The 141,175-nt window shown below is 44.2% G+C and overlaps 3 protein-coding genes, 1 long non-coding RNA gene and 31 other non-coding genes across 35 annotated transcripts; 20 read left to right on the forward strand and 15 right to left on the reverse strand.

The window, feature by feature from the left end:
* The first annotated feature begins 6,114 nt into the window (after positions 1-6,114).
* On the forward strand, positions 6,115-6,187 carry trnaf-gaa (transfer RNA phenylalanine (anticodon GAA)). The gene has a single exon. It is a non-coding gene; the product is annotated as a tRNA-Phe (tRNA).
* Positions 6,188-6,296: 109 nt separating this feature from the next.
* On the forward strand, positions 6,297-6,369 carry trnav-aac (transfer RNA valine (anticodon AAC)). The gene has a single exon. It is a non-coding gene; the product is annotated as a tRNA-Val (tRNA).
* A 12,930-nt stretch (positions 6,370-19,299) lies between these two features.
* On the forward strand, positions 19,300-19,382 carry trnal-uaa (transfer RNA leucine (anticodon UAA)). Its single transcript has one exon. It is a non-coding gene; the product is annotated as a tRNA-Leu (tRNA).
* A 2,445-nt stretch (positions 19,383-21,827) lies between these two features.
* Positions 21,828-21,899, forward strand: trnaw-cca (transfer RNA tryptophan (anticodon CCA)). Its single transcript has one exon. It is a non-coding gene; the product is annotated as a tRNA-Trp (tRNA).
* A 5,453-nt stretch (positions 21,900-27,352) lies between these two features.
* On the forward strand, positions 27,353-28,553 carry LOC148663376 (zona pellucida sperm-binding protein 3-like). The gene is made up of 3 exons (XM_088630875.1): positions 27,353-28,137; positions 28,239-28,354; positions 28,430-28,553. Exons 1-3 carry the CDS (start codon positions 27,856-27,858, stop codon positions 28,551-28,553), a joined length of 522 nt encoding a protein of 173 aa, XP_088487001.1. The 5' UTR covers positions 27,353-27,855.
* A 1,060-nt stretch (positions 28,554-29,613) lies between these two features.
* Positions 29,614-29,959, forward strand: LOC148663377 (uncharacterized). The gene is made up of 2 exons (XR_015937136.1): positions 29,614-29,792; positions 29,868-29,959. It is a non-coding gene; the product is annotated as an uncharacterized LOC148663377 (long non-coding RNA).
* Positions 29,960-32,607: 2,648 nt separating this feature from the next.
* trnav-aac (transfer RNA valine (anticodon AAC)) lies at positions 32,608-32,680 on the reverse strand. Its single transcript has one exon. It is a non-coding gene; the product is annotated as a tRNA-Val (tRNA).
* A 109-nt stretch (positions 32,681-32,789) lies between these two features.
* trnaf-gaa (transfer RNA phenylalanine (anticodon GAA)) lies at positions 32,790-32,862 on the reverse strand. The gene has a single exon. It is a non-coding gene; the product is annotated as a tRNA-Phe (tRNA).
* A 1,719-nt stretch (positions 32,863-34,581) lies between these two features.
* On the reverse strand, positions 34,582-34,654 carry trnav-cac (transfer RNA valine (anticodon CAC)). Its single transcript has one exon. It is a non-coding gene; the product is annotated as a tRNA-Val (tRNA).
* Positions 34,655-35,348: 694 nt separating this feature from the next.
* trnah-gug (transfer RNA histidin (anticodon GUG)) lies at positions 35,349-35,420 on the forward strand. Its single transcript has one exon. It is a non-coding gene; the product is annotated as a tRNA-His (tRNA).
* A 574-nt stretch (positions 35,421-35,994) lies between these two features.
* trnav-aac (transfer RNA valine (anticodon AAC)) lies at positions 35,995-36,067 on the reverse strand. The gene has a single exon. It is a non-coding gene; the product is annotated as a tRNA-Val (tRNA).
* Positions 36,068-36,176: 109 nt separating this feature from the next.
* On the reverse strand, positions 36,177-36,249 carry trnaf-gaa (transfer RNA phenylalanine (anticodon GAA)). Its single transcript has one exon. It is a non-coding gene; the product is annotated as a tRNA-Phe (tRNA).
* Positions 36,250-37,968: 1,719 nt separating this feature from the next.
* On the reverse strand, positions 37,969-38,041 carry trnav-cac (transfer RNA valine (anticodon CAC)). The gene has a single exon. It is a non-coding gene; the product is annotated as a tRNA-Val (tRNA).
* Positions 38,042-38,734: 693 nt separating this feature from the next.
* trnah-gug (transfer RNA histidin (anticodon GUG)) lies at positions 38,735-38,806 on the forward strand. The gene has a single exon. It is a non-coding gene; the product is annotated as a tRNA-His (tRNA).
* Positions 38,807-39,562: 756 nt separating this feature from the next.
* Positions 39,563-39,635, reverse strand: trnaf-gaa (transfer RNA phenylalanine (anticodon GAA)). Its single transcript has one exon. It is a non-coding gene; the product is annotated as a tRNA-Phe (tRNA).
* A 1,022-nt stretch (positions 39,636-40,657) lies between these two features.
* On the forward strand, positions 40,658-40,729 carry trnad-guc (transfer RNA aspartic acid (anticodon GUC)). Its single transcript has one exon. It is a non-coding gene; the product is annotated as a tRNA-Asp (tRNA).
* Positions 40,730-42,116: 1,387 nt separating this feature from the next.
* Positions 42,117-42,188, forward strand: trnah-gug (transfer RNA histidin (anticodon GUG)). The gene has a single exon. It is a non-coding gene; the product is annotated as a tRNA-His (tRNA).
* Positions 42,189-42,763: 575 nt separating this feature from the next.
* Positions 42,764-42,836, reverse strand: trnav-aac (transfer RNA valine (anticodon AAC)). Its single transcript has one exon. It is a non-coding gene; the product is annotated as a tRNA-Val (tRNA).
* A 9,590-nt stretch (positions 42,837-52,426) lies between these two features.
* On the forward strand, positions 52,427-52,500 carry trnat-agu (transfer RNA threonine (anticodon AGU)). The gene has a single exon. It is a non-coding gene; the product is annotated as a tRNA-Thr (tRNA).
* Positions 52,501-53,502: 1,002 nt separating this feature from the next.
* Positions 53,503-53,584, reverse strand: trnal-aag (transfer RNA leucine (anticodon AAG)). Its single transcript has one exon. It is a non-coding gene; the product is annotated as a tRNA-Leu (tRNA).
* A 1,678-nt stretch (positions 53,585-55,262) lies between these two features.
* Positions 55,263-55,336, forward strand: trnat-agu (transfer RNA threonine (anticodon AGU)). Its single transcript has one exon. It is a non-coding gene; the product is annotated as a tRNA-Thr (tRNA).
* A 1,012-nt stretch (positions 55,337-56,348) lies between these two features.
* On the reverse strand, positions 56,349-56,430 carry trnal-aag (transfer RNA leucine (anticodon AAG)). Its single transcript has one exon. It is a non-coding gene; the product is annotated as a tRNA-Leu (tRNA).
* Positions 56,431-71,954: 15,524 nt separating this feature from the next.
* trnaa-cgc (transfer RNA alanine (anticodon CGC)) lies at positions 71,955-72,026 on the forward strand. Its single transcript has one exon. It is a non-coding gene; the product is annotated as a tRNA-Ala (tRNA).
* Positions 72,027-73,340: 1,314 nt separating this feature from the next.
* On the forward strand, positions 73,341-73,413 carry trnak-uuu (transfer RNA lysine (anticodon UUU)). The gene has a single exon. It is a non-coding gene; the product is annotated as a tRNA-Lys (tRNA).
* Positions 73,414-83,401: 9,988 nt separating this feature from the next.
* trnal-caa (transfer RNA leucine (anticodon CAA)) lies at positions 83,402-83,512 on the reverse strand. The gene is made up of 2 exons: positions 83,475-83,512; positions 83,402-83,447 (listed from the first exon to the last, which is right to left on the reverse strand). It is a non-coding gene; the product is annotated as a tRNA-Leu (tRNA).
* A 7,632-nt stretch (positions 83,513-91,144) lies between these two features.
* Positions 91,145-92,187, reverse strand: LOC148663397 (zona pellucida sperm-binding protein 3-like). The gene is made up of 5 exons (XM_088630876.1): positions 92,178-92,187; positions 91,858-92,032; positions 91,663-91,780; positions 91,364-91,464; positions 91,145-91,286 (listed from the first exon to the last, which is right to left on the reverse strand). Exons 1-5 carry the CDS (start codon positions 92,185-92,187, stop codon positions 91,145-91,147), a joined length of 546 nt encoding a protein of 181 aa, XP_088487002.1.
* Positions 92,188-92,292: 105 nt separating this feature from the next.
* Positions 92,293-93,128, reverse strand: LOC148663398 (uncharacterized). Its single transcript, XM_088633039.1, has 2 exons — positions 92,506-93,128; positions 92,293-92,404 (listed from the first exon to the last, which is right to left on the reverse strand). Exon 1 carries the CDS (start codon positions 93,061-93,063, stop codon positions 92,680-92,682), a length of 384 nt encoding a protein of 127 aa, XP_088489165.1. The 5' UTR covers positions 93,064-93,128; the 3' UTR covers positions 92,293-92,404; positions 92,506-92,679.
* A 5,290-nt stretch (positions 93,129-98,418) lies between these two features.
* trnaw-cca (transfer RNA tryptophan (anticodon CCA)) lies at positions 98,419-98,490 on the reverse strand. The gene has a single exon. It is a non-coding gene; the product is annotated as a tRNA-Trp (tRNA).
* Positions 98,491-100,931: 2,441 nt separating this feature from the next.
* trnal-uaa (transfer RNA leucine (anticodon UAA)) lies at positions 100,932-101,014 on the reverse strand. Its single transcript has one exon. It is a non-coding gene; the product is annotated as a tRNA-Leu (tRNA).
* A 12,881-nt stretch (positions 101,015-113,895) lies between these two features.
* On the forward strand, positions 113,896-113,983 carry trnay-gua (transfer RNA tyrosine (anticodon GUA)). Its single transcript is given in 2 exon segments — positions 113,896-113,932; positions 113,948-113,983. It is a non-coding gene; the product is annotated as a tRNA-Tyr (tRNA).
* Positions 113,984-117,647: 3,664 nt separating this feature from the next.
* On the forward strand, positions 117,648-117,729 carry trnal-uag (transfer RNA leucine (anticodon UAG)). The gene has a single exon. It is a non-coding gene; the product is annotated as a tRNA-Leu (tRNA).
* A 13,805-nt stretch (positions 117,730-131,534) lies between these two features.
* trnap-agg (transfer RNA proline (anticodon AGG)) lies at positions 131,535-131,606 on the forward strand. The gene has a single exon. It is a non-coding gene; the product is annotated as a tRNA-Pro (tRNA).
* Positions 131,607-133,723: 2,117 nt separating this feature from the next.
* trnap-agg (transfer RNA proline (anticodon AGG)) lies at positions 133,724-133,795 on the forward strand. The gene has a single exon. It is a non-coding gene; the product is annotated as a tRNA-Pro (tRNA).
* A 2,117-nt stretch (positions 133,796-135,912) lies between these two features.
* Positions 135,913-135,984, forward strand: trnap-agg (transfer RNA proline (anticodon AGG)). Its single transcript has one exon. It is a non-coding gene; the product is annotated as a tRNA-Pro (tRNA).
* A 4,296-nt stretch (positions 135,985-140,280) lies between these two features.
* On the forward strand, positions 140,281-140,352 carry trnap-agg (transfer RNA proline (anticodon AGG)). Its single transcript has one exon. It is a non-coding gene; the product is annotated as a tRNA-Pro (tRNA).
* Positions 140,353-141,175: the final 823 nt, after the last annotated feature.

A 141,175-nucleotide genomic window follows, 5' to 3' on the forward strand; every position in this document is an offset into this window, starting at 1 on the left:
CACAACAGCAGGATATACATGGTCAGGGAGGAATCAGAATTGACTATTGCTTTGTCTCAGAGAGAGTGAAAGTTGTTGGGGTCACTCTTCAGCCTGTCTTCTTCTCAGATCATCAGGCTTTAGGGTGTAGAGTGGAACTCCAGGGCGGGACTGTCTTTGGCCCAGGCCTCTGGAAACTCAACACAAAGCTGCTAGAGAACGAGGGGGTAGTATCCCGCTACAAGGAGAAACTATCACAGTGGCTGTCCTTGCAGTGTCTGTACGGGTCAGTAGGAGAGTGGTGGGAGGAGGTGAAGGTGAGGACAAAGGCCTTTTTCATGGCTGAGGGAAGGAAGGCTGCTGCCAGACGGAGAGGAGTGCTAGCCAGGAAACAGAGGCAGCTGCAGCGTCTCTACACGAGACAGTGGCTTCGATGTGCTCGAGGATATCACCCTTTTAAAAAAGGATGTCCGGAGCATAGCGGAAGAAAGTAGTCGAGGAGTGCTGTTAAGAAGCTGAGTGCAGTTCTTGGAAGAAAATGAGAAGTGTACTCGCTTCTTTTTCAGTAAAGTGGTAAGCTCCAAGTCTGTCATGGAAAGTGTAGTTGATGAGGAGGGAAGAGAGAGTACAGAGCTGAGTGCTATCCTCTCCTGCATCGAGGCCTTCTTGTCACGGACGTCCAAGGGGACTAACCGTGGGGAGCAGGAGGGCGGAAAAAGACCCATATGCGTAGCGGTGAGACGGGAAAAAGGCCCGGGCTCATTAGTGCAAAGAGTTCAGGAATGCCATATAGAAACCTGTGCCCTCAGGGAGCGGACGTGGGGCGCCCTGGTGCTAGGCGGGTCTCAGGACATCCGAACGTCAGTGCTGAGCGAGGACAGAGTGCAAGACCCTGAAATATTTAGCCAAGGGAAAGAGAGGGACAGGAAGGACAGCAGACCAGAAACTAGGGACAGGACAGAGAAGGACCGCCCTCTGGCTGCAGAGGGCGTGACACTTCTACTCAAGACTGTACAGCTCTACAGAGGTAAAGGATGAAGAAATTCATTTTTTTACCTCAAAGCTAGAAAACGTTTTGAGTGAAGAAGATAGGGAAGTACTTGAGGGGGATTTGACAGTAGAAGAGCTGAGAGGCTATGGAGAGCTTACAGAAGGGGAAAACTCAGGGTGCTGACAGGCTCCCTAAAGGGGTGTCTGCTTTTACTACTTGCACGAATGAAGGCAAAAAAAAGCCAATCGATGTGAACAGACGGCGCTTTACAGAGGAGTACTGCCTGACTGGATCGTTGATGAACGACAGAGGCCACTCCGACCTCTTCTCGGTTTTCTTCAATGACTTACTAAGGATTTTCTTCACAATCGACCATGCAGGGGAAGCCAGTTACACCAAAGCAAAAGCAGGAAAGTGCATTTCAAGCAGAGACCAGGAGGGACTTGTTTACACCGAGAGTGGGCGGAGAATGGAACAATGCGCCCAGCCCTGTTGCTGGAGCCGATTCTTGATGAGCTCTTGGGCTCACTAAGAGGCCCCCGCTGGATGCTAATCTTTCTGTTGTTCTTGCAGGTCCTGCGCTGCTTTTGAGCCGACAGAGCTCGTGCTGGTCTGTCGGCACAGCCCAATTGCAAATGATCGGCTCCGCGTACAGAAGGAACGTGCGTTTGGTACAAGAGTGCATGAAGGCACCGGAAATACATTGTCAACAAATGACCGGTCGCTCAAGACCTCTGTGAAGTACAGGAGCGTGCAAAACGAGGCTGTTTCCGCCCAGTCTCGAACCGGGGACTTTTCAGGTGTTAAGCTGACGTGACAGGCGCTACACTACGGAAACCTGCAGGGACTGCTGCTGGTGTCCCGCTTGCGTTTCAGGCTGAGAAAGGGAAGCGTCACTTTAGGAAGGGGGTGCTGCAGAGAGGAACAGAGGGCTCAATGAAACAAAACGCTGAAACCCGGGATTGAACCAGGGACCTTTAAATCTTCAGTCTAACACTCTCCACACCCACCTGCTCCAGCCTTCCTGTGTTGCGGCATGAGCGCACCAAGAGTAGCGGGAGAGTGTTGCAGGAACGTCACTCAGAAGGAAAGCCACCCAGCTGTGCCCTCTGAGCTCTGTCCAGCGCATCTTCCTCGCATGGACTCCTGCCTGCGACGGGCAGGAAACAATTAGCAAGAACAGAACAACACCCCATGGGTGTCTCATGACCGCACCTTAGGTTGTGACACGTGCAGGTGTGAGGGGTTGCCGGGCTACTTTGGAGCAGAGCTTGGGCGGAGGGGGGGCGGGAAAGCAGACAAAGAGGTGACACCTCAAGGTCTGCACGATCACAGCTCTCCGCCGCCCCAGGCTTCTGCTCAAATAGCTACTGGACACACCCGCCCCTCCTCACACAGACCGTGGAAAAGCCCCCGAGTGGGAGGGCTCTCTCTTCCTCCCAGGAGCTCTTGGACACGACGCACAGACAGGGCGCGGGGAGCCGCCGCCTGCAAACACGGCTCCAGGCAGGACTCCGCTCCGCAGGAGCTGCAGAGCAGAGCAGAGCAGAGGAGATGGGGGCAGCTTAGCTCCAGTGCAGAGACCTGATCTGTTATTGCTGTGTATGCTGTCCTTTCTGTTCTCGGGGTAGGACATCAGGAAGCACATTGAAGCACTGCGACATGCACTGTACAGATCCCGCCACCACTGGGCCCGATTTCCCCGGATCGAAACCGGGCGGAAACAGGCCCGTTTCGTTTGTTGCCACACACACTGTTTGGGGATTCGCCTAGCGCTGTGATCGAACAGACCCACTCACCTCTTAGTGTGGCGGGATCGGAACAGTGGATGTCGCAGTGCATCCTGCTTTCACTTCAATGCATGTCCTGATGTACCCCGGTCTCCCGCGTGACAGGTGGGGATACTTGCCACTATACTAACGAGGAAGACATCGCTCTCTGCTTAGTGTGCAAAACACTTACTTGCAGCATTGTGGGTGCTGTGGTTTAAATGCTATTGGTTTGTGAACAGAATACCCCTATCCCAGTGCATTGTGCCACATTAAATAAACGCACGAGAAAATGAGATTCAGAACGCAAAGCTGTGTCAGTGTTCTGTGTAAAAAATCGGTTTGAATATCATGGGAGCTGTTTTTAATAAGCTGCTGAGTAAAGAATATTTTAATCTTCCTGCTGTCAGTAGTATTGTGCATATAGTTGACTCTTACCTGAATGAAAACAGGATGTAAAGGAAGGGTTTGAGAATTCAGACAAAGCTTTATTCGCGTGCTTACAGTCTGAGTAATTGAAGACTGCACTATTCTGTTGCCTATAGTCATATACGGGTTTTTCGCATGAAGCCGTATTGAACAGTATTTCTCGTGTTGTGAACTTGTGTATACAGCGGTCCCCCGGGTTCCAGTTAGTGCGTAATTACGCATCGATGAAAAACCGGAGGTTTAAAAAAAGATAATTAGCTCACTGATACTTTGATGTAGAGGCTGTGGAAATATCCACATGTCGTGGTCTTTAAAATGTATTTGGTTTGAAGGCGTTCTGTGCTTCCGTTGCGAAGATATGGACAAAAGAATATTCGTGCTTGGTCAAAAAAATGTCATATAAATGAAAAAGTAAAGGCTGAGAAAGCATTCACAATGTGTTTTATACACAAGTATTCTCGCGATTCTTAGAGGTTTCGTGTAAATGCTACAGGCGTGTCAAAATCGTTTTTGAACTTCAAGCTAACTTTACCCCAGTGGACTCCACTCCGCAGGAGCTGCAGAGCAGAGGAGATGAGGGCAGCTTAGCTCCTGTGCAGAGACCTGAGCTGTTGTTGCTGTGGATGCTGTCTTTTCTGCACTCGGGGTAGGAGTGAATGTTGAGTTGCCCTTAGAAATGAAGCAGAGCACTTCAACGGCACGGGTGTGTGTGTGTGCGCCCTGGTGATTCTGGGAGACAGATCGAACCTGGGCTAAAAGAGAGGGGGCTTAGCCCTCTTCCATTTGCTAGTTCAAAGTTGTACAACCCCTTTGTATCTGCTAGGCGGCGCAGTCGTCGTGCACAAAGAACACTTTGAAAAGCGTCAAAGGCAAGTCATTCCGAGTTGGTCGTTTGTGTTTTCCGTTCAGACGCGAAATGCTGAAATGATCTCTCGGCTCCTCGGTTGTCATTTCTGCTCCGTAAAGGGATCACAGCACGCATCGGCTTCCAGCATGCTGGGTCGGGACACGATGCCGGGGGTTGGAGAGAGCGATGTCTTCCTCGTTAGTATAGTGGCAAGTATCCCCGCCTGTCACGTGGGAGACCGGGGTTCGATTCCCCGACGGGGAGTAGCTTTTCTTTCACCTCCTTAGAGAAAGGACTGCCTTTCACTTCTCTGTTTTCTTTCACAGCGTCGTGCACCTTTTCATTGCTCTCGCTGTCTGACCGATGTAAAGTTAGCTTGAAGTTCGAAAACGATTTTGCCACGCCTGTAGCGTTTACACGAAACCTCTTAGAATCGCGAGAATACTTGCTTTGTGCATAAAATACATTGTGAATGCTTTCTCAGCCTTTACTTTTTCGTTTATATTACATTTTTTGGACCAAGCACGAATATTCTTTTGTCCATATCTTCGCAACGGAAGCACAGAACGCCTTCAAACCAAATGCATTTTAAAGACCACGACGTGGTCTTTCCACAGCCTCTACATCAAAGTATCAGTGAGCTAATTATCTTTTTTTAAACCTCCGGTTTTTCATCGATGCGTAGTTACGCACTAACTGGAACCCGGGGGACCGCTGTATACACAAGTTCACAACGCGAGAAATACTGTTCAATACGGCTTCATGCGAAAAACCCATATATGACCATAGGAAGCATAACAGCGCAGTCTCCAATTACTCAGACTGTAAGCACGGGAATAAAGCTTTGTCTGAATTCTGAAACCCTTCCTTTACGTCCTGTTTTCATTCAGGTAAGAGTCAGCTATATGCACAATACTACTGACAGCAGGAAGATTAAAATATTCTTTACTCAGCAGCTTATTAAAAACAGCTCCCATGATGTTCAAACCCATTTTTTACACAGAACACTGACACAGCTTTGCGTTCTGAATCTCTTTTTCTCGTGCTTTTATTTAATGTGGCACAATGCACTGGGATAGGGGTATTCTGTTCACAAACCAATAGCATTTAAACCACAGCACCCACAATGCTGCAAGTAAGTGTTTTACACACTAAGCAGAGAGCGATGTCTTCCTCGTTAGTATAGTGGCAAGTATCCCCACCTGTCACGCGGGAGACCAGGGTACATCAGGACGCGCATTGAAGTGAAAGCAGGACGCGCTGCGACATCCACTGTGCAGATCCCGCCACACTAAGAGGTGAGTGGGTCTGTTCGATCACAGCGCTAGGCGAACCCCCAAACAGTGTGGGTGGCAACAAACAAAATGGGCCTGTTTCCGCCCGGTTTCGATCCGGGGAAATCGGGCCCAGTAGTGGCGGGATCTGTACAGTGCATGTCGCAGCGCTTCAATGTGCTTCCTGATGTCCTACCCCGAGAACAGAAAAGACAGCGTCTGCAGCAACAACAGCTCAGGTCTCTGCACAGGAGCTAAGCTGCCCTCATCTCCTCTGCTCTGCAGCTCCTGCGGAGTGGAGTCCTGCCTGGAGCCGTGTTTGCAGGCGGCGGCTCCCCGCTCCCTGTCTGTGCGTCGTGTCCAAGAGCTCCTGGGAGGAAGAGAGAGCCCTCCCACTCGGGGGCTTTTCCACGGTCTGTGTGAGGAGGGGCGGGTGTGTCCAGTAGCTTATCGAGCGGAAGCCTGGGGCGGCGGAGAGCTGTGATCGTGCAGACCTTGAGGTGTCACCTCTTTGTCTGCTTTCCCGCCCCCCCTCCGCCCAAGCTCTGCTCCAAAGTAGCCCGGCAACCCCTCACACCTGCACGTGTCACAACCTAAGGTGCGGTCATGAGACACCCATGGGGTGTCGTTCTGTTCTTGCTAATTGTTTCCTGCCCGTCGCAGGCAGGAGTCCATGCGAGGAAGATGCGCTGGACAGAGCTCAGAGGGCGCAGCTGGGTGGCTTTCCTTCTGAGTGACGTTCCTGCAACACTCTCCCGCTACTCTTGGTGCGCTCATGCCACAACACAGGAAGGCTGGAGCAGGTGGCTGTGGGCTTTGCGCACCGCCGAAATAGCTCAGTTGGGAGAGCGTTAGACTGAAGATCTAAAGGTCCCTGGTTCGTTCCCGGGTTTCGGCATTTTGTTTCATCGCGCCCTTTGTTCCTCTCTCCAGCGCCCCCTTCCTAAAGTGACGCGTCCCTTTCTCAGCCCGAAACGCAAGCGAGACACCAGCAGCGGTCCCCGCAGGTTTCCGTAGTGTAGCGGCTATCACGTTCGCCTAACACGCGAAAGGTCCCCGGTTCGAGACCGGGCGGAAACAGCCTCGTTTTGCACGCTCCTGTACTTCACAGAGGTCTTGAGCGACCGGTCATTTGTTCCCAATGTATTTCCGGTGCCTTCGTGCACTCTTGTACCAAACGCACGTTCCTTCTGTACACGGAGCCGATCATTTGCAATTGGGCTGTGCCGACAGACCAGGACGAGCTCTGTCGGCTCAAAAGCAGCGCAGGACCTGCAAGAACAACAGAAAGATTAGCATCCAGCGGGGGCCTCTTAGTGAGCCCAAGAGCTCATCAAGAATCGGCTCCAGCAACAGGGCTGGGCGCATTGTTCCATTCTCCGCCCACTCTCGGTGTAAACAAGTCCCTCCTGGTCTCTGCTTGAAATGCACTTTCCTGCGTTTGCTTTGGTGTAACTGGCTTCCCCTGCATGGGCGAATGTGAAGAAGATGCTTAGTAAGTCATTGAAGAAAACCGAGAAGAGGTCGGAGTGGCCTCTGTCGTTCATCAACGATCCAGTCAGGCAGTACTCCTCTGTAAAGCGCCGTTCGTTCACATCGATTGGCTTTTTTTTGCCTTCATTCGTGCGAGTAGTAAAAGCAGACACCCCTATTCTGCCGTAACCCGGATTCGAACCGGGGTTGTTGCGGCCACAACGCAAAGTACTGACCACTATACGATCACAGCGAGTTACCGAGACACACGCGGCAGCGCGGAAAGGGCTGTGCTCTCTTCGTGTGACATAATTCGGAAAAGTCCTGACGTTGCATTTCAACTGAGCCCCAGTATACATCGACCCTTCGACACTCTGAGTGACAACTCTCTTGCGTGTTTTCTCATATTTATGTAGTTTGCTTGCATGATGCCGGTGAAGTGGAAATCTAATAAGTAAATTGATTCTTAAAAATGTAGAGAGCTTTGAAAAAATATATTGGTGCTTTTAGATAATATATTTCAAGGATGTAACTGCTGTGCTACAGTGCGTGCAGAATTTTAGAAAACAGTTCGTCAACAAAGTACACTGTTTAGGTTAGTTTAGAAGACAATGTACCAAAACAATATATGCTGTCTGGGTCATTAGAATTAGCTGAAAGTAACTGATAAGCTTTGAATAACAAATCTAGTTTTTCTTCTCTCGCTCTATGATGTAATCTGTTTTCTCTTAGAGAAAGGGGAAGTTTTAGAAGGGACCAAGTGCTGAACTTTTTTACAGCGCAACGTCTTATAAAAACCCTGTACTGCTTGTAACAAATTGAGTCTCTGATGCACTTGGCGAAGTGGCAGCAGGGCTCCCAATATTGCAATATTGAAATAAAGACCTTACTCAGGTGAGAACTCTCTCTTGTGGCTTCCTTGACAGTTATATTTCCATGACAGTTTGGGGGCTCGTACGGGATCACAAACCTAAACGCGAACGGCTGCTGAAACTCCATCCGGACCCGGACAATTTTAGCAAAATTGGACGAACCTCGGAGGATAAACTGTTTATCCTTCCAGAGACGCGTCTGGAGAATTGGCAGCTGTCTGACGCCAGTAAGTGATCCTTAAAAATAAATAGTTTGAGAAGCGAGCCACAGGGGTGTTCTCACGCGGGTTTGATGAGTCTGGGACTCATATAAAGAACTTATCTTAACACAGACGTGTGGTTTTTGCTCTGCGGAGTAGTTAATGTGATAAGGTTCTAAGTAAGGCACCGATCGGTAAAAATGGGAAATTAAAATTCAAAGACGAAAATGGGACCGAGCAGTCCAGCAAAAGTACATGTACGACAAATTCAGAGAAACAATTATAGCCTGGGTTAGAGTAAAAAAAATGTTTTATGTTCATGAACTGTAAAGCTAGGGTAATAGGTGTAAGGGAACTTGCACATAATTTATATATGATAATTAGGGGCCCATAACTATGAAGGAACTATGAAGTGAATCAGAATGGACAGAGGAAAGTTGAATTAGGAAAAAGAAGTTTCCTGAAGAAGGGGAAACTTAGAAGAGAAGGAGAAGAAAGGAAAGAAAGTGAATTGGAAAACTTATTTAATGGAAAGAGGAGTCACAGAAATAATGGGAAGCTTAAAAAAAGACTAGTCTTGAAACTAAAGAACAGCAAGCTGCAGCTAAAGTCATGGCCATGTGTACTCAAAAGAAAAAGTCTCCACCTAAATTAGAAAGCGGTCCGGAGCCACTTGTTTGTGAAATGCCAATGTGCACTTTTCCAGGTCCAGAAGGAACTCCAGCATATGTACAGTACATTGACATTGGTCTCCTGGTGAATTATTTGCATTAGTTAAGTCTTTTCCTAAATTGCCTGATGATCGTAAAGAATTTAGAAGAAAGGCAAGCGCCTTGTTCTTGATTGTCTTAAGCCTAATTACAGTGACATAACCTTGTTGCTAGATCATATTGTTCCTAAAGGTTTACAACGTCCTCTAAAAAGGAGGAGGCAGATTGGCGGATACGTGACCCAAATGATGAAGAAGTATCCATCTAAATTAAACCACACGGACATGGAGAGGAAAAGTTAGGCGGCCGCTTCTTAAAAGAGGTAAGGACTCCTCTTTTCTAAAAAGTCCCTTGTCCTCTCCATGTTGCTGTGGTGGGTTCAGGGTTTTCCTGAAGCTGAAGCGAGTACAACAGAAAAATGAGTTAATGGTGTATGTGTCTTAGATGCCTGTTTTGTGAAGGTGGGGTAGAAAAGGAGGGATTGCTGAAGGAATAGCATCTCGCCCTGCCCGTGTGAAAAAATCCAGGTGTTGCATCCTGGTACACGACTGCAGTATGGCTGAAGGTAGTAACTAGAACTGTACTCGCAGAAGAGCCGAAAATGGTAACTCGATTCAACTGTGTGTTTAAAGCCAGGATTTGGAACCTGGTCCGTGTTCCCGAATTGTGATAGTTCGTCAGTTTGTCTCGACTGGGGGATTCAGCGGGGCGCGTGGGAGACGTGAAAATGGTTTGGTGTGAAGAAAAAAAAAGTTTGATTAATCCAAAGTGAAACTTAAAAGAAATATGTCAGACGGAATTTAGGCTGAACAGGAATGTAGAAAAGTGTATGAACATTTGGATAAAAATAAACAATATTTAGAGGAATATTTGAGAATTCAACAGAATATCATAGATGAGACGCAAAAATCTCTGATGGAAAAGCTAAAAGCAATGGCTGAACGAAACGAAGATATATATGCAGAAAAAGAAACAGCAAAAGAAGAAATAGAACGCCTTAAGAGAGAATCTAGGAGAAGGGTGGGAATTAGTGTGGAGATTTTTGAAAGAGCATTACCCACCGAAAACTGATTAGAGAAAAGTAACAGCATGTCAGCAGAAGGAAGTGAGGATGTTTCAGATTTTACAGAAAGGTTTATAGCTTTATGGATAGTATACTCGGGGTTAGCCGATGAGAAGGAAGTGAATGAAGATACTTCCACAGTAATAAAACAAATTTACTTGAGTGGGTTAAAACCTGATGTTGCCAAGAATGTACAACTATGCTTTCCTGATATTACGGACAGCGGAGACAGATTTGATTTAATAACTCGCGAAGCATGCATGCAGAAGTGCGAGCGCTGCAAATGGGAGGTAAAAAGACTCCCAAGGAGGAGAAAAGGGAGCCGCCAGTTTGTCGAAATTATTGTGCGACTTTCATGTTATACCGAGATATAAAACCCCAAAGACAAAACTACTAATAAGCTGGTGTGCAGTTACTAAAAAAAAATGTGTTTTTTGGAGAAATTGGAAGAAAGAGGCTTGATTTCACAATTAAAGACCATGTCAGAAGCTGAAACGAGAGCCGTGTGTGAACTAACAGTTTTAATGTAGTAAACACCTCTGTAGCCTTCCTAAATTTATCTCAGGATTGAAATAATCTTACAGTGTGCAGTAACTGGGGGACACAGGAGCACAGCTGTCCTGTTTTTAGACTAAAACAGCATAAAGATGTGATATAAAGTTTTCTAACGGGTAACAGGAGGCTACAGGAGAAGTGGTGCAAGGGTTGTGTTTAAAGCAAATATAAGCTGTCACAGTCTGCTTGGGAAAATATGTACAGTTTCAACTACTGATGTGGGTGGGGGACACCCCAGACCTATTTTAGGCCCAGACTGCAGCATTTTATAAGGAATTACTGCATGAAATAGCATTTATGTAAACTAACTCAATAGAGTTATGTGATATTGTGATTGTTTTACCTAATGAGGGAATCCATAAGGCCGGGCTACTCCAAGTATTGGATCTTGAGAGGAAAAAAAAGGAGTATAAAACCAACTACATGATAAAGCCAGGGTGAATGCCTTCTCAGAACGAGCTTGTCTAGTGACGTATTGGTTTAAGGGGGGTAGTGCAGTCTAAAGACAAAATTGCCTTGACCCCTGCAGCAGAAACCGTTTTTGATGTTTTGAAACAAGCTTTCTTGCAGGCACTGGCCCTGGACTGGATTCCCTCAGACAGATCATCTGTATGTAATCTGTATGTAAGTGAAAGAAATGGGTTGTGAGCCGTTGTGCTGGTGCAGGAGCATGGAGATAGGCATCGTCTAGTGGGTTATTATTATTCAGGACCCCTTGATGCGGTGGCCAAGGGGCCGTGTTTATGTGTTGTGCAGGCTACCTGCCTGGCTGTATAAACTGTGAATAATCTGGTGTAGAACTAGCAGACCGAATGAAAAGATTTAATTGAAACTTGTAAATATGCTAAATGGAAAACTGTAGCAATTTATAAAGACTGTATATATACATTTGGTGTATGCCACAATTTTGGATGGCAGTGAAGGAATAGGGATTTCCCCAACATGGCAGGGACTCCAGTTAAGAATGCTGGGTTTGTCTCTGAACTGTTAGAAGCTTTGCAGCTGCTGACTGAAGTAGCTGTGGTAAAGTGTAAATCACATAATAAAGAAATGTTTCCAGTAACTCGAGAGAACAACTTTGCAGATGTAGCTGTCAGGTGCGCAGTCCTGGTAGAACAGGAGTCTGAGACCCCTGTGAGACCTCTGTTGGTGAAAAGGGGACAGCTACAGGATATTCAGGCTGAGGCCTCTAAAGCAGAGAAAAGGACATGGTTAGAAAAGTGTGTGGTGCTGCCAGCACACTGGACGCCCTGCATGCCCTCACAGCCTAATGCCCTTTGTAGCTCGACAAATGCACTCAGTTGGACACCTGGGTGCGAGTCAAATGGTGTGCTGGTTACCCAAACCTGGGTGGGGACCGTGTTTGAAGCAGTAGCCACTTATGTGGTATCTCAATGTGATGCTTATCAAAGGAACTCAACTACAGTTCAGGTGCAGGTGCTACAGCTCAAACGGCCTGCTCCTGAGAAACCTTTCATGCAGTAGCAAATGTTTACAATTTACATTTGTAAAGGGAAACCTTGGCTCTTATAATCTGTTTTCCCAGTGGGTTGCTGTCACTGCCTCTGTGTCTACCAAACACTTGATGATGGAGATAAGCCCTCGGTGGGCACTGACCTACCGCTTGTATTATGATCAAGGGACAGGCTGTGGCTGGATTATTCGGGGTGAGATGGACTGAGATCACCCTCAGTCTGCTGGAACAGTGGAATGAAGGAACAGAACTCTAAAAGATCGACTAGACATCAGACTGAAGGAGCGCCATGGGATGCGGGCTGGATCAAACAGAACTGTGTAATAGAGCCTGTTTGATATCATCACAGGCCAATCAACGAAACTTCCTGGAGGGATGAATTTGGCTAATGGATTGTTGAATTTGCTAATTCTCTATTGTAGTATTGTAGGTTGTTAATTGAAGTGGTGCACGGGGCTGGTGAACAGGTGCTGGACACTTGGAGACCTCCAGTAGAGGGAAGACACGACCTGATACCTGGCGAGTGGGTGTGGTGAGGAAGATATACCCTGCCAGATGTTGCAACCCTGCTGGGAAGGACCATATCAAGTGCAACTGACTACCGACTCTGCCATCTGAGTGACAGGATGAGATCGCTGGATCTACGCATTGCGCCGACACCGAACCACTGCACCAGAGACTGAGTGAACATTAATTATTATATTGTCACTGTTTCTGTGTTTGTTGAGCTTCCTGAGGAGGGGCGACAGTGTACCTGTTAAGTGTAAGGAGCTTTACTTTACATAAAATGGGGATATGGAATCAATACTTTATCAGTCAGCCACAAATAATAACCAGAGCTCATGTTGGGATTGTAATGCTATAAAAGATGCTCATGGGAGTAATCCCCTTTGATAGAGGTGATTATTTAGGTTTATTGGCATGGGTAAATAGCCCTGCTTTCAGTCTGAGTGTAACTCAGATGTATTAGAATGGAAATAACTGTATGCTCCTCGCTATAATCACAGTTTTAGGCCATTCTCTATTAGGGTGATAGACAGCTGTTTAGGTGACCCAGCTGTTGACCAATCTTGTAAAAAAAAAACCCTAAGAAAAATGCTGGGCTCCAGCCCACAGGGATTTACCTGTGCTGTAGGAACTAATGCATGAATAAGGAGACTGGATTCTGGTGAAAGACAGGAAAAAGAAGTGGTGTTCGCTCAGGTGGAGGGGGTGCCAGGTGTCCTGAATTCATGCTTCCCACTGTAAAAAGGTCACAAACGAACTGAGCAAAGAGCAGGAGTGATGTCTCCACAGGGCTCCCAATATTGCAATATTGAAATAAAGACCTTACTCAGGTGAGAACTCTCTTTTGTGGCTTCCTTGATAGTTATATTTCCATGACAGAACACACAGCTTCATTACCGAATACATATGCAGGACAACTAGAGAAGACGTTTTACAGAGGAAGGATTTTTAGAAACATCCCATCAGTGACATCACTGAAGTCAACTCCTAGGTACTGTAACTGTCGTGTGGATAGTTTCACAAGAATCAGACAAAGGTTTAAGCATCGCTTGTTCTAGATAAAACTGCAAAAAAAAAAACAACAACCCATAATGTACTTCTTTGCGGCTCTGTTTGCCCAAATCATATATTCACAACGTGAAATTTAGAAAATCATATTACGTAACCAAAATCCGCAATATGGAAACAGAACCTGTGTAATTGTTGATAGATGATGTACTCGTAACATTTTTACAAGACGAACTACAACATTTAAAAAATTACTTGTATGTACTTGATATCTCTAATCAATCCACGGCGACATTGTTAAAGCAGAGTTCCAGTAAAAATAAACTAAAACGCCCTGGGCATACCGTTTCGCGCTTCTTATTAGTTTCTCAAAAGTAATTTGACCGTATGAAATGCATAATATAAACCTAGAAACATACGTGAGCAGTATTTACGTACTGTAGAATCGGTGTTAAGACATACCTCTCAAATACTGTAAATCAAGTTAAAAATATCTCAAGACCGATTCTGGTCATAATGAAACCATCTTTCGTGTATGTTTTCTTTAAAGTACCGAGACCAGCCATATTCTGTATGTTTATGTTCCAAAATTAATATCGTTTATGGCCTTCACACGCGTTGCAGTATGCTCCTATTCTTTTTATGCTCAGCTACTAAGATTTCCCTTCAGTGGTAAAATTAGATATGAATATTCAATACTTAAACGGGCACAGTTAAGACATTAAATATACATATACATACTGTATACAGTACAGTTTTCATACAGTAATATGTTTATGTTCCTAAATCAATCTCTTTTATGAGCATGTGAAAGGCATGGTGAATCGATTCTCAAAAATTACTGTACTTTGCATGATTGGAAACAAATGCGTGATTGCGAAATGCTGTGGTGTTACTTTTGAAAAAAAGAATGTTGACCAGGGCAATACTTTGAGTTTATACTTACAGCTTGTCCAAGGTCATTCATTATTAATACTTTTAGTAATACCTTCGTTAAAGACTTTGATGGCCACAGCTCAAACATGAGAGGTTGAGTTTATTAGCTCCACCTTGCCGAAATTCCCGATACTATTATTTTGCTTGTCATATTATAGGAGAATTTACGGTAACTAGCGGTATTTACCAGTAACTCGCGGTATTTAATGGTAACTTGCGGTAGACTGCGTACAGCGTACCGGAAAATAATGCGGTATCGCCCACGCATTTTGAATGGCTGCATCTGTATGTCCCCCAGCTCTGAGCCCATTGGGCCTGTGGTGCAGGTTCTTGTCCCATCCTGCTCTTGATCCAGGTTGGAGGGTTGCACCGATTCTGAGTCTTGTTAGCTGGTATGGATGGGTTTGGGGGTGTTGATACCAGAGTGGTCCGGGGGGGGTGCAGGTGTCTCGGGGGCATTCTTGTTTTTCTGTGAGTTCAGGTTGATTCTGTTGGTTTTGCCACGAATCTCCCTCACGCAGGCAAGCGCTCCCGCATTCTTACGAGCTCTCCCCGTACCAAACGTGCACGTGTCAATCAGTCCTCTGCTTAAACCCTCATCTGCCCCCCGGTCATTGCTCACGATTGAGATTCTCTCCCAGAGCTTACGTACTAACTACACCTTTGCCTTACTACGACTTCTCCCCTGGACCTCGACCCCGCTTTTCCGACTACCGCTTTAGCCACTCGATTTTGTACCTTCGCCTGTTTTACGCTTTATCGTATCCTGACCCCAGCCTGTCTCTTCGTTTACGCCTCTGCCTTCTGAATCCACACCGACGCAACTTCTACACCTTCCCGGACTCCGACCCCTGCCAGTCCCTCGACTACACTTTCGCCTGTCGATTCTGTGCCTACGCCTGTGCTACATGTGGAAGACCGAGTCAAAAGGTCAGGACACTGACTATGCGTGGGAAAGGTTTTCTGTTCGCACCTAAGACCACTGTCTTAGGTGCAAACTAAAGCCTGTGATTCCTCACACCCATTCAACCAGAGAAAATTGAAACAGATTGTAGGATGCCAAATGGCACCCCCCTGTCCTGTTTGTTTGACTTCTGACACTGCCCCTTTCCCTGTATGTTCCTTTGATATGTTAAAGTATTGCCTACTTTTAATGTATAAAAAAGGAAAGTATAACTTCAGTCCAGTGAGCATGTCTTGAGTGCTAGGGGAAACCCTTTCTCTGTGATATGCTCCCCTTCAGCTGATTGTATTAAAGATCTCTGTTGACAATCTCCCAACCTGAGTGAAGACTGAGTTTTCTTCGACATACGCCTTCCCGGACTCGGACCCCTGCCTGTTTACTCCGACTACGCCTGCGTCTCGTGCCAACCCTACCAAGGGCACCGCATTGGATCCCTATCCTCAGCAGTCAGCCCCTGCGTGACAGGTTCTGAGTGTCTTGGTTACATCCGTTTGTGTGTATAGATGAAAAAGCTATTGAAGAGCACCCCGACACCCCCCACCCATCTCGGTGGAAGTTGCCATGTTCAAAAAATTAAAGTTTCACACAACAAAGCATGACTTTGAAAGGTCAGGAGGCCTGCCTAATGGTGGTGCTGGCCCCACTAGCACCTCTTCCAGCAGCAACCTTAGTTTTTCCCAGGAGGTCTCCCATCCAGGTACTGACCAGGCTCACACCTGCTTCAGTACTGAAGGCTGCTGATTATGGCCAGCAGCCATATCACCCTGCAACTCACAACTGGCAACCCACTGAAGCTAAGCAGGTGTGAGCCTGGTCAGTACCTGGATGGTAGACCTCCTGGGAAAAACTAAGGTTCCTGAGGGAAGAGGTGCTAGTGGGGCCAGCAGGGGGCGCTCACCCTGCGGTCCATGTGGGTCCTAATGCCCCAGTATAGTGACGGGGACACTATACTGTAAACAGGCGCCTTCCTTCGAATGAGATGTAAAACTGAGGTCCTGACTCTCTGTGGTCATTACAAATCCCATTACGTTTCTTGAAAAGAGTAGGGGTGTAACCCCGGCGTCCTGGCCAAATATCCCCATTGGCCCTTACCAATCATGGCCTCCTAATAATCCCCCTCTTTGAATTGGCTACATTTCTCTTCTCTCCTCCTCACTGATAGTGGTGAGTGTTCTGGTGCACTATGGCTGCCGTCGCATCATCCAGGTGGATGCTGCACATTGGTGGTGGTGGAGGGGAGTCCCCATTACCTGTAAAGCGCTTTGAGTGGAGTGTCCAGAAAAGCACTATATAAGTGTAAGCAATTATTATTATTATTATTAATGAGCACAACACTTGATTACAGTAAAAAAATCATTAAAAAATAAAGAAATGTTCCACAACTCAAAGCGAGGTTGTATAAGGTTAGGTGGAATGTCTGATGTAAAACACCTGGTTGCTGCACTGTGGTTGTTGTGCTTGAAGAGCTATTGACTCGTGAATAGCACCCTCCTATCACCATGTACCGCCTGTCTAATGGTGCCATATTGAAAACATCATAAAAAATAAAGAAAAGGGACACAGCCACAGCAAGATTGTATAAGGTTAGGGGGCCTGTCTGGTGTGTAAAACACCTGGTTGCAGCACTGTGGCTGTTGTGCTTGAAGAGCTATTGACTCGTGAATACCACCCCCCTATTCCCATGTACCGGCTGTGTAATGGTGCCATATTGAAAAAATCATTACAAAATAAATAAAGGGGCCACAGCCACAGCAAGGTTGTATAAGGTTAGGGGGCCTGTCTGGTGTGTAAAACATATGGTTTCAGCAGTGTGGCTGTTGTATTTGAATTGCTATTGAGCCATGAAGAAGACCCACCTATCCCAATGTATTACCTGAAGTGTTACCTTCAGAAAATCATAAAAAAATAAAGAAAGGGGTCACAGCCACAGCAAGGTTGTATGAGGTTAGGGGGCCTGTCTGGTGTGTAAAACATATGGTTTAAGCAGTGTGGCTGTTGTATTTGAATTGCTATTGCAGGGGCAATGCTTGTTAATAAGACAGAATTAAGCGTTGGTATGCTGTCCTAAAGGAGGCCCCATCTCACCCTCCATCTCTGTGGTGCAGCCACAGAGAAAGTATTCATGCAGGCTGATTTAAGATGTTTTCTTTTGATAAGGAACAAGCTCCCAGACGGGGATGCACTTAGCTAAGCCTGGCTATCATGATCAATGGTCATCCATTGGCGCCTATCAGTCTAGAGAGTGCCGAATGGACATCTGGACTGCATTCCTAAGTATCAAGAGTAAGTGACTTATATCTCATCTTGACCAACCAATCAGGGACTGGCAGGGCGTGGTAATACCATGTGGGTCTCCAATGCCCACCGAACTCTCAACCAATCAGCCCACACCTGGGTCTTGGTCAAAAAGGGTGCGCAAGCTCAGATCGGGGCTCTCCTTGGCCATTTTCGTGCATCCTCAGAGACAATCACGTGACAACTGCTGTTGTCTGCAAAAGGACTTGGACTTTGTTCTAAGCGCAAGGCCGAGGATCCCGTACGTACTCAGAATTCTACCAACGTGAATGCTCCGCTTGATCAACGGCAGCCTACAGTTGGACCCTCGTCGACAACCTGAATAGCTTATTCAGAAGCAGCGCTGGACCGGGAACTAACCAGTTTCTTCCCAGGCAAAAGAGTGACTTGTGAGGACTCGCGGTCATACTCTGTGCATAGAGACTTTCTACTAGCCAGCCGGACTGCTGGTAGATCCCCTCGGAGCAACGACTGCCCTGCGCGCCGCAGTCAGATTTCTCCGCCCGTCCTACTCCGAGCTGCACCTTGACTGGTTGGTTTGGTGTTCGTGCCGGGAGATTCCAAATCCATACACAGTGGAAAAGTAAACCCCATGTTCTACATTGCTTCTCGAGAATTCAATTGTACCTCAACACAAGTTGTTATCAATTTAATTCATGAGTAATGTATTTACTTCCGAGTTTAGAGTAACAGTGGGTAATAACACTGGTTAGCGATTTGGTAACCGAACGATATATATTGAAATATATTCTCTGTTGTGTATCTCTTTGTGTTTGCATCTCTTCGAGATTAAGTACCTTGTATATTGATAACCCTCACAGTAAGGTCTGCTGCTCGTATCCAGGCAGACTAGTATATCTTTGGTGCACAATTTATATTAATACATGTATCTCGTGTATTGAACCCGTGTGTGTGCATTGTTAGTTGTTCTGACGATTGATTTTCTAAAAGCTACAACGAACAACCTCGTGATTACTGTTACAATTAATAATTGTCTAAGTAAACCCATCAAACCACTACACTATTGAGCCATGAAGAAGACCCACCTGTTCCAGTGTATTACCTGTAGTGTTATCTTCAGAAATTCATAAAATATAAAGGTTCCACAACCCAAAACAAAGCTGGGAAAAGTCAGAAGACCTGCTTAGTGTGCAAAACACTTACTTGCAGCATTCTGGGTGCTGTGATTTAAATGCTATTGGTTTGTGAACAGAATACCCCTATCCCAGTGCATTGTGCCATATTAAATAAAAGCATGAGAAAAAGAGATTCAGAACGCAAAGCTGTGTCAGTGTTCTGTGTAAAAAATCGGTTTGAACATCATGGGAGCTGTTTTTAATGAGCTGCTGAGTAAAGAATATTTTAATCTTCCTGCTGTCAGTAGTATTGTCAATATAGTTGACCCTTACCTGAATGAAAACAGGGCGTAAAGGAAGGGTTTCAGAAATCAAACAAAGCTTTATTCCTGTGCTTACAGTCTGGGTAATTGGAGACTGCGCTGTTCTGCTTCCTATGGTCATATACGGGTTATTCGCACAAAGCTGTATTGAACAGTATTTCTCACGTTGTGAACGTCTGTACACAGTGGTCCTCCAGGTTCCAGTAAGTGCGTAATTACGCATCGATGAAAAACCGGAGGTTTAAAAAAAGATAATTAGCCCACTGATAGTTTGATGTAGCGGCTGTGGAAATATCCACAAGTCTTGGTCTTTAAAATGCATTTGGTTTGACGGCGTTCTGTGCTTCCATTGTGAAGATATGGACAAAAGAATATTCGTGCTCGGTCAAAAAAATGTCATAAAAACGAAAAAGTAAAGGCTGAGAAAGCATTCACAATGTATTTTATACACAAAGGAAGTATTCTCGCAACTCTAAGAGGTTTCGTGGTTTAATTTTTTTTTAATTACTGAATCATATTTAAATGTTAAACAACTGAAAAGCATATTGCTGTAGACCAGGATGGCCGAGTGGTTAAGGCGTTGGACTTAAGATCCAATGGACAAATGTCCACGTGGGTTCAATCCCCACTCCTGGTAGTGTTGTAATAAGTTTTAAGTGACAGAACACTTTGATGATTTACACTCTATTTAAATATGAATTTAATAAATTTCAGTTCAGTTCTCTTTACTCCCACTCCCTGGCATAACTGAGCTCTCACTATCGCATACTGAAGGCTTTACATGCATTAGCTGTGATACAGCTCCCAATAAAGACGGAATCAAACAGTTTGTTCTGTCTCTCATGGTGATCCTCTTCTCGATCCAAATGAAATGTTTAATATGATGCGTCGAGAAAAAAAAAGGAGTGAATTTCCGCCTGTAATGATTGATGCCCCATCAAACATTTTGTAACATCCCCGGAAGATTATACAGTAGAATCCTGGTTTGTGGCTTAAATTCAAGGTAAACAAGACCAAGGAAACGAGTTGGAAACTTGATGTCGAACTGGAATTTAAGTACCCGGAATATTTCACTACATTGGGCAATATGTGCCAGAGAGGAGCACTTTAAATCCCTTCGATAGCTCAGTTGGTAGCGCGGCTGACTGTATTAGAAACAGTTAGGAATCCTTAAGTTGCTGTTTCAACTACAGCTCGAAGAAAGGTGCTTTTGTGAACTTTAATTAAATAGTTAAAATAGCGAATCTTTTTCACTCAGACGTTGATCAAAAGCTCAATAAACGATGAAGCAGAGGCTGTTGTTCCGAATTCAGCTAACATCTGGTTGTCTTGTTTTGGCAAATGTCTTATCTGTGAATTAAGGGACTATGCTGTCTGATTTGTAATTCAAAAGTAGATACAAATGTCACTGTTTTCAAAGGATAGGTACTTAATTGGCTTTATGATTTGGTATTGATTTTGTATCATTATATTATTACGTTTGTGCTTTCTGTGTTTTTTATCGTATTGTGAACTTATTTTTTAAACAAATGCTTACAAAGGCAAACACAGCACACATCTGTTTATACCAGCGGTGAATTGTACATTTTTATTAAGTACAATCTACTGTATTTTTAGAAATAAATGGCATACTGTGCACGATATGTTGCAGAAACACAACCTGATATTTTCATAATTATTATTTTAATCATTTGACAAGTATGAGGTCCCGGATCCAAATCTTCAGTTCTGATTTTTTTTAAAGTGATATCTTCTCTTCCTCTTGTGGAAATCACAAGATGTGAGCAAATGTTTTTTGTTCTTTTTTTTTCACGTTGCGATTTAAAGAGCCTCAGACGCACAGTCTGATAGTAACCAAACCAGAATGGATTCTGCTGGGAGCCGGACTGAACTCATTCTCACTCCCTGTGCTGAAAACAGAATTATCTCTTCCCCGAACATCGTCTACAGCTGCTAGATATTGCTCTGTGTCCTACTGCTCCAGCAATTCCTTTGACCAAAGACAGATCACTTGTGTGCTTTTAAACTTCTTGCCACTACAGGCTCTTTGATGGCTCATGCTGATCGTCCTGTGGATCCAAAAGAAAATATTAAAGCTGATACTGATATTTTCGATTGTAATTTGCATCTAGCTACAACGCCCCTGGAAAAGATAATTTATTAGTTGCGTGCAATCGGAATCTTTTACTTTATGTATGGTAGTGGAAATAGTTTTAAAAATGTTTTCTAAAGAAGATTGTATTGCCAGGACCTGCCTTTAGGGCTCACTAGCGATGACGCTGTTGATATAGATGGAGAAGAAATGTAAGATGAATTGATGATCTAAGCTAAAATAGCCCTAACACGCCTGCTGTAACAGTGTTTGTATTCATAGCAAGTAATATTCTTTTTCAAACCCGAACGTTCCTTTTGCATTGTGTTATGTAACCATTAGCGGTTTCGGTAGCTTCTGAAGAGCGCACTTTTCCAAACTGAAGCCTATAAGAACATTATTCAAGATGCACCATGGCCCAGAATCGTGCATCGGGACTAGGATTAACATCAATTGAAAGTACTCCCAAATAAAATATTTGACCGAAAAATTAAAAGAGTAGGCAAGTATTAAAAAAAAACCATAACTTCTTGACTTCCAATCTCTTTCCTGGTTCAGGCCATGTAAAATGACATATTCAGTGGACTCATGCCGAGGTTGTGAGTTTAAGCCTCACCTGCAGCAGCCTGGTTTTCTGTCTTGACAGGTAAACAGTGTTTTTTGTTATTTGCTAAATGGAGAGAGGATTCTGTGTTAATTGTGCTCCTCCTGGGAGAGGTCAAGATGAGACGTTCACGAGGCTGGTGGTAAATATCCTGTCCAGGAATATCGGGGCTGTAGGGGGTCAGATCTATAGATGTAGTAAACACATCAGTGGAGACGGTGTGTCTGCTCTCTGTGAGAGAGCCGGGCGGAAAGAATATTCTGTGGTCTGGGAAGAAGAGTCTCTCGTTGGAAGAGCGGCGCTCCTCACAGGAGAGAATGAAAAAAAATCTTTTTCAGGGATGCTGATTGTTCTCTTTGGGGGAATTAAAAGCACTTGTGGCGAGTGACCTCGTGGCGCAATGGTAGCGCGTCTGACTCCAGATCAGAAGGTTGCGTGTTCAAATCACGTCGAGGTCAGCTGAGGAGTTTGCAGGCGCTGCTGGTGCCGAACCCGGAAATTACACCACGCAGTCGGGTTTTATCTGTACACCACATAGGTAATCTGAACGAAGTAACAGCGCAGTACAAAACACCCAATCAGGAGCTTATGCAGCGAATCATCATGAACACGACAAGAGAAAAGGCACATTGCATATCCGCGAAACATCACGCCCGGCTTTAGAGACAGTGACATCAGAGAATGGAAGCTTCAGACCCCTTTTTTGTTACAGGTTCAAGCAAACCTGAAAGTTAGGGAGTGTTTGGTCTCTTTTGTTTGAAAAAGTGTCTGAAGCCTGTAATTATAATTTGCCCTTTTTTAATTGTGGTTGAAATCCACTCCCATGTACCAAGACCTTACAGTATATTCATGTTTACTTAAATGACTAACGCCATTGGACATTAGTTGGTGTTTTTATTTTGTAACGATTTGCTATTTCATGTAGGAAAGAAAGGAACCCAGACCCAACGTTTGCTTTCAGGTGCGGTTCATTTACATAACGGACATCTATTTCTGAGGAGCCTGATTTAAATCACACAACCCCGGTAGAAGTCGAATCGACAATCTAATAAACCGAAATCAGACGCGTTATCCATTAAACCACCAGCCCGTCACGTAAATGAATTGCACCATGGTGAGTTCAGCGCCGCTCCTAGTAATACTCCACCCCCATCTTAAATTTCTACGTGAGAAACGTGTTTTCTACATTTTTATCAGTTTTTAAAAATCATCACTTTTAAGCAGACAAAGCCTTTATGTGTCGCTCTGAATTTCTAATTGATTTAGAATTCCAAGAAAAAAGCGTTTTGTTCCACAACAGCGTGAAATGATCACGTCTTTCACTCTACTTCTCTCTTGTAGTAAAGCAGACCTTGCTGGGTGAGTATTTGTTCTGGTAAATTAGGTCACGGATCATGTTAACTCACTTCTGTTAAACACAACATTTCCTTATGCACGGGAGTGTCTTTGTACAGCTGTTATACAAAGGGCTGGTGGTCAGGGACGCGCTTCGGATTGTTTCGATGTAAACATAATCTCCGCTAAAAGCCCTCTTGAACTTTGCAGGAAATGTGCGTGAAACCATTTTCACGTGTGGAATTTTATCTTCAGCTGGCTGTAGTTAGAATGCCTTATACACCCGTTGTGTATCCTTAGCAAAAATGTTTTAAAATTATAACACAGAGTTGTCGGAGAACTCGACAATCATTATTAAATGAGCACAGTACAAATGTACATTGATATTTTTGTTGTATGTACTTTAATTTTAAAAGATATAAACATAACTGTGCTGATATGGATGTTCATTTGAAGGATTTGAGGAATCTATAAAAGATGTCAGAACAACAAAAGAAACATTTGGGCATCTGCATATTTGTAAAGATTAAAGAGCACCCTAAGTGTGAAGTTTGCACATACGAGAGAAGAAATCAGTTTCAATGCACGTCATTAAACTGATGGTGTGCTTATCAGTCGTGCATTAAACATATATAGCAGAGGATGGCTTTGATCCATTGATCTTTGGGTTATGGACCCAGGACGCTTCTGCTGCACCACTCAGCTATGTTTAACACAACTGCTTTTGCACCTGAGATGAAAAGTTTCAACGGTAAACGCAGACGTCACTGAGCACTTGGTCTTTTGTAGTACAAACCATCACACGCTGCTCTACATGGGCGTCTTCAAGATCGTTGAGAACCAAAGCTTCTGCCTTCCTGGTTACTGATTCTTTCTTCGTTAATTCCCAAATCTTCAATGAGAATCAGTGAAACGAAAACCAAACACATGTACACACTCGCGTCCTAGCATGAAAGAAAAATGATGGAAGCGTTTGAGAAATAACAAGAGTAGTCTGAACAGCTCCAGCCTATCAACTGCTCTACAAAGTGATCGCTATCTCCACACCCAGTTTATAACACTTAAAATGATTCAGGAAGCACAGCAAGGTTCTAAAAACAGCGGTTGAAAAGCATCTAGATACATAAAATGACAATTTCTCAAAAGTAAAATCTTCATCTTTTAAATATTGTCATCCATATATTTTCGTTTTCCTCTTTTTTACATAAGACGCTTTCGAGAAATAGAGTGTCTTGTAATGAAGGCTGCATTAGAAAATGTGTATCTAAATTAAAATCGGGTTTATTACTTCTGCGTTTTTCAGCTTTCTTAGCGCTTGGGTCTCGATTCAGATATTGCAATGAAAGCAACAGGGGAGTAAGTTTTCCTTTTCTAAATCAAAGGTGATCTGCTCACAAGGAAGTATAAAAACTTCAGCGTTTACTTTTTGAAGACCGCAAATTGTCGAAACACTGTTGCTTCATAAGCTTATAAGTAACGTTTCTGAGCATGCATTGTATTACTCATGCTGTTATTAATAAAAAAAAAGCTTAAATTCACATAATGGAATTTGGACGGCTCAAAGTAGTCTATTTTTTGTACAACTTTACTTGCCCGCTGAGTAGAGTTTAAAGCAACTGCAGCAGAAGTAGCAGTAATAGCAACAGCATGGTTAGAGTGTCACAATACACTCTGAAATTATTGCGGCTTCAGATCGTTTTGTTCTGTTGAAGCTACCTACAGGCCCTGAACTGTTGACATTGGCTGTGATCTTCTTTTTTCAGGTTTCATGAAATTCTTCACATATTTGAAATATTCCATTCGGGTTCGCCTAATACACGGTGCAACCCGTACCTGCAGCAGAATGCTGTGGCACATGAAGCCGTTTTGTTTATCGGTTGTAAGGATTGAGGAGCGTACTACAAATCGAGCAAGCGAAAAGAAAATTAAACAGGAGTCACTTTTTGGATTGCTAATCCATTGTACTCTGCTCGTCTAGGTTCAAATCCCATCCTTGTCATGGTTAAGGCCTGAGACGTGTGTGTTTTTTCTAAACGGTGTTTTCATTTGTTTCCTTTTTTACTCCTGTACTAGAGCAGTAATATTTCTAGCGGTGGAAGAACATGGTATCACATGCTGACAGCAGGAACACGTGGCCACAAGCTGCAGTACATTGGTTTGGGAACAGCAATAACTTTCCTGTGGAGACAGGTGCGCCGGTATTAATACAGCGCTTTCGAGCGGAAAGAGTTACAAGAACTGACTTAAACTTACCAGTTATGTTCAATAGCTAAAAACACAAAACCAACCTCTTCAGTGGTTGAATCTAAATAACACAAGCCAATGCTGCCATCAAGGGAAAAAAAATCCTGAGTTATGTAGTTTGAGACTACATATCTGACTTTCAGTTTGAAGCGGTACAATGGATTCTAGGTCACATTCGTTCTTGATTCAGGATATATATGAGTGTGCTAATGGTTAGAACTGTGTTTACATGAGGTACAAACGGTAACATTTTCATTGCGAGAAGAAAGTCAGTCCGTGCGCATTTCTCAGCATGCACGTTGTCAGGAAAACTAAACCCACAGTGCCAGCAAACCTTTTGATAGCCTGTAGGTACTGCCATTGCAAATGTAACAGGTTGTTCATACACACAAATGACATCGTTGCTATCTCGTAATTAGGAGATAATTTGGTATTTATTAATTAAGATTTTTTTCCTGGGTGGCAAAAATGCGCTTCCGCAATAAATCATAGACTCTGCTTTCAAAATAGCTGCACCAGGCACTTGGACACAGATAAACACAGGGATTTAAAATTCAGGAATATGAATGGTCAACTGCTTACAGTTGGGTTTTTACGTTTTCTTATTTAGCGATTTGTGTATCAATCTTTTAACAATTCATTAAAATGCTAACAACATGTAAAATAAAAACAACAGCACCGTTAAATGAAGGGGAGACAGGTAGTTTTTTTTTTTTACAATCAGATTCCAATCTCTAATGCTGTGTGTGAGAGCTTAGGTAACTTTCCTTTTCTCACATTTTCTGACGACTATTCCAAAGGGGCACCCTGTCAACTCCTAATACTTTGTATGTTTGATTATTGTCGTTTTATTTAGAAAAAGTTCAATATTGATCATAACTTTAGAAAATTATGATCACGAATAAAAAAGGGGCTAAAGATGTGAGTTGCTCTTAAATCAGAGCCGGGTGACACGGGCTTCTGTTCTGATATGGTTGTACGAGAAGCAGGAGGAATCGCTTCTCTCCTATGGAGCATGAGCTGAATCAGGAGGGAGACATTTTGTATGCTCCTGCATATGTTAACGCATGACCTACATCGTAAAACTAAATTAAAAACTAACATTAAGTTGTCAAAGACATTCATTTATATACAAACAAGAGACAGACATAGCAATGGTTCTACATTAACTTGTCCTACACTGATCAGACTAATTGAAATGTATGAAAGCCCGTTTCTGCCAGGGAGTTAAAAAAACGCGCTATGGTATCGCAGAATTCCGACTAAGTAACTCAAAATTGCGACTTGGTAACTCAGAACTCCGACTTTATATCTAAAATGTTCTTTAGCTCAGCTAGCAAGGCCTGGATTCAAGCCAATACAGTGAGGCACGAAGTAGGGTGGGAGCGGCGAGGGCACAAGCCCTAGAACCCGAATCCGTTACAATAACAAAAGGACAGACAATGAAATATGGGCTATTTCGAAGTCGCAAATGTGAGATATAAAGTCAAAATTCTGAGTTTTTAGGTCGCAATTCTGAGATTCTAAGTCACAATTCTGAGATACCATAGTGCGTTTTTTTTTACTCCCTGGCGGAAACGGGCTTCCATAGGTTCTCAGTGCTGCGAAGCAAAAGCAATCTCTGGAAAATCAGACAAATTATTATCAGATCATGTCAAAAGCTGATCAGTATTTATTTACTGGGAAGCAAAGAAATGGTTGTATTACACATTTTAATATGACATGCAATTACACATGAAAAATGGTAAAATTATTTTCATTGCGGTACGTGTTGATAGAACAGCCCCCTCGATAAAAGAAAGTGTGGACGGACGTGTCGCATGTTCCGTACTCTGTCTGACAGCGAGTTTAACACACTGTCCTCTGAAATTAGAAACTAATTGAACAATAAATGAATCTGAGCAAATTTTACACGTGTGGGTGATTTAATTCTGTCGAAATTGCGTGGAACTCCTCTGCTGAGGTCAGATACACACGGGAAAGTGTTCAGGCGGCTTCACGGAGTCCCGCCTCAGACTGGAAGCAGGTTCTAATTAGACGCTGAGAACAATCCGGGTCTCTGTATGTAATTGATTGTGTTGATTGAGCGGTAGTGTGACCATGTGTGTGGTAGCATAGTCCTGCTAGTATAAAAACCTATTCACCGTGTTCACACTTTATGCTCTCTTGCTTCAACACAGTTTGGTGGTTTACTTGTCTTACTTCTGTAGCAGTTTAGCGGGACGTCAATTTGGCAATGCGCTCGTTTCTCTTTGTGCTGTGCCTGTACGCAGGGGCCGGTGTCACACCCTCTGCAGCCAGAGGGCGCTCCTTCTCTGTCCTGTCCCTAGTTTCTGGTCTGCTGTCCTTCCTGTCCCTCTCTTTCCCTTGGGCTATATATTTCCGGGTCTTGCACTCTGTCCTCCCTCAGCATTGATGTTCGGATGTCCTGAGACCCGCCTAGCACCAGGGCGCCCTACGTCCGCTCCCTGAGGGCATAGGTTTCTATACGGCATTCCTGAACTCTTTGCACTAATGAGCCCGGGCCTTTTTCCCATCTCGCCGCTATGCATATGGGTCTTTTTCCGCTCTCCTGCTCCCCACGGTTAGTCCCTTTGGACGTCCGTGACAGATGGGCTCCCCGCACTGATCTCCGCTGGGTCTCTCGGGGAATTAGCGCTCCAGGCCGACCTCCCGGCTCCTGAAGACGCAGCCCAGTCGGAGGACTTGAGCCTGGCAGATGCGCCCTCCGAAGACCTGTCTGCAAGCGAGAACGACTCGCAGTCCTTGGCTCCTGACTTTCGCCGCCTTCCCGTGTCAAGAGATGCGTACTCGCCCTACTTCGACAAGGAGAAGATGAAGCCCGAAGCCGGCAGCCGCCCCTCACCCGCCTACATCAAGAGCTTCCTGTTTCCTCCCCAGCGAGGGCGGCAGCCGGCTCGCCCTGCCATCGGGGGCACCCGAGGAGTGGCTGTGTGGTGTGACTCCAGCAGGATGTACGTGAGGGTCAGTCGGCTCCTGTTCGGCTTCAGCTGTCGGCCATCGGAGGTGACCTTGGGCAACTGCAGCGCCAGCCGAACCACACGCAGTTACTTCTACTTCATCTACGGGCTTCACGAGTGCGGCACCGAGCGATCGGTAAGCGGTTCTTCATCTACAGGCAGTGTATCGATGTGAGCTGTAGGGCCAGTGTCGGGGTTGCCTTTCCTGGGAATATCCCTTCCTCTGTGACTTTGCAGGTTGTCCAGGGCCGCCTGGTGTACTCCAACACTCTCCGCTATGCCCCGCCCTCCTCCAGTGCACCTGTGCATCGCTTCATTCCCTTCTCTGTGCCTGTCAAGTGCTCCTACAACAGGTAGGCAGGGCTCTGCTGCTGCTGAGAAGCTGCTGGGAAAGTGTCCAGAAGCCCCTCATCCCCTCTGTCCTGCAGGTTCCACTACTCCTACAAGGTTGGCTATGTCCCCACGTGGGCCAGGAGAAGGACCTTCTTCAAGGACCTGAAGAACAAACACAGCTTTGTGCTGCTCACCACCAACTGTAAGCTCCTTGAGTGAGTGGCTCCTCCTGCCTGCAGGGGGTGCTGTGTGCAGGTGTAATGCTGCCTCTCTCTTTCTCCAGCCCACTGGGTCCGGGTTTCTCCTAAGGATGAGTACTTCCTGGGTCAGCCCATGTACTTCCAGGCCACTGCCTACTTTGCCACAGCGGAGCAGAGGCTGTACATCCACTCGTGTTACGTAACGGAGAAACCGGACCAGCACTCCCAGCCCCGTTTCCCCGTGATCCACAACTTGGGGTACGGCCCCTTCTGGGAGGGGAGGTGGGCAGGAGCCCCGAGAGCCTGCAGGGGTTCATCCTTGTCCTTGTCCCCAGGTGCATGGTGGACAGCAAGGCAGATGGCTGCCTGTCCAGGTTTGTCCCCTCCAAGCAGAAGGATGTGCTCCGCTTCACAATTGATGCCTTCCTCAAGGAAGAAGAAGCTGTCCAGGAAGGTACTGCTCTCAAAGGCTGCTCAGCCTTCTTGCTGTACTGATCGATTGTCTGCTTTTTCATCCATGGTCTAGATGTGAACCAGACTGTGGCAGCTGTAGTGCCTAGAGCTGCCAGCTTGCCTTCACTGATGGCAGAAGGTCCTTCTCTGTCCATCTATTGGCCTTGATCCCTTAATGCTGTGACCTTCCCTCTTGCAGCATGAAGTGACTGAGCTGTACATGCACTTTGTCATGGCTGTGGCTCCTGCTAAAGCAACACCAGGGACCAAGTCCTGCACCTACAACAGGGAGGCGAAGGGGTACTTCTGCAAGGAGCCTGCTGAGGGTGCTCTGGGACATGCCAGGTGGAGGCCTCACCTGTCCTCCTCTCCTCCAGGTGGGAGGAGCTGTATGGTGACCATGAGGTCTGTGCCTGCTGTGAGTCCAGGTGTGCTGGCAGTTGGAATGAAGGTGGGTCTGGTTCTCTATCCCTTGTGGATGCATCTCTGCTCAAGAGACAACCATGCTTGGACAACTGAGGAATGATCCCATGCTGGACAAAGAGACTGTTTAGATGAGTAGCATCACTGTGGGACTCTGGGTATAGCAGATCCCTCACTCCTGGGTGCTGCTTGTCCACAGGTACCAGGAGCCTGGTGACCAGCAGTCGGGTGGCTGTGGCACCAGTAGAAGCTCCTCTGGATGTGGGAGCTGACTGGACTGAGGATGAGGAAGGAGACCCTCGGAGCTCCAGTGAAGATGCTGAGAGCACCAGTGAGGATGTGGAGGGAGCAGATGACTTTGGAGATGTTGGCCAGTGGACAGGTAGGGTCTGGCAGGAGGAGCTCCTGTAGGGGTGGTGTCCTGCAGTTCAGCTGGATTGTTCTCCTTCCTCCCCAGGTGCCTGAATGAAGGCTCCAGCCTGGCCCTTGTGACTCTCCTGCCTCCACTTGCCTTGTAATGGCAACATCTCAATAAAGCTGTGAAAGACCCTTCTGCCTGCCCTTGTTTCTTTATGGTTTGAATGGGGTGGAGGAATTCAAGGGAAGTATTTGTGGGGGTTCCCCTTTCAAGAATGCTTCCCGTATTGCTGCCAATGAGGACTGAAAATGGCTGGAGTAATAAAGCGTTGTACTGGGGGAAGATAGCCGCACTATTCCTTGGGCAGGTCATTGTGACTTTTTTACTGGGGGAGAGACAGAGGTGTTCAATATACTGGCAGTCCTCCTGTTTCCTAGAGGGGTAGTGCTTATGGAGTGTGAGTTGCTACTGTAGTGCCCGGTAAGAGTGAGATCTGATGTCCTATTCTAGGCTGCACAAACTGACTAAAAGAAACACAAGGAAGGGATTGTCAACAGGGGCTTGGTGTAAAGTAGGCCTTCCCTTCCTTAGCAGAGGAACAATTCTGGTGCCCAAACATCAGTGAATAAAGGTACAGTTAGAATCTTGGAGGTCTTGTCTTATGGGTGTTGGTTTCACAGTATTGGACAGTCACGGGAAGTATTCAGATTGAAACTGGAGATCCCAGTACTTGATCCGGAAGACAAGTGTTCACAACCACCTCTACCAGCAGCACAGACTGTGTAGATTGAGACTGAATGCTTACTACACAAAGCCTCTCCACTGTTTCAGTGTCCCATGTCATGAATTTCAAGTAAATTCTAGTCTTCCTTTGTGACTACCTATAATTTGCACAAATCCTGCTGCCCCACTAACACTGTTAATTTTTAGCCCTACTGCAATGCCCTATTAAAGTTTCAAGGATTTAGGATAAACTATTTTATATAATGGTTCCAAAGGTGGCTTCGCAAAGTACTTGAAACAATTACAATAAGAATACACAGGATAACACAATTCCAATAGACAGAGGAGACCATGGATGGTGGTACTAAGGAAAGTAGAAGCAGAGGGGTAAAGAATGGAACCAGTTCAGTAAAGGCTCTTCTACAGAACAAGGTGTTGAGTCTGAATTTGAAGGAGTTTAGGGAAGGTGACTCTGGTATCCTTGGGGTGAGAGTTCCAGAGCATGGGGGCATAACAGGAGAAGGCCTTGTCACTCATACAGTGTAGATGGGCGTGGGGGACAGTTAGGAGACCAGAATAAGAAGAGCGAAGGTTCTGAGGTGGGGAGTAGGGTGATAATAGATCAAACTGCTACTGAGGTGCAACTGAAATGTGATGGCATGTTCTACAATTTATGCAAGAAAGGGTAATGTTAAGCTTTTATGGACCGTTGGTACAACAGCAGTGCTCAAGGATTCATTTCTAATATTGAGGACAATGGGTTATATACCCATCGTTCTTACCAAAGGATCAGAGACCTTTTGCTATATAAAAAGACTCCTTTCCACCACTAATTTATACAGGTTTGGTTCATTTGGGTTTTATCAGTTAAACATTTAAGTGAAGTCATTGTCCTGCTCGCGGCCGAGCCCGACACACGGTACCGTCTGGTTTCTGTCGCTGGGCGCTCACCCTGCGGTCCATATGGGTCCTAATGCCCCAGTATATGGTAGTGCCAATTTCCCTAAGGAAACAAATACTCCACATTAGTCTGAATGCCACATTCTTCATTGGTCCCATTACATCACAGAAAAACAAAACTACTCACTCTTTAATCTCGTCTATTCCAAGACGCACCGAATATCACAGTCTTCTTTTAACACGCGTGCTGTGATTCCTCTATGTAGCAGAAATGACAACCGAGGAGCCGAGAGATTATTTCAGCATTTCGCGTCTGAACGGAAAACACAAACGACTAACTTGGAATGACTTGCTTTTGACGCTTTTCAAAGCGTTCTTTGTGCAAGACGACTGCGCCACCAAGCAAACTACATAAATATGAGAAAACACGCAAGAGAGTTGTCACTCAGAGTGTCGAAGGGTCGATGTATACTGGGGCTCAGTTGAAATGCAACGTCAGGACTTTTCCGAATTATGTCACACGAAGAGAGCACAGCCCTTTCCGCCCTGCCGCGTGTGTCTCGGTAACTCGCTGTGATCGTATAGTGGTCAGTACTTTGCGTTGTGGCCGCAACAATCCCGGTTCGAATCCGGGTCACGGCAGAATAGGGGCGTCTGCTTTTACTACTCGCACGAATGAAGGCAAAAAAAAGCCAATCGACGTGAACGAACGGCGCTTTACAGAGGAGTACTGCCTGACTGGATCGTTGATGAACGACAGAGGCCACTCCGACCTCTTCTCGGTTTTCTTCAATGACTTACTAAGGATCTTCTTCACATTCGCCCATGCAGGGGAAGCCAGTTACACCAAAGCAAACGCAGGAAAGTGCATTTCAAGCAGAGACCAGGAGGGACTTGTTTACACCGAGAGTGGGCGGAGAATGGAACAATGCGCCCAGCCCTGTTGCTGGAGCCGATTCTTGATGAGCTCTTGGGCTCACTAAGAGGCCCCCGCTGGATGCTAATCTTTCTGTTGTTCTTGCAGGTCCTGCGCTGCTTTTGAGCCGACAGAGCTTGACCTGGTCTGTCGGCACAGCCCAATTGCAAATGATCGGCTCCGCGTACAGAAGGAACGTGCGTTTGGTACAAGAGTGCACGAAGACACCGGAAATACATTGGGAACAAATGCCCGGTCGCTCAAGACCTCTGTGAAGTACAGGAGCGTGCAAAACGAGGCTGTTTCCGCCCGGTCTCGAACCGGGGACCTTTCGCGTGTTAGGCGAACGTGATAGCCGCTACACTACGGAAACCTGTAGGGACTGCTGCTGGTGTCTCGCTTGCGTTTCGGGCTGAGAAAGGGACGCGTCACTTTAGGCAGGTGGCGCTGGAGAGAGGAACAAAGGGCGCGATGAAACAAAATGCCGAAACCCGGGATCGAACCAGGGACCTTTAGATCTTCAGTCTAACGCTCTCCCAACTGAGCTATTTCGGCAGTGCGCAAAGCCCACAGCCACCTGCTCCAGCCTTCCTGTGTTGTGGCATGAGCGCACCAAGAGTAGCGGGAGAGTGTTGCAGGAACGTCACTCAGAAGGAAAGCCACCCAGCTGCGCCCTCTGAGCTCTGTCCAGCGCATCTTCCTCGCATGGACTCCTGCCTGCGACGGGCAGGAAACAATGAGCAAGAACAGAACGACACCCCATGGGTGTCTCATGACCGCACCTTAGGTTGTGACACGTGCAGGTGTGAGGGGTTGCCGGGCTACTTTGGAGCAGAGCTTGGGCGGAGGGGGGGCGGGAAAGCAGACAAAGAGGTGACACCTCAAGGTCTGCACGATCACAGCTCTCCGCCGCCCCAGGCTTCCGCTCGATAAGCTACTGGACACACCCGCCCCTCCTCACACAGACCGTGGAAAAGCCCCCGAGTGGGAGGGCTCTCTCTTCCTCCCAGGAGCTCTTGGACACGACGCCCAGACAGGGCGCGGGGAGCCGCCGCCTGCAAACACGGCTCCAGGCAGGACTCCACTCCGCAGGAGCCGCAGAGCAGAGGAGATGAGGGCAGCTTAGCTCCTGTGCAGAGACCTGAGCTGTTGTTGCTGTGGATGCTGTCTTTTCTGCACTCGGGGTAGGAGTGAATGTTGAGTTGCCCTTAGAAATGAAGCAGAGCACTTCAACGGCACGGGTGTGTGTGTGTGTGTGCGCCCTGGTGATTCTGGGAGACAGATCGAACCTGGGCTAAAAGAGAGGGGGCTTAGCCCTCTTCCATTTGCTAGTTCAAAGTTGTACAACCCCTTTGTATCTGCTAGGCGGCGCAGTCGTCGTGCACAAAGAACACTTTGAAAAGCGTCAAAGGCAAGTCATTCCGAGTTGGTCGTTTGTGTTTTCCGTTCAGACGCGAAATGCTGACATGATCTCTCGGCTCCTCGGTTGTCATTTCTGCTCCGTAAAGGGATCACAGCACGCGTCGGCTTCCAGCATGCTGGGTCGGGACACGATGCCGGGGGTTGGAGAGAGCGATGTCTTCCTCGTGAGTATAGTGGCAAGTATCCCCGCCTGTCACGCGGGAGACCGGGGTTCGATTCCCCGACGGGGAGTAGCTTTTCTTTCACCTCCTTAGAGAAATGACTGCCTTTCACTTCTCTGTTTTCTTTCACAGCGTCGTGCACCTTTTCATTGCTCTCGCTTTCAGAGCCTCCGCACGGCAGTCGACTCGACATCAGGAAGCACATTGAAGTGAAAGCAGGAAGCGCTGCGACATGCACTGTGCAGATCCCGCCACACTAAGAGGTGAGTGGGTCTGTTCGATGCACAAAGAACGCTTTGAGAAGCGTCAAAGGCAAGTCATTCCGAGTTGGTCGTTTGTGTTTTCCGTTCAGACGCGAAATGCTGAAATGATCTCTCGGCTCCTCGGTTGTCATTTCTGCTCCGTAAAGGAATCACAGCACGCGTCGGCTTCCAGCACGGTGGGTCGGGACACGATGCCGGGGGTCGGAGAGAGCGATGTCTTCCTCGTTAGTATAGGACCTGTCACCTGTCCCCACCTGTCACGCGGGAGACTGGGGTGCATCAGGACGCGCCTTGAAGTGAAAGCAGGATGCGCTGTGACATGCACTGTGCAGATCCCGCCACACTAAGAGGTGGGTCCAGTGGGTCTGTTCGATCACAGCGCTAGGCGAATCCCCAATCCCCTTTTGTGCCTGGCGACAAAAGATGTCTGTTTCCGCCCGGTTTCGAACCGGGGACCTTTCGCGTGTGAGGCGAACGTGATAACCACTACACTACGGAAACGGTGGTAAGACGTGCCCAGCGGCCCAGCGCTGAGCTTCGCCAATGCGATTTAGCTGCTTCCAGTGCCTTTATTGGAGTGCGCTGATGGGCCGTGCTCTCTCTCCAGAGACCAGCACGCCTGTCATGGACGGAGCAGGAAAGGCGGTGCCACATTCTACAGCCCTCTCCACGCAATCGACGAAATCGGGCTACTGAAGTGGAGAAAATCGCCTCTCCAGAAAGTGCAAATATCATCTTGGAGACTATAAATCCTATTGCCGAAGGTCAGCCCTGTCTACCAGAGTAACCCTCCCACAGCGATGATCAGCTCGTCTCACACGCGAGAAGTTTCGGTTGGAAACAAGCGCCCCCTCTTCTCGCACGTTTTGCACGTTCGAGTAGTTTTAATGCGGCTCTTTCGTACACGGTGCTGATCTTTTGGAAAGCAGGAGGCAAAACCGAGTCGAACCGCCTGGGTGAAAACCAGGAACCCTAACCGCTAGACTATATGGCAGCGAACAACCATGCTGTTCCCGGCATCATGCAAGCAAACTACATAAATATGAGAAAACACGCAAGAGAGTTGTCACTCAGAGTGTCGAAGGGTCGATGTATACTGGGGCTCAGTTGAAATGCAACGTCAGGACTTTTCCGAATTATGTCACACGAAGAGAGCACAGCCCTTTCCGCCCTGCCGCGTGTGTCTCGGTAACTCGCTGTGATCGTATAGTGGTCAGTACTTTGCGTTGTGGCCGCAACAACCCCGGTTCGAATCCGGGTCACGGCAGAATAGGGGCGTCTGCTTTTACTACTCGCACGAATGAAGGCAAAAAAAAGCCAATCGACGTGAACGAACGGCGCTTTACAGAGGAGTACTGCCTGACTGGATCGTTGATGAACGACAGAGGCCACTCCGACCTCTTCTCGGTTTTCTTCAATGACTTACTAAGGATCTTCTTCACATTCGCCCATGCAGGGGAAGCCAGTTACACCAAAGCAAACGCAGGAAAGTGCATTTCAAGCAGAGACCAGGAGGGACTTGTTTACACCGAGAGTGGGCGGAGAATGGAACAATGCGCCCAGCCCTGTTGCTGGAACCGATTCTTGATGAGCTCTTGGGCTCACTAAGAGGCCCCCGCTGGATGCTAATCTTTCTGTTGTTCTTGCAGGTCCTGCGCTGCTTTTGAGCCGACAGAGCTCGTCCTGGTCTGTCGGCACAGCCCAATTGCAAATGATCGGCTCCGCGTACAGAAGGAACGTGCGTTTGGTACAAGAGTGCACGAAGGCACCGGAAATACATTGGGAACAAATGACCGGTCGCTCAAGACCTCTGTGAAGTACAGGAGCGTGCAAAACGAGGCTGTTTCCGCCCGGTCTCGAACCGGGGACCTTTCGCGTGTTAGGCGAACGTGATAGCCGCTACACTACGGAAACCTGTAGGGACTGCTGCTGGTGTCTCGCTTGCGTTTCGGGCTGAGAAAGGGACGCGTCACTTTAGGCAGGTGGCGCTGGAGAGAGGAACAAAGGTCGCGATGAAACGAAATGCCGAAACCCGGGATCGAACCAGGGACCTTTAGATCTTCAGTCTAACGCTCTCCCAACTGAGCTATTTCGGCAGTGCGCAAAGCCCACAGCCACCTGCTCCAGCCTTCCTGTGTTGTGGCATGAGCGCACCAAGAGTAGCGGGAGAGTGTTGCAGGAACGTCACTCAGAAGGAAAGCCACCCAGCTGCGCCCTCTGAGCTCTGTCCAGCGCATCTTCCTCGCATGGACTCCTGCCTGCGACGGGCAGGAAACAATTAGCAAGAACAGAACGACACCCCATGGGTGTCTCATGACCGCACCTTAGGTTGTGACACGTGCAGGTGTGAGGGGTTGCCGGGCTACTTTGGAGCAGAGCTTGGGCGGAGGGGGGGCGGGAAAGCAGACAAAGAGGTGACACCTCAAGGTCTGCACGATCACAGCTCTCCGCCGCCCCAGGCTTCCGCTCGATAAGCTACTGGACACCCCCGCCCCTCCTCACACAGACCGTGGAAAAGCCCCCGAGTGGGAGGGCTCTCTCTTCCTCCCAGGAGCTCTTGGACACGACGCCCAGACAGGGCGCGGGGAGCCGCCGCCTGCAAACACGGCTCCAGGCAGGACTCCACTCCGCAGGAGCCGCAGAGCAGAGGAGATGAGGGCAGCTTAGCTCCTGTGCAGAGACCTGAGCTGTTGTTGCTGTGGATGCTGTCTTTTCTGCACTCGGGGTAGGAGTGAATGTTGAGTTGCCCTTAGAAATGAAGCAGAGCACTTCAACGGCACGGGTGTGTGTGTGTGTGTGCGCCCTGGTGATTCTGGGAGACAGATCGAACCTGGGCTAAAAGAGAGGGGGCTTAGCCCTCTTCCATTTGCTAGTTCAAAGTTGTACAACCCCTTTGTATCCGCTAGGCGGCGCAGTCGTCGTGCACAAAGAACACTTTGAAAAGCGTCAAAGGCAAGTCATTCCGAGTTGGTCGTTTGTGTTTTCCGTTCAGACGCGAAATGCTGACATGATCTCTCGGCTCCTCGGTTGTCATTTCTGTTCCGTAAAGGGATCACAGCACGCGTCGGCTTCCAGCATGCTGGGTCGGGACACGATGCCGGGGGTTGGAGAGAGCGATGTCTTCCTCGTGAGTATAGTGGCAAGTATCCCCGCCTGTCACGCGGGAGACCGGGGTTCGATTCCCCGACGGGGAGTAGCTTTTCTTTCACCTCCTTAGAGAAATGACTGCCTTTCACTTCTCTGTTTTCTTTCACAGCGTCGTGCACCTTTTCATTGCTCTCGCTTTCAGAGCCTCCGCACGGCAGTCGACTCGACATCAGGAAGCACATTGAAGTGAAAGCAGGAAGCGCTGCGACATGCACTGTGCAGATCCCGCCACACTAAGAGGTGAGTGGGTCTGTTCGATGCACAAAGAACGCTTTGAGAAGCGTCAAAGGCAAGTCATTCCGAGTTGGTCGTTTGTGTTTTCCGTTCAGACGCGAAATGCTGAAATGATCTCTCGGCTCCTCGGTTGTCATTTCTGCTCTGTAAAGGAATCACAGCACGCGTCGGCTTCCAGCACGGTGGGTCGGGACACGATGCCGGGGGTCGGAGAGAGCGATGTCTTCCTCGTTAGTATAGGACCTGTCACCTGTCCCCACCTGTCACGCGGGAGACTGGGGTGCATCAGGACGCGCCTTGAAGTGAAAGCAGGATGCGCTGTGACATGCACTGTGCAGATCCCGCCACACTAAGAGGTGGGTCCAGTGGGTCTGTTCGATCACAGCGCTAGGCGAATCCCCAATCCCCTTTTGTGCCTGGCGACAAAAGATGTCTGTTTCCGCCCGGTTTCGAACCGGGGACCTTTCGCGTGTGAGGCGAACGTGATAACCACTACACTACGGAAACGGTGGTAAGACGTGCCCACCGGCCCAGTGCTGAGCTTCGCCAATGCGATTTAGCTGCTTCCAGTGCCTTTATTGGAGTGCGCTGAGGACCGTGCTCTCTCTCCAGAGACCAGCACGCCTGTCATGGACGGAGCAGGAAAGGCGGCGCCACATTCTACAGCCCTCTCCACGCAATCGACGAAATCGGGCTACTGAAGTGGAGAAAATCGCCTCTCCAGAAAGTGCAAATATCATCTTGGAGACTATAAATCCTATTGCCGAAGGTCAGCCCTGCCAACCAGAGTAACCCTCCCACAGCGATGATCAGCTCGTCTCACACGCGAGAAGTTTCGGTTGGAAACAAGCGCCCCCTCTTCTCGCACGTCTTGCACGTTCGAGTAGTTTTAATGCGGCTCTTTCGTACACGGTGCTGAGCTTTTGGAAAGCAGGAGGCAAAACCGAGTCGAACCGCCTGGGTGAAAACCAGGAACCCTAACCGCTAGACTATATGGCAGCGAACAACCATGCTGTTCCCGGCATCATGCAAGCAAACTACATAAATATGAGAAAACACGCAAGAGAGTTGTCACTCAGAGTGTCGAAGGGTCGATGTATACTGGGGCTCAGTTGAAATGCAACGTCAGGACTTTTCCGAATTATGTCACACGAAGAGAGCACAGCCCTTTCCGCCCTGCCGCATGTGTCTCGGTAACTCGCTGTGATCGTATAGTGGTCAGTACTTTGCGTTGTGGCCGCAACAACCCCGGTTCGAATCCGGGTCACGGCAGAATAGGGGCGTCTGCTTTTACTACTCGCACGAATGAAGGCAAAAAAAAGCCAATCGACGTGAACGAACGGCGCTTTACAGAGGAGTACTGCCTGACTGGATCGTTGATGAACGACAGAGGCCACTCCTACCTCTTCTCGGTTTTCTTCAATGACTTACTAAGGATCTTCTTCACATTCGCCCATGCAGGGGAAGCCAGTTACACCAAAGCAAACGCAGGAAAGTGCATTTCAAGCAGAGACCAGGAGGGACTTGTTTACACCGAGAGTGGGCGGAGAATGGAACAATGCGCCCAGCCCTGTTGCTGGAGCCGATTCTTGATGAGCTCTTGGGCTCACTAAGAGGCCCCCGCTGGATGCTAATCTTTCTGTTGTTCTTGCAGGTCCTGCGCTGCTTTTGAGCCGACAGAGCTCGACCTGGTCTGTCGGCACAGCCCAATTGCAAATGATCGGCTCCGCGTACAGAAGGAATGTGCGTTTGGTACAAGAGTGCACGAAGGCACCGGAAATACATTGGGAACAAATGACCGGTCGCTCAAGACCTCTGTGAAGTACAGGAGCGTGCAAAACGAGGCTTTTTCCACCCGGTCTCGAACCGGGGACCTTTCGCGTGTTAGGCGAACGTGATAGCCGCTACACTACGGAAACCTGTAGGGACTGCTGCTGGTGTCTCGCTTGCGTTTCGGGCTGAGAAAGGGACGCATCACTTTAGGCAGGTGGCGCTGGAGAGAGGAACAAAGGTCGCGATGAAACGAAATGCCGAAACCCGGGATCGAACCAGGGACCTTTAGATCTTCAGTCTAACGCTCTCCCAACTGAGCTATTTCGGCAGTGCGCAAAGCCCACAGCCACCTGCTCCAGCCTTCCTGTGTTGTGGCATGAGCGCACCAAGAGTAGCGGGAGAGTGTTGCAGGAACGTCACTCAGAAGGAAAGCCACCCAGCTGCGCCCTCTGAGCTCTGTCCAGCGCATCTTCCTCGCATGGACTCCTGCCTGCGACAGGCAGGAAACAATTAGCAAGAACAGAACAACACCCCATGGGTGTCTCATGACCGCACCTTAGGTTGTGACACGTGCAGGTGTGAGGGGTTGCCGGGCTACTTTGGAGCAGAGCTTGGGCGGAGGGGGGGCGGGAAAGCAGACAAAGAGGTGACACCTCAAGGTCTGCACGATCACAGCTCTCCGCCGCCCCAGGCTTCCGCTCGATAAGCTACTGGACACACCCGCCCCTCCTCACACAGACCGTGGAAAAGCCCCCGAGTGGGAGGGCTCTCTCTTCCTCCCAGGAGCTCTTGGACACGACGCCCAGACAGGGCGCGGGGAGCCGCCGCCTGCAAACACGGCTCCAGGCAGGACTCCACTCCGCAGGAGCCGCAGAGCAGAGGAGATGAGGGCAGCTTAGCTCCTGTGAAGAGACCTGAGCTGTTGTTGCTGTGGATGCTGTCTTTTCTGCACTCGGGATAGGAGTGAATGTTGAGTTGCCCTTAGAAATGAAGCAGAGCACTTCAACGGCACGGGTGTGTGTGTGTGCGCCCTGGTGATTCTGGGAGACAGATCGAACCTGGGCTAAAAGAGAGGGGGCTTAGCCCTCTTCCATTTGCTAGTTCAAAGTTGTACAACCCCTTTGTATCTGCTAGGCGGCGCAGTCGTCGTGCACAAAGAACACTTTGAAAAGCGTCAAAGGCAAGTCATTCCGAGTTGGTCGTTTGTGTTTTCCGTTCAGACGCGAAATGCTGACATGATCTCTCGGCTCCTCGGTTGTCATTTCTGCTCCGTAAAGGGATCACAGCACGCGTCGGCTTCCAGCATGCTGGGTCGGGACACGATGCCGGGGGTTGGAGAGAGCGATGTCTTCCTCGTTAGTATAGTGGCAAGTATCCCCGCCTGTCACGCGGGAGACCGGGGTTCGATTCCCCGACGGGGAGTAGCTTTTCTTTCACCTCCTTAGAGAAATGACTGCCTTTCACTTCTCTGTTTTCTTTCACAGCGTCGTGCACCTTTTCATTGCTCTCGCTTTCAGAGCCTCCGCACGGCAGTCGACTCAACATCAGGAAGCACATTGAAGTGAAAGCAGGAAGCGCTGCGACATGCACTGTGCAGATCCCGCCACACTAAGAGGTGAGTGGGTCTGTTCGATGCACAAAGAACGCTTTGAGAAGCGTCAAAGGCAAGTCATTCCGAGTTGGTCGTTTGTGTTTTCCGTTCAGACGCGAAATGCTGAAATGATCTCTCGGCTCCTCGGTTGTCATTTCTGCTCCGTAAAGGAATCACAGCACGCGTCGGCTTCCAGCACGGTGGGTCGGGACACGATGCCGGGGGTCGGAGAGAGCGATGTCTTCCTCGTTAGTATAGGACCTGTCACCTGTCCCCACCTGTCACGCGGGAGACTGGGGTGCATCAGGACGCGCCTTGAAGTGAAAGCAGGATGCGCTGTGACATGCACTGTGCAAATCCCGCCACACTAAGAGGTGGGTCCAGTGGGTCTGTTCGATCACAGCGCTAGGCGAATCCCCAATCCCCTTTTGTGCCTGGCGACAAAAGATGTCTGTTTCCGCCCGGTTTCGAACCGGGGACCTTTCCGTGTGAGGCGAACGTGATAACCACTACACTACGGAAACGGTGGTAAGACGTGCCCAGCGGCCCAGCGCTGAGCTTCGCCAATGCGATTTAGCTGCTTCCAGTGCCTTTATTGGAGTGCGCTGATGGGCCGTGCTCTCTCTCCAGAGACCAGCACGCCTGTCATGGACGGAGCAGGAAAGGCGGCGCCACATTCTACAGCCCTCTCCACGCAATCGACGAAATCGGGCTACTGAAGTGGAGAAAATCGCCTCTCCAGAAAGTGCAAATATCATCTTGGAGACTATAAATCCTATTGCCGAAGGTCAGCCCTGTCTACCAGAGTAACCCTCCCACAGCGATGATCAGCTCGTCTCACACGCGAGAAGTTTCGGTTGGAAACAAGCGCCCCCTCTTCTCGCACGTTTTGCACGTTCGAGTAGTTTTATTGCGGCTCTTTCGTACACGGTGCTGATCTTTTGGAAAGCAGGAGGCAAAACCGAGTCGAACCGCCTGGGTGAAAACCAGGAACCCTAACCGCTAGACTATATGGCAGCGAACAACCATGCTGTTCCCGGCATCATGCAAGCAAACTACATAAATATGAGAAAACACGCAAGAGAGTTGTCACTCAGAGTGTCGAAGGGTCGATGTATACTGGGGCTCAGTTGAAATGCAACGTCAGGACTTTTCCGAATTATGTCACACGAAGAGAGCACAGTCCTTTCCGCCCTGCCGCGTGTGTCTCGGTAACTTGCTGTGATCGTATAGTGGTCAGTACTTTGCGTTGTGGCCGCAACAACCCCGGTTCGAATCCGGGTCACGGCAGAATAGGGGCGTCTGCTTTTACTACTCGCACGAATGAAGGCAAAAAAAAAGCCAATCGACGTGAACGAACGGCGCTTTACAGAGGAGTACTGCCTGACTGGATCGTTGATGAACGACAGAAGCCACTCCGACCTCTTCTCGGTTTTCTTCAATGACTTACTAAGGATCTTCTTCACATTCGCCCATGCAGGGGAAGCCAGTTACACCAAAGCAAACGCAGGAAAGTGCATTTCAAGCAGAGACCAGGAGGGACTTGTTTACACCGAGAGTGGGCGGAGAATGGAACAATGCGCCCAGCCCTGTTGCTGGAGCCGATTCTTGATGAGCTCTTGGGCTCACTAAGAGGCCCCCGCTGGATGCTAATCTTTCTGTTGTTCTTGCAGGTCCTGCGCTGCTTTTGAGCCGACAGAGCTCGACCTGGTCTGTCGGCACAGCCCAATTGCAAATGATCGGCTCCGCGTACAGAAGGAACGTGTGTTTGGTACAAGAGTGCACGAAGGCACCGGAAATACATTGGGAACAAATGACCGGTCGCTCAAGACCTCTGTGAAGTACAGGAGCGTGCAAAACGAGGCTGTTTCCGCCCGGTCTCGAACCGGGGACCTTTCGCGTGTTAGGCGAACGTGATAGCCGCTACACTACGGAAACCTGCAGGGACCGCTCCTGGTGTCTCGCTTGCGTTTCGGGCTGAGAAAGGGACGCGTCACTTTAGGCAGGGGGCGCTGGAGAGAGGAACAAAGGGCGCGATGAAACAAAATACCGAAACCCGGGATCTTTAGATCTTCAGTCTAACGCTCTCCCAACTGAGCTATTTCGGCGGTGCGCAAAGCCCACAGCCACCTGCTCCAGCCTTCCTGTGTTGTGGCATGAGCGCACCAAGAGTAGCGGGAGAGTGTTGCAGGAACGTCACTCAGAAGGAAAGCCACCCAGCTGCGCCCTCTGAGCTCTGTCCAGCGCATCTTCCTCGCATGGACTCCTGCCTGCGACGGGCAGGAAACAATTAGCAAGAACAGAACGACACCCCATGGGTGTCTCATGACCGCACCTTAGGTTGTGACACGTGCAGGTGTGAGGGGTTGCCGGGCTACTTTGGAGCAGAGCTTGGGCGGAGGGGGGGCGGGAAAGCAGACAAAGAGGTGACACCTCAAGGTCTGCACGATCACAGCTCTCCGCCGCCCCAGGCTTCCGCTCGATAAGCTACTGGACACACCCGCCCCTCCTCACACAGACCGTGGAAAAGCCCCCGAGTGGGAGGGCTCTCTCTTCCTCCCAGGAGCTCTTGGACACGACGCACAGACAGGGCGCGGGGAGCCGCAGCCTGCAAACACGGCTCCAGGCAGGACTCCACTCCGCAGGAGCCGCAGAGCAGAGGAGATGAGGGCAGCTTAGCTCCTGTGCAGAGACCTGAGCTGTTGTTGCTGTGGATGCTGTCTTTTCTGCACTCGGGGTAGGACATCAGGAAGCACATTGAAGCGCTGCGACATGCACTGTACAGATCCCGCCACTACTGGGCCCGATTTCCCCGGATCGAAACCGGGCGGAAACAGGCCCGTTTCGTTTGTTGCCACGCACACTGTTTAGGGATTCGCCTAGCGCTGTGATCGAAAAGACCCACTCACCTCTTAGTGTGGCGGGTCTGCACAGTGGATGTCGCAGCGCATCCTGCTTTCACTTCAATGCATGTCCTGATGAACCCTGGTCTCCCGGGTGACAGGTGGGGATACTTGCCACTATACTAACGAGGAAGACATCGCTCTCTGCTTAGTGTGCAAAACACTTACTTGCAGCATTGTGGGTGCTGTGGTTTAAATGCTATTGGTTTGTGAACAGAATACCCCTATCCCAGTACATTGTGCCACATTAAATAAACACACGAGAAAAAGAGATTCAGAACGCAAAGCTGTGTCAGTGTTCTGTGTAAAAAATCGGTTTGAACATCATGGGAGCTGTGTTTAATAAGCTGCTGAGTAAAGAATATTTTAATCTTCTTGCTGTCAGTAGTATTTTGCATATAGTTGACTCTTACCTGAATGAAAACAGGACGTAAAGGAAGGGTTTCAGAATTCAGTCAAAGCTTTATTCCCGTGCTTACAGTCTGGGTAATTGGAGACTGCACAGTTATGCTTCCTATGGTCATATACGGGTTTTTCGCATGAAGCCGTATTGAACAGTATTTCTCGCGTTGTGAACTTGTGTATACAGCGGTCCCCCGGGTTCCAGTTAGTGCGTAATTACTCATCGATGAAAAACCGGAGGTTTAAAAAAAGATAATTAGCTCACTGATACTTTGATGTAGAGGCTGTGGAAATATCCACGTCGTGGTCTTTAAAATGCATTTGGTTTGAAGGCGTTCTGTGCTTCCGTTGCGAAGATATGGACAAAAGAATATTCGTGCTTGGTCCAAAAAAAATGTAATATAAATGAAAAAGTAAAGGCTGAGAAAGCATTCACAATGTATTTTATGCACAAAGCAAGTATTCTCGCGATTCTAAGAGGTTTCGTGTAAACGCTACAGGCGTGCCAAAATCGTTTTCGAACTTCAAGCTAACTTTACCCCGGTCTGGTACCATAGGTCACGTACAGTAGCTTAAAATCCCAATCATGTTTTTTTTCCTATCTTGTGGTACATAACGTACCATTTCGGACTATCACAAAGGGCTTGATTTCGTTAAATGCATGTATTCATTTCCTTTCTGGAAAACTTGTATTTCAAGAAATTCACACAGCTTGCGAGAAATTAAATTCAATTCTTGATTATCAGTGCAGAAGAAATATTGCCAGCTGGCAAAAAAATATTTTTTTTTAACCGGAAAGTTGTGATGTGAGACACGAATCCACCATTCCGTCTGTGTGGCGCATTCGGTTGTTAACTGAAAAGTCGGTGGTTTGAGTCCACCAAAGGACGGGTTTCTGTTGCGATGTAAACATTGTCTTCGCAAAGGTCGATTGGATTTCTCAGCGAAACCTTTACCATTTTAATATTTGCAGGAAATGCGAGTGCTTAACACGTGTCAGAATCACCGGGAAATGTCCAGTTACTGTATGCCCAACATCGCAACTCCCCAGAAAACCATATTCACCCAAGAAAAGAGTTGAAGGATCTGATGAGGTTAGTTATGAAAGTTATGAAAGGAAGTTGATGTGGAGCTGTTAGCCGTAAAAACTCCTTAATGTCCTTAATGTCTTTGATGTCATCAGCGATAAACTGCATTCAGCAAAGATAAAAAGAAAATTATCTTTGCTTACTGCCCTGTCTTTCGGACACCTGAAGAAGGCTCCACAGCCGAAACATTGTGATTCTTTTCTTCTCTTTTCAGCTGGAATAGTCCTTTACTTGTTCCTTTGCAGCCTACGCATGCTGACGCAGCTACCCACCCGATATCTAACATTCTATAATCACAACTATGAATGTCCACTTTGGGTATTTTTTCCATGATTATTTATTATTATTATTATTTATTCTGTCATTGAAGCATATTTTATGTCATACTGAAGTGTCATAATCACTGAAAAAATATTTTTTTTCATTTAGAAAGTAAGAAAATGATAAATCACTAGGAATTGCATTTAGCCTGTTCTGATCTAGATTTTCTATATACTTTAACATGCCATGTTCACAATGTCACAACTCATAAATGAAACAGTGAAGTGTTGTAATTACAAATGTACATAGTGCCGGGACATTGAGATGTTTTGGTAATGAGTAAGGAGGGACATGCAATGTTCACAGGGTCAAATTTATAAAACGCTACAGTAAAATTTCTTGTATTTCGGGATTATGAGAGCCTGTTACATTGTGTCTCACACCTCAGTGTCAGAATTTTGAGACATTTTTATAACCAGGGGTAGGTTCATAGCAATAAGCAGAAAGTGCGATCATCCTTTGCTCATCCTCGGTTAACCATATATTCTCATATGCCATGTTCTGAATGTCCCATTTAAAACTGCTATATTAAAATTAAGACTTTTTATGATCAGAAGGCAAGGTTGTGGTAAATATGCATAAAGTGAAAGTGAACTTATGTTTTGCCTTTGTCTTGTTATTGTGAGTTTTGAAAATTGGTTTTCAATTTTCTGAAATGTGTTTCACACAAAAATGCAATTTGGATAGTCACTACTTATATATTCCCCTTTACTGAGGATATGTACAGTAATCCATCCCGATTAGTACTTTTAAAAATTACTTTAGAGAGCCATCAGAAAGGGAATGAAAACTTGCATTAAACAAAATCAAGCTGCATGTAATCATCCATAGTGATACATTTTGTAAGACAAGACAGGAAGAAAGACACTGCTGGGATTTGAGCGCAGAATCTCCTGTTTAATAGGAAAACACTTTAACCAAATCAGCCAAGATGCTGTCAGAGTATTAACATCATGTCTGCATCAGTGATTACAGCTGACTATCGCTGGAGGACAGTGAAGTCAGCCTGCATAATGAGGGGGAAGAGACTGACCTCTGTGATGCACTATAGAGTTACACTAACCTTCTATCCAACTGTTCTATGCTGCATTCTATCCTAGTGGTAAATATTGGTTTCCGTGCGTGTAATATTGTGAGAATGTGTAGAATGTTGTGATCCTTTTCCCCCAGTGTCACCCAAATTGATACACTGTGCTTTGGCAATTCTTCAGGCGATATTGTTTAGAGGAGCTCAGTTGAATTACTTTGCGTATATAAAGTATTTATTTTCCCTTTAATCCTTTAAAACATATTACATTTTCAAAACATTGTATCTTTCTTTCTACTAATTGTAGCGGCAATGCTTGTTAATAAGACAGAATTAAGTGTTGCTGTGCTTTCCCAAATGAGGCCCCATCTCTCTCTTCATCTCTGTGGTGCAGCCACAGAGAAGCTATTCAGGCAGGCTGATTTAAAGATGTTTTCTTTTGATAAGGGACAGCTCCCAAATGGGGATGCATTTAGCTAAGCCTGGCTATCATGATCAATGGGCATCCATTGGCGCCTATCTGTCTAGGGAGTGCCAGATGGACATCTGGACTGCATTCCTAAGTGTCAGGAGTAAGTGACTCATATCTCACCTTGATCAACCAATCAGGGACTGGTAGGGCAGAGTAACCCACGTGGGTCTCTGATGCCCATGAAACTTTCATCCAATGAACGAGCTGAAGTTCCTCCAGGTAAAAACAGGCAACACAGAGCTCCAAGACTATTCTAAAGGGAATTCAAAGGAGAATTCCAGGGCTGTGAGATAATTCCAGGGCGGGACGGCCCAGGAGCAGAAAGGCTCCCAAGGGCAGAACATTCTCGCAGCGCGCCTCCTGACCATCCTGAGACTCAGCCTGGACCACCACGGAACGGCCAGTGTGTCCAAGTGCCAGAACTTTCCTTTGTTCTAAGAGTCGAGAGCGGAGGTTGCCAGAGAGTAACCAGAGGATCCACCCGAGGTTAGCACCAGCAGCAGGCCTGGTGAAAAGGTCAGAACTGTGGACAGCTGAATTACTATTCAGAACTAGCGCTTCATCAGGAACGAACTGGTCTTCTTCCTGACCTGCTGGGACTCACAGTCATCTTTTCTCCTGTGCACAAACTTCGCTAGTTTCAGCCCAAACTAACTAGCCAGTATTCAGAGAGCATCAGCAGCGCACCGTCACAAGCCGCACAGCACAGCCTGGCACGGAGCCAGAGAGTGTGGATTGGACAGCAACAAGCCTGCAACTGTTTCTTTGTGCCCGCAGGAGATCTGAATCCCCAGAGATCGGAAGAGTATTCAACTTCACTGCATTACTGCTCCAGAATTCTATTGTTATCCCAACCAGTTGATATCAATGTAATTCCTAAGAGTTATGTACTTGTTTTGAGTATCTAATGCAGAAGTTGTAACCAAGTTAAATTACGAAACGGTCTAAATGAATGATATACCGAACGTATGTCCTCTTGATATGTGTAACTCTTTGTAACTGAATGAATATATATCTTTTGTATTCTGATAACCCTTAGGATAAGATCTGTTTGGTTTACATGCATATTATATATATTAATGAATGTATCCTCGTGTATTAGTACCTGTGTGTGCGTTGTTTGAGTTATCTCGCATGGTTGGATTCTGAGACCATTAAAAGAATCAATTTTGTGATTAACTGCCACAATTAATAATTGTCCCAGTAAATGCACAAACCCCTACAGAACTGGTGCCTCGTGAGAGCACACTACAACAGTGTGTGATCTCCTGTCCCAGCCTGAGGAGCAGACACCGAACCTGTCTCTCAATAATAATAATACAGTGTGTGATCTCCTCTCCCAGCATGAGGGACAGACACCGAGCCTGTCTCTCAATTATAATAATACAGTGCGTGATCTCCTATCCCAGCCTGAAGAACAGACAGTGACCCTGTCTCTCAATAATAATAATACAGTGTGTGATCTCCTGTCCCAGCCTGAGGAGCAGACAGCGAGCCTGTTTCTCAATAATAATAGAACAGTGTGTGATCTCCAGTCCCAGCCTGAGGAACAAACAGTGAGCCTGTCTCTCAATAATAATAATAAAGTGTGTGATCTCCTGTCCCAGCCTGGGGAACACTGAGCCTGTCTCTCAATAATAATAGTACAGTGTGTGATCTCCTGTCCCAGCCTGAGGAACAGACAGCGAGCCTGTCTCTCAATAATAATAATAATACAGTGTGTGACCTCCTGTCCCAGCTTGGGGAACAGGGAGCCAGACTCTCAATAATAATAACAGTGAGGAACAGTGAGTTTATCTGTCAATAATAATAATACAATGTGATCTCCTGTCCCAGCCTGAGGAACAGTGAGCTTGTCTCTCAATAATAATAATACAGTGTGTGATCTCCTGTCCCAGCCTGAGGAACAGACAGTGAACCTGTCTCTCAATAATAATAATAATACAGTGTGTGATCTCCTGTCCCAGCCTGGGGAACAGACAGTAAACCTATCTCTCAATAATAATAATCCAGTGTGGAATGTCCTGTCCCAGTCTGGGGAACAAACAGTGAGCATGTCTCTCACTAATAATAGAACAGTGTGTGATCTCCAGTCCCAGCCTGAGGAAAAGTGAGCTTGTCTCTCAATAATACAAATACAGTGTGTGATCTCGTGTCCCAGTCTGAGGAACAGACAGTGAGCCTGTATCTCAGTAATAATAATAATACAGTGTGTTACCTCCTGTCCCAGCCTGAGGAAGAGACAGTGAGCCTGCCTCTCAATATTAATAATACAGTGTGTGATCTCCTGTCCCAGCCTGGGGAACAGAGAGTAAACCTATCTCTCAATAATAATAATCCAGTGTGTGAGCTCCTTTCTTAGCCTGAGGAACAGACAGTGATCCTGTCTCTCAATAATAATAATCCAGTGTGGGATGTCCTGTCCCAGTCTGAGGAACAAAAAGTGTGCTTGTCTCTCAATAATAATAGATCAGTGTGTGATCTCCTGACCCAGCCTGGGGGGCACGGAGGCTGTCTCTCAATAATAATAATACAGTGTGTGATCTCCTGTCCCAGCCTGGGGAACAGAGAGTAAACCTATCTCTCAATAATAATAATCCAGTGTGTGAGCTCCTTTCTTAGCCTGAGGAACAGACAGTGATCCTGTCTCTCAATAATAATAATCCAGTGTGGGATGTCCTGTCCCAGTCTGAGGAACAAAAAGTGTGCTTGTCTCTCAATAATAATAGATCAGTGTGTGATCTCCTGACCCAGCCTGGGGGGCACGGAGGCTGTCTCTCAATAATAATAATACAGTGTGTCATCTCCTGTTCCAGCCTGAGGAACAGTGAGCTTGTCTCTCAAAAATAATAATACAATGTGATCTCCTGCCCCAGCCTGAAGAACAGACAGTGAGCCTGTCTCTCAGAAATAATAATACAGTGTGTGATCTCCTGTCCCAGCCTGAGGAACAGACGGTGAACCTGTCTCTCAATAATAATAATACAGCGTGAGACCTCCTTTCCCAGCCTAAGGAAGAGACAGTGAGCCTGTCTCTCAATAATAATGATACAGTGTGGGATCTCCTGCCCCAGCCTGGGGAACAGACAGTGATCCTGTCTCTCAATAATAATACTCCAGTGTGGAATGTCCTATCCCAGTGTAGCGGCAATGCTTGTTAATAAGACAGAATTAAGTGTTTCAGTGCTTTCCCAAATGAGGCCTCATCTCTCTGTTCATCTCTGTGGTGCAGCCACAGAGAAACTATTCATGCAGGCTGATTTAAAGATGTTTTCTTTTGATAAGGGACAGCTCCCAAAGGGGGGTGCACTTAGCTAAGCCTGGCTATCATGATCAATAGGCATCCATTGGCGCCTATCTGTCTAGGGAGTGCCAGATGGACATCTGGATTGCATTCCTAAGTGTCAGGAGTAAGTGACTCATATCTCACCTTGATCAACCAATCAGGGACTGGTAGGGCCGAGTAACCCACGTGGGACTCTGATGCCCATGGAACTTTCAGCCAATCAACGAGCTGAAGTTCTTCCAGGTAAAAACAGGCAACACAGAGAGCCTTAAGTGTAGAATTCTGTGGACTTTTCTAAAGGGAATTCAAAGGAGAATTCCAGGGCAGGACGGCCCAGGAGCAGAAGGCTCCCAAGGGCAGGACATTCTCGCAGCGCGCCTCCTGACCATCCAGAGACTCAACCCGGACAACCACGGAACGGCCAGTGTGTCCGAGTGCCAGAACTTTCCTTTGTTCTAAGAGTCGAGAGCGGAGGTTGCCAGAGAGTAACCAGAGGATCCACCCGAGGTTAGCACCAGCAGCAGGCCTGGTGAAAAGGTCAGAACTGTGGACATCTGAATTACTATTCAGAACTAGCGCTTCATCAGGAACGAACTGGTCTTCTTCCTGACCTGCTGGGACTCACAGTCATCTTTTCTCCTGTGCACAAACTTCGCTAATTTCAGCCAAAACTAACTAGCCAGTATTCAGAGAGCATCAGCAGCGCACCGTCACAAGCCGCACAGCACAGCCTGGCACCGAGCCAGAGAGCGCAGATTGGACAGCAACAGCCTGCAACTGTTTCTTTGTGCCCGCAGGAGATCTGAATCCCCAGAGATTGGATGAGTATTCAACTTCACTGCATTACTGCTCGAGAATTCAATTGTTATCCCAACAAGAGTTATGTACTTGTTTTGAGTATCTAATGTAGAAGTTATAACCAAGTTCAATTACGAAACGGTCTAAATGAATGATATACTGAATGTATGTCCTCTTGATATATGTAACTCTTTGTAACTGACTGAATATATATCTTTTGTATTCTGATAACCCTCTCGATAAGATCTGTTTATATGCATATTCTATGTATTAATAAATGTATCCTCGTGTATTAGTACCTGTGTGTGCGTTGTTTGAGTTATATTGCATGGTTGGATTCTAAAGCCATCAAAAGAATCAATTTTGTGATTTACTGCTACAATTAATAATTGTCCAAGTAAATGCCCAAACCCTACAGAAACATGCAAGAAAATGTGATCATTACCTATTGAATTTCCCACCGGCGTGGAGTTTGAATTCACAACCATGAGACTCAGTGTTCAAGAGTCACAGAAGAGGTCAGCCTGGTCTTCAGTTTGCCAACGATAAGCTCCGGCAGTGCTCCTCTGTAAAGCAGATTGTTCGGATCGGTTATGTGGGACGGCACTTCGATACTAAGATCGTTTGCAGCACACGCATGGTTTCCCCCTTCACGCAAAAAACATAGACGAAGGAAACTCTCTTGTCTTGGGCTGCTGACTCCCGGATTTAAAGCGCTCTGGGAGCCAGCTATGTCTCTAACAAGCACACTATAAAGACAGGAATTACACTTTGCTCACGTCACGCATGGAATGGCGAGGCTACTTGTTCCAATATTATCTAGTCTCACCTCATATGGTGCCGATTCCTGGTTTTCATTTAAGAAAGAGCACTGCAAACACCGTAAACAGTGCAAAACGTGTGATGAAAGAAGTCTTTTCCCCCCTTTGTCTAAAGCGGAACACAGCGGAGTCATGCCGAGGGTTGTGAGATCAAGATTTCAGTGGAGCACTGTCGTCTACGTCTTTAGCTACATGAGTTGGACATCCTCTTGTACAGGGAAAGCAGATTGAGATCCTCTGACATGAAAAGTGACAGATAAAAGCTATTTCTCATCCTTTCTCTTAGTGGTGGAACTATCGCATGTAAATGAGGCAACTTGCAAGGCGAGCAGGCTCGGTGCACACCGAACGCAGATGTCTCAGAGCAGTAGAGACGTGTCCAAGTGGCTGTCAAAGGACAGCACTTTGCCGGCGCCGTGGCTTAGTTGGCTAAAGCGCCTGTCTAGTAAACAGGAGATCCTGGGTCCGATTCCCAGCGGTGCCTTTCTTCCTGTCTTACTGTACAGAATTTATCCTTATGGGCAAATCCCATGCCTTTTAATTCAGGTGAATGCAAGTGTCCGTTTCCTTTCTGGAACAACTTGTTTTGAAAGAAATCTATACAGCTTGCGAAAGATGAAACACAAATCTTGCTTATCAGTGAAGAAGAGGTACTCCCAGCAGGCCAGCTAATACCAGCAAAAAATTTTTTTCACCCTAACCCAGAGAATGGAGAAAAGCGAGGCGCCTGTGGCTCTGCAGTGTAATCAGTTCGCGAGTTCGGCGGTTAGCTGAAAGAGTGGTAAATGGAGCTCGCCCCAGCCCGTCCTTATTCTTTTAAAGAGGATAAAAAATTAACTTCGCCGCCATTACTACCAGCTTTAAAAGACACGGAAAAAAACACACTACAGATGACTTTTCTGGAACCGAAGCAGAGATTCCTTTACAACCAACTGATAAAGCTCAGCCAGTGAATACTGTTAACAGAATGTGAAAGCACGATCAACTTTGTAACTGCAACCACAGGAAAAACAGCAAGAAGCAGGCTCCATTCCCCATTTAAATCTGTCGTGCGAGGCATGCTTTTTGCACGCATGAAGTAAATCCCACGATTGCTTTTGAACTTGGACAAAGTACTTCCAAAGGAGCGCTATGCGCAAAGATTTAACAAGCTCAACCCCCGCCGACGATTTGGTGTGAAGAAGCAGAACATTCAAGTTTCACAGACAGAAGCAGCACGCCAGCACAGCCAACATTAAAACGGAGGGCACACTACGATTTGCATTGACACAAAAGTGATCTGGGCAGACATCGTTCCCTACATAACGCAAAAAGTGGCAAAGCGCTTTTGGGTTGAGAGGACGCAAGAAGGTTTTTGTTTTGTGCCTTGATGTCAAGCTGAGAAAGTATCTTTAAACACTTTGCTTAGTTTCTCGAGAGACTGCCAAAAAGCAGTTCCCTCCCTTTCGTCTGAAGCCAGCTGAAAGGGGGTCTCGACAGAAGCACCTGGCAGCGGTGGGATTCGAACCCACGCCCCCGAAGAGACTGGAGCCTTAATCCAGCGCCTTAGACCGCTCGGCCACGCTACCCGCTGTGCACTGTTTCTTTGTCTCATTACTTGCCCGGAGGAAGCCGGGTGGGTTTTGCTCTTGTCGCCCGACTTAGTGGCGTTATGACCGTGGAACTGACTGCACCTGCTTTTTCTGAGATGCTTCCCCTCTCATGGCGAGATCTCGACTTCTTTAACACCTCTGGATAAAGATCTTCTGTGGAGCAGGTTTCAGACCTCTGCGTACAGCACCCTTGATGTCATTTTATTTTTACAGCAGCCGCATCCGGAAAGTTGTGTCTTTTACGTTTTATTTGAACAACAAAACTACATACAATACAAACAAGAGCACATATAACGTATCAAGAAAATCGTCAGGGGCACATGCTATAATACAATTACACTTTATGAAAAACGATTACACAAGGTAAATAAAGATAAGGTCCGCCCAGCTTGTTCTTACATTTCGAAAGAGTCCGTAAATACCCCTTTACGTCTATTTTGAACTGTTCAAATGTAGGACTCTTCCCAGACCATTTCACTTTATACCACATTCCTAAACGAGGATGCTTCTCCTGTTTTAGAACTATTTTGGGCGGTATGGCTTATACAGCACACCCACAGTATTCTAATGGTGGACTGCAGATCTGTGCTATAGTTCAGTCGAATTCAAAGGATCCAGCAATCTTACTGGATTTGTCTGGGATTCTGAAATGTCTCTTGCAAAAGTATTTGGGTTTGCTTGAACCTTTGATAAAAAAAGTGATCTGATCTGAGACTACCCAGCTTACAATCTCTGAGGTAGTTGTCACTAAACTCGGACGTGATGTGGCACACATGTGCCATGTGCCTTTACTTTTGTAAAAAACTGGTATCGGGAAAAGTTTCTTAATATTTCTTTTGATTAGCATGCAAGAAAATGTGATCATTACCTATGGAATTTCCCGCCAGCGTGGAGCTTGAATTCACAACCTAGAAACTCAGTGTTCAAGAGTCACAGAAGAGGTCAGCCTGGTCTTCAGTTTGCCAACGATAAGCTCCGGCAGTGCTCCTCTGTAAAGCAGATTGTTCGGATCGGTTATGTGGGACGGCACTTCGATACTAAGATCGTTTGCAGCACACGCATGGTTTCCCCCTTCACCCAAAAAACATAGACGAAGGAAACTCTCTTGTCTTGGGCTGCTGACTCCCGGATTTAAAGCGCTCTGGGTGCCAGCTATGTCTCTAACAAGCACACTATAAAGACAGGAATTACACTTTGCTCACGTCACGCATGGAATGGCGAGGCTACTTGTTCCAATATTATCTAGTCTCACCTCATATGGTGCCGATTCCTGGTTTTCATTTAAGAAAGAGCACTGCAAACACCGTAAACAGTGCAAAACGTGTGATGAAAGAAGTCTTTTCCCCCCTTTGTCTAAAGCGGAACACAGCGGAGTCATGCCGAGGGTTGTGAGATCAAGATTTCAGTGGAGCACTGTCGTCTACGTCTTAAGCTACATGAGTTGGACATCCTCTTGTACAGGGAAAGCAGATTGAGATCCTCTGACATGAAAAGTGACAGATAAAAGCCATTTCTCATCCTTTCTCTTAGTGGTGGAACTATCGCATGTAAATGAGGCAACTTGCAAGGCGAGCAGGCTCGGTGCACACCGAACGCAGATGTCTCAGAGCAGTAGAGACGTGTCCAAGTGGCTGTCAAAGGACAGCACTTTGCCGGCGCCGTGGCTTAGTTGGCTAAAGCGCCTGTCTAGTAAACAGGAGATCCTGGGTCCGATTCCCAGCGGTGCCTTTCTTCCTGTCTTACTGTACAGAATTTATCCTTATGGGCAAATCCCATGCCTTTTAATTCAGGTGAATGCAAGTGTCCGTTTCCTTTCTGGAACAACTTGTTTTGAAAGAAATCTATACAGCTTGCGAAAGATGAAACACAAATCTTGCTTATCAGTGAAGAAGAGGAACTCCCAGCAGGCCAGCTAATACCAGCAAAGTTTTTTTTCACCCTAACCCAGAGAATGGAGAAAAGCGAGGCGCCCGTGGCTCTGCAGTGTAATCAGTTCGCGAGTTCGGCGGTTAGCTGAAAGAGTGGTAAATGGAGCTCGCCCCAGCCCGTCCTTATTCTTTTAAAGAGGATAAAAAATTAACTTCGCCGCCATTACTACCAGCTTTAAAAGACTGCCATGGGCACGGAAAAAAACACACTACAGATGACTTTTCTGGAACCGAAGCAGAGATTCCTTTACGAACCAACTGATAAAGCTCAGCCAGTGAATACTGTTAACAGAATGTGAAAGCACGATCAACTTTGTAACTGCAACCACAGGAAAAACAGCAAGAAGCAGGCTCCATTCCCCATTTAAATCTGTCGTGCGAGGCATGCTTTTTGCACGCATGAAGTAAATCCCACGATTGCTTTTGAACTTGGACAAAGTACTTCCAAAGGAGCGCTATGCACAAAGATTTAACAAGCTCAACCCCCGCCGACGATTTGGTGTGAAGAAGCAGAACATTCAAGTTTCACAGACAGAAGCAGCACGCCAGCACAGCCAACATTAAAACGGAGGGCACACTACGATTTGCATTGACACAAAAGTGATCTGGGCAGACATCGTTCCCTGCATAACGCAAAAAATGGCAAAGCGCTTTTGGGTTGAGAAGACGCAAGAAGGTTTTTGTTTTGTGCCTTGATGTCAAGCTGAGAAAGTATCTTTAAACACTTTGCTTAGTTTCTCGAGAGACTGCCAAAAAGCAGTTCCCTCCCTTTCATCTGAAGCCAGCTGAAAGGGGGTCTCGACAGAAGCACCTGGAAGCGGTGGGATTCAAACCCACGCCCCTGAAGAGACTGGAGCCTTAATCCAGTGCCTTAGACCACTCGGCCACACTACCCGCTGCATGCTGTCTCTTTATCTCATTACTTGCCTGGAGGAAGCCGGGTGGGTTTTGCTCTTGTCGCCCGACTTAGTGGCGTTATGACCGTGGAACCGACTGCACCTGCTTTTTCTGAGATGCTTCCCCTCTCATGGCGAGATCTCGACTTCTTTAACACCTCTGGATAAAGATCTTCTGTGGAGCAGGTTTCAGACCTCTGCGTACAGCACCCTTGATGTCATTTTATTTTTACAGCAGCCGCATCTGGAAAGTTGTGTCTTTTACGTTTTATTTGAACAACAAAACTACATACAATACAAACAAGAGCACATATAACGTATCAAGAAAACCATCAAGGGGACATGCTATAATACAATTACACTTTATGAAAAACGATTACACAAAGGTATTCGGGTTTGCTTGAACCTTTAAAAAAAAGTGATCTGAAACTACCCAGCTTACAATCTCTGAGGTAGTTGTCACTAAACTCGGACGTAATGTGTGTAATTGTGTCGAAACCCAAAACAGTAACATATTTAAGAGTAAATGCCTCCTAATAGCTAGCAAGCGCTCCTAGTTAGTAAAGTTGTTTGTGTCCCTGCCAGTCACGCGGGAAACCGGGGTTTGATTGCCGACGGGGAGACAGCTAGTTTTTTTTATGACCAGATTCCAGTCTTTAATGCTGTGTGTGAGAGTTTACGTAACTTTCCTTTTCTCACATTTTCTGACGACTATTCCGAAGGAGCGCCCTGTCAACTCCTAATACTTTTCAAAAATCTGCCTGCATGTTTGATTAGTTTTGTTTTACTTAGAAAATGTTCAATATCGATCATAACTAAAGAAAATTATGATCAGAAACAAAAACAAAATGTTGAAGATGCAACTCGATCTTGAATCAGAGCTGGGTGACATGGGCTAACTTGTCCTGCACTGATCAGACTAATTGAAATGGTCTGATTCAGAGCCTGTGCAGCTTGTACTAATACAACAACGCCAGTATTGAACCCTCAGCACCATACTGACTACTGAGCACAAGTTCAGCTGCTCTCCAGCTTTGTTACGCATGTTTTTTTATTGCAAATGGAGCTGATCTCCAGACAGTACAGTGTTAGTCAGCAGCCTCTACTAGTAATACATCGCCCCTGTCCAAAATCTCTAGGTAAAAAAAACACATTTTATACATTTGTCTGTTTAAAGATATAATCTCTTTAAAAAAGACAAAGGGTTTGTGTGTCAATTGTTTCGAATTAATTTCGAACGCAAAGAAAAGTAGTTTTCTTCCAAGAAATCACACATTTGTCGCATCCTCCATACTATACTTCTCTCTTGTAGTAGTAAAGCATTTTGATTTAAACTGAACAATATATTAAATGTTTCATCTATACACTTACGATTAACATAGGCAGCCTTGAACGGATTGCGGAAATCAAATATACAGATGGATTCAGAGTGTGCTTTCCAACTTTTGTGTAACATTTTCCTTTGATAGGGCCGAGTTGTTTTTAAAATCTGGATTAAATAAAAAGGAGTGACGTCAGTGTAAAACAGCTTTCCTTCATGGGGAACAACAGTTGTGTTCCATATTTCTAATTATTTTGGTTTCAAGATAGCAATTTAGTATGAAACATAAAAGCCAGCTGGATAAATCTGTTACACGTCATTTACAATGGTCTTTCAACTAATAGCCTGTGCAGGGATCAAACCCCAACTGTTGTTGCGAGTTGCATAAGGCTCTGCAACATGCAGATGAGAAACTAACCTCCGCTTCTTCATTATATACACAGTGAGCTATATTTGCGAGTCTACTGCCCCCTGCGGGCTCTGTATTTGATTGCGGTACAAGACCGGCCGTGGAGATAAAGTGAGACGGGTGTGTACATTAAAAGGCTCATAGGGTCCCTGGGAAGGCTCAAACCACCACCCTTTTTGTTAACAACCGAGCCACAAAGACTCATGTACAGCTTAACACTCCTCGGTCTCAGTGAAAGTGATACACTCCGTAAAATTTCTGGAGAATCATTTGTCAGTTTCCCTACGGGATTAATAAAGTATTATCTATCTCTCTTAAAGGAAAATCGCCAACAGTGGCCGATATCTATTGGAGTTTTTTTCATTCTATACTGCAATTTCTGAAGGGTACAGGCTTGGAGAATTGGACCTTATGGTGAAGGCTGCGGGCGCAGCAGCAGCAGAACCTGATCAGTATCGGTTGACTCCGATATACTTTGACAACTTAACTTCTGGATTTAGAGACATTTACCTTAGTGTCGGTATACTAAGATGTTTTGGTAACGAGGAAGGACGGACAAAGCAAATTGGCAGAATGTGTGCTATTTTGTTGACTACAAGTCCTCACATGCCAGAGGGTCAATATTAAAAAAAAACGTAACAGTATAATCTCTTGTACTTCACAATTTAATAGTGTCTGTTACATTGTGTCTCACACCTCAGTCTCAGAATTGTGAGACAAGTTTGTAATCAGGAGGGAGGGCAATAGCAATTCAGCAGAAATTGCATTCACCTTTTCCCAATGCATTTTCACATGCCATTTTCTCACATGCTCAGAGGGTCATATTTTTAAAATGGTATCATAAAATGTCCTGAAGTTCAGGATTTTGACAGTCTGTATATTGTGTCTCACACCTTGATGTCAGAAATATGAGATGATTTTAAAATCAGGAGGGAGGGCCCTAGAATATAGCAAACATTGCATTGCATTGACAATGTATTCTCTCGTGCCATGTTCAGAGGGTCGTATTTAAAAAACGGTACAGTAAAATGTCCTGAAGTTCAGGATTTTGATAGTCTTTTCCATTGTCTCTCACACATCTGTGTCAGAATTTTTAGACATTTTCATAACCAGGAGGTAGGTTCGATCACCCTCTGTTCATCCTCAGTTAACCATATAGTCTCATATGCCATGTTCTAAATGTCCCATTTAAAACTGCTATATTAAAATTTCTTGTAAAATGCAAGAGTTTGAGACTTTTTATGATCAGAAGGCAAGGTCGTGGAAAATATGCAGGAAGTGCCAGTGAATTTACATTTTGCCTTTGTCTTATTTACTCGTGGTATAACATGCCAGTTTGTTTTATTGTGAGTTGTGTTTCTGAAATGTGTTTCATACAAAAATGCAATTTGGACAGTCTCTACTTACATATTCCCCTTTACTGAGGAAATGTACAATAATACATCCGGAGAAGTATTTTTAAAAATGACTGTAGAGAGCCATCTACAGGCGAAAGACGACATAACATCACAGCAGTCGCATTTAAGATGGAACGAAAAACACAAAGCAGCAGCTGGCGAATAAGAAGCCAACTTCAGCCTTGTTAATGCAATAGCATTAGGTGAGGTGGAAAAATATTTCTTGCTCTGAATCTTAACATTTTTATAGGAGGTGTTCTAGGACCTCTTGCCTCAGAAAAAAAACTGCCAGTACATCACTTATTTCTACTCCATCAATAGCAGCAGTGTTATCAGTACTGAGCCCTAAATGTAGGTCCTATCATCATATAAAAAGTCGAAAGTATCGACTGCATTCAACTGATAAAATGTATCTTCTATGAAAGTTATATCTTTATCCAAAATACATCGGAAACAAATTTGCACGTTTTTTGGGGGGGATCCTGAAGACTGAGACTCAAAACTTTTTTTTCCTTCTTTCCAGGAGGAAGGATTATTCAGATGCAAACATTGTCCCAAAATCGATGTACTCTTCAATGATATTCAAATCCTCAAATTCTTCATCTGAATGTCGATATTGAAATATGATATCGTACAAATTGTGGTTTTCTTTTTAAAGCAAATTTTATGCTTTAAATTAAATAAATTGTATTTATTATGAATGTGCCGGAATTTTTTCAGTACTTTAGAGGGTTCTGCCATTTTAGATGTTATGCTGTTCCTGTCTGATTTATCAAATGTGTCATTTAAATCTCCCGTCTTTTCTATATCAGCCTGAAGGCCTTGAAGTAAAGATTGCAATTCATCCAAAAATGCAATTCATCCAAAAAAAGTTTCCCACTGGTGATACATACAAGGAAATGAATGTACATTTTCCCCCCAAATCAACAAATTTAAAATCAAATAACTCCCTCATCTGCAGGTGGAGAGAATAATGTCAGAATAAATACAGGTTTAAAAGTCAGGAGCATTGATAGTCCTATTTTAAAATGACACTAAAATGCTCACAATATATTAAAAAGCTCTGTAAAATAATAAAAAAATTAAAAAAGGTAAAAAGAAATAATACACAGTTATAAAGCTCAGGAATTATCAATGGGAACTTACAATGGGTTGATATGATTTAAAAAATAAAATATTTGAAAAAATCCACTTACAATATGCTAAAAATGGCAAGAATACTTAAAACAGGTTTTAAAATTTTTAAAAAATAAAACAAGTTAAAAATAAATACTAAATGGGTTTAAAATTCAGGAATGTGATTGGTCAGATGCTTACAATGAGTGTTGCTGGTGTTTCGTGTGATTTACTGAAATGAAAAAATATTCAATTTAAAAACGGCAAGAGCTCGTATGAAAAAAAAGTTCTTAAGTATCTTTGTTGTAAGAGCTGCACCAGAACTAGTGTATTCATATACATCAGAAAAGTAGCTGAACGTGACTGGTTTATATTCAGTTATATGCATTGGGGACGAAAAGGAGACTTACATGGATTTTATTAGGTTTTAGGAATCAGAACATTTATTTTTACACATTTATGCCTACGAGCAGAAATAACTTCCTGCTTTCAGCGCTTTTATTGTTTCTGCTTGTAACCTCGAACAGAGAAACCTAGTACTGACTCACAGAAACGCCCCGGAGTTTCTGTGTTTCTGGGATTTAAGAGGGATGTACTGTATGAAGACAGTAAAGGGAGTTTTTTTTTCCCGCTGTAGAGTATGAAGGCGGTTTGATGAGTCTGGAGGGAGGAGACGAGCATTCCGCACGGGGAGCGCAGAACAACGAGTTTCACCTGCAGCTCGCCGAGTCCTGTCCTATATAACCGCTGAGCCTGGGACACACTGAGTCTCTAACCAGTGTTTGAGATGTAAAGGGTTAAACCCAGAAGTCGAGAGTGGAGTTTTTTTATAAGTGTAAGATTAAGGGAATAGGGTTTTGGTGGGTTTGGTGCACAGCAGAGGTTTCGGTTTAGGTTTAGTTTGCTTTTGACACATTTGTAACGGCCATGGCGGCCTGTAGGGTCGGCATGCACCGTTACTTTTGCTCACTTTTGGTGTATAAGGGTGGTGAGGGTTCGGCTCACTCGGGTGATATTTCACGGTTGGACTTTTCAAGGAAGGTGTTACAGAAAGGATTAAGGCATTAGATGTCAAATGCTTAATCACTTTGCTGAAGGGAATTGGTTTTGACATTAGTTTCAATCGGCGAAGTTACTGGAACAATTTTGGATAAAAATAGAGTAGAAAAAAAGATGTGGGCCTGATTAGAATGTTTGAATGGCAGAAGCTGATGGATCTTTCTAATGTGGTGTGAGCCTGGTCAGTACCTGGATGGGAGACCTCCTGGGAAAAACCAAGGTTGCTGCTGGAAGAGGTGTTAGTGGGGCCAGCAGGGGGCACTCACCCTGTGGTCTGTTTGGGTCCTAATGCCCCAGTATAGTGACGGGGACACTATACTGTAAACAGGCGCCGTCCTTCGGATGAGATGTAAAACTGAGGTCCTGACTCTCTGTGGTCATTAAAAATCCCAGGGCGTTTCTCGAAAAGAGTAGGGGTGTAACCCCGGTGTCCTGGCCAAATTTCCAATTGGCCCTCACCAATCATGGCCTCCTAATAATCCCCCCCTATGAATTGGCTACATTACTCTGCTTTCCTCCCCACTGAGAGCAGATGTGTGGTGAGCGTTCTGGCGCACTATGGCTGCCGTCGCATCATCCAGGTGGATGCTGCACATTGGTGGTGGTGGAGGGGAGTCCCCATTACCTGTAAAGCGCTTTGAGTGGAGTGTCCAGAAAAGCGCTGTATAAGTGTAAGCAATTATTATTAATTAATAGGACTGTGATTGTTCGCATGTTTAATGAGATGGTGATGAAGGAAGATGTTGTGACATGGTTGTCTAAGTATTGTTTAGTGAAAGGTGAGCTTCAGAAAGTCTTGGATGATGATGGCATCTGGAACTGTGCATGGAGAGTACCTGTTTCATTGCATGAAGACAAAAAATGGTTATGGTGGATTTAAACACATTCCTTCTTTGATTGGATTAGGTGAAAATAGAGGCCTTGTGTTCTACCAAGGGCAGCCAAAACCGTGCAGGAGATGTGGGGAGCTGGGTCACTTTGTGGATGCCTGTACAAAGGTGGTGTGTGGTAAGTGCAAGGAAATTGGACATGCATATACTGAATGTACAAGCGTGAGGAAATGTAATCTCTGTGAGTGTGAAGGTCATGTGTTTAAAGACTGTCCAAATTCCTTTGCAAATAGAACAAAACTGGGAAGACCAATGCTCTTCCAATAGCCTGCCACCTGTGGAGACTGAAAGTGCTCAAATGAAATGTACAGAACAGAGGGTGCAGTCTAAAAGAGACATTAGATTTAGAAAATGATTTAACTCAGAAGAGCAGAAGAGTGAGGGAAGATCATTTTCCGAGTCCTCAGGTAGGTTCTCCCATGGGTTTAGATGTCTCCAATATATGTGATCTTACTGACCAAGCTTTAGAACCAGAGACTCAAGGAAGGCAGGTGGAGATATATCCTATGGATTGTGGGGGTGGTGGAGGAGGAGACAATTAAAGCAAAAGGGGGGGGAGGCCTGTATAGTAGGTGTCACCTACTGAATGATTGTAGCCAGAGCTTTAAGTCTCCCCTGGTCCTACTTAATTATGGCTCTTAATATTGTGTCCATAAATGTGAGAAGCATTCGCTCCAAGTTAAGGGCAAGGAATATACTATCTTTTGTGAGGAAGGTAAATGCTGATATTGTGTTGTTACAGGAGTGTGGGTTACCCTTTAAAAACGGCTATAAGGATATGGAAGAACTGGGGACATTGGGCCCATCAATCTGGAGTGGGTCCAAAGAAAATAAATCTGATGGTATAGCTGTTCTAATTAAAAATAAGATGGTAGAGGTACGTCAGCACCTTGTAGTGAAACCAGGGAGAGCACTGGTGGTGTATCTGGGTTTCATGAATGTCTAATTTAAACTCTTAAATATATATTGTCTGAGTTGCTCACATGACAGATATGTCCTAATTCAGGAACTGAGTATATTGATTGGGATGGGATTTTAATTCTCTTTTAGAAAGAGAAGGCAGAATGAGGGGCGAGAGGCGGGTCCAATTTGATAAATCATCAATATTATTGCAAACATTATGTAAAGATTTTAAACTGAAAGATGGCTTCAAACTTCATAGTCAGGGGAGGGCAGGTTTCACATGGGACTAGTCTAATGGGACCCAAGCCTCACGCATTTTGTTTGATACGTGATTTTACTTGCACGACCGCAGGCCTAACCCCTGTTTTTTTTTCTTTGACCATTGTCTGCTGTCATGTACAATTTCTATTCCAACAGCTGTTACTGTGGGGAAGGGTGTGTGGAAGCTTGATATTTTGCTTCTGGAAGGTGAGGAAGTGACGCACAGGTTCAGGGAAAGATATAAGGAATGGCGGTCTTTGTATGACCTGTTTGACACAAGAGCACAGTGGCCGACCCTGCGCTCTGACCCCCAGCTTCTCTCCCTGTCTGTGTGTCTCATGGAGTTAGAAAGACTACAAGCTGTGCAAACTTCCAAATCTTTAACATCATTTCAAGGGTGTATGATAGATCATTCACAAGATCAAATGGCTGTTTATTATTGTAAGAACTGTAGTTATCTACTGTTCTTTTTACTCTTTTGCTTGCATTATACAGCCGTTAAGTGCATTTAGAACCTAAGAGATATCCAACTGATTAACCTGTCTGATGAATGTTAAATGGGTTGTGACATTTGGCAAAGTTTTTTCTACTGCTTCTGATCTTATACAGTGGTCAGAATCTCTCATCCAAAAGCTGATGAGTGGGAGGGGGGGAAATTAGTGTGTAAAAAAACATTAAAGAGCATAAGGGTTTTCATCACATGGACTTGTTTGACTGTTTAGGATTAATGTTTTGGTGCCAGATCAATTAAAGGACAACAACCAGAAACACTGGTTCTCAGACTGAACGCATTCTCCTTCAATAATCTTTTTTACCAACAGGTGAGTGGAGTTGCCATGGCCACCAGAATGGGACCCAGCTATGCCAATATCTTTGTTGGCTGGGTAGAAGAACGCTTCTTCGCTTCCTACACTGGCTATGTCCCTGACCTCTACAAGCAATATATCGATGGCTGCGTCAGTGCCACCACATGCTCCAACGATCAGCTTAAGTGCTTCCTGCACCATTTCACCAACTTCCACCTGTCCCTCAAATATATGGTTAACATATCTTCCACTACTCTTCCGTTTCTGGACATCAACTTCTCCATCAACTACCCCAGACTCTCCACTTCTGTTTATTACAAACCCACGGATTCACACAGCTATCTCTTGTTTTCACTCCAAACATACTAAAAATTCTCTCCCTTTTTCACAGTTCCTTCGGCTACAACAAATATGCAGCAACGACATCGACTTCCAGAATCAAACCCTCAAAATCTACTCCTTTTTCATCAACAGAGGATACCCCAGCAGTGTTATTGACAGGGCCCTTGCCCGAGCCAAAAACACCCCTTGGACCATCAACCCAATCAGGAACTCCCACCATAACAACCGCATTCCTTTGGTGCTTCCCTAACACACTTCCTATCCCCAGGACTGTTAACGACAACTTTTCCATCCTACAGGATGATCCCTCCATTGGGGCCCTCTTTTCTGACCGCCCCATCATCTCATATTGGCAATCACCTAATCTGCGCAACCTTCGTGTTCACAGCTCCCTTGACCGCTCTCAGCAACCATCCACACCAGGTACTTTCCCCTGCAACAGAGCTCGCTGTATCGCCTGCAAGTACACATCCAACACCACACTCATTCAACGCACCTCAGGACAATTCTGGATCACCCAGATGGCATCTTGTACCTCCAGCAACCTTATTTACTGTATCTCTTGCAGTAAATGCCCAGTTTCTCTCTATATTGGAGAAACAGGAAGGAGACTTGGAGACCGCTTCAGAAAACATGTCAGGGCTGTGAAGATTGAAGATCTCTCCAAAAACCACTGTTTCTCATTTCACCTCTGATGGCCATGACCACTCTAATCTCTACGTCTGTGTTCTCAAAGATGGTTTTCTGAACTCATACATTAGTAAGACTACTGAAACCAAACTTATCCTGCAGCTAGGATCACACCTTCCCCCTTCTCTAAACGACAGACTACTATTCTACTAAGTTTTTCTCCATTCATTGGAAGTTTCATTTCACACCTCTCAACACCTTTTCTGACTTCACACCTCTTGTTTGGCCTCTCTTTCTGTCCCCTGCTCCCGCCTCTCACTCCTCCTCCCTCCCAGCCTTTGTTCTCCCACTACATTACCTTTGCCTACTGCCTTCTCTCTCTCACACCTGAAGAATGCTCCACGGCCGAAACATTGTTTTCTCTCTTCTTTTTTTCAGCATGGAATAAACCTATTACTTGTTCCTTAACAACCGGAAACAATATCTTCGGTCTTTCCAGAGCTGTAAGTAGTCATTCCAAGTTTATTAACTTGTCTCTGTGCTTGTATGTACTCTTCAATAGCCACTGATGTTCTGTACAACAGCTATTTTTAAAAATAAATTTGCATTTTTTTGGACTGCTTTTAAAGAATTGGCACATTTGGCAGAGCGGCGGCTCTGTGGCTAAGGATCTGCACCTGTGGCTGGAAGGTTGCTGGTTAACATCCCACGGTCGGCAGAGGAATCCTACTCCATTGGGCTCCTGAACAAGGCCCTTAACCCCAACTGCTGCAGGGGTGCCGTATAAATGGCTGACCCTGCGCTCTGACCCCCAGCTTCTCTCCCTGTATGTGTGTCTCAAGGAGAGCAAGCTGGGATATGCAAAATAGGAATTTCTAATGCAAGAAATTGTATATGGTCAATACAGTGATCTTATCGTATTGGCACATGGTAATCTCCAAGGAACAAGTAATAGGTTTATTCCATGCTGAAAAGAGAAGAAGAAAACACAATGTTTTGACCATGGAGCCTTCTTCAGTTATGATTTGATTTTTTACAATCATACCCACACAAACTTTGCAATTTTAAAAAATCTTGCAAACACAACCCAGATATGTTGACTTTTAAAAAACAAAAACAATTTGGGGTATTTTTTTTAAGAAACACATACTTCTTTTCTAGTTTTTTATGTGGCTGTGACTGTCAGAAATCATCAGTGAAAAGGTATGCAGATCCTGTGCAGATGCAGGAGCAAGTAGTTATTGAGACAGGCGAAGAATCCAGACCGAGATTGTTAGGTGAAAGGTAGATCGAAATACTGGAAGTACAGAGAGAAGCAAACAATTCAAAACAGAAGGTAAGGTCCAAGGTCGAGAGGCAAAAGGGAGTTCAGTAACCAGTAAGCGAGATTCAGAGTAAACGCGAGGTAGAACTCTCAAAGAGAAGACTCAATACCGAGTAGCTGGAAGCGGGTTTGAATGGTTAAAACAGTGCTTTGCTGGTGGATTAACAAATGTTATTATTAACCCGCTGCTGGTACTGGTTAGTTCTTTTGTGAGTTGATCTCCCCTGGCTGGTGGTCGTGACAGTGACAGAATGCTGTTTTGTGATTGATGCTATATCAAAATATAGGGTCCCTCAAAAATTAAACACAGAAATAAAAACATTTAATGGACTGTTGCACTCCTACACTATTAATATCCAATGGGAGTTGAATTTCAATTATGTTTCCACTTCATTCAGATGTGTTCCCTATTTTTCAGGTTGTTGGCAATGCCACATGTTAAAGGAGGACAGAGGAGTAGGAGACCAGACCTCTGGTCAAGGGCTGGTGGAGTAGGGAATGAGATCAAAGAATTTCTGAAGTTTTCTAAGCAAGAAAAAAAAAATTAGGTGGCATGACAATATGTGGTCAACACTGTCAAACAGAGTCCTTGGAGAGGATTGCTCCAGCAACAGGAAATGGTTATCAGTATCTGGCATGAAGATAGAAAAAAAGTAAGAATCCAAGTGCTTAGGGCGCAAAAGGAGGTGAGTATTGGTAAGGATTCCAAACCAGATGACAGTACACAATCTATAGTTAATATTTCAAGTCAAAGTGAGGGACATAGTTTGGAAGGCAACACAGAGCTTAGAAGTTCATCAGGAGATACAGAAGATGCATGGGCAGCACACGGCAGCACAGACAGTGGTGACATGTTTGAAGGGGAAAAAATCTGTGTAGAATCAGAAAAAAAGCCTGAAGAACACAGTGAATATTCCCAGGGGGCAAGCTCGTCTGGGACGTCACCTCAGGATAAAAGGGGATTAAGAAAGATTATGTCTGTGCCTAAAACTTTCCAAGTATGTCTGAAGGCTGAACGATGGAGAAAAATACCAACTCTAAAAGGTACATCTAAACTAAGATGACCATGGACCCATATGTTATATAGCGAGTTCAGGAAGATAAATCCTTGCTGCCCAATAGCCTTAAAATACCAATGCATCAGGAAAGAGAACAGCAGAAAAAAAACTTTCTTATAATTAAAGCAGTCTGTACTTTCAGTTCCTACCTTCAGTACCTTCAGTTCAGTACTTTCAGTTCCTGTAATGTAAAATACACAATGACAACAAGACAAACCAATGGGCAATGATGACATCACAATTGATGTTGTACGAGTAGGGCAAATACAACACAGTGAAAGGGAAACAAAATTTCGAAGTCTGATTTCGAAAATTTATCTAAGGCTCACAAGCAAGTATTAAACACTTCAGCATTTACTGTTCGAATACCACACTTTGTCAAAACACTGCCGCTTCTTAAGCTAATAAGTAACGGTTTTTGAGCACGCATTGTGTTGTTAATGCTTATATTAAAAAAAGCATAAATTCACATAATGGAATTTGGACTGAACAAAGTAGTCCAGCCCCTTTACAACATTACATATCTACTGATTAAAGCTTAAAACTACAGCAGCAGGAGTAACAATAATGGCAACAACATGTTTGGAGTTCGGCATTTCATTTATTCTGCGGAAACATCTTATCGGAATGAACTGCCCGAAATAAAAGAGTAATTGCGGCTTCAGATCGTTATTACAGAGCATTGCGTTGTTCTGTTCATGCTGACTACACGCTTTAAATTTGTCATTTACTGTAAGCGTTGCTTTTCCAGGTTTTTCTGAAATTCCTCGCATTTGAGCCAGTACTAAAATATTTCATTCCCGTCGCTGAATACATCGTGGAAACGGTATTTGCAACGGAATGCTGTCACACATAAAACCTTTTTGTTATTCGGTTCTGAAGTTTGAAAATGAAAATAAAACGGGGGTCACTTCATAGGCTTGAAAGAAGTCCAAGCAGCATAAAAACCCGCGAATTCTCACAAATTGCACTGCGCTGCAACTTTCTTCTGCTGCTTTTATAAATCAGCCTTAAACATTTGAATGCATACCTTACCGCTGCTAATCACATTCACGTGTTTACGAAGCTTTTTTCTGTCCGTTATGTTTTTTGCTAAGTAGTTTCTCCGTTTTCCTCGTACTGTGATTGTCAGCGAGCACAACAAGACTGAAACAGTGTAAAAGCAGGTAAAAAAGACAGGGTAAAATGCCTGACTGTCGGGAGTGGGATTTGAATCCGTGCCTCTATTTGGAGAGCGAAACACAAAGCTTAAAAGACACGAAGCTGTGAATTTGCTGTTTTAAACTGCTCGACTATCCTGAAAAAATGTGTGCTGATTGCACCAGTCGCATCCGATTTTCCGTAACTTTAGGACGATTGATACGGCTGGACTAACACAATTTGTGGCGTTTAGCATGACATGGAAAACGGTACCGGAGCATTCGGGTCCGGACTACCAGACTCAGAAACAGTTTTTACCCCCGCACTATCAAACTATTAAACTCCCCGCCTCTCTCACTCTCACCTCACCTCTCACCTATGACCTGAACCTCACAGTGCCTTCTTTCTTACCAAAAACCCAAACACACATTGAAAATCTACCTCTACCATACATGTCAAAAAGCTCACCCCATCATTTCTATCCCTTTATTTCATTCTTTCGATGCATGTTTTTGCACATAACCTGTTACCTTTTTGTTGTTTTGCACGCTGCCTGTTGTTTTTTGGACATCGGCTGTTGTCTCTGTCTTTCTTTTGTTATACAATTGTATTGTTGTTGTGTTTTTTTCTTTGTACTACTTATGTCCGAGAGCTAGCTAAATAGCATTTCGTTATACCATATACCTGCGTATGAGTATAATGACAATAAACTTGAACTTGAACTTTAAACTTGAACTTGAACTTGACATAGTCTTGCAGGCAGTATATTAATTTATCGTTAACTCGTTTAAAAAAACACGGTCTTCTCGTTCCTAAGTCAGATTTTTTTGTGCTTTCGAACGTTACTTCCAACCTGGACTGACAGCTCACCAGATCTGTTTGTGATCAGACCATGGAGTCGGGGGCTGTATCAAGCGCACGTTCCTTCCCAATGCTGAGGCGATCATTCGGAAGATGGGTGTGAAGAGAGACACGTTTTGTCGACTAAAAAGCAAGGCAGGATATGCAAGAACACTAATCACTTGCAACACTTATGTTCTTTTGTTATTGAGACTCCTACATTGCAAGTTTTTTTGAAGACCTTGAAACAGGCATGGGTGGGGTTTGAAACCACAATCTTCAGTTTACAAGACCAACACCTTACCACCTGGCCACTGCACCTTTGAGTAAATATGGGAATAATGTTGTTCAAATGTTTTTTTTCTGAACCTGGTTTACATCGCCTGGAGGTAGCAACAACAATAAAAGGGATACTTAACAAGGAGATACGCCGTAGCAGTGTGACTCCAACAGATGCTCCTGAAGAGGCTGGAGGTTTAAGCCAGCTTCTTAGAGCGCTCGGCCGCGTTACTATCAACAGCGGCTCTTCAGCTCTTGTTGTTTGACCTAGTGGTTTTATAAGGCGTGGAAATGACCGCAACTTCGTTTTCTGAGATGCTTTCTCTCACGTGGTGAAATCTCGACCTCTTTGACATCTCTGGCTATAGTTCTTCTGTAGAGCACCTCTGCTTATAGTGCCCTTGAAGTCATTTTATTTTTACAGGAAGACGCATTCCCTAACGATCTCTCCTGTTTTAGAAATGCTTCATAAGGCTTGTTTGATTCAATGGACAAACAGTATACTAATTGTACAATGCAGATCTATGCGGCATTCGTACTGGATTTGACTGGGATTCTGAAATACTTCTTGAAAAGGTATTCAGATTTTCTTGAACCTATAATAAAAACACAGACCTGAAACTCCCTAGCTTCCAATCTCTAAAGTTGCTGTCCTTAAACTCGGACGTGATGTTCTGCAGACGTGCAGTGTCCCTTTACTCTCGTTGTTTTCAAAACGACCTCCGTTGTCGAGCGCAGTTAAAGTGGAACTGGCCTGACTGCACAGGAAAGTACGGAATGATAAAACGTTTCTACGGCTCAAAATGTCCCTTTAGACCCTCGTCATGTCTCTGTGAGGAACGGGTAGGTAGAGAGGTTTAACAGATGCTAATGATGTTTCACACGGGGTGTTACCTGTTGCAGTGTTTCAAAAGATGTGTTAGCGGACCACAGATTATCTTGAAAAGATTTGGGTTTGCACTGGCTGGGATTCAAACCTGACTCAATTATTTGGAAGGCGCCTGTACCACCAACGCACTTCCGAGAAGCACCTGCAAATTATTACAATCCTCTCTCTCACCTACAAAGTTATGGAGACACAGACTTCCAATGAAAACTCAAGGCTTTATTCACTCAAGGCTCCACTCTTTTGTTGTGATGTCATTTTAATTAATATTAGCTTTGATAAGGTGTCATTTTTGCCTCTTAAAGGTAAAGTCTGCTCCTTTCTTCCTGGTATAGAAAGAATGTGTTCCATCTTTGTTTAAAAACACCAGTAAAAGTAAATTATTCAGCTCTACCGCCTGTGTGCATTGACAAGACATCTCAAAAGGACATATTAAATAAGAACACGATCCTTCCTGTTACCATTCCTGTGGTTGGGGTGTTGTTTCACCCTTTTACGTTAAATCATCAGTACTGCTGTTTTTCTATGCATAGTTTAATCAAGAGCACTTAAAAGATGCAAAAAGCTTTCAAATAAAATAGAATTGAAAGACAGTCGAGTAAGGAGGTAGAAAAAAAGCACTCCCCCGTCTGGGAATCAACCACCGTTGCCCATGTAACTGGATACAAAAATAACAGATTCATTTGTGCCCAGTCTCTTGAAGCTTCGATGCGATTATTTTTCCTTCCTTATTTCTTCATTCCTATGAATTTACTCTGTAGTAGAAGAAACGCGAAAGTGGGAAACTGCAGGCATTCTTCGTGAGTGGTGTGATCAGTGAGCATTTAGACATCTTGAGTCTGTTCCGCAAATTTTAGCATCGGGGATGTAGCTCAGCGGTAGAGCGCATGCTTCGCATGTATGAGGTCCTGGGTTCGATCCCTGGCATCTCCAGGTGCTTTATATTACAGTACTCAGATTGCAATCTTCTGGTGAGTGAGAACTCTTTGCTCGTGTTCAGAGAGAGCCAGGTTTACACAATTAAATGCAGGCACACTCGACGTGCTGCAGAGTTGCGCTGCTGTTTTAAATGTACCTCTTTTAGTTCTGTTAAATCCTAAATTATTTGAACTAATAATTTAGTTCAAATTCAGGAAATCCTGAGATTGCTTCACACTTGTCATGGCTGTTGCAGAAAACACCTGTTGAATCTCACCCGGGATTTCCTGAGAGATCATTCAGCGAGCGAATCCTCCTTCTGAACTCCGCACTAAACTGAAAGCTTCACGAACTCCTCACTGCGTGTCCTGTACTGTTATAAGTGCTCTCGTGTAGATGTGAAGCACAGCCATAAACACACTTTTAACTTTTTCCGTTTGTTAAGGAAAATGCAAAAGAGCATGACAAGTATTGAACGTATAAAATATCCATGGCACAACTCGAGAAAGTACTGAAGGACTACACATCGACTTTTGATGATTACAAGAGATTCAAGAAACACAATCGTCCGCAGCTGGGTTTGGATCCTGAACTCTAGAGTTAAAAGAACATAAGCGACGGATATGACCTATAAACTCTCTTAATTGTCTTATAGTTTATTAAATAAAATAATTTCTTAATAAATTCTAACTGTTGAGAGACGATTTATTGAATTTTAACAATATCACAATTACAAACTTTTTCGGTTAAACTGTTATTCACATACTCTAACGTAAATAAACGTGAGTGTCTTCCGGTGTGTGAGACAATTTCTCCAAAAAATATTTGTTAGTCTGTCGGGAGGCTGTGCAAGGTGTTAAGAAATAGAATTTCTAAAAGACAGGCTCCCTAAGCTTAACATCAAGGCTGTTTTCTCTGCAGAAATGCTCTTTAAATTTCAGCACTGTTGCAACTCCCTTTATAAAGGGTGTGCACACGTATACAACAAAGGCATTGAAAGATTGTTTTAATTATTGTTCCAAAAAATGTTCCATTTGTTTTCTTTTTAATGTTGTTGATTAAAAGATTTTATCAAATGAGAAAAAAATCTGAATGTGAAAAAAGGTCCAAATGCTATTGAAAAAAATCAGTAATGTGAGGAAAGATGGATTGTGGGAGCCCCTTAACTACCCATGTCATGCTGTATTTCTCACTCATTTTACTGGGATTGGTGCCGTCGCTTCTGGATAGTCTGTCAGTGGTCATTCCAGACGGGTCAGGTATGACTGCTCTTCGGAACAAGAGACACGTGACTTGCGAGGATCCCGACAGTGTCTTCCTTCTTTCAGAGCCCGGATAGCTCAGTCGGTAGAGCATCAGACTTTTAATCTGAGGGCCCAGGGTTCAAGTCCCTGTTCGGGCGGCTGTGCCGTTTTTAATTCTATTGTGAATGTCATTCTAAATAGTCTTTTATCTTTCACTCTTCTAGCTGTACTGTGGTTATTTTAAATGTCCATTACTTGTATTTACAGTAGTGTATTTAGTGTTTCATTTCAAAAAACGAAAATGTTCAAGTAGATCTTGTCACTCTACTCCACGTAATCATCTAAATTAAATCACAGTAGAGTACAGCTCACACAGTGAGAACTCTTGAATACGACAAGAGGAAAGGTACACTGCACATCTGCAGAACATCACGTTCGAGTTTACAGTGACAGCAGAGGTTGGAAGCGAAGTAGTTTTTATTACTTGCTCGCTGAACGATCTCTCAAGAAAACTCGGTGGAGATTTAGCGGGTGTCTAATAATCACGTTCAAAAAGGTGACGATAAGTTTTTTTTTAACTAGGTAGCCTTAATGGCAACACGGTGTGAGTAGATCTTAAAGCAGCCGCAGAGTACCCGTAATGGCAACACAGTGCTTTGAGTTCGTCTTTTCTTATTTCTTCTGCAGAACCAGTGGAATCGGAATATACTGATCCGCATAAGAAGCGCTTTCGGTTTCTGATCATTTTTTATTGAGCGCTGCTCTAAGTAGCACAGGCAAGATGGCTGTTGGTCTAAGGCGTTGCGTTCAGGTCGCAGTTAACCCTGGAGACGTTTGTTAAAATCTCACTTCTAATAAAGAGGTCTTTCTCGTTAGAGTAGAAACGATAGAAGCCTTAAGCGGGAAAAAAATCACAACATCTCGCATTTCACGTGTTTAATGTTAACTGTCTCAGTGGTTGCCTCGGTGATTGATGGCTCTTCTCCCTCGCAGGGTGACGGTAAATTCTTCAGAGAGGGAGTCTTCCAAGCACGGCTTTTCTTTATCAAGAGCTGAGACAACAGAAACAGACTTCCAACTGACATGAATTACTTCTTGAGCGTTTATGACTGTCTTTAAAAGCTGAGAGCAGGTGAAAAAGTCTTTGGAAATGAGTGCTGACAGTAAACAGAGCTGACGCTCAGCTGCAGACAAGCGCTCCTCTTTAGTATAGTGCTGAGTACCCCCGCTTGTTGCGCCGGAGAGTGGGGTACGTTTCTGTGACAGGGCGTTGGTTTAATTTTTTAACAACCTGACTTCACTTAAAAAGTGTACTACGTTTCGTACTAGTTAGTGCGGTAGAATATGGAGATCATCTCCAGCTTTGAGCTCAACTGCAACAAGAAGTCATGCTAAATGTAGTATAGTGAGTAGACATCGCGAGACAACAGAACGAGAGAGTAGAAGGCAGGAATATATGGTGTAAAGGCGTGATCTGTGTAGTTAATAAAATAGTTAAAATAATATAAAAACGTCTCTAAATTTAGATACACAACATTTATGGCGACGAGAGATGAGTGGTTAACGGACTCAAAGCAAGCAGAACACTGCTGATTTTAGTTCTCTTGCTGGTAGAAACGAACTTCTGAATTTTCAGACTTTTCGTTTAGCTTGCGCCATGGAAGATATGGTAGCCGCGCCGAGAAGCTTTGCTTATGCTCAGCTTTTTCCACCATTTCTACTGAACCTCGGAGCTCCGGATTTGTATTCGGAATACAAGATATGGATGGAGTTCTACAGATTTTTTTAAATAGCCAGTGGATCTACAGAAGCTCAGGATGCCGTAAGACGGGCTACACTACTGCACTGTATCGGGGCTCCCGTGCAGCGGATTTTCGCCAACCTCCCTGGAGAAAAAGGTACATATGAACAGACTGTAGCTGCCTTAGACGCTTACTTTACACCGCGGAGAAAAGTGGTTTTGGAACGGCATAAATTTAGGCAGAGAACTTAGTCTCAGGACGCATCTGTTGTTGCTTTTGTGACTGCACTAAGAGAACTGGCTAAATCTTGTGACTTTGGAGTATTGGAAACTGACATGTTAAGATATCAACTTGTGGAAAAATGTGCACATAAGAGACTATAAATTGCTGCAGGAGGAAGGGCTGACTTTAGAAAGAGCTCTTAAAGTCGCTAGAATTCATGAAGCAGCTCAAGCAGAATCAAGAATGCTTTCTGACCACAGTGACAAAGTGACACTGAACGGGGCGCTCGCTCAAACTTTACAAACAAAAGCCGAGCAGCCGGACGCAGTCATGCTAGAGATATAGAAGAACAGGGGACGGCTGACATTACATGTTACAGGTGCGGACTAACAATGCACAAAGCAGATGAATGCGGAGCGTGAACAGCAAAATGTCTACACTGTAAGAAAACAGGACATTATGCACACGTCTGCAGAACATCACGTCCGAGTTTAAGGACAGCAACATCAGAGATTGGAAGTTAGGGAGTTTCAGGTCTGTTTTTTTATTATAGGTTCAAGAAAGTCTGAATACCTTTGCAAGAAGTATTTCAGAATCCCACTCAAATCCAGTACGAATGCCGCATAAATCTGCATTGTACAATTAGTATACTGTTTGTCCGTTGAATCAAACACGCCTTATGAAGCATTTCTAAAACAGGAGAGATCGTTAGGGAATGCGTCTTCCTGTAAAAATAAAATGACTTCAAGGGCACTAAAAGCAGAGGTGTGAAAGCCTGCTCTACAGAAGAACTATAGCCAGAGATGCCAAAGAGGTCGAGATTTCACCACGTGAGAGAAAGCATCTCAGAAAACGAAGCTGCGGTCAATTCCACGCGTTATAAAAACACTAGGTCAAACAACAAGAGCTGAAGAGCCGCTGTTGAGAGTAACGTGGCTGAGTGCTTTAAGGAGCTGGCTTAAACCTCCAGCCTCTTCAGGAGCATCTGTTGGAGTCGCACTGCTACAGCGTATCTCCTTGTTAAGTATCCCTTTTATTGTTGTTGCTGCCTCCAGGCGATGTAAACCAGATTCAGAAAAAAATAATTTGAACAACATTATTCCCATATTTCCTCGAAGGTGCGGTGGCCAAGTGGTAAGGCGTCGGTTTTGTAATTGTGGGTTCACCCCACCCGTGCCTGTTTCATTTGTCTCCACTTTCCTTTAGTTTCAAAGTCTTCAAAAAAACTCGCAATGTAAGAGTCTCAATAGTAAGAGAGCATAACTGTCGCCAGTGATTAGTATTCTTGCATATCCTGCCTTGTTTTTTAGTCGACAAAGCTTGTCTCTCTTCACAACCATCTTCTGAATGATCGCCTCAGCATTGGGAAGGAACGTGCGCTTGGTACAGCCCCCGACTCCATGGTCTGATCACAAACAGATCGGGTGAGCTGTCAGTCCAGGTTGGAAGCACTAAAAATCTGACTTAGGAACAAGAAGACCATTTTTTTTAAACGAGTAAACGATAAAATAATATACTGCCTGCAAGACTATGTCAAGTTCAAGTTCAAGTCCAAGTTTATTGTCATTATACTCATACACAGGTATATGGTATAACGAAATGCTATTTAGCTAGCTCTCGGACATAAGTAGTACAAGAAAAAAACTCAACAACAATACAATTGTATAACAAAAGAAAGACAGAGACAACAGCCGATGTGCAAAAAACAACAACGGGCAGTGTGCAAAACAACAAAAAGGTAACAGGTTATGTGCAAAAACATGCATCAAAAGAATGAAATAAAGGGATAGAAATGATGGGGAGTGAGCTTTTTGACATGTAAGGTAGAGGTAGATTTTCAATGTGTGTTTGGGTTTTTGGTAAGAAAGAAGGCACTGTGAGGTTCAGATCATAGGTGAGAGGTGAGGAGAGAGTGAGAGAGGCTGGGAGTTTAATAGTTTGATAGTGCGGGGGTAAAAACTGTTTCTGAGTCTTGTAGTCCGGACCCGAACGCTCCGGTACCGTTTTCCATGTCATGCTAAACGCCACAAATTGTTCGTCCAGTTGTATCAATCGTCCTAAATTTACGGAAAATCGGATGTGACTGATACAATCCGCACCCATTTCTTCAGGATAGTTGAGCGGTTTAAAACAGCAAATTTACAGATTCGTGTCTTATAAGCTTTGTGTTTCGCTCTCCAAATAGAGGCACGGGTTCAAATCCCACTCCCGACAATCAGGCGTTTTACCCTGACTTTTTTACCTGCCTTTACACTGTTTCAGTCTTGTTGTGCTCGCTGACAATCACAGTACGAGGAAAACTGAGAAACTGCTTAGCAAAAACATAACGGACAGAAAAAAGCTTCGTAAACACGTGAATGTGGTTAGCAGCAGTAAGGTATGCATTCAAATGTTTAAGGCTGATTTATAAAAGCAGCATAAGAAAGGTACAGCCTTTGTAAGAATTTGCGGGTTTTTATGCTGCTTGGACTTCTTTCAAGCCTATGAAGTGACCCCCGTTTTAATTTCATTTTCAAACTTCAGAACCGAATAACGAAAATGTTTCATGTGTAACAGCATTCCGTTGCAAATACCGTTTCCACGATGTATTCAGCGACGGGAATGAAATGTTTTAGTGCTGGGTCAAATGCGAGGAATTTCAGAAAAACCTGGAAAAGCAACGCTTGCAGTAAATGACATATCTAAAGCGTGTTGTCAGCATGAGCAGAACAACGCAATGCTCTGTAAAAACGATCTGAAGCCGCAATTACTCTTTTATCTTAGGCAGTTCATTCCGATACGATGTTTCCTCAGACTAAATGAAATGCCGAACTCCAAACATGTTGTTGCCATTATTGTACTCCTGGTGAAAGAAGAAAGAAAGAAAGGTGGTGTAAATGAACTTTGTCGCCCGTGGGAGATGTCAAGCGCATTGGACATGAAAAGTGCCGGATAAAACCCATTTCTATACGTTTCTCTTGGTGTCGGGGCTCCTATTGAATGTAAATGAGGCAACGTGCTCAGCCAGCCGACTCAGCGCTTACTGAACGCAGGTGTCTGAGCGGTGTGTCCAAGTCGCAGTAAAAGAGGAGGATTCTGCCGGTGCCGTGGCTTAGTTGGTTAACGCGCCTGTCTAGTAAACAGGATATCCTGGGTTCAAATCCTAGCGGTGCCTTTCTTCCTGTCTTCTCGCACCGTTTATTGTTATAGAGAACATGCTTCTGCATTACCTCAGTCAATATCACCGGGAATGTGAATAGAAATGTAAACATCAATATTTCTGCTGTCTCCTGAGAAACGCAAGTATAGAGTCAAAACACAATAAATAATGCTAAAAAATTATTCAGTTAACACCCAGATGTGACAAAACACATTTAAGACTTACATCCCATTTAAATATGTATTTCCTTAATATCAGTTCTCTTCCCTCCCCAGGACACCTGCAGATTCACTAGAGCATATTAAAAGCTGTGTGTAAGTCTTACATGTGTTCTGTCACATCTGGGTGTTAAATTAATAGATGTGTTGTGTTATTTAATATGATTGGACTCCACGCTTGTGTTTCTCGGGAGACAGCAGAAATATTGGGATTTGCGGCTACAGAAAATAATGTAACTTTACAGGCAAAAGTAAGGTTAAGTTAAAGAAACAAAAACGTATTGTCACCTTTTTCAACGAGATTGTTTAAGACATTTGTTCGGAATAGTATATCTTCTCGTGTCTGTGGCTGTTATCCTACAATAACGGTGGTGAAATAGCAGGAATGTGCGGAAAGAATCGGAGATTGAACAGAAGACTCATCCAGTCGATAGTAAGGTTGTGTAGGACCGCACACCCTACGATGTCAGTGTTGAGTAGTGAGGTTTAAAAGCTTCTTCACGAACCAGGAAGGAGTACAAACCTAAAGTCTTCTGATCCGTAATCAGACACGTTATCCATTGCGCCATTGGCGTTTGTATTGCATTCAGAGCCGCTACTATTCATGTGTCTTGTATGTGTGTCTAGTTACTACGTCTTTCATTATGTCTGGTTTAAAATAATGTATCTTTAAAACAGACAAAGGGTTTATGAGTCTCCCTGAAATTCACACACGAAGAATAAAAAATATCTCGTTTAAAAAGAATACAGAGATGCCGGCGATAGAAAACGGAGCGCCTTAAGTGCGCGCTATCACTGAACTAAACTCCCGATCGATAAGTTTGTCGGCGGCTTTTTAATTGTGTTAGGAAGAGCAAACAGTCCACAGTGTACATTTTAAAGGTCTAAGCAAAACAATCTGACGTGAGGATTAGGATTAGGATCCAGAACAGGATCCTTTACTTCTTTATATACTGAGCTTTCGGGTGAACGTCAAAGTGAAAGACAAATTCGCAATTTTCACTTTTTGATTAAGGAACAAGAAAACACCATCCTTCGAGCTGGATTCAAACCAGGGACATAAGAAATGCCCACTGTTTTTGTCTATAGTCTTAACATCCAGCAATTGAGCTATCGAGAGGTCGGAAAGCAAACGCTTTGTCACACGTGTAGCCCAATGTAGTGTAGTGTTCCTCTATTTAAATCCCAGTTCGACGTCAAAATACTCACTCCCATAGTCTCGTTCAGAAGAAGAAATGGACCAGGCTTCCACTGTATAAACGTCCAGAGTTCTTATAAAACGTTTGAAGGGACATCAGTGCAGGCTGAAATTGACCCTTTTTCTAGTGGGATCAGGATCATATAAAACCTTTCTTTTGGATTGAGAAGAGGATCATGGAGACACTCAAAATACCCCTGTCTTTGCTTCTTTCAAGGATGAATGGAGTATTGAGCTGCAAGCATCGGTTTAAATCAAAACTCTCTGCTACTGCAGTTGCTTGTTTGAGAGTTTCTTCAAATCTTTCAACTGAACGTTGATATCAAGAGATATTGACGGTAATATCATAGGGACTTTGGTTTTCTTTTGATCGAAAATTGTATTAAAATACAAGCCTCTTTCACAGTTGTATAATACTTTCCCTTGCATCCTCAGATAAAATTTCTAAATACCACAAAGTTACAACATATGGAATAGCATTTATTTTAAAATGTATTTTAAAATTTGCATTTATTTAGAGCTATATTTAGAGCTTAGTAAAGATAGCATTGCTAATATTGATGGAGTAGAAATGTAAGATGAATTGATAGCTTTTTCTGAACAAAAAAAGTCCTACAACGCCTCCTGTAACAGGTAAGGACTCATAGCAAGACATTGCTATTGCATTGCGCATTTTGCAGATACGACCAGTTTCTGCTTCTGGTGAGTGCATCTTTTCCAAACTGAAATTAACAAGAACATTTTCAAGATGCGCCATGTCCCTAAATCGTTCATCAGGACTACTATTAATATCAGGTGAAAGCAGTACAAAGCATAAATTTAACCTAAATATTAAGAGACTATATCTGTCAGCTACTGCTGTAAGCCATGTTCAGGCAACGCTAGAAATATTACTGCTCTACTACAGTAGCTAAAGAAAGCAAGTCCGACTTAGAAACGGATCACAAGTCGAAAACATAAACCGACGAGAATTGGATTGGAACCCACGCGTGCAAAGCACAATGGAGTAGCAGTCCATCGCCTTAACCACTCGGCCACCTCGTCACAATAGCCACCCCCCTTGGGCATGATTTTGCTCGGCGACCAGGCTCAGCGCACATCGACCTCAGATGTCTCAGAGGGGTGTGTCCAAGAGGCTGTATAAGAATAGGTAATAGGTTTATTCCATGCTGAAAAAAAGAAGAACGAGAACACAACGTTTCGCCCGTGGAGCCTTCTTCAGGTGTGAGAGAGACAGGGCAGTAGGCAAAGGTAAAATAGCGAGAGAACAAAGGTTTGAGGGTGGGTACCCACCTGTATAAGAATAGTATTCTGCCAGTGCTGTGGTAAAGCTGGTTAAAAGACCTGTTTCATAAAGAGGAAATCCTGGGTCCGAATTCCAACGGTACCTTTTTTTTCCTGTCTTGTTTTACAGAACATGTAATTTGGGACACTCAAAGAGGTCTTGATTTGGTTTAATGCGTTTATTCATTTCCTTTGCAGAACAACTTGTTTTTTTTTAAATCATACAGCTTGCGAAAGATGAAATGCGAGCGAATTTTTTTGTTCACCAAAAGTATGTAAATGAAAAAAAGCAAGGTGTAAGCATTTCTGTGGTGCAATCGGTTAGCGTTTTCGGCTATTAATCCCCAGGTGGGTTTTTTGATCCCACCCAGGGACGCACTTCTTCCTATAGTAAACATCATCACCGCAAAAATTTAATTGTTCCGCAAAACCTGAACTATTTTGATATTTACTCAAACATTTGAGTACCAGAGTCAACATTACCGGGAATTTCCAATAATTACCGACATTGGCAACTTGCAAGCAGTTAGTATTCACCCATAGAATTATATGTTCCAGTGAGTGAGGGAGAATTCACTTATGCTCCCGTTGCATCTTCAGCTAAAGTAATTTAAAAAACAATGCAAAACTGTTCGAGAACTTGTCAAGCAAAAACAACAGATCGCCGGAGTTCTATTTTAATATTTTCGTATATTTACCTTAATTTGAATATAAATGTTAACATAAACGCTGTTCAATATAATGTAATGTTGTTGTACTTTTAAAATATTTTAGCTGAGGGTGAGAGGGGGGATATTACGCCTTGCCAAACATCTAAAATAACTGTAAAAGGGGATGGCATTTTAATAAAACTGGCAATCAAAAGAAAGTTACAATTTGTATGGTATTATGCTCAATATCCCTCGATATTGAAGGTCAGATGAGGAATTTGAAGAAATTATCAAAGAAACAACGGCAATAGCAGAGGGTGTTGATTTTGAACCAGTGTTTGCACCTCAATAATCCATCAGTCTTCGCTTGACAGGCTTCCTCAAGATATTCGGTGTTCTATACAAAAAATCGTCAATTAAGCGCAAATGTGACAAGAGGCAAAGACTGCGGTAGAGGAGGAATAAACTCCACACGATGACTGTATGTATACGTCTGTCTAATATTCGGCCCCTGCAGGGGCATCATATTCGCTGAACTGCCTGCCAGCGTGTGTACGGTCTTATAATTCAAGAATATCAATGGTCAGACGCTTACAACGGGTGTTTGTGTTTGTATTATTTAGAGAATTGAAAAAACATTTTCAAAACTACAGCTCGAATGAAATTTTAAAAAGTTTATTTGTCTCTTTGCTGTAACAACTGTGCCAAAACTATTCAGATACATCAAAATAGCATCAGAATGTAACTAGATTTTATTGGATTTTAGGAAATTTATTTTTGCGCATTTCTCTATACGATCAGAATACCTTCCTGTTTTCACCGTGTTTATTGTTTCTGCCTATGATCTCGGAAAGAAAGATCCAGTATCTGTTCACCGAAATATTCCAGGAGTTTGATATGGTTTGAGAGAAGTGTATGAAGGTAATGAAGGAGGGAGGACACGCGCATTCCGCACGGGGAGCGCAGAGCAATGAGCTGCGCCTGCAGCTCTCCGAGTCTTTTCTTATACAACCTCTGAGTCCGGACACACAGCGTCTCCAGCCAGAGATTTACAGTTCAGAAAACGGCTGTCTCGAGCAGAAACTGATCTTCCTGCTTTAGTTAAGGTTTGGTTATTGTGGGGGTTTAGCGCTTGTATCTCTCTTCTCTTACTAAACACTATCTACTGTAAAGTATATAAATAGAAGCTAAAATGCAGCTAAAATACTTCAGTAAGGCCGAGCAGATAGGAAAGTTTAAAAAAAATGTTCTATGATCTATGTTCTAGTTGCCCATATTTTTTTAACTCTCTGTTCGAGCTCTGATTTAATCCTCTCGGCTCCTGCCGCTGTCACCGGGAGAGTGGCTGCATTCCGTAGGGCTACAGGCTGATTTCACAATGCCACATTTAATGAAATACAGGGGACACCGCAAGGAAAACAATATGTTTTAATACATCTTCTTCTGGATTTATATTTCGGTCTTTCACCTTTGAATGCATACCTTGACCGTAAATCTTTACTCGATTACAGGCACCCCAAACAGTTCTTAAGGGAGAAATCGAAGCCTATTTGACTTTCTGCTAATCACTTTGAAGAGTTCACGAAGCATTTCCCTGCCCATCATGTGCCCGCAAGCCTGTTTCTCCGTTTTCTTCTTTCTGTCGTTGTCAGCGAGCACAAGAAGACAGGAAAAATGCAAGAGAGGGAAAAGCTGTCAGGAGTGGGATTCGAACCCACGCCTCTATTCAGAGACCAGAACACCCAAGCAATGGAAAGACAGGAGTCCTTGAGTCTGGCGCCTTAGACCACTCGGCCATCCTGACGAGTTGCATAATTGGTGTGTTAAAAGCACCAGTAGTTCACAAAACTGAGAAATGCTTTGCTGGAGAAGCGCCACGTTGCCTAATGTTGCCTAAACGGATCGCGGAAATCAAATATTCGGATCGATTAAGAGTGTGCTTTACAGCCTTTGTGCAATATTTTAAATTGTTTTTAAAAAGTGTGTACTGTGTACTACGTTTAGGACTAGTTAGTGTGGTAGAATATGGAGATCATCTCCAGCTCTGAGCTCAACTGCAACAACAAGTCATGCTGAACAAAGTCAGAGTTCAGCTGAACCTTTGCTCAGTGTGGTGCTCAGGACTCAGGAGTATTGTTGTGGTTCTAATTAGCACGAACTGCAGGGGCTCTGAATCAGAACATTTCAATTTATCTGTTCAGTAAGTTAAAATGCAGGACATGTTAAAATCAGATTATCACTGTGTCTCTGTCCCGTTTGTATATAACCGAATGTTTAAAAGATACCAGTAAGGACACACAACTACTAATGCGGTACTTATTGGAAATAGTCCCAAAACAAGTAAGTCCGGCTGAGCTGGCAGCTCAGTTCTCTTTTCTCACACTCCCTGGCATAACTGAACTCTCACTCTCGCATACTAAAGGCTTTACATTCATTAGCTGTAATACAGATTCTAATAAAGACAGAATGAAACTGTTTGTTTTGTGTCTCATGGTGATCCTCTTCTCGATCCAAATGAAATGTTTAATATGATCCCTCGAGAAAGAAAAGGAGTCAATTTCCGCCTGGAAAGATTGATGCTCCATCAAACATTTTGTAATATCTCCGGAAGTTTATACAGTAGAATCCTGGTATTGGCTTAAATTCAAGGTAAACAAGACAAAGGAAACAAGTTGGAAACGATGTCGATCTGGGATTTAAATCATCCGGAACATTTCACTACATTGGACAGTATGTGCCAGAGAGCATCTCCTGACATCTATCTGTTGGTAGCTCAGTTGGTAGAGCGGAAGACTGTAGTGGAAACAAGAGGGAATCCTTAGGTTGCTGGTTTGACACTGGTTCGAAGGAAGGTGCCCTTTGTGTATTTCATTCAAACAGTTAAAATAGCCGATCTTTTTCCACTCAGACTTTGATCACAAGCTCAATAAACGACGAAGCAGAGGCTCTTGTTCTGAATTCAGCTCACGTCTGATTGTCTTGTTTTGGCCAAGATCTGATCTTTGAATTCAGGGAATACTCTGTCTGCTTTGTACAGTAATTCAAAAGTAGATACAAATGTCACTTTTTTATTGTAGATATAAAGGTGTTCTCTGTTTTCAAAGGATAGGTACTTAATTGGCTTTATGATTTGGTTTTGATTTTGTATCGTTGTATTATTAAGTTTGTGCTTTTTGTGTTTTTAACATATTGTGAACTTAGTTTTGAAACAAATGCTTACAAAAGCAGACATGGCACACATCTGTTTATACCAGCGGTGAATTGTATATTTTTATTAGGTAGAAGCTACTGCGCACTTCTGGGAGTATAACAGGTTCGATATAAAGTGGCAAAAATATAAAAGGGGAAAATACCCCAGACTGGGTGTAAAGGCTTCGTTGTGACTGTTGTTTTATTGTTGAATACGGCATACTGTGCACGAAATGTTGCAGAAACACAATCTGATAGTTAAATAATTAGTATGAGGCCACGGATCCAAATATTAATTGCTGATTTTTTTAAGTGATATCTTCCTATCCTCTGGTAGAAGTAACACGATGTGAGCAATTGTTTTTTGTTCTTTTTTTTCACGTTGCGATCCAAAAAGCCTCAGATGCACAGTCTGACAGCAACCAAACCAGAATGGATTCTGCTGGGAGCCGGACTGAGCTCATTCTTGCTCCCTGTGCTGAAAACAGAATTAGCTCTTCCTCGAACATCGTCTACAGCTGCTGGATGGTGCTCTACGTCTTGCTGCTCCAGCAATTATTTGGACGAAAGACAGATCATTTGTGCGCTTATAACCTTCTCGCAGCTACAGGCGAGACTGAAGCTGGCGATATAAAGGCACGCGCTGGTACACCTTCTCGAACTTTCACAATCGCGATAAACATTTTTTTAAGACCTTTGAAAAACTAGATATAGATATAGATAAAACTAGATAAAAAACATGAGCTTTATCGGTTTTTACATTAATCGATTTTGAATCAAATTTGATCTTTTTACATTGCATTTTACGTTGAAATGTAGCATGCATACCTAATCCACCAACGGACAGAGCAATATTTTACGTTGCCTTCCAGAGCTTCCAACGTTTGATGGATTTGTATGGGTGTCTGTATGATACCACTACAGCACTGGCGTAGGTGCAAAATCCACTTTCACAAGACTTTTTCAGTGTCTTCTCTCTCAAATGGACCGAAGCACAGGAGCCAATATAAGAGAAAATGACAGGTGTTTAAACAGAGTATGTCCCAATGTCTGCGACAACGCATTGTGATTTTGTATAAACGCAAATGGTTTATCATTTAAAAGCCAACATCATTCTTTTTATCCCTGGCGCTAATACGCTACCATACATGCGAGCTGTTGTGTGAAAGAAAATTCATATGTGCGTAGGAAGGCAGAATAAAATCCAGAACTGTGTTGGTGACATCGATAAACAGGGCTCATGTTCACAACAAAACTTTACTGTATAAAAGGTTAATATTCGTAAATATATATTTTTTTTAATTATGCAAGGTGTCTGTTAAACCATTCATGAAGGATTTTTAGACAAAAAAACACACCATTATATGAGAACATATATTTACTATATCTGCATTTAACTCACTTTTTAACAATATCAATTTCAAGGCCGATATAAATTGCTGCCCTGCTTTTTTGTCATAAATACACAAGCTTGTTATGTCTTGTGTCAGAAATAAACTGCATGAAATTTGCTAAAGCAACAAAGAGTAAGCGCCACAAAGAAGACAGAGATTTGCGTTTATAGTGCAATATTATCTGGAGCCTTTAAAATTACTTTAAATGCAATTTGTTTTTCTCTGTGGCTCTAAGGCTTTGTCATCTACTGTAGTTATTCAGGAGAACATTATGTTAATCGTATGGATGAAACGTTTAATATATTCAGGTGGGTAGCTACGTCAGCATGCGTATCTGCAAAGGAACAAGTACTACTGTAGGTTTATTCCATGCTGAAAAGAGAAGAGAGAAAACAAACCTGAAGAAGGTTTCACAGCTGAAACGTTGTGTTTTCTCTCTTCTCTTTTCAGCATGGAATAAACCTATTACTTGTTCCTTTAATATATTGTTCGGTTTGACTCAAAATGCTTTACTACTACAAGAGAGAATTATAGTATGGAGGATGAGACAAATTTATGATTTCTTGGAAGAAAATGTTTTTTCTTTGCATTCAAAATGAATCGAAACTTTAGCGCGACACACAAACCCTTTGTCTTTTTTAAAGATATAATATTTTTAAACAGACAGTATAGAAAACGTTTTTTTTTTACTAAGCAATTTTGGCCAGGGGCGATGTATTACTAGTAGTGGCGCTAGGGTCACTATGGTGCAGTTGAGCACCGTAAGATTAGGGCCAGTGACGTAATGTATAACGCATCTGACTTCGAAACAGAAGATTGTAGGTTTGACTCCTGCCTGGCTCATGTTGCTTTTTTAACACGGTATTGTCTGAAGATCAGCTCCTGTTCTGAGCTCAATAGCAATGCAAAACTGTGCGTAACAAAGCTGGCGAACAGCTGAACTTGTGCTCAGTAGTCAGTACGGTGCTGAGGGTTCAGTACTGGCGGTGTTCTAATTAGCACGAACTGCAATGGCTCTGAATCTGACCATTTCTATGGAAGCCCGTTTCCGCCAGGGAGTAAAAATAAAAACGCGCTATGGTATCTCAGAATTCCGACTAAGTAACTGAGAATTGCGACTTAAAAACTCAGAACTTTCCGACTTTATATCTCACATTTGGGACTTCGAAATAACCCATATTTCATTGTCTGTCCTTTTGTTATTGTAACGGATTCGGGTTCCAGGGCTTGTGCCCTCACCGCTCCCACCCTAGTTCGTGCCTCACTGCATTGGCTCGAACCCAGGCCTTGCCTGCTGAGCTAAGGAGAGTTTTTTTTTTAAAGTAAAAAATGACATACAATGGAAATATTTAAAAAGTTTCAGCTTTTATAATTGTGAATTCTCCTGGATGTGAAGTGTCTATTTATGTATCTTGTTTCATATTGTCTTCGTTTTTGTATTTCTGGTGTTTAAATAAAAAAAAAAATTAAAAGCCCACCGTCCACTATTCCATCCGTGTACTATGGAAGCCTCACTATCGGAAATGGGATTCCATAAAAATTAGTGTAATTAATTTGATTTTTATCAGGTCACTGTACAAGACAAGTCTTCAGGCTTATAGATCCTATGATCTTGTACGATTCATCAATATAGTGTAACAGAACGGCCAACATACAATTTGTAGTTCAGGTGGATAGCTGCGTCAGCATGCGTAGGCTGCAAAGGAACAAGTAATAGGTTTATTCCATGCTGAAAAAAAGAAGAAATAAAATATGTTTTGGCCGAAACGTACCAGTAAACTTTACATTAACAATACCAGCCAACGATACATTATCATTTCACACCGGTTCTACAGGAATCTACAGCAGAGCCCTGAGTTGACTCCCAGAGTCCCACTGAGCCCATAGAATTCCACATCACCCATCACTCCTGCACACAGTCCGCTGAGAGCGCCTGTCCATAAACTACTGGACTGAGAACGGGATCAGATAATTCCCCATTTTCTTAATTCTACATCACAGGACTGTTAATGGTCTATTTGAAGGCATCAATTCGTATTCTTAAACCAGATGAACGCCTGGAATAAGTTAATATTACTTATACATAGTCGTGCTACAATACTCCAGTTGAAGGCACGCTTCTAGCTTTGTGGTACTCTGGTGCGTCACAAATTTACGTTTGAATTTCTGTGGATGAACTACTATAGGTGTACCCTCGCTCACTTTCTTTAGCGACAGTCGTTGCTCTTCATGTGAGTGATGTATTTGCCTGTTTTTCAGTTCACTTCCCTGCAAGGAATATTTACCTCAGAGCTCTCTTTCACAGACTGCAGGTGCTATGTTTGTTAACAGGTGTTATAGTGATGACATCTTTCTGTATGATCAGGACAGGAGCTGCAAGTCCACTGTGTTGTGGCTGCAGTACAATTTTAGCTTATTAGTATAATACTTTTTAACAGCGACAGATTCTTAAGATCACGAGGTGTTTACGATATTATTTCAGTATTAAGCTGTTACTACATTCGGAACTGTCCCATAGCATTCAGTGTTCCATCAGTTTGGCACTAAACTGCTTAGTCTATTGCAGGAATTGTACTTAGTCCTGTCCTGTAGTGTCCTCTAGAGAGCAGCAGCTGTTTCCTTGGGCTCATTGCAATTGGGAACATTGTGATTACTGAGCAGGGGACTAAAGTCAGCAGACGAGCGAGTTGCAAATCGGTATTAATCTGGTGTACAGAGCTGCATGCTAATCTTTGGATCATCTCCAGTTAATGTGATGCTGTTCTTACCTTGCAATTGACCCAATCTGACTACTGGCACCAACAACTCTGTTAGTACAAATAAACTTCTTGTGTACCTACCGTGATACATAAGTTTGGTGGAGAGGTTTGGCAGCCCATATTCAGTCAAAGGTGTGTGTGCAGATCACTATGATATACAGGCATCAACAAACTGACATACAATATTAAATGTTTAACTGATAAAACCCAAATGAACCAAACCTGAATAAATTAGTGGTGGAAAGAAGTCTTTTTATTTAGCAAAAGGTCTCTGAGCCTTTGGTAAGAACGATGGGTATATAACCCATTGTCCTCAATATTAAAAATGAATCCTTGAGCACTGCTGTTGTACCAACGGTCCTCAAAAGTGCTGCCATTACCCCCGTCCCATAAAAGCCTAACATTACCCTTGCTTGCATAAACTGTAGAACGTGCCTTCACATTTCAGTTGCAGTTTAATCTATTATCACCCTACTCCCCACTTCATAACCTTCGCTCTTCTAATTCTGGTCTCCTAACTGTCCCCCAAGCCCGTCTACACTGTATGGGTGACAGGGCCTTCTCCTGTTATGCCCCCACGCTCTGCCCAAGGATAACAGAGTCACCTTCCCTAAACTCCTTCAACTTCAGACTCAACACCTTGGTCTGCAGAAGAGCCTTTACTGAACCGGTTCCATTCTTTACCCCCCTGCTTCTACTTTCCTTAGTACCACCATCCATGGTCTCCTCTGTCTATTGGAATTGTTTTATCCTGTGTATTCTTATTGTAATTAAGACAAGTGCTTTGAGAAGCCACCTTTGGAACCATTATATAAAATAGTTTATCCTAAATCCTTGAAGCTTTAATAGGTCAGTGCAGTAGGGCTAAAGATTAACTGTTAGTGGGCCAGCAGGATTTGTGCAAGTTATAGGTAGTCACAAAGGAAGACTAGGATTCACTTGTTATTCATGACTGGGACACTGAAACAGGGGAGAGGCTTTGTGTAGTAAGCATTCAGTCTCAATCTACACAGTCTGTGCTGCTGGTAGAGGTGGTTGTAAACACCTGTCTTCCTAGTCAAGTACTGGGATCTCCAGTCTCAATCCTAATACTTCTCATGACTGTCCAATACCACTACTGTGAAACCAACACCCATAAGATAAGACCTCCGAGATTCTAACTACACCATTATTCACTGATGTTTGTGCACCAGTATTGTTCCTTTGCTAAGGAAGGGAAGGCCTACTTTATACCAAGCCCCTGTTGACAATCCCTTCCTTGTGTTTCTTTTAGTCAGTTTGTGCAGCCTAGAATAGGAAACCAGATCTCACTCTTACTGGGCACTACAGTAGCAACTCACACTCCATAAGCACTACCCCTCTCGGAAACAGGAGGATTTCCAGTATATTGAACACCTCTGTCTCTCCCCAAGTAAAAAAAAAAAGTCACACTACCCTGCCCAAGGAATAGTGCGGCCATCTTCCCCAACTACAACACTATTACTCCAGACATTTTCAGTCCTCATTGGCAGCAATACGGGAAGCATTCTTGAAAGGGGAACCCCCACAAATACTTCCATTGATTAATGGGTCTCACTTCCCTTGAATTCCTCCACCCCATTCAAACCTATAAACCATAAAGAAACGAGGGCAGGCAGAAGGGTCTTTCACAGGTTTGAGATGTTGCCATTACAAGGCAAGTGGAGGCAGGAGAGTCACAAGGGCCAGGCTGGAGCCTTCATTCAGGCACCTGGGGAGGAAGAAGGAGAACAATCCAGCTGAACTGCAGGACACCCACCCCTACAGGAGCTCCTCCTGCCAGACCCTACCTGTCCACTGGCCAACATCTCCAAAGTCCTCTGCTCCCTCCACATCCTCACTGGTGCTCTCAGCATCCTCACTGGAGCTCTGAGGGTCTCCCTCCTCATCCTCAGTCCAGTCAGCTCCCACATCCAGAGGAGCTTCTACTGGTGCCACAGCCACCCGACTGCTGGTCACCAGGCTCCTGGTACCTGTGGACAAGCAACACCCAGGAGTGAGGGATCCGCTATACCCAGAGTCCCACAGTGATGCTACTCATCTAAACAGTCCCTTTGTCCAGCATGGGATCATTCCTCAGTTGTCCAAGCATGGTTGTCTCCTGGGCAGAGATGCATCCACAAGGGATAGAGAACCAGACCCACCTTCATTCCGACTGCCAGCACACCTGGAATCACAGCAGGCACAGACCTCATGGTCACCATACAGCTCCTCCCACCTGGAGGAAAGGTTTACAGGTGAGGCCTAAACCTGGCATGTCCCAGAGCACCCTCAGCAGGCTCCTTGCAGAAGTACCTCTTAGCCTCCCTGTTGTAGGTGCAGGACTTGGTCCCTGGTGTTGCTTTAGCAGGAGCCACAGCCATGACACAGTGCATGTACAGCTCAGTCACTTCATGCTGCAAGAGGGAAGGTCACAGCATTAAGGGATCAAGGCCAATAGAGGGACAGAGAAGGACCTTCTGCCATCAGTGAAGGCAAGCTGGCAGCTCTAGGAACTACAGCTGCCACAGTCTGGTTCACATCTAGATCATGGATGGAAAAGCAGACCATGGATCAGTAGAGCGAGAAGGCTGAGCAGCCTTTGAGAGCAGTACCTTCCTGGACAGCTTCTTCTGGAAGAGGAAGGCATCAATTGTGAAGTGGAGCACATCCTTCTGCTTGGAGGGGACAAACCTGGACAGGCAGCCATCTGCCTTGCTGTCCACCATGCACCTGGGGACAAGGACAAGGATGAACCCCTGCAGGCTCTCAGGGCTCCTGCCCACCTCCCCTCCCAGAAGGGGCCGTACCCCAAGTTGTCGATCACGGGGAAACGGGGCTGGGAGTGCTGGTCTGGTTTCTCAGTTACGTAACACGAGTGGATGTACAGCCTCTGCTCCGCTGTGGCAAAGTAGGCAGTGGCCTGGAAGTACATGGGCTGACCCAGGAAGTACTCATCCTTGGGAGAGAGCCGGACCCAGTGGGCTGGAGAGAGAGGCAGCATTACACCTGCACACAGCACCCCCTGCAGGCAGGTGGAGCCACTCGCTCAAGGAGCTTACAGTTGGTGGTGAGCAGGACAAAGCTGTGCTTGTTCTTCAAGTCCTTGAAGGTCCTTCTCCAGGCCCACGTGGGGACATAGCCAACCTTGAAGGAGTAGGGGAACCTGCAGGACAGAGGGGATGAGGGGCTTCTGGACACTTTCCCAGCGGCTTCTCAGCAGCAGCAGAGCCCTGCCTACCTGTTGTAGGAGCACTTGACAGGCACAGAGAAGGGAATGAAGCGATGCACAGGTGCACTGGAGGAGGGCGGGGCATAGCGGAGAGTGTTGGAGTACACCAGGCGGCCCTGGACAACCTGCAAAGTCACAGAGGAAGGGATATTCCCAGGAAAGGCAACCCCGATACTGGCCCTACAGCTCACATCGATACACTGCCTGTAGATGAAGACCCGCTTACCGATCGCTCGGCGCCGCACTCGTGAAGCCCGTAGATGAAGTAGAAGTAACGGCGTGTGGTTCGGCTGACGCTGCAGTTGCCCAAGGTCACCTCCGATGGCCGACAGCTGAAGCCGAACAGGAGCCGACTGACCCTCACGTACAGCCTGCTGGAGTCGCACCACACAGCCACTCCTCAGGTGCCCCCGATGGCCGGGCGAGCCGGCTGCCGCCCTCGCTGGGGAGGAAACAGGACGCTCTTGATGTAGGCGGGTAAGGGGCGGCTGCCGGCTTCGGGCTTCATCTTCTCCTTGTCGAAGTAGGGCGAGTACGCGTCTCTGGACACGGGAAGGCGGCGAAAGTCGGGAGCCAAGGACTGCGAGTCGTTCTCGCTTGCAGACAGGTCTTCGGAGGGCGCATCTGCCAGGTTCAAATCCTCCGACTGGGCTGAGTCTTCAGGAGCCGGGAGGTCGGCCTGGAGCGCTAATTCCCGAGAGTCCCAGCCAGCCGGCCCGGCGGAAATCAGTGCGGGGAGCCCGGCCCTTGCGCACAGGCACAGCACAAAGAGAAACGAGCGCATTGCCAAATTGACGTCCCGCTAAACTGCTACAGAAGTAAGACACATAAACCACCAAACTGTGTTGAAGCAAGAGAGCATAAAGTGTGAACGCGGTGACTAGGTTTTTATACTAGCAGGACTATGCTACCACACACATGGTCGCACTACCGCTCAATCAACACAATCAATTACACACAGAGACCCGAATTGTTTTCAGCGTCTAATTAGAACCTGCTTCCAGTCTGAGGCGGGTCTCCGTGAAGCCGCCTGAACACTTTCCCGTGTGTATCTGACCCCAGCGAAGGAGTTCCACGTAATTTCGACAGAATGAAATCACCCACACTTGTAAAATTTGCTCAGATTAATTTATTGTTCAATTCGTTTCTAATTTCCAAGGACAGTGTTAAACTCGCTGTCAGACAGATTACGGAACATGCGACACGTCCGTCCACACTTTCTTTTATCGAGGGGGCTGTTCTATCAACACGTAATTTTACAATAATATTTTTACTAATTTTCATGTGTAATTGCATGTCATATTAAAATGTGTAATACAAGCAGTTCTTTGCTTCCCAGTAAAGAAATACTGATCAGCTTTTGACATGTTCTGATAATAATTTGTCTGATTTCTCAGAGATTGCTTTTGCTTCGCAGCACTGAGAACCAATGGAAGCCCGTTTCCGCCAGGGAGTAAAAAAAACGCACTATGGTATCTCAGAATTGTGACTTAGAATCTCAGAATTGCGACCTAAAAACTCAGAATTTTGACTTTATATCTCACATTTGCGACTTCGAAATAGCCCATATTTCATTGTCTGTCCTTTTGTTATTGTAACGGACTCGGGTTCTAGGGCTTGTGCCCTCGCCGCTCCCACCATACTTCGTGCCTCACTGTATTGGCTTGAATCCAGGCCTTGCTAGCTGAGCTAAAGAACATTTTAGATATAAAGTCGGAGTTCTGAGTTACCAAGTCGCAATTTTGAGTTACTTAGTCGGAATTCTGCGATACCATAGCGCGTTTTTTTAACTCCCTGGCAGAAACGGGCTTTCATACATTTCAATTAGTCTGGTCAGTGCAGGACAAGTTAATGTAGAACCATTGCTATGTCTGTCTCTTGTTTGTATATAAATGAATGTCTTTGACAACTTAATGTTAGTTTTTAATTTAGTTTTACGATGTAGGTCATGCGTTAACATATGCAGGAGCATACAAAATGTCTCCCTCCTGATTCAGCTCATGCTCCATAGGAGAGAAGCGATTCCTCCTGCTTCTCGTACAACCATATCAGAACAGAAGCCCGTGTCACCCGGCTCTGATTTAAGAGCAACTCACATCTTTAGCCCCTTTTTTATTCGTGATCATAATTTTCTAAAGTTATGATCAATATTGAACTTTTTCTAAATAAAACGACAATAATCAAACATACAAAGTATTAGGAGTTGACAGGGTGCCCCTTTGGAATAGTCGTCAGAAAATGTGAGAAAAGGAAAGTTACCTAAGCTCTCACACACAGCATTAGAGATTGGAATCTGATTGTAAAAAAAAAAAAACTACCTGTCTCCCCTTCATTTAACGGTGCTGTTGTTTTTATTTTACATGTTGTTAGCATTTTAATGAATTGTTAAAAGATTGATACACAAATCGCTAAATAAGAAAACGTAAAAACCCAACTGTAAGCAGTTGACCATTCATATTCCTGAATTTTAAATCCCTGTGTTTATCTGTGTCCAAGTGCCTGGTGCAGCTATTTTGAAAGCAGAGTCTATGATTTATTGCGGAAGCGCATTTTTGCCACCCAGGAAAAAAATCTTAATTAATAAATACCAAATTATCTCCTAATTACGAGATAGCAACGATGTCATTTGTGTGTATGAACAACCTGTTACATTTGCAATGGCAGTACCTACAGGCTATCAAAAGGTTTGCTGGCACTGTGGGTTTAGTTTTCCTGACAACGTGCATGCTGAGAAATGCGCACGGACTGACTTTCTTCTCGCAATGAAAATGTTACCGTTTGTACCTCATGTAAACACAGTTCTAACCATTAGCACACTCATATATATCCTGAATCAAGAACGAATGTGACCTAGAATCCATTGTACCGCTTCAAACTGAAAGTCAGATATGTAGTCTCAAACTACATAACTCAGGATTTTTTTTCCCTTGATGGCAGCATTGGCTTGTGTTATTTAGATTCAACCACTGAAGAGGTTGGTTTTGTGTTTTTAGCTATTGAACATAACTGGTAAGTTTAAGTCAGTTCTTGTAACTCTTTCCGCTCGAAAGCGCTGTACTAATACCGGCGCACCTGTCTCCACAGGAAAGTTATTGCTGTTCCCAAACCAATGTACTGCAGCTTGTGGCCACGTGTTCCTGCTGTCAGCATGTGATACCATGTTCTTCCACCGCTAGAAATATTACTGCTCTAGTACAGGAGTAAAAAAGGAAACAAATGAAAACACCGTTTAGAAAAAACACACACGTCTCAGGCCTTAACCATGACAAGGATGGGATTTGAACCTAGACGAGCAGAGTACAATGGATTAGCAATCCAAAAAGTGACTCCTGTTTAATTTTCTTTTCGCTTGCTCGATTTGTAGTACGCTCCTCAATCCTTACAACCGATAAACAAAACGGCTTCATGTGCCACAGCATTCTGCTGCAGGTACGGGTTGCACCGTGTATTAGGCGAACCCGAATGGAATATTTCAAATATGTGAAGAATTTCATGAAACCTGAAAAAAGAAGATCACAGCCAATGTCAACAGTTCAGGGCCTGTAGGTAGCTTCAACAGAACAAAACGATCTGAAGCCGCAATAATTTCAGAGTGTATTGTGACACTCTAACCATGCTGTTGCTATTACTGCTACTTCTGCTGCAGTTGCTTTAAACTCTACTCAGCGGGCAAGTAAAGTTGTACAAAAAATAGACTACTTTGAGCCGTCCAAATTCCATTATGTGAATTTAAGCTTTTTTTTTATTAATAACAGCATGAGTAATACAATGCATGCTCAGAAACGTTACTTATAAGCTTATGAAGCAACAGTGTTTCGACAATTTGCGGTCTTCAAAAAGTAAACGCTGAAGTTTTTATACTTCCTTGTGAGCAGATCACCTTTGATTTAGAAAAGGAAAACTTACTCCCCTGTTGCTTTCATTGCAATATCTGAATCGAGACCCAAGCGCTAAGAAAGCTGAAAAACGCAGAAGTAATAAACCCGATTTTAATTTAGATACACATTTTCTAATGCAGCCTTCATTACAAGACACTCTATTTCTCGAAAGCGTCTTATGTAAAAAAGAGGAAAACGAAAATATATGGATGACAATATTTAAAAGATGAAGATTTTACTTTTGAGAAATTGTCATTTTATGTATCTAGATGCTTTTCAACCGCTGTTTTTAGAACCTTGCTGTGCTTCCTGAATCATTTTAAGTGTTATAAACTGGGTGTGGAGATAGCGATCACTTTGTAGAGCAGTTGATAGGCTGGAGCTGTTCAGACTACTCTTGTTATTTCTCAAACGCTTCCATCATTTTTCTTTCATGCTAGGACGCGAGTGTGTACATGTGTTTGGTTTTCGTTTCACTGATTCTCATTGAAGATTTGGGAATTAACGAAGAAAGAATCAGTAACCAGGAAGGCAGAAGCTTTGGTTCTCAACGATCTTGAAGACGCCCATGTAGAGCAGCGTGTGATGGTTTGTACTACAAAAGACCAAGTGCTCAGTGACGTCTGCGTTTACCGTTGAAACTTTTCATCTCAGGTGCAAAAGCAGTTGTGTTAAACATAGCTGAGTGGTGCAGCAGAAGCGTCCTGGGTCCATAACCCAAAGATCAATGGATCAAAGCCATCCTCTGCTATATATGTTTAATGCACGACTGATAAGCACACCATCAGTTTAATGACGTGCATTGAAACTGATTTCTTCTCTCGTATGTGCAAACTTCACACTTAGGGTGCTCTTTAATCTTTACAAATATGCAGATGCCCAAATGTTTCTTTTGTTGTTCTGACATCTTTTATAGATTCCTCAAATCCTTCAAATGAACATCCATATCAGCACAGTTATGTTTATATCTTTTAAAATTAAAGTACATACAACAAAAATATCAATGTACATTTGTACTGTGCTCATTTAATAATGATTGTCGAGTTCTCCGACAACTCTGTGTTATAATTTTAAAACATTTTTGCTAAGGATACACAACGGGTGTATAAGGCATTCTAACTACAGCCAGCTGAAGATAAAATTCCACACGTGAAAATGGTTTCACGCACATTTCCTGCAAAGTTCAAGAGGGCTTTTAGCGGAGATTATGTTTACATCGAAACAATCCGAAGCGCGTCCCTGACCACCAGCCCTTTGTATAACAGCTGTACAAAGACACTCCCGTGCATAAGGAAATGTTGTGTTTAACAGAAGTGAGTTAACATGATCCGTGACCTAATTTACCAGAACAAATACTCACCCAGCAAGGTCTGCTTTACTACAAGAGAGAAGTAGAGTGAAAGACGTGATCATTTCACGCTGTTGTGGAACAAAACGCTTTTTTCTTGGAATTCTAAATCAATTAGAAATTCAGAGCGACACATAAAGGCTTTGTCTGCTTAAAAGTGATGATTTTTAAAAACTGATAAAAATGTAGAAAACACGTTTCTCACGTAGAAATTTAAGATGGGGGTGGAGTATTACTAGGAGCGGCGCTGAACTCACCATGGTGCAATTCATTTACGTGACGGGCTGGTGGTTTAATGGATAACGCGTCTGATTTCGGTTTATTAGATTGTCGATTCGACTTCTACCGGGGTTGTGTGATTTAAATCAGGCTCCTCAGAAATAGATGTCCGTTATGTAAATGAACCGCACCTGAAAGCAAACGTTGGGTCTGGGTTCCTTTCTTTCCTACATGAAATAGCAAATCGTTACAAAAAAAAAACACCAACTAATGTCCAATGGCGTTAGTCATTTAAGTAAACATGAATATACTGTAAGGTCTTGGTACATGGGAGTGGATTTCAACCACAATTAAAAAAGGGCAAATTATAATTACAGGCTTCAGACACTTTTTCAAACAAAAGAGACCAAACACTCCCTAACTTTCAGGTTTGCTTGAACCTGTAACAAAAAAGGGGTCTGAAGCTTCCATTCTCTGATGTCACTGTCTCTAAAGCCGGGCGTGATGTTTCGCGGATATGCAATGTGCCTTTTCTCTTGTCGTGTTCATGATGATTCGCTGCATAAGCTCCTGATTGGGTGTCTTGTACTGCGCTGTTACTTCGTTCAGATTACCTATGTGGTGTACAGATAAAACCCGACTGCGTGGTGTAATTTCCGGGTTCGGCACCAGCAGCGCCTGCAAACTCCTCAGCTGACCTCGACGTGATTTGAACACGCAACCTTCTGATCTGGAGTCAGACGCGCTACCATTGCGCCACGAGGTCACTCGCCACAAGTGCTTTTAATTCCCCCAAAGAGAACAATCAGCATCCCTGAAAAAGATTTTTTTTCATTCTCTCCTGTGAGGAGCGCCGCTCTTCCAACGAGAGACTCTTCTTCCCAGACCACAGAATATTCTTTCCGCCCGGCTCTCTCACAGAGAGCAGACACACCGTCTCCACTGATGTGTTTACTACATCTATAGATCTGACCCCCTACAGCCCCGATATTCCTGGACAGGATATTTACCACCAGCCTCGTGAACGTCTCATCTTGACCTCTCCCAGGAGGAGCACAATTAACACAGAATCCTCTCTCCATTTAGCAAATAACAAAAAACACTGTTTACCTGTCAAGACAGAAAACCAGGCTGCTGCAGGTGAGGCTTAAACTCACAACCTCGGCATGAGTCCACTGAATATGTCATTTTACATGGCCTGAACCAGGAAAGAGATTGGAAGTCAAGAAGTTATGGTTTTTTTTTAATACTTGCCTACTCTTTTAATTTTTCGGTCAAATATTTTATTTGGGAGTACTTTCAATTGATGTTAATCCTAGTCCCGATGCACGATTCTGGGCCATGGTGCATCTTGAATAATGTTCTTATAGGCTTCAGTTTGGAAAAGTGCGCTCTTCAGAAGCTACCGAAACCGCTAATGGTTACATAACACAATGCAAAAGGAACGTTCGGGTTTGAAAAAGAATATTACTTGCTATGAATACAAACACTGTTACAGCAGGCGTGTTAGGGCTATTTTAGCTTAGATCATCAATTCATCTTACATTTCTTCTCCATCTATATCAACAGCGTCATCGCTAGTGAGCCCTAAAGGCAGGTCCTGGCAATACAATCTTCTTTAGAAAACATTTTTAAAACTATTTCCACTACCATACATAAAGTAAAAGATTCCGATTGCACGCAACTAATAAATTATCTTTTCCAGGGGCGTTGTAGCTAGATGCAAATTACAATCGAAAATATCAGTATCAGCTTTAATATTTTCTTTTGGATCCACAGGACGATCAGCATGAGCCATCAAAGAGCCTGTAGTGGCAAGAAGTTTAAAAGCACACAAGTGATCTGTCTTTGGTCAAAGGAATTGCTGGAGCAGTAGGACACAGAGCAATATCTAGCAGCTGTAGACGATGTTCGGGGAAGAGATAATTCTGTTTTCAGCACAGGGAGTGAGAATGAGCTCAGTCCGGCTCCCAGCAGAATCCATTCTGGTTTGGTTACTATCAGACTGTGCGTCTGAGGCTCTTTAAATCGCAACGTGAAAAAAAAAGAACAAAAAACATTTGCTCACATCTTGTGATTTCCACAAGAGGAAGAGAAGATATCACTTTAAAAAAAATCAGAACTGAAGATTTGGATCCGGGACCTCATACTTGTTAAATGATTAAAATAATAATTATGAAAATATCAGGTTGTGTTTCTGCAACATATCGTGCACAGTATGCCATTTATTTCTAAAAATACAGTAGATTGTACTTAATAAAAATGTACAATTCACCGCTGGTATAAACAGATGTGTGCTGTGTTTGCCTTTGTAAGCATTTGTTTAAAAAATAAGTTCACAATACGATAAAAAACACAGAAAGCACAAACGTAATAATATAATGATACAAAATCAATACCAAATCATAAAGCCAATTAAGTACCTATCCTTTGAAAACAGTGACATTTGTATCTACTTTTGAATTACAAATCAGACAGCATAGTCCCTTAATTCACAGATAAGACATTTGCCAAAACAAACCAGATGTTAGCTGAATTCGGAACAACAGCCTCTGCTTCATCGTTTATTGAGCTTTTGATCAACGTCTGAGTGAAAAAGATTCGCTATTTTAACTATTTAATTAAAGTTCACAAAAGCACCTTTCTTCGAGCTGTAGTTGAAACAGCAACTTAAGGATTCCTAACTGTTTCTAATACAGTCAGCCGTGCTACCAACTGAGCTATCGAAGGGATTTAAAGTGCTCCTCTCTGGCACATATTGCCCAATGTAGTGAAATATTCCGGGTACTTAAATTCCAGTTCGACATCAAGTTTCCAACTCGTTTCCTTGGTCTTGTTTACCTTGAATTTAAGCCACAAACCAGGATTCTACTGTATAATCTTCCGGGGATGTTACAAAATGTTTGATGGGGCATCAATCATTACAGGCGGAAATTCACTCCTTTTTTTTTCTCGACGCATCATATTAAACATTTCATTTGGATCGAGAAGAGGATCACCATGAGAGACAGAACAAACTGTTTGATTCCGTCTTTATTGGGAGCTGTATCACAGCTAATGCATGTAAAGCCTTCAGTATGCGATAGTGAGAGCTCAGTTATGCCAGGGAGTGGGAGTAAAGAGAACTGAACTGAAATTTAGTAAATTCATATTTAAATAGAGTGTAAATCATCAAAGTGTTCTGTCACTTAAAACTTATTACAACACTACCAGGAGTGGGGATTGAACCCACGTGGACATTTGTCCATTGGATCTTAAGTCCAACGCCTTAACCACTCGGCCATCCTGGTCTACAGCAATATGCTTTTCAGTTGTTTAACATTTAAATATGATTCAGTAATTAAAAAAAATTAAACCACGAAACCTCTTAGAGTTGCGAGAATACTTCCTTTGTGTATAAAATACATTGTGAATGCTTTCTCAGCCTTTACTTTTTCGTTTTTATGACATTTTTTTGACCGAGCACGAATATTCTTTTGTCCATATCTTCACAATGGAAGCACAGAACGCCGTCAAACCAAATGCATTTTAAAGACCAAGACTTGTGGATATTTCCACAGCCTCTACATCAAACTATCAGTGGGCTAATTATCTTTTTTTAAACCTCCGGTTTTTCATCGATGCGTAATTACGCACTTACTGGAACCCGGAGGACCACTGTGTACAGACGTTCACAACGTGAGAAATACTGTTCAATACAGCTTTGTGCGAATAACCCGTATATGACCATAGGAAGCAGAACAGCGCAGTCTCCAATTACCCAGACTGTAAGCACAGGAATAAAGCTTTGTTTGATTTCTGAAACCCTTCCTTTACGCCCTGTTTTCATTCAGGTAAGGGTCAACTATATTGACAATACTACTGACAGCAGGAAGATTAAAATATTCTTTACTCAGCAGCTCATTAAAAACAGCTCCCATGATGTTCAAACCGATTTTTTACACAGAACACTGACACAGCTTTGCGTTCTGAATCTCTTTTTCTCATGCTTTTATTTAATATGGCACAATGCACTGGGATAGGGGTATTCTGTTCACAAACCAATAGCATTTAAATCACAGCACCCAGAATGCTGCAAGTAAGTGTTTTGCACACTAAGCAGGTCTTCTGACTTTTCCCAGCTTTGTTTTGGGTTGTGGAACCTTTATATTTTATGAACTTCTGAAGATAACACTACAGGTAATACACTGGAACAGGTGGGTCTTCTTCATGGCTCAATAGTGTAGTGGTTTGATGGGTTTACTTAGACAATTATTAATTGTAACAGTAATCACGAGGTTGTTCGTTGTAGCTTTTAGAAAATCAATCGTCAGAACAACTAACAACGCACACACACGGGTTCAATACACGAGATACATGTATTAATATAAATTGTGCACCAAAGATATACTAGTCTGCCTGGATACGAGCAGCAGACCTTACTGTGAGGGTTATCAATATACAAGGTACTTAATCTCGAAGAGATGCAAACACAAAGAGATACACAACAGAGAATATATTTCAATATATATCGTTCGGTTACCAAATCGCTAACCAGTGTTATTACCCACTGTTACTCTAAACTCGGAAGTAAATACATTACTCATGAATTAAATTGATAACAACTTGTGTTGAGGTACAATTGAATTCTCGAGAAGCAATGTAGAACATGGGGTTTACTTTTCCACTGTGTATGGATTTGGAATCTCCCGGCACGAACACCAAACCAACCAGTCAAGGTGCAGCTCGGAGTAGGACGGGCGGAGAAATCTGACTGCGGCGCGCAGGGCAGTCGTTGCTCCGAGGGGATCTACCAGCAGTCCGGCTGGCTAGTAGAAAGTCTCTATGCACAGAGTATGACCGCGAGTCCTCACAAGTCACTCTTTTGCCTGGGAAGAAACTGGTTAGTTCCCGGTCCAGCGCTGCTTCTGAATAAGCTATTCAGGTTGTCGACGAGGGTCCAACTGTAGGCTGCCGTTGATCAAGCGGAGCATTCACGTTGGTAGAATTCTGAGTACGTACGGGATCCTCGGCCTTGCGCTTAGAACAAAGTCCAAGTCCTTTTGCAGACAACAGCAGTTGTCACGTGATTGTCTCTGAGGATGCACGAAAATGGCCAAGGAGAGCCCCGATCTGAGCTTGCGCACCCTTTTTGACCAAGACCCAGGTGTGGGCTGATTGGTTGAGAGTTCGGTGGGCATTGGAGACCCACATGGTATTACCACGCCCTGCCAGTCCCTGATTGGTTGGTCAAGATGAGATATAAGTCACTTACTCTTGATACTTAGGAATGCAGTCCAGATGTCCATTCGGCACTCTCTAGACTGATAGGCGCCAATGGATGACCATTGATCATGATAGCCAGGCTTAGCTAAGTGCATCCCCGTCTGGGAGCTTGTTCCTTATCAAAAGAAAACATCTTAAATCAGCCTGCATGAATACTTTCTCTGTGGCTGCACCACAGAGATGGAGGGTGAGATGGGGCCTCCTTTAGGACAGCATACCAACGCTTAATTCTGTCTTATTAACAAGCATTGCCCCTGCAATAGCAATTCAAATACAACAGCCACACTGCTTAAACCATATGTTTTACACACCAGACAGGCCCCCTAACCTCATACAACCTTGCTGTGGCTGTGACCCCTTTCTTTATTTTTTTATGATTTTCTGAAGGTAACACTTCAGGTAATACATTGGGATAGGTGGGTCTTCTTCATGGCTCAATAGCAATTCAAATACAACAGCCACACTGCTGAAACCATATGTTTTACACACCAGACAGGCCCCCTAACCTTATACAACCTTGCTGTGGCTGTGGCCCCTTTATTTATTTTGTAATGATTTTTTCAATATGGCACCATTACACAGCCGGTACATGGGAATAGGGGGGTGGTATTCACGAGTCAATAGCTCTTCAAGCACAACAGCCACAGTGCTGCAACCAGGTGTTTTACACACCAGACAGGCCCCCTAACCTTATACAATCTTGCTGTGGCTGTGTCCCTTTTCTTTATTTTTTATGATGTTTTCAATATGGCACCATTAGACAGGCGGTACATGGTGATAGGAGGGTGCTATTCACGAGTCAATAGCTCTTCAAGCACAACAACCACAGTGCAGCAACCAGGTGTTTTACATCAGACATTCCACCTAACCTTATACAACCTCGCTTTGAGTTGTGGAACATTTCTTTATTTTTTAATGATTTTTTTACTGTAATCAAGTGTTGTGCTCATTAATAATAATAATAATAATTGCTTACACTTATATAGTGCTTTTCTGGACACTCCACTCAAAGCGCTTTACAGGTAATGGGGACTCCCCTCCACCACCACCAATGTGCAGCATCCACCTGGATGATGCGACGGCAGCCATAGTGCACCAGAACACTCACCACTATCAGTGAGGAGGAGAGAAGAGAAATGTAGCCAATTCAAAGAGGGGGATTATTAGGAGGCCATGATTGGTAAGGGCCAATGGGGATATTTGGCCAGGACGCCGGGGTTACACCCCTACTCTTTTCAAGAAACGTAATGGGATTTGTAATGACCACAGAGAGTCAGGACCTCAGTTTTACATCTCATTCGAAGGAAGGCGCCTGTTTACAGTATAGTGTCCCCGTCACTATACTGGGGCATTAGGACCCACATGGACCGCAGGGTGAGCGCCCCCTGCTGGCCCCACTAGCACCTCTTCCCTCAGGAACCTTAGTTTTTCCCAGGAGGTCTACCATCCAGGTACTGACCAGGCTCACACCTGCTTAGCTTCAGTGGGTTGCCAGTTGTGAGTTGCAGGGTGATATGGCTGCCGGCCATAATCAGCAGCCTTCAGTACTGAAGCAGGTGTGAGCCTGGTCAGTACCTGGATGGGAGACCTCCTGGGAAAAACTAAGGTTGCTGCTGGAAGAGGTGCTAGTGGGGCCAGCACCACCATTAGGCAGGCCTCCTGACCTTTCACAGTCATGCTTTGTTGTGTGAAACTTTAATTATCTTTTTAGGATTTTTTGAACATGGCAACTTCCACCGAGATGGGTGGGGGGTGTCGGGGTGCTCTTCAATAGCTTTTTCATCTATACACACAAACGGATGTAACCAAGACACTCAGAACCTGTCACGCAGGGGCTGACTGCTGAGGATAGGGATCCAATGCGGTGCCCTTGGTAGGGTTGGCACGAGACGCAGGCGTAGTCGGAGTAAACAGGCAGGGGTCCGAGTCCGGGAAGGCGTATGTCGAAAAAAACTCAGTCTTCACTCAGGTTGGGAGATTGTCAACAGAGAACTTTAATACAATCAGCTGAAGGGGAGCATATCACAGAGAAAGGGTTTCCCCTAGCACTCAAGACATGCTCACTGGACTGAAGTTATACTTTCCTTTTTTATACATTAAAAGTAGGCAATACTTTAACATATCAAAGGAACATACAGGGAAAGGGGCAGTGTCAGAAGTCAAACAAACAGGACAGGGGGGTGCCATTTGGCATCCTACAATCTGTTTCAATTTTCTCTGGTTGAATGGGTGTGAGGAATCACAGGCTTTAGTTTGCACCTAAGACAGTGGTCTTAGGTTCGAACAGAAAACCTTTCCCACGCATAGTCACTGTCCTGACCTTTTGACTCGGTCTTCCACATGTAGCACAGGCGTAGGCACAGAATCGACAGGCGAAAGTGTAGTCGAGGGACTGGCAGGGGTCGGAGTCTGGGAAGGCGTCGGTGTGGATTCAGAAGGCAGAGGCGTAAACGAAGAGACAGGCTGGGGTCAGGATCCGATAAAGCGTAAAACAGGCGAAGGTACAAAATCGAGTGGCTAAAGCGGTAGTCGGAAAAGCGGGGTCGAGGTCCAGGGGAGAAGTCGTAGTAAGGCAAAGGTGTAGTTAGTACGTAAGCTCCGGGAGAGAATCTCAATCGTGAGCAATGACCGGGGGCAGATGAGGGTTTAAGCAGAGGACTGATTGACACGTGCACGTTTGGTACGGGGAGAGCTCGTAGGAATGCGGGAGCGCTTGCCTGCGTGAGGGAGATTCGTGGCAAAACCAACAGAATCAACCTGAACTCACAGAAAAACAAGAATGCCCCCGAGACACCTGCACCCCCCCCCCCGGACCACTCTGGTATCAACACCCCCAAACCCATCCATACCAGCTAACAAGACTCAGAATCGGTGCAACCCTCCAACCTGGACCAAGAGCAGGATGGGACAAGAACCTGCACCACACTACGTACACAGGTTTGTATTTTTGGCTGAAGATGAAAATGTCTAACATAGATTGTTTTGGTTCTAGCAAACAATAAAAATAGTTGTTAAAATCCAAACACACATAATGAGATCACTCTCTGTCAGTATGTGTAACATTCTGGGTCTGGGCTCCTCTGTATTTGGGCTAAAGAGAGTTCAACAACATTTATTAAATGCACTGACATCATAATCTGACAAGATCCATTGTTTAGGGGAGACTTGACCACCCACTGTCCCCCTGGTATCGTGAAGCTCATTGTCCTTTAGCTTTCCAAACCAGAATCACTTGGGACTCCGGGGGGATCGGTGTATGCAAAATATGAATTCCTTATGCAAGAAATTGTATATGGTCAATATAGCGATCATAACTTATCAGCAGATGGTAATCTCCAAGGAACAAGTATTAGGTTTATTCCACGCTGAAAGATTATCAAATGATTGATGAACCCAAGTGATTTGAAAGAAATGTTAAACAACTCAAAGCGAGGTTGTATAAGGTTAGGGGAGCTGTCTGGTGTGTAAAACACCTGGATGCAGCACTGTGGCTGTTGTGCTTGAAGAGGTATTGACTCGTGAAGAGCACGATGTACTATCCCCATGTACCGCCTGTCTAATGGTGCCATATTGAAAAACTCATAAAAAAATAAAGAAAGGGGCCACAACCACAGCAAGGTTGTATAAGGTTCTGGGGGCTGTCTGGTGTGTAAAACACCTGGTTTCAGCAGTGTGGCTGTTGTATTTGAAATGCTATTGAGCCATGAAGATGACCCACCTGTCCCAGTGTATTACATGTAGTGTTATCTTCAGAAACTCATTACAAAATAAAGAAAGGGGCCACAGCCACAGCAAGGTTATATAAAGTTAGGGGGCCTGTCTGGTGTGTAAAACACTTGGTTTCAGCAGTGTGGGTGCTGTATCTGAAATGCTATTGAGCCATGAAGACGACCCACCTGTCCCAGTGTATTACCTGTAGTGTTATCTTCAGAAACTCATTACAAAATAAAGAAAGGGGCCACAGCCACAGTAAGGTTGTATGAGGTTCGGGGGCCTGTCTGGTGTGTAAAACACTTGGTTTCAGCAGTGTGGGTGCTGTATTTGAAATGCTATTGAGCCATGAAGACAACCCACCCATCCCACCTGTAGTGTTATCTTCAGAAAATCATAAAAAAATAAAGGTTCCATAACCCAAAACAAAGCCTGGAATAGTCAGATGACCTGCTTAGTGTGCAAAACACTTACCTGCAGCATTGTGGTTGCTGTGGTTTAAATGCTATTGGTTTGTGAACAGAATACCCCTATCCCAGTGCATTGTGCCACATTAAATAAAAGCAAGAGAAAAAGAGATTCAGAACACAAAGCTGTGTCAGTGTTCTGTGTAAAAAATCGGTTTGAACATCATGGGAGCTGTTTTTAATAAGCTGCTGAGTAAAGAATATTTGAATCTTCCTGCTGTCAGTAGTATTTTCAATATAGTTGACCCTTACCTGAACGAAAACAGGACGTAAAGGAAGGGTTTCAGAAATCAAACAAAGCTTTATTCCCGTGCTTACAGTATGGGTAATTGGAGACCGCGCTGTTCTGCTTCCTATGGTCATATACGGGTTTTTCGCATGAAGCGTATTGAACAGTATTTCTCGCTTTGTGAACGTGTGCACACAGCGGTCCCCCGGGTTCCAGTTCGTGCGTAATTACGCATCGATGAAAAACCGGAGGTTTAAAAAAAGATAATTAGCTCACCGATAGATTGATGTAAAGGCTGTGGAAATATCCACAAGTCGTGGTCTTTAAAATGCTTTTGGTTTGAAGGCGTTCTGTGCTTCCATTGCGGAGATATGGACAAAAGCATATTCGTGCTTGGTCAAAAAAATGTCATAAAAACGAAAAAGTAAAGGCTGAGAAATCATCCACAATGTATTTTATACACAAAGCAAGTGTTTTTGTAACTCTAAGAGGTTTCGTGAAAGCGCTACAGGCGTGCCAAAATCGTTTTCGAACTTCAAGCTAACTTACCGGGGTAAAGTTAGCTCGAAGTTCGAAAACGATTTTGGCACGCCTGTAGCGCTTTCACGAAACCTCTTAGAGTTGCGAGAATGCTTGTTTTGTGTATAAAATACATTGTGGATGCTTTCTCAGCCTTTACTTTTTCGTTTTTATGACATTTTTTTGACCAAGCACGAATATTCTTTTGTCCATATCTTCGCAATGGAAGCACAGAACGCCGTCAAACCAAATGCATTTTAAAGACCACGACTTGTGGATATTTCCACACTCTTTACATCAAACTATCAGTGAGCTAATTATCTTTTTTTACACCTCCGGTTTTTCATCGATGCGTAATTACGCACGAACTGGAACCCGGGAGACCGCTGTGTGCACACGTTCACAACGCGAGAAATACTGTTCAATACGGCTTCGTGCGAAAAACCCGTGTATGACCATAGGAAGCAGAACAGCGCAGTCTCCCATTACCCAGACTGTAAGCACGGGAATAAAGCTTTGTTTGATTTCTGAAACCCTTCCTTTACGCCCTGTTTTCATTCAGGTAAGGGTCAACTATATTCACAATCCTACTGACAGCAGGAAGATTAAAATATTCTTTTCTCAGCAGCTTATTAAAAACAGCTCCCATGATGTTCAAACCGATTTTTTACACAGAACAGTGACACAGCTTTGCATTCTGAATCTCTTTTTCTCATGCTTTTATTTAATATGGCACAATGCACTGGGATAGGGGTATTCTGTTCACAAACCAATAGCATTTAAACCACAGCACCCACAATGCAGCAAGTGTTTTGCACACTAAGCAGGTCCTTTGACTTTTCCCAGCTTTGTTTTGGGTTGTGGAACCTTTCTTTATATTTTTTAGGATTTTCTGAAGATAACACTACAGGTAATACACTGGGATAGGTGGGTCATCTTCATGGCTCAATAGCATTTCACATACAGCACCCACACTGTTGAAACCAAGTGTTTTACACACCAGACAGGCCCCCTAACTTTATATAACCTTGCTGTGGCTGTGGCCCCTTTCTTTAATTTTTTATGATTTTCTGAAGATTACACTACAGGTAATACACTGGGACAGGTGGGTCGTCTTCATGGCTCAATAGCATTTCAAATACAGCACCCACACTGCTGAAACCAAGTGTTTTACACACCAGACAGGCCCCAGAACCTCGTACAACCTTACTGTGGCTGTGGCTCCTTTCTTTATTTTGTAATGAGTTTCTGAAGATAACACTACAGGTAATACACTGGGACAGGTGGGTCGTCTTCATGGCTCAATAGCATTTCAAATACAGCACCCACACTGCTGAAACTAAGTGTTTTACACACCAAACAGGCCCCAGAACCTCATACAACCTTGCTGTGGCTGTGGCCCCTTTCTTTATTTTTTTATGATTTTCTGAAGATAACACTACAGGTAACACAGTGCGATAGGTGGGTCGTCTTCATGGCTCAATAGCATTTCAAATACAACAACCACACTGCTGAAACCAAGTGTTTTACACACCACACAGGTCCCCTAACCTTATACAACCTTTCTGTGGTTGTGGCCCCTTTATTTATTTTTTTAATAAGAATTTTAGTTTTTCAATATGGCACCATTAGACAGGCGGTACATGGGGATTGGGGGGTGCTATTCACGAGTCAATAGCTCTTCAAGCACAACAGCCACAGTGCTGCAACCAGGTGTTTTACACCAGACATTTCCCCTAACCTTATACAACCTTGCTTTGAGTTGTGGAACATTTCTTTATTTTTTAATGTTTTTTTTTACTGTAATCGAGTGTTGTGCTCACTAGGCAGGCCTCCTGACCTTTCACAGTCATGCTTTGTTGTGTGCAACTTTAATTATCTTTTTAGGATTTTTTGAACATGGCAACTTCCACCGAGACGGGTGGGGGGTGTGGGGGTGCTCTTCAATAGCTTTTTCATCTATACACACAAACGGATGTAACCAAGACACTCAGAACCTGTCACGCAGGGGCTGACTGCTGAGGATAGGGATCCAATGCGGTGCCCTTGGTAGGGTTGGCGCAAGACGCAGGCGTAGTCGGAGTAAACAGGCAGGGGCCCGAGTCCGGGAAGGCGTAGAAGTTGCGTCGGTAGGCAGAGGCATAAATGAAGAGACAGGCTGGGGTCAGGATCCGAGAAAGCGTAAAACAGGCGAAGGTACAAAATCGAGTGGCTAAAGCAGTTGTCGGAAAAGCGGGGTCGAGGTCCAGGGGAGAAGTCATAGTAAGGCAAAGGCGTAGTTAGTAGGTAAGCTCCGGGAGAGAATCTCAATCGTGAGCAATGACCGGGGGACAGATGAGGGTTTAAGTAGAGGACTGATTGACATGTGCATGTTTGGTATGGGCAGAGCTCGAGGGAATGCGGGAGAGCTTGCCTGCGTGAGGGAGATTCATGACAGAACCAACAGAATCAACCTGAACTCATAGAAAAACAAGAATGCCCCCGAGACACCTGAATCCCCCTCCTGGACCACTCTGGTATCAACACCCCCAAACCCATCCATACCAGCTAACAAGATTCAGAATCGGTGCAACCCTCCAACCTGGACTAAGAGCAGGATGGGACAAGAACCTGCACCACACTACCTACACAGGTTTGTATTTTTGGCTGAAGATGAAAATGTCTAACATAGATTGTTTTGGTTCTAGCAAACAATAAAAATAGTTGTTAAAATCCAAACACACATAATGAGATCACTCTCTGTCAGTATGTGTAACATTCTGGGTCTGGGCTCCTCTGTATTTGGGCTAAAGAGAGTTCAACAACATTTATTAAATGCACTGACATCATAATCTGACAAGATCCATTGTTTAGGGGAGACTTGACCACCCACTGTCCCCCTGGTATCGTGAAGCTCATTGTCCTTTAGCTTTTCAAAACCAGAATCACTTGGGACTCTGGGGGGATCGGTGTATGCAAAATATGAATTCCTTATGCAAGAAATTGTATATGGTCAATATAGCGATCATATCTTATCAGCAGATGGTAATCTCCAAGGAACAAGTAATAGGTTTATTCCACGCTGAAAAATGATCAAATGATTGATGAACCCAAGTGATTTGAAAGAAATGTTAAACAACTCAAAGCGAGGTTGTATAAGGTTAGGGGAGCTGTCTGGTGTGTAAAACACCTGGTTGCAGCACTGTGGCTGTTGTGCTTGAAGAGCTATTGACTCGTGAAGAGCACGATGTACTATCCCCATGTACCGCCTGTCTAATGGTGCCATATTGAAAAACTCATAAAAAGATAAAGAAAGGGGCCACAACCACAGCAAGGTTGTATAAGGTTCTGGGGGCTGTCTGGTGTGTAAAACACCTGGTTTCAGCAGTGTGGCTGTTGTATTTAAAATGCTATTGAGCCATGAAGATGACCCACCTGTCCCAGTGTATTACCTGTAGTGTAATCTTCAGAAAATCATTACAAAATAAAGAAAGGGGCCACAGCCACAGTAAGGTTGTATGAGGTTTGGGGGCCTGTCTGGTGTGTAAAACACTTGGTTTCAGCAGAGTGGGTGCTGTATTTGAAATGCTATTGAGCCATGAAGACGACCCACCCGTCCCAGTGTATTACCTGTAGTGTTATCTTCAGAAACTCATTACAAAATAAAGAAAGGGGCCACAGCCACATTAAGGTTGTATGAGGTTTGGGGGCCTGTCTGGTGTGTAAAACACTTGGTTTCAGCAGAGTGGGTGCTGTATTTGAAATGCTATTGAGCCATGAAGACGACCCACCCGTCCCAGTGTATTACCTGTAGTGTTATCTTCAGAAACTCATTACAAAATAAAGAAAGGGGCCACAGCCACATTAAGGTTGTATGAGGTTCGGGGGCCTGTCTGGTGTGTAAAACACTTGGTTTCAGCAGTGTGGGTGCTGTATTTGCAATGCTATTGAGCCATGAAGACAACCCACCCATCCCACCTGTAGTGTTATCTTCAGAAAATCATAAAAAAATAAAGGTTCCATAACCCAAAACAAAGCTGGGAATAGTCAGATGACCTGCTTAGTGTGCAAAACACTTACCTGCAGCATTGTGGGTGCTGTGGTTTAAATGCTATTGGTTTGTGAACCAGTGCATTGTGCCACATTAAATAAAAGCAAGAGAAAAAGAGATTCAGAACACAAAGCTGTGTCAGTGTTCTGTGTAAAAAATCGGTTTGAACATCATGGGAGCTGTTTTTAATAAGCTGCTGAGTAAAGAATATTTTAATCTTCCTGCTGTCAGTAGTATTTTCAATATAGTTGACCCTTACCTGAATGAAAACAGGACGTAAAGGAAGGGTTTCAGAAATCAAACAAAGCTTTATTCCCGTGCTTACAGTCTGGGTAATTGGAGACCGCGCTGTTCTGCTTCCTATGGTCATAGGCGGGTTTTTCGCATGAAGCCGTATTGAACAGTATTTCTCGCTTTGTGAACGTGTGCACACAGCGGTCCCCCGGGTTCCAGTTCGTGCGTAATTACGCATCGATGAAAAACCGGAGGTTTAAAAAAAGATAATCAGCTCACCAATAGATTGATGTAAAGGCTGTGGAAATATCCACAAGTCGTGGTCTTTAAAATGCTTTTGGTTTGAAGGCGTTCTGTGCTTCCATTGCGGAGATATGGACAAAAGCATATTCGTGCTTGGTCAAAAAAATGTCATAAAAACGAAAAAGTAAAGGCTGAGAAAGCATCCACAATGTATTTTATACACAAAGCACGTGTTTTTGTAACTCTAAGAGGTTTCGTGAAAGCGCTACAGGCGTGCCAAAATCGTTTTCGAACTTCAAGCTAACTTTACCCCGGTCGTCCTAACCTGAAAGAAAAATCTACACCCACTTTATAATACTGAAAATGATTCAGGAAGTACAGCAAAGTTCTAAAACCAGCGAATACATCACATAAAATGTCAATTTTTCAAAAGTAAAATCTTCAGCTTTGAAAGATTACCATCCATATATTTTCGTTTTTCTCTTATTTTACATAACACGCTTTCGAGAAACAAACTGTCTTTTAATTAAGGCTTCATTAGAAAACGTGTATCTTGGTTTGCCAAGTTAAAATCGGCACATCCCAGTGGGTAAAAGATGTAGAATATACGACTATTAAACGCATACCAGACGTGTAAATGTGCTCTGTAACTGGTCTAGAATGAAATTCTAATATACGTATATCGTTATACGTCAATTAGACATCTATGATTATATGTTTATTATACATAAATGGTTGGAGTTCTATTATACAGATAAATTTAGAAGACTATTATACATATATAGTTAAAGGTCTATTATACATCAAAGAAAGATTTTTATAGGTGTAGGAACTAGTAAATAAAGCCAATGATTTATTTTAGAAATTTATTCTTAAAATATACAATTATTTACACCTGAAAAATATGTATTTCGAATTATACATTATATACAATATTGTAATCAACAAATGTCTAACCATCATAAAAAAACACAACTATTAAACTTCAGTTACAAATTCTAGTAACATGGCACTATATATAGTAATGACAAACACAAACTAATTACATGAACACGCTAATATTTAACTCAAAACCACATTTCGATTCAAATATAAATTTTTAAAATTTACAACTTCTTTATTTATTTGAAAATATTATTAATGTAGCACAAACGCTACTTTCTAATAAAGACAGAAAGAAACTGTTTGTTTTGTGTCTCATGGTGATCCTCCTCTCGAGACTAATGAAATGTTTAATATGATCCCTCGAGAAAAAAAAGGAATCAATTTCCGCCTGGAATGATTGATGCCCCATCAAACATTTTGTAATATCCCTGGAAGTTTATACAGTAGAATCCTGGTTTGTGGCTTAAATTCAAGTTAATGAGACTAAGGAAACGAGTTGGAAACTTGATGTCGAAGTAGGATTTAAATCACCCATTTCACATTTTACATCATTGGGCAGTATGTGCCAGAAAGCAATGCCACAGCATCCCTTTGATAGCTCAGTTGGTAGAGCGGAGGACTGTAGTGGAGTTAACAGGGAATCCTTAGGTCGCTGGTTCGATTCCGGCTCGAAGGAAGGTGCTTTTCATGTAATTTAATCAAAGAGTTAAAAAAGCGAATGTGTTTTATTCAGACATTGATCAAAAGCTCAATAATCGACTAAGCAAAGGTTCCTGTTCCGAATTCAGCCCACGTCTGATTGTCTTGTTTTGGCCAAGATCTGATCTTTGAATTAAGGGACTACACTGTCTGCTTTGTAATTCAAAAATACATACAAATGTCAAGTTTTTTGTAGATATAAAGGTGTTCTCTGTTTTCAAAGGATAGTTACTTAATTGGCATAATGATTTGGTATTGATTTTGTATCGTTGTATTATAAAGTTTGTGCTTTCTGTGTTTTTATCGTATTGTGAACTTATTTTTTAAACAAATGCTTACAAAGGCAAACACGGCACACATCTGTTTATACCAGCGGTGAATTGTACATTTTTATTAAGTACAAGCTACTGTGCACTTCTGGGAGTATAACAGGTTCGATATAAAGTGGCAAAAATATAAAAGGGGAAAATACCCCAGACTGCATGTAAAGCCCTCGTTGTGACTGTTTTAGATAAAATGGCGTACTATGCACGAAATGTTGCAGAAACACAATCTGATATTTTGATACAGCTAGGCCAGCGCTTCCAAAGCATGCAGGTGTAGAACAAGACTTAATGCATTTTTATACAAAAATTCGTATTCTATATTCTGGTCGCTTGCAAATTAGAATGGCATATGTTTAGCAACAATATTATTTATGGTACCTGAAAGTTTCAGGTTGTTGCACAAAGCTAAGGTATGCGTATACGTGATCTGACAACTGGAATCAATTTCCTGTCGTTAAACTCTGTTTATTTTTAAGTTGAGGCCCAGGATCCAAATCTTCAGTTCTGATTTTTTAAAGTGATATCTTTCCTTCCTGTCGTGGAAGTCACACGATGTGAGCAATTGTTTTTTTTACGTTGCGATCCAAAGAGCCTCAGACGCACAGTCTAACAGTAACCAAACCAGAATGGATTCTGCTGGGAGCCGGGCTGAGCTCATTCTCACTCCCTTTGCTGAAAACAGAATTATTTCTTCCCCGAACATCGTCTACAGATCACTTGTGCGCTTTTAACCTTCTCGCAGCTACGGGCGAGACTGACGCTCATGATATGAAGGCACCCGCTGGAAGACATTCTCTAACTCTCACAATCGCGACAGACTTCGGTTAAAAAAAAAAAAGTAGATATAGCCCTGAAAAAAGCATTAGCTTTATCAGTTTTTACATTAATCTATTTTGAATCAAAGTTTGATTTTTTTTATTGCATTTTACATTATAATAATAATAATCATCATCATCATCATTATTGCTTACACTTATATAGCGCTGTTCTGGATACTCCACTCAATACGCTTTACAGGTAATGGGGACTCCCCTCCACCACCACCATTCTCCTGAATGATCACAGGACCTCGGTTTTACGTCTCAGCCGAAGGACGGCACCTGTTTACAGTTTAGTGTCCCCGTCATTGTACTGGGGTATTAGGACCCGCATGGACCGCAGTGTGTGCGCCCAGCGACAGAAACCAGATGTGTGTCGGGCTCGGCTGCGAGCAGGACAATGACGTCACGGGGACAAAGTAGAGGAAATCAAAACGGTTCTATAAAAGACCTGTGTCAGCTGTTGGTTTGCAGTCTGGACTCTAAATCCTCCGATCCGATTTTTAATCTCTCTAATACCTGACCGGCTTCTTCCGAGTATTTATTCGTATACTTATTAGTAGTATGAAGGATGTGACAAATTTATGATTTCTTGGAACAAAATGGTTTTTATTTGCATTCGAAATGAAGCGGAATTTTAGCGCGACACACAAACCCTTTGTCTTTTTTAGATAGTGATTTTTAAACAGATATAAATGTAGAAAACGTGTTTTATTTTAGCACTACAATAGCAGGGTCAGTGGCGTAATGAATAACGCGTCAGGACTTCCATCAGAAAATTATACTGTAGGTTGGACTGCCGTCTGGCTTGTTTCGTTTATACCACTTACATTCTTTTATATAAATGAACTCCACCTGAAAGCTATAGAACACACTTTAGGTAAGTTGTCTGCAGCCTCATGCGAATTTCGACAACTTACCCAAAACACTGTACTGTCTGGAGTTCAGCTCCAGCTCTGAACTCAATTGCAATGAAAAACCATGCGTAACAAAACTGGAGAACAGCTGAACTTGTGCTCAGTTCGGTGATGAGGGTTCAGAACTGTCCTTGTTGTAATTAGCACGAACTGCACAGGCTCTGAATCAGACCATGTCAATTAGTCTGATCAGTGTAGGACACGTTAATGTAGAATTATTAATAGGCTTATTAGTTAGTTAGTTAGTTCAGGTTTACCCACCTGAACTAATGTAGAATTATTACTTGGTCTGTCTCTTGTTTGTATATAAATGAATGTCTCTGACAACTTAATGTTAGTTTTACGATGTAGGTCAGGCGTTGACATATGCACGAGTATACGAAACGTCTCACTCCTGATTCAACTCATGTTCTATAGGAGATTGGCGATTCCTCCTGTTTCTCGTACAACCATATCAGAACAGAAGACCGTGTCACCCAGCTGTGATTCAAGATCGACTCGCATCTTTATCCCTTTTTTGTTCGTGATCATTATTTTCTTTAGTTATGATCAATATTGAACTTTTTCGAAATGAAATGACAATAATCAAACATGCTGGCAGATTTTTGAAAAGTATTTGGAATTGACAGGGTGCCCCTTTGGAACAGTCGTCAGAAAATGTGAGAAAATGAAAGTTATGTAAGCTCTCACACAAAGCATTGAAGATTGGAATCTGAGTGTAAAAAAGCTACCCGTCTCCCAATGATAGGCAGGGATACACACCATGACTCGAATAGACTCAGCGAACTTTAACACCTATGATATTACGAGTGCTTTGCACGTGTCAAATTTCAAGAAGGAACTACTACAACAGTTGTGGATATAATTCATTACCACCGGCAAAGTCCAATACCGGCAACTTCTGAGAAAATAATGTTCACTCATGGAATTTGGTCTTTGAACGGCTGGCGGGAAAATTCATTTATACTCCTGTTGCACCCTCAGCTGAAACGTTAAAATAACAACGCAGATTTGTTGGAGAACCTGACAAGAATTATTGGGTTAGCACTGTATGTATTCTGGTATATTTACTTTAATTTTAATATAAATGTAAACATGCATGCTGTATAATCTATTGTAATTTTAAAATATGTTAGCTGAGGATGCGAGGGGGGCTATTATACCTTGTGAAACACGCAAGGAACTGTAAAAAAGGCTGGTATTTGAAAAAAATTGGCGATCACAAGAAAACCACAATTTATGTGGTATTATCATCAATATCCTTCAAAATCTATGTTCAAATGAAGGATTTAAAGAAACTATGAAAAAAGCAACAGTAATAGCAGAGGATTTTGATTTTTGCTCTTCAAGTCAGTAGATCGACGTAGAGTTGCGCCCCTAGAAACAGCACAAAGGATGAAACCCACCTCTTTCATTATTGCTATGTTTGTGTCGGTGAAAGTAGCGTTTGTGCTATTGAAAGCATCTCAGAAGATGAAGTTGCAGTCACTTCCACATGTCATGATATCATTAGATCGGACGACAAGAGCTGAAGCCCCCCAGTCCAAGCCAGGAATGTGAGGAAGACAGACATGGAGGAAGGTAGTGTGGCCGAGTGGTCTAAGGCGCTGGATTTAGGCTCCAGTCTCTCTGGGGGCATGGGTTCGAATCCCACCGCTGCCAAATGTTAGTGTTTTAAGACCTGCAATACGACCAGTAAAAGTGCTTTTTGTTAGGCTGCAGGAGGTGTTTAGAGATAGACTTTCTAAAAGACAGGCTAAACATCAAGGCAGAAAAAATATTTTGTTTTCTCAACAAAAATTCTCTTTGGCATGTTCAGCTTTATGTAGGGAACAACATCTGCCAAGATCACTTTTGTCTGTGAAACTTTTAATTCTTCACGCCGAATCATTGGCAGGGGTAATAGCTTATCTTTGAACAGAGCGCTCCATCAGAAATACTTTGTTCGTGCTCAAAAGAGATCAGAGGATTAACTTCATGAATTCACATAGCATACCTTACAGGAAAGATTTAAAAGGGGAATTGATTGTGCTACCTGATGTTGTTCCTGTGGTTTCTTTGGATACAAAGGTGAATGTTCTTTGACGTTCTGCTAGAGTATCCACTGGGTGGGTTTTATCGATTAGCTCAGATAGGTCATCAGTAATCCGTCTCCGGAAAATAATCAGCACTGTTTTTTCCTGTGCTGTCTTTTAAAACATATAAGATCACGAGTTTACAGATTTCTCCAAATAACAACTATACATTTTAACCCAGCGGTTAGCATTCCTTCAATCCAATAGTTTTACTCTAGGTTAAAAGCAGCGCAATATACAGAGAGATGATATTCAAATATTTCAACGTTCTGTTGGATTACCTGTATGGAGATATCGCTCAGAATTCCTAATATGATTTTGAGTTCAGTTTTGCTTTACTACTTTCAGAGTCTTATATTGACCTTGCTGAAGCAGAGAAGTGACATAATCAGAAATAGTCTTATTAATATTTCAGTTAAATCTTTTTTTCTGTAGTAACATCAGTTGATATTAATATTAGTCCTGATTTATAATTTTTTGTCATGGTTGATCTTAAATAATTTTGTAATTAGTTTCAGTTTTGAAAAATCATGCAGAGAAGCTACCAAAACTGGTATAGTTCATATAATGATTAATGCAATAGCAGCATTTTGGGTTGAAAACAAAAAGTATATCTTGGTATGAATCCTAACACTTCATAGGCAGCGTTCTAGGACTTCTCGCTTCAGATAAAGTTGTCAATACATCATAGGTTTCTACTCAATCAATATCAGCAGTGTTATCGCTACCGAACGCTAAATATAGATCCTGGCAATACTTCGTGAGATCTTCGTAAGAAAATCCAAAATACTACGGAAGGAATCGAATTTATACGTTTCTTTGGATCGAGAAGATGATCATTATGAGACTCAAAACATGCCTGTCTTTTCTTTTTTCGAGGACAAATGGATTATTGAGGTGTAAAGATGGGTTCAAAACCAAAATCACCTGCTATCGCTGCTGTTTCTTCAAATCCTTCAACTGATCATCGATATCGAGGAATAATATATAGTTTCTTCAAATCCTTCAACTGATCATCGACATAGAGAAATAATATTATACAATTGTGGTTTTCTGTTAATTGCCAATTTGACTGTAATTACATCTTCGTTTACAGATGTCTTGCATGTATCATAAGGTATAATAGTCGTCGTGCGTCCTCAGTTAAAATGTACGACAAAAGTACAACATTTATGGTTACATCCATATTAAAATGAAGGTAAATATACCAAGATATTAAAATACAATTGTACAGTCCTAACTTAATAATGCCTGTGAAGTTTTCCAACAAATCCGAACTGTAATTTTGAAATATTATAGCTGAGAATGAAAAGAGAGTACAAAGATCAAATTCAATGAGTGAAAATGCACCAGTAGTTCTCTAAACTGAGTTTCTTCCCTGAAATGACTTGCTTGGGAAGCACCAAGCAGCCTTGAACGGATCGCGGAAATCAAATATACAGTACAGATGGATTCAGAGTGTGCTTTCCAACTTTTGTGCAACAATTACCTTTGATAGGGTGGAGTTGTCTTCACAATCTGGGTTAAATAAAAAGGAGTGACGTCAGTGTTAAACAGCTTTCCTTCTTGGAGAACAACGGTTGTGTTCCATATTTCTAATTATTTTGGTTTCAAGATCGCAATTTAGTGTGAAACATAAAAGCTAGCTGGATAAGGTTTATTAATTTCCCTCATGGGATCAATAAAGTATCTACAGCAGTGGTTCTCAAACTTTTGGGACCAAGTACCACCCCTAATCCAACCAAAGCATCCAAGTACCACCTACAAGTCATCATCTCATAGGAACCCCAGAAATAAATATTATAATAATGAACTTTATTTGATATAGTGCCTTTAAAGGTGGCTTCTCAAAGTATTTTACAGAAAAAAAACATTAACAACAACTAATAAAAAAGCACCATTTCAGTGAGAGGGGTGAGCCTATTTAGTTGAGCAAAGGAGATGTGAATTAATTTTTCGAGCCTTGATACAATTCACAACAGAGTCTAACAGATATTAAATCGTCAGGCATTTTCTTGACGGCAAAGGTCTCGCGGTGGATGTTGTAATGCGTACATTAATTTCTGGAGCAACCTCTCTAATTCGTGCAACTGCACCGTTATGTCGGCTTGTCATTGCTCTAGCACTGTCTGTACAAACTCAGACGCATTTTATCAAGTCGAGGCCATTCTCTTCGAAAAATTCATTCAGAAGCTGAAATATGTGCTCTCCTGTAGTTCCTGTTGGTAGCGGTTTACAGAACAGAAAGTCTTCATGGGACATACCCTCCAACTCGTATCTAACGTAAACGAGCAAATTGGCCAAATCGACTACAGACTCATCTAATTGCAGTGAAAAACATCTGCTCATCTTAACGCGCTCTATCAGTGTACTTTTGATATAATCCTTCATTTCAATAATTCTTTGAATGACTGTGTCTTTCAGGGGGAGGGGGGCAGCAGGTCGAGCTGTTTAGCAGCTTTTTCTCCACACATAATACGTGTCAGCTCTTTTGCCAACGGTAAATAAGGTTCTTCAAAAATAGTGTAGCTTACCTGCTTTAGCAATCCGCAAGCTTGCATTTTTCCGTGTTTCTGTTTTTATTTCCGTATTTATTTAAAGTTTTTATTTCATGCGCATGGGAGCGAAACACAGAGACGCTTGGTGTATTTTTCTCAAATTCGAACAGTTCTTAAATATTTTTCTGTTATCACGCTTTCGTGTGCTCACAAGATTGCCTGCGTTCGTAGCACGTATTTCTATGCATTCCTGTGTTTACAATGTTGGCATTGTTCCAAAATCACGCACATTCTCCTTTCTCCCTATTTGCTGGAGATACAATAGCTTTTTTTAAATACAATTGGTCACTTGCATCCGTAGCACGCATTCCTATAGAGTGGTATAGAATTACAGAGTATCTCTTGTGTCCACCGAAGTATTAGCATGCACTGTATCGTAGTACGTAGGCTGCGTATTCGACACGTATTAAAATACAAAATATGAAAACCCGTCCCGATTTTTCAGTGCACACTACACAGTTCCAGGGTCATTTGGCATACCACCTGGTGGCACTCCACGTACCACTGCCGGTACGCGTACCACAGTTTGAGAACCACTGATCTACAGTATCTATAAATCTCTTACACGTCATTTACAATGGCTTTTCAACTAATAGCCCGTGCAGGGATCAAACCCTAGCTATTGGTACAGTACGAGTTGCGTAAGGCTCTGTAACGCGCAGATGAGAAACTAACCTCTACTTCTTCATTATATACACAGTGAGCTATATATGCGAGCTTACTGCCTCCTACGGGCTCTGTATTTGATTGCGGTACAAGACCGGCCGTGGAGATAAAGTGAGACGGGTGTGTACATTAAAAGGCTCATAGTGTCCCTGGGAGGGCTCAAACCACCACCTTTTTGGTTAACAACCGAACCACAAAGACTCATGTACAGCTTAACACTTCTCGGTCTCAGTGAAAGTGATACACTCCGTAAAATTTCCAGAGATTCATTTATTTTTAAAGGAAAATCACCAACAGCGGCCGAGATCTACTGGAGTTTTTTCATTCTATACTGCGATTTCTGAAGGGTACTCTGTGAAAATACGAGTTTTGACGAGAAGGGATGGACATATAAGGTCAAAAGGCTTGGGGAATTGAACTTTAAGGTGAAGACTGCGGGTTCAGTAGCAGCAGAACCTGATCAGTATCAGTTGACTCCGATATACTTTGAAAATGAACTTGGGGATTTAGAGTCAGACGTGCTACCGTTGCACCATGGGGTACTTAAGTTAAAAAAATAGGGGAAAAAAATCAGTGTTCCTGGATCTGTAATTGAGAACAACACCTGCACAAGAGCTGCGCAGGAAGAATAAAATGTGGTCTGGGATGAAGAGACTCTCTTCGGAAGAGCGGCGCTCTTCACAGGAGATTTTTTTGTGTGAAGTCGATTTGTCTCCTTTGGGAAATTCAAAGGTGCTGATAGCCGTGGCGCAAAGGTAGCATATCTGACTCCAGATCAGAAGGCTGCATGTTCAAATCACATTGAGGTCTGCTTTTCGTTTTTCAGGTTCTGCTCGTCCTAAACACGGAATTCACACCATGTAGTTGAATTCTATCTGTACACCACATAGATAATCTAAACAAAATAGAGCCCTACTGGACATACAGTTAGGATCTCACACAGCGAATACCCTTGAACACAAGAGAGAAGGCACAGTTCACATCTGCGAAACATCACATCCGTCTTTAGAGACAGCTACATCAGAGAATGGAATCCCGGAAGTTTCAAATAACTTCTTTTAATACAGGTTCAAGGAAACCTGAAAGTTAGGGAGTTTCCGGACACTTTTGTTTTATTAAAAAGTGTCTGAAGCCTGAAAATGTAATTTGAAAAAAAAAACCCGCTATTGGACATTAGCAGGTACTTTTTGTAACGATTTGCTATTTCATGCTGGAAAACAAAGGAAACAGACCCAATGTTTGCTTTTAGGTGCGGTTCATTACATAATAGACATCTATTACTGAGGAGCTTGAATAAAATTTACACGAGCCAGGTAGAAGTCGAACCTACAATCTTATGATGCAAAATCAGATGCGTTATTTATTAAACTGCTGGTATTTCACATAACCGGAATTCCCCCCTAGTGTGCTCAGCGTCGCTACTAGTAATATACCGCCCCGTCTAAAATTTCAAAGTGAGAAACATGTGTTTTCCGATTTTTTATGATTTTTAAAATATTATTTCTTTAAATCAGACAAAGGGTTTATGTTTCGCACTGGAATTCCGATTGATTGAGAATTCAAAGAAAGACTGTTTTCTTCCACAACACCGTATAATTAACACATCCACCAGACTCTCCAACTTCTCCAGACCTTGCTGGGTGAGCATTTACTCCGATAAACTAGATTACGTATCATGTTAAATCACCTCTTCTCAACACAACATTTCCTGGTGTACGTTTTCTCTATGAAACAAATACATTTTTTCCCTTGCACGATTTCTCGTTTTTTTATCAAAAAAAAAGAGGAAGAAATAGTGTTGCAAAAGAACTCTGTCGCCCTTGGGAGATGTCAAACGCATTGGACATGAAAAATGCCAGATAAAAGCCAGTTCTCTTCGTTTCTCAGTGTCGGGGCTGCTACTGTATGTAAAAGAGGCAATTTGCTCTGAGAGCAGCTTCAGCGCTTTCTGAACACAGATGTCTCAGAGCGGTGTGTCCAAGTGGGTGTAAAAGGTGATGGAAGTCATGTCACCGTAGCTTAGTTGGTTGAAGTGACTCTTTATTAAACAAAAGAACCGCGGTTCAAATCCCAGCCGTGTATTTCTTCTTATCTTGTAGTACAGAACGTACCATTTTGGGCACTCACAAAGGGCTTGATTTCGTTAAATGCATGTGTTCATTTCCCTTCTGGAAAACTTGTTTTTGATGAAATTCACACAGCTTGCGAAACATGAAATTCAGTTCTTGGTTATCAGTGCAGAAGAAATATTACCGGCTGGCAAAATAAACGGTAAGAGATTTTTTTTTTGAGCTGAGGAAAGACTCTGTGGAACAATCGGTTATCGCGTTTGGCTATTAACTGAAAGGTTGGTGGTTCAAGTCCCCCCAGGGATGGCTTTCTTCTGTGATGTAAACATTGTTTTACATACTGTAGGTCGATTGGATTTCTCAGCTAAACCATAGCCATTTTAATATTTGTAGGAAATGCGACTGTTCAACACGTGTCAAAAATGTCCAATAATGCCCAACATCGCAACTCCCCAGAAAACCATATTTACCCAAGAAAAATGATCGTCGAATCGTCATTTATACTCCCGTCACATCCTCTGCTGAAATATTTTAAAAATACAATGCGGATTTGTTTGAGAACTTGACAAGCATTGTTTTGTTAGCACTGTGCATTTGGATTTTGATATTTTGACATTTATCTTAATTTTAAACTGTAAATACTGTACAATCTATTGTAATTGTGTTGTAATATTAAAATATGTTAGCTGAGGATGCAAAGGGGTGAAAGGGAAAGGTCAGAGGGTACAGTAACAACAAGGTTAGGACTGGTGGAGGTGGTAGGGGTGTTGATGGTTTTTCTCTGTAGAGGATGATTGAGTTTTTTATCCTTCTCTGAAGTGAGAAACTGGAAGAGTGTAGTTGAGAGATCTGATGAGGTTAGTTATAAAAGGAAGTTGATGTGGAGCTGCCGTAAGAATCCCTTAATGTCTTTGATGTTGTCATCAAAGATAAACTGCAGTAAGCAAAGATAAAAAGAAAATTATCTTTGCATACTGCCCTGTCTTTCTAACACCTGAAGAAGGCTCCACGGCCAACACGTCGTGTTTCCTTTCTTCTCTTTTCAGCATGGAATAACCCTTTACTTGTTCCTTTGCAGCCTACGCATGCTGACGCAGCTACTCACCTGATATTTAACATTCCTATAATCACAACTATGAATGTCCACTGTGGGTATTTATTCCATGAGTATTTATTCTGTAATTGAAGCATATTTTATGTCATACCGAAGTGTCATAATCACTGAATTTATTTTTTCATTTAGAAAGTAAGAAAATGATACATCACTATGAATTGCATTTAGCCTGTTCTGATCTAGATTTTCTATATACTTTAACATGCCATGTTCACAATGTCACAACTCAGAAATGCAACAGTGAAGTGTTGTAATTACCAATGTACATAGTGTTGGAACATTGAGATGTTTTGGTAATGAGGAAGGAGGGACATGCCATGTTCACAGGGTCATATTTAAAAAAATGGCACAGTAAAATTTCCTAAAGTTCAGGATTTTGATAGTCTGTTCCATTGTCTCTCACACCTCAGTGTCAGAATTTTTAGATGTTTTTATAACCAGGGGATAGGTTTATAGCAAGAAGCAGAAAGTACCATCACCAGTTGCTCATCCTCAGTTAACCATATATTCTCATATGCCATGTTCTAAATGTCCCATTTATTTTAAAAAGTTCTTGTAAAATGCAAGATTTTAAGACTTTTTATGATCAGAAGGTAAGGTTGTGGTAAATATGCAGAAAGTGCCTGTGAACTTATGTTTTACCTTTGTCTTATTTACTTATTGTGTTTGTGTTATTGTGAGTTTTGAAAATTGGTTTACAATTTTCTGAAATGTGTTTCACACAAAAATTCTATTTGGATAGTCACTACTTACATATTCCCCTTTACTGAGGATAAATACAGTAATCCATCCCGATTAGTACTTTTAAAAATTACTGTAAAGAGCCATCTACAGGTGAAAGGCGGCATAACATCACAGCAGCAGCATTTAAGGCAGAAGAAGAAGCTGGCGAATAAGAAGCCAGATTCAGCCTCGTTAATGCAATACCATTGGGTGAGGTGGAAAAATATTTCTTGCTCTGAATCCTAACATTTTTATAGGAGGTGTTCTAGTACTTCTTGCCTCAGATAAAACTACCAATACACTTATTTCTACTCCATCAATAGCAGCAGTGTATCGGTACTGAGTCCTAAATGTATGTCCTGTCATCATATAAAATGTCAAAAGTTTCGACTGCATTCAACTGATCAAATTTCTCTTCGATGACAGTTATAATGTTATCCAAAATACATCCGAAACAAATTTGCACTGTTTTTTTTTATCCAGAAGAGCATCATCATGAGACTCAAAACATACCTGTTTTTTTTTCTTTCCGGGAGGAAGGATTGTTCAGATGCAAACATTGGTCCAAAATCAATGTACTCTCCTATCGCTGTTGCTTCTTTAAATCCTTCATTTGAACGTCAATATTGAGGGATGATATCTTACACATTTTGGTTTTCTTTTAAAGCAAATTATATTAAAATATGAGCCTCAGTTATAGTTGTCTTGGAAGTTTCGGAAGGTATAATAGACCCCCTTGTGCCATCAGCTAAAATATGATAAAATACAACAAAATGTATTTACATAGAACAGCATTTGTGGTTACATGTATATTAAAATTAAGATAAATATACAAAAGTATTAAAATACAAACGTACAGTCCTAACATCATCATGCTGTCCAACTGTCTTTTTTGCTTGTCAAGTTCTCCAACAAATCTGTGTCGTAATTTTAAATATTCTAACTAAGGATGCATCGAGAGCATAAATGAATTCTTCTGCCAGCCGTTCGAAGATCAAAGTCCTTGGCTGAATATGATGTCCTTGAATGTTGGTCATTATTGGCAATTCCCAGTGATATTGACTTATGTACTTAATTGTTTAACAAAAACATTCACATTTCCTGCAAATATCAAGTGGGTTAAGGTTTTGCTAAGAAATCCGAATAAGTAGAGATGAGATTTACATTGCAATAATGAGAAGTGCATTTCTGGGTAGGCTCAAACCACTAACCTTTCAATTAACAGAGACTCACGTGTGTCCCTTTTCTCCATTTGCAAGCTTCTGATTAAAAAAAAGAAAATAATGCTTCTTTCTTACCAGCCTGCGATATACAAGGCAAGATTTGTATTTCATCTTTCGCAAGCTGTATGAATTTCATGAAAAGCAAGTTGTTCTAGAAAGAAAATGAAAACTTGCATTAAACAAAATCAAGCTATACATAATCATCCATAGTGATACATTTTGTAAGACAAGACAGGAAGAAAAGCACTGTTGGGATTTGAACTCAGCATCTCCTGAGGAAAGCATATTAACCAAATCAGCCAAAGTGCCATCAGTGTATCAACAACATGTCTGACTCAGTGATTGCAGCTGACTGTCACTGGAGGACAGTTCATCGTGAACAAGTCAGTCTGCATAATGAGGGGGAAGAGACTGACTTCTGTGATGCAGTATCGACAGATACTAACCTTCTGTCCAACTGTTCTCTGCTGCATTCTGGATTAGCAGGTAAATATTGGTTTCCATGCATGTGTAGGGGTTTTGTGTATTTACTGGGACAATTATTAATTGTAGCAGTAAGTCACAAAATGATTCTTTGATGGCTATTAGAAAACCGACCTTGCGGGTTAACTCATTAACGCACACACACAGATACTAATACACTTATTAATACATAAAATGTGCATATAAACATAACAGATCTTAAGAGTGTGGGTTAGCAGAATACAAAAGGTATATATTAAATCACTAAGAGTTCCAAACCAAGAGGGACATACATTCAGTATACCATTCATTTAGACTGTTTCGTAAATGAGCTGGGATTACAACTTCTACACTAGATACTCAAAAGCAAGTACATCACTCATAGGTATTAGATTGATATCAATTGTGGTTGAGGTAACAATGGAATTCTCAAGCTGTAATGCAGAATGTTGAATACTCATCCGATCTGTGTGGATTCAGATCTCCCGCGACACAAAGAAGCAGTGGCAGGCTGTTGCTGTGTGCAATCGGCGCTCTCTGGCTTGGTGCCAGGCAGTGGCCGGTGCGGCTGGCGAGAAGGAGAGGAGGGAGAGATTCCTGCTGCGATGTGCTGCTAATGCTCTTTGAAGACTGGCTAGTTAGTGTTGGCTGAAACTAGCAGAGCTTGTGCACATGGAAAGTGACTGCAGGTCCAAGCAAGTCACACTCTTTAGATGGGAAGAAGACCAGTTCGTTCCCGATGTAGCGCTAGTCCTGAATCCTGAGATTCAGCTGTCGACAGTTCCAACCGTAGTTCACTCGTTGATCAGGCGAGCTTTGGCGGTGGAGTACCGGTGGTTCACGAGGCTGTCAGCTGGGCTAACCTTGGGCAGATCTTTTTGTAATGCACGGGCAACCTCAGTTCTCGACTCTTAGAACAAAGTTAAGTCCTGGCACTCGGACGCACTGGCCGTCACGTGATTGTCCGAGCTGAGTCTGAGAACATCCTGGAGGGACACCTTCTGGGCATTGTGCTGCCTGTTTTATCTGGAGGAACTACGGTAGTACAGTGGCTTAAAGTTCCGCGGGCATTCGAGACACACGTGGGGTTACCCTGCCCTTCCAGTTCCTGATTGGCTGATTGAGGTGGAGGATGAGTATCAATGACCTCTGACCTTGTAAACCTTGGGATGAGACTCTCCCATGGAATCTCCCAGACAGTAAGGCGCCAGAGATGACCACTTATTAGGGTGGCTGGTGAATCTCAGCCTTGGGAGGTGTTCCTTATCAGGAAACTCTATCAGCTAGAAAAACACCTTAAATGTGAACCAGATGGAATGGCCTCTCTGTATCCAGCTGCACTGAGATGAGGGAGAGAGGGACTAGCAAGGGAGCAGCAAACTTAATTCCTGTATTTTAAATACGCCTTGCCACTACAGAACTGCCCTTAGAAGAAAAACATCTTCTATGATAGTGGTACAGTCCATCACACCCCTCCTATAGCCTTTCAAAGAGAAAAAAAACTGACAACAAAGTATGTCTATGTGTGGTAATCAACCAGGTCTTACAAACATTCTTAAACCCTTCCACCTCCTTTCATTGCAAATGATTTGTACATGTTAGAAGGTTAATTTTGGCTTCTGATATTATGGTGGATTAAGAGTCCTGGAATCTTTGTAGAAGGACAAAAGACGGAAAGAAAGAGCAGTGTAATCATGGCCAAGAGAAGGCAAATGTTGGACTATCTGCTTGGAGTGAATGGAGCAAAACGTAGGCAACTCCTTGAGCAGAACCTGCTTCATCCTTCAGACTGGGGTTTCTGAAGATCTGTACATTTGAACTTTCAAAGTGACTAAAGTAAAGGAGTTTTCCCTTTTTACCACATAATTCCCACAGATCAACACTAACAGAGAGCCTAATTCCAGCCAGGATTCAATCACTGTCTCTCAGGCATCCCAGCAGTGGATTTCATGACTTCAGAAAGCCATCTTCACCAGTGGAGAACTCAATGCTCTGAGGTTTACTGGCAGAGTCTCACACTGGGTAATGTTAGATGTTGATAAATAATGTCCTATGGAATTCTACTATTGATAAATTCTACTATGGAACTGTGATGTGTCCTGAAAAAAATCTTCTATGATAGTGGTACAGTCCAGCACAGTCTTTAAAATAGAAAAAAAAAACGGACAGCAACAAAGTAAGTCTGTGGTGTAATCAACTAGGTCTTGCAAATATACTTAACCTCTTCCAGCTACCAACATTACAAATGCTGTTTACACATTAGATGGTTATTTTTGGCTTCTGATATTATGATGGATAAAGAGCCCTGGAATCTTTGTAGAAGGACAAAAGATGGAAAGAAAGGGCAGTGTAACCATGGCCAAGAGAAGGGAAATGTTGGAGAGATCTTTTTTCATTCACTTTTTATCATTGTTTTTCCAGCCCAACAAAGATCAACATATATGAGCAGGCGTCCTGTGTCACATCCAATCTGCATTCCTTCCAAGCATACAGGAATGTCAGTGAATTAAATATTGACATATGAAAATACACAAAAATATGCAATCACACATATGCAGTTTGAGCAAATATAAGACAATAACCAAGTACCACAAACTACCAGGCATCTAGTATCATTAGCAGTTCAGGTGGGGAGCTGCGTCACCATGTGTAGGCTGCAAAGGAACAAGTAATAGGTCTATTCCATGCTTAAAAGAAAAGAAAAAAAACACAACATTTCAGCCGTGGAGCCCTCACACCTGAAGAAGGCTCCACGGCTGAAACGTTGTGTTTTCTTTCTTCTCTTTTCATCTAGTGTCATTAGCCTTTTAACAGTTCCTGTCAAAATAAAATAGAAATGGATAACATTCTAGAGAGAGTTTGAAATACCAAGGTACAATTTAAAACATATCTCTTCCACTACAACCACAATATTTTGGAGAGATCGTTGAACCTCACTGTTCTGACATGTCCGTTGGCCTCCGTCCTGCTTCAGCAATGAATGTGGCGGGGCACATTCTGAGGGAGATGAGGTCAATCAGGTGGCAGGAAAACCAAGCTAAGCTTTTTTTTGAGATCCTGAAAACGAAAGAAGGGCCATGTATATGTGTGCAGCTGGATATGTAATTGCAGGTGGCGTAGCAAATTCTGCTGAAGCCCCACTGCCTGGTGTGGACGGTAGCTGTGCATGTTGCAGCATGTGAGATCAAGGGGGCATGTCATGTGTTTCAGCACTTCACTCCATTCAGTAGCACATGATTCCCTGAGTTCTTTGGATGACCTGTGGACCGATCTTTCACGATGAAGAATTCCTTAAGAAGAATAGATCTCGGCCCACCATCCCAATGCCTCCGTCTCAAAACAGCAACCTCCAACTGCCCTTAGTCTGCAAGGCAGTCCTTTCAAATGCGATGACAACGCCGGGACCTTCGTTGCCTATTGTACGAGCTGAACTTTTGTGCTCATCAATTTAACGCTCTTTCCATCAACTCATCTTGTCTTTTGACGCTTCGTGTTTTGCGCTCCTTTGACTATCGGCATATCGGGTGACTGCAAACACTGAAGTTCTTGCTTACGGAGTGTGGAACATTGTTTTCAAGTGATCGCTGTTCTGTCATGTTGACGCCGAGTGAATCTTTCTTTGGCAACATGGGCAGGCTGACAGCAGTGCGAGCGAAAGTAATGGCAAATTTCTTGACTTATTTCTGAATGTGAATGTTCTTTAGAAAAGGGATGCGGCGTTGCTTCTCGCCCGTCTAAAGGTCACGCATTCCAGACGTGGTTATGAGTGAACAGTTGCCGCAAGTGTTTGAAAAGAGCAAGAGAGGAAGCAGCCCTGCCCCGTGTGAGGATCAAACTCAGGCCCTTCAGATGACGAGACTGACGCACTACCAATTACGCAAACAAGCCCAGCTGCAGTACACACACCGGAAAGTTTGCCTCACATGGATTTCAGTCGCCCGTTCCCTAATCTTTAGACGCCCTCTGCTGAATGTTGCATTTGCCTTTTGATCTCACCGATACATTTTTGGTCTGTTTCTGTTGCGAGTCCGTCTTTCAGATCTCACCTAGCACAAGTCTCTGTGGCTGAAGTGGCCTCTCTGCTTCAGCATCGTGCCCTCACTCAGCCATTAAAAATGTCACTCGGACTTCTGACATGCTGACATGAAATGTCAAGAGAGAGGGGAGGAGTGACGCTTAAGCCAGAGAGAAGATGAAAAGGGGGCGTGGCTGCGAAACGCTTGACAGCTGCACGATGCTCTCCATGTAAGGCGGGACCACAGGCTAAAGGACACCTTTTGGCACATCAAGCTCTAAGCACACACCTGGAGGATGCGGGAATTGATCCTGCTATCTCCCACATGCAAAGCAAGCGCTGTACCATACAAGCCAACCCCCCTCGCTGGGACTTATGCCTCGGCGTCACCTAGTGCCGCTTGTTCCCCTCTTACCGGGCACAGTTCACTGCCCTTCGTCTGCAAGGCAGTCGTGTAATTGCAGCTTTCTTGACTTATTGATGAAGGTCTGACTGGACGAGCGAATGGCGCCTCTCCCCATCCTCAAGCTCGCTGACAGATTGAAATGGAAAGTGCTGCTGTGGCTCGTTGGTCTAGTGGTATGATTCTCGCTTAGGGTGCGAGAGGTCCCGGGTTCAACTCCCGGACGAGCCCTCGTGTGCTCTTTTCCTCCTCTTCCACAAGACTGGGAACTGATATCCACATCACTTCGCAGCGTCTGCTTATGGCAAACGATGGAATGTGACTAATGACTGAACGAGCCTGGTGAATTCTCATCACGTGGCACAATGAGAGCGTGCAGTCAGCTGTCCAAGGCGGCAACCTCAGTGCTCGTTCAAAAGAACACGTACTGAAAACTCATCACCACTGTGTCGTAGATGAGCACCGCGATCGCTTGTTGTCATGCGTCCTTTCTTGGGAAATGCAGAAGCAAAAACTGCCCTCTCTCAGCCACCGAAACGTGTGGGGCTCGCCTTGCGCTCTCTGCGCCTCACATATTTGTCGAGCTGTCTGCTCTTCTTTCTGTTGAAGTAATCAAGTTACGGGGCGTCCTGCAGCCTATGATGTTCTCACTGAGAGCTTTCAAGATTTGAAGGAAAACTACGAGCTTGATGGCTCAAGTCGAACGAATGTGATTGTTAAGCAATCGATGATCAAAAGCACGTCTTCTAACAATTCGTGAGAGTATTATCAGCACTGTTTTCACTCGGATATACTTTTCATTTGCTAAGCTGACAAATTGGACGATAAAATGCCGGAGACGCACTCAGTGCAGACTGAGGTTGGGAAGGAGGTGTGGCCCTTCAACGCTTGACAACTGAAGGACATTCTCTCCGCAACGGAGGAGCACCTGTCAGAAGTCGCAGAAGCTAAACAAGAGCACCGGGCTTCCGGAGATCCAAACTCAGACCTGGAGGATGCGGGCATCGATCCCGCTACCTCTTGCATGCTAAGCGAGCGCTCTACCATTTGAGCTAATCCCCCTTGCTTCATGCTTCTCGGCATCATGTCTTACCGCCTCTGCCCCTCTTACCGGGCACCGCCCACTGCCCTTGGTCTGCAAGGCAGTCCTTTCAAGTGCGATGACGACGCTGAGACCTTCGTTGCCTATTGTACGAGCTGAACTTTTGTGCTCATCAATTCAACGCTCTTTCCATCAACTCATCTTGTCTTTTGACGCTTCGTGTTTTGCGCTCCTTTGACTATCGGCATATCGGGTGACTGCAAACACTGAAGTTCTTGCTTACGGAGTGTGGAACATTGTTTTCAAGTGATCGCTGTTCTGTCATGTTGACGCCGAGTGAATCTTTCTTTGGCAACATGGGCAGGCTGACAGCAGTGCGAGCGAAAGTAATGGCAAATTTCTTGACTTATTTCTGAATGTGAATGTTCTTTAGAAAAGGGATGCGGCGTTGCTTCTCGCCCGTGTAAAGGTCACGCATTCCAGACGTGGTTATGAGCGAACAGTTGCCGCAAGTGTTTGAAAAGAGCAAGAGAGGAAGCAGCCCTGCCCCGTGTGAGGATCAAACTCAGGCCCTTCAGATGACGAGACTGACGCACTACCAATTACGCCAACAAGCCCAGCTGCAGTACACACACCGGAAAGTTTGCCTCACATGGATTTCAGTCGCCCGTTCCCTAATCTTTAGACGCCCTCTGCTGAATGTTGCATTTGCCTTTTGATCTCACCGATACATTTTTGGTCTGTTTCTGTTGCGAGTCCGTCTTTCAGATCTCACCTAGCACAAGTCTCTGTGGCTGAAGTGGCCTCTCTGCTTCAGCATCGTGCCCTCACTCAGCCATTAAAAATGTCACTCGGACTTCTGACATGCTGACATGAAATGTCAAGAGAGAGGGGAGGAGTGACGCTTAAGCCAGAGAGAAGATGAAAAGGGGGCGTGGCTGCGAAACGCTTGACAGCTGCACGATGCTCTCCATGTAAGGCGGGACCACAGGCTAAAGGACACCTTTCGGCACATCAAGCTCTAAGCACACACCTGGAGGATGCGGGAATTGATCCTGCTATCTCCCACATGCAAAGCAAGCGCTGTACCATACAAGCCAACCCCCCTCGCTGGGACTTATGCCTCGGCGTCACCTAGTGCCGCTTGTTCCCCTCTTACCGGGCACAGTTCACTGCCCTTCGTCTGCAAGGCAGTCGTGTAATTGCAGCTTTCTTGACTTATTGATGAAGGTCTGACTGGACGAGCGAATGGCGCCTCTCCCCATCCTCAAGCTCGCTGACAGATTGAAATGGAAAGTGCTGCTGTGGCTCGTTGGTCTAGTGGTATGATTCTCGCTTAGGGTGCGAGAGGTCCCGGGTTCAACTCCCGGACGAGCCCTCGTGTGCTCTTTTCCTCCTCTTCCACAAGACTGGGAACTGATATCCACATCACTTCGCAGCGTCTGCTTATGGCAAACGATGGAATGTGACTAATGACTGAACGAGCCTGGTGAATTCTCATCACGTGGCACAATGAGAGCGTGCAGTCAGCTGTCCAAGGCGGCAACCTCATTGCTCGTTCAAAAGAACACATACTGAAAACTCATCACCACTGTGTCGTAGATGAGCACCGCGATTGCTTGTTGTCATGCGTCCTTACTTGGGAAATGCAGAAGCAAAAACTGCCCTCTCTCAGCCACCGAAACGCGTGCGGCTCGCCTTGCGCTCTCTGCGCCTCACATATTTGTCGAGCTGTCTGCTCTTCTTTCTGTTGAAGTAATCAAGTTACGGGGCGTCCTGCAGCCTATGATGTTCTCACTGAGAGCTTTCAAGATTTGAAGGAAAACTACGAGCTTGATGGCTCAAGTCGAACGAATGTGATTGTTAAGCAATCGATGATCAAAAGCACGCCTTCTAACAATTCGTGAGAGTATTATCAGCACTGTTTTCACTCGGATATACTTTTCACTTGCTAAGCTGACAAATTGGACGAGAAAATGACGGAGACGCACTCAGTGCAGACTGAGGTTGGGAAGGAGGTGTGGCCCTTCAACGCTTGACAACTGAAGGACATTCTCTCCGCAACGGAGGAGCACCTGTCAGAAGTCGCAGAAGCTAAACAAGAGCACCGGGCTTCCGGAGATCCAAACTCAGACCTGGAGGATGCGGGCATCGATCCCGCTACCTCTTGCATGCTAAGCGAGCGCTCTACCATTTGAGCTAATCCCCCTTGCTTCATGCTTCTCGGCATCATGTCTTACCGCCTCTGCCCCTCTTACCGGGCACCGCCCACTGCCCTTGGTCTGCAAGGCAGTCCTTTCAAGTGCGATGACGACGCTGAGACCTTCGTTGCCTATTGTACGAGCTGAACTTTTGTGCTCATCAATTCAACGCTCTTTCCATCAACTCATCTTGTCTTTTGACGCTTCGTGTTTTGCGCTCCTTTGACTATCGGCATATCGGGTGACTGCAAACACTGAAGTTCTTGCTTACGGAGTGTGGAACATTGTTTTCAAGTGATCGCTGTTCTGTCATGTTGACGCCGAGTGAATCTTTCTTTGGCAACATGGGCAGGCTGACAGCAGTGCGAGCGAAAGTAATGGCAAATTTCTTGACTTATTTCTGAATGTGAATGTTCTTTAGAAAATGGATGCGGCGTTGCTTCTCGCCCGTGTAAAGGTCACGCATTCCAGACGTGGTTATGAGCGAACAGTTGCCGCAAGTGTTTGAAAAGAGCAAGAGAGGAAGCAGCCCTGCCCCGTGTGAGGATCAAACTCAGGCCCTTCAGATGACGAGACTGACGCACTACCAATTACGCCAACAAGCCCAGCTGCAGTACACACACCGGAAAGTTTGCCTCACATGGATTTCAGTCGCCCGTTCCCTAATCTTTAGACGCCCTCTGCTGAATGTTGCATTTGCCTTTTGATCTCACCGATACATTTTTGGTCTGTTTCTGTTGCGAGTCCGTCTTTCAGATCTCACCTAGCACAAGTCTCTGTGGCTGAAGTGGCCTCTCTGCTTCAGCATCGTGCCCTCACTCAGCCATTAAAAATGTCACTCGGACTTCTGACATGCTGACATGAAATGTCAAGAGAGAGGGGCGGAGTGACGCTTAAGCCAGAGAGAAGATGAAAAGGGGGCGTGGCTGCGAAACGTTTGACAGCTGCATGATGCTCTCCATGTAAGGCGGGACCACAGGCTAAAGGACACCTTTCGGCACATCAAGCTCTAAGCACACACCTGGAGGATGCGGGAATTGATCCTGCTATCTCCCACATGCAAAGCAAGCGCTGTACCATACAAGCCAACCCCCCTCGCTGGGACTTATGCCTCGGCGTCACCTAGTGCCGATTGTTCCCCTCTTACCGGGCACAGTTCACTGCCCTTCGTCTGCAAGGCAGTCGTGTAATTGCAGCTTTCTTGACTTATTGATGAAGGTCTGACTGGACGAGCAAATGGCGCCTCTCCCCATCCTCAAGCTCACTGACAGATTGAAATGGAAAGTGCTGCTGTGGCTCGTTGGTCTAGTGGTATGATTCTCGCTTAGGGTGCGAGAGGTCCCGGGTTCAACTCCCGGACGAGCCCTCGTGTGCTCTTTTCCTCCTCTTCCACAAGACTGGGAACTGATATCCACATCACTTCGCAGCGTCTGCTTATGGCAAACGATGGAATGTGACTAATGACTGAACGAGCCTGGTGAATTCTCATCACGTGGCACAATGAGAGCGTGCAGTCAGCTGTCCAAGGCGGCAACCTCATTGCTCGTTCAAAAGAACACGTACTGAAAACTCATCACCACTGTGTCGTAGATGAGCACCGCGATCGCTTGTTGTCATGCGTCCTTACTTGGGAAATGCAGAATAAAAAACTGCCCTCTCTCAGCCACCGAAACGTGAAGGGCTCGCCTTGCGCTCTCTGCGCCTCACATATTTGTCGAGCTGTCTGCTCTTCTTTCTGTTGAAGTAATCAAGTTACGGGGCGTCCTGCAGCCTATGATGTTCTCACTGAGAGCTTTCAAGATTTGAAGGAAAACTACGAGCTTGATGGCTCAAGTCGAACGAATGTGATTGTTAAGCAATCGATGATCAAAAGCACGTCTTCTAACAATTCGTGAGAGTATTATCAGCACTGTTTTCACTCGGATATACTTTTCACTTGCTAAGCTGACAAATTGGACGAGAAAATGCCGGAGACGCACTCAGTGCAGACTGAGGTTGGGAAGGAGGTGTGGCCCTTCAACGCTTGACAACTGAAGGACATTCTCTCCGCAACGGAGGAGCACCTGTCAGAAGTCGCAGAAGCTAAACAAGAGCACCGGGCTTCCGGAGATCCAAACTCAGACCTGGAGGATGCGGGCATCGATCCCGCTACCTCTTGCATGCTAAGCGAGCGCTCTACCATTTGAGCTAATCCCCCTCGTTTCATGTGTCTCGGCATCATGTCTTACCGCCTCTGCCCCTCTTACCGGGCACCGCCCAATGCCCTTGGTCTGCAAGGCAGTCCTTTCAAGTGCGATGACGACGCTGAGACCTTCGTTGCCTATTGTACGAGCTGAACTTTTGTGCTCATCAATTCAACGCTCTTTCCATCAACTCATCTTGTCTTTTGACGCTTCGTGTTTTGCGCTCCTTTGACTATCAGCATATCGGGTGACTGCAAACACTGAAGTTCTTGCTTACGGAGTGTGGAACATTGTTTTCAAGTGATCGCTGTTCTGTCATGTTGACGCCGAGTGAATCTTTCTTTGGCAACATGGGCAGGCTGACAGCAGTGCGAGCGAAAGTAATGGCAAATTTCTTGACTTATTTCTGAATGTGAATGTTCTTTAGAAAAGGGATGCGGCGTTGCTTCTCGCCCGTGTAAAGGTCACGCATTCCAGACGTGGTTATGAGCGAACAGTTGCCGCAAGTGTTTGAAAAGAGCAAGAGAGGAAGCAGCCCTGCCCCGTGTGAGGATCAAACTCAGGCCCTTCAGATGACGAGACTGACGCACTACCAATTACGCCAACAAGCCCAGCTGCAGTACACACACCGGAAAGTTTGCCTCACATGGATTTCAGTCGCCCGTTCCCTAATCTTTAGACGCCCTCTGCTGAATGTTGCATTTGGTGCCGATACATTTTTGGTCTGTTTCTGTTGCGAGTCCGTCTTTCAGATCTCACCTAGCACAAGTCTCTGTGGCTGAAGTGGCCTCTCTGCTTCAGCATCGTGCCCTCACTCAGCCATTAAAAATGTCACTCGGACTTCTGACATGCTGACATGAAATGTCAAGAGAGAGGGGAGGAGTGACGCTTAAGCCAGAGAGAAGATGAAAAGGGGGCGTGGCTGCGAAACGCTTGACAGCTGCACGATGCTCTCCATGTAAGGCGGGACCACAGGCTAAAGGACACCTTTCGGCACATCAAGCTCTAAGCACACACCTGGAGGATGCGGGAATTGATCCTGCTATCTCCCACATGCAAAGCAAGCGCTGTACCATACAAGCCAACCCCCCTCGCTGGGACTTATGCCTCGGCGTCACCTAGTGCCGCTTGTTCCCCTCTTACCGGGCACAGTTCACTGCCCTTCGTCTGCAAGGCAGTCGTGTAATTGCAGCTTTCTTGACTTATTGATGAAGGTCTGACTGGACGAGCGAATGGCGCCTCTCCCCATCCTCAAGCTCGCTGACAGATTGAAATGGAAAGTGCTGCTGTGGCTCGTTAGTCTAGTGGTATGATTCTCGCTTAGGGTGCGAGAGGTCCCGGGTTCAACTCCCGGACGAACCCTCGTGTGCTCTTTTCCTCCTCTTCCACAAGACTGGGAACTGATATCCACATCACTTCGCAGCGTCTGCTTATGGCAAACGATGGAATGTGACTAATGACTGAACGAGCCTGGTGAATTCTCATCACGTGGCACAATGAGAGCGTGCAGTCAGCTGTCCAAGGCGGCAACCTCATCGCTCGTTCAAAAGAACACGTACTGAAAACTCATCACCACTGTGTCGTAGATGAGCACCGCGATCGCTTGTTGTCATGCGTCCTTACTTGGGAAATGCAGAAGCAAAAACTGCCCTCTCTCAGCCACCGAAACGTGTGCGGCTCGCCTTGCGCTCTCTGCGCCTCACATATTTGTCGAGCTGTCTGCTCTTCTTTCTGTTGAAGTAATCAAGTTACGGGGCGTCCTGCAGCCTATGATGTTCTCACTGAGAGCTTTCAAGATTTGAAGGAAAACTACGAGCTTGATGGCTCAAGTCGAACGAATGTGATTGTTAAGCAATCGATGATCAAAAGCACGTCTTCTAACAATTCGTGAGAGTATTATCAGCACTGTTTTCACTCGGATATACTTTTCATTTGCTAAGCTGACAAATTGGACGATAAAATGCCGGAGACGCACTCAGTGCAGACTGAGGTTGGGAAGGAGGTGTGGCCCTTCAACGCTTGACAACTGAAGGACATTCTCTCCGCAACGGAGGAGCACCTGTCAGAAGTCGCAGAAGCTAAACAAGAGCACTGGGCTTCCGGAGATCCAAACTCAGACCTGGAGGACGCGGGCATCGATCCCGCTACCTCTTGCATACTAAGCGAGCACTCTAACATTTGAGCTAATCCCCCTCGCTTCATGCGTCTCGGCATCATGTCTTACCGCCTCTGCCCCTCTTACCGGGCACCGCCCACTGCCCTTGGTCTGCAAGGCAGTCCTTTCAAGTGCGATGACGACGCTGAGACCTTCGTTGCCTATTGTACGAGCTGAACTTTTGTGCTCATCAATTCAACGCTCTTTCCATCAACTCATCTTGTCTTTTGACGCTTCGTGTTTTGCGCTCCTTTGACTATCAGCATATCGGGTGACTGCAAACACTGAAGTTCTTGCTTACGGAGTGTGGAACATTGTTTTCAAGTGATCGCTGTTCTGTCATGTTGACGCCGAGTGAATCTTTCTTTGGCAACATGGGCAGGCTGACAGCAGTGCGAGCGAAAGTAATGGCAAATTTCTTGACTTATTTCTGAATGTGAATGTTCTTTAGAAAAGGGATGCGGCGTTGCTTCTCGCCCGTGTAAAGGTCACGCATTCCAGACGTGGTTATGAGCGAACAGTTGCCGCAAGTGTTTGAAAAGAGCAAGAGAGGAAGCAGCCCTGCCCCGTGTGAGGATCAAACTCAGGCCCTTCAGATGACGAGACTGACGCACTACCAATTACGCCAACAAGCCCAGCTGCAGTACACACACCGGAAAGTTTGCCTCACATGGATTTCAGTCGCCCGTTCCCTAATCTTTAGACGCCCTCTGCTGAATGTTGCATTTGCCTTTTGATCTCACCGATACATTTTTGGTCTGTTTCTGTTGCGAGTCCGTCTTTCAGATCTCACCTAGCACAAGTCTCTGTGGCTGAAGTGGCCTCTCTGCTTCAGCATCGTGCCCTCACTCAGCCATTAAAAATGTCACTCGGACTTCTGACATGCTGACATGAAATGTCAAGAGAGAGGGGAGGAGTGACGCTTAAGCCAGAGAGAAGATGAAAAGGGGGCGTGGCTGCGAAACGCTTGACAGCTGCACGATGCTCTCCATGTAAGGCGGGACCACAGGCTAAAGGACACCTTTCGGCACATCAAGCTCTAAGCACACACCTGGAGGATGCGGGAATTGATCCTGCTATCTCCCACATGCAAAGCAAGCGCTGTACCATACAAGCCAACCCCCCTCGCTAGGACTTATGCCTCGGCGTCACCTAGTGCCGCTTGTTCCCCTCTTACCGGGCACAGTTCACTGCCCTTCGTCTGCAAGGCAGTCGTGTAATTGCAGCTTTCTTGACTTATTGATGAAGGTCTGACTGGACGAGCGAATGGCGCCTCTCCCCATCCTCAAGCTCGCTGACAGATTGAAATGGAAAGTGCTGCTGTGGCTCGTTGGTCTAGTGGTATGATTCTCGCTTAGGGTGCGAGAGGTCCTGGGTTCAACTCCCGGACGAGCCCTCGTGTGCTCTTTTCCTCCTCTTCCACAAGACTGGGAACTGATATCCACATCACTTCGCAGCGTCTGCTTATGGCAAACGATGGAATGTGACTAATGACTGAACGAGCCTGGTGAATTCTCATCACGTGGCACAATGAGAGCGTGCAGTCAGCTGTCCAAGGCGGCAACCTCATTGCTCGTTCAAAAGAACACGTACTGAAAACTCATCACCACTGTGTCGTAGATGAGCACCGCGATCGCTTGTTGTCATGCGTCCTTACTTGGGAAATGCAGAAGCAAAAACTGCCCTCTCTCAGCCACCGAAACGTGTGCGGCTCGCCTTGCGCTCTCTGCGCCTCACATATTTGTCGAGCTGTCTGCTCTTCTTTCTGTTGAAGTAATCAAGTTACGGGGCGTCCTGCAGCCTATGATGTTCTCACTGAGAGCTTTCAAGATTTGAAGGAAAACTACGAGCTTGATGGCTCAAGTCGAACGAATGTGATTGTTAAGCAATCGATGATCAAATGCACGTCTTCTAACAATTCGTGAGAGTATTATCAGCACTGTTTTCACTCGGATATACTTTTCACTTGCTAAGCTGACAAATTGGACGAGAAAATGCCGGAGACGCACTCAGTGCAGACTCAGGTTGGGAAGGAGGTGTGGCCCTTCAACGCTTGACAACTGAAGGACATTCTCTCCGCAACGGAGGAGCACCTGTCAGAAGTCGCAGAAGCTAAACAAGAGCACCGGGCTTCCGGAGATCCAAACTCAGACCTGGAGGATGCGGGCATCGATCCCGCTACCTCTTGCATGCTAAGCGAGCGCTCTACCATTTGAGCT

The sequence above is a fragment of the Lepisosteus platostomus genome, chromosome 5 (assembly GCF_059453375.1).
Source record: "Lepisosteus platostomus isolate fLepPlt1 chromosome 5, fLepPlt1.hap1, whole genome shotgun sequence".
NCBI lineage: Eukaryota > Metazoa > Chordata > Actinopteri > Semionotiformes > Lepisosteidae > Lepisosteus > Lepisosteus platostomus.

What these genes read in the sequence shown, in the direction of transcription:
- LOC148663397 (XM_088630876.1), bottom strand. An exon ending in CCCGTGATCGACAACTTGGG is followed by an intron (nt 91,781 to 91,857) that starts GTACGGCCCCTT and finishes CCTTGTCCCCAG; the next exon opens with GTGCATGGTGGACAGCAAGG. An exon ending in AGAAGAAGCTGTCCAGGAAG is followed by an intron (nt 91,465 to 91,662) that starts GTACTGCTCTCA and finishes TCCCTCTTGCAG; the next exon opens with CATGAAGTGACTGAGCTGTA.
- LOC148663376 (XM_088630875.1), top strand. Translation starts at nt 27,856, where the DNA reads ATGAAGCCCGAAGCCGGCAGCCGCCCCTCACCCGCCTACATCAAGAGC. An exon ending in AGTGCGGCACCGAGCGATCG is followed by an intron (nt 28,138 to 28,238) that starts GTAAGCGGTTCT and finishes GTGACTTTGCAG; the next exon opens with GTTGTCCAGGGCCGCCTGGT. An exon ending in GTCAAGTGCTCCTACAACAG is followed by an intron (nt 28,355 to 28,429) that starts GTAGGCAGGGCT and finishes TCTGTCCTGCAG; the next exon opens with GTTCCACTACTCCTACAAGG.
- LOC148663398 (XM_088633039.1), bottom strand. Translation starts at nt 93,063, where the DNA reads ATGCGCTCGTTTCTCTTTGTGCTGTGCCTGTGCGCAAGGGCCGGGCTC.